Genomic DNA, 135,158 nt, shown 5'->3' on the forward strand with positions numbered 1-135,158 from the left:
TCTTTATATCACCAAAGCCAAGCAGGCTGATGAGTAGGATATCTTCTCTTTGCACCTGCAAGGTTGATCATATGTACGGTGGAATGATTCTGAGCTGTTTGTACGATTTATTCTTCCCACTTTTCTCCAAATAAAAGATAGTTGTGTTCATGTTCTCAAAGGACATTGCAGATGGAAAAAGGTAATTTGTAGTGATAACTAAGAAGGTTTAGTTTCAATTTCCAGAGCTAAAAATTAACTGAATTAACTGGAAGTGGGAGGCTCTAGGCTCTAGTGATATTTTGATTTTGAGACAGAGCAATGGGATTGATTCACTTCAGCTTTTGTTGCTAGCACTGGCATCTAGTAGAAAAGACATATCTTAGGACTTAGTCAGGATTGTGGGTTAGCACCCCTTTCCATCAGAGCCTTGTGCTAGTGTGTTAATTGGGGAAGATGCTCATTTTGTTGTGGTTTTGAAACCATTATATGTGATATATATGATTTATGTGATACAGACTTAATATGTTTATCTTGTGGCAGACTACACATTGGAGCATCACTGCAACTGAATGTGTATTGATCAAAAGAACACTCTCTAAATAATTATTACAGAAGCTTACAACAAAAACACAGCCAAAACAATTTTGTGGAAGTTGTAAAGTGCTTGAGTAAGAGGTGAACTTACCTGTGGATAAGGAGGAAAATACTTACACCAGGCTGCACAGGTTATCAGCATTACTGGAGGCCCTCTGAAATGATAGAGGAAATGCCCGTGAATATTAGTAAGTCTTAGAAGATGGTTCCACCAGTAGAGCAGTTGCTCCAAGTCAGTAAATGTCCACTTAATTAGAAGAAAAAAACTTGACTTTGACACATTTGAAAGGCTTGTTGAGCTGTAACTCAAGAGTACATTTTGTGGGTACTACTATATCACAGAATGAGTTAGCAAAAGCTCCAGGGAAAGTATCAGAAAAAACTGTATAGGCTTTTTTGCAGAGTGTCATTATTTTCTATGAATGCATTGCATTACCTGGTAAAATAGTTTGAATGTGTCACCAACATGTCATGCCCACCTGCACTTGGAGATTATGTCTGAAGAGAAAAGAAAGATCAACAGTAAATCTCTAAAGAGCAAATTTGACATTATTCACACTTTGAAAACCAGAAATGCCAAGGCTATTTGGCATAAGCGTACAGCAACTTGGTAGTATGGACAGTGATGGGAATCTCTGCTACATATTTCTCAAGTCACTCTATACATAGCAAAAGTATAAAAAAGCCAGTGTGAAAGGAGTTTTAGTAACAAATGATCTATACCAGGCTGGATTCGAAATGGATTTTTTAAGAATTAGTTCTTTGGTTAGGTTTGTAAAAAGAACAACGGGTATGTACTCTAACCCACTTGCAGTTATAAATTAAACTAAATTATAATATGCTTTCTGAGCAAAATCGTGTAATGTGGTAGCACTGTGGGCTTCCACGGCATTGTTGGTGAATTCTGAAGTGTACCTGAGTTGCTCTAGAATTTAATGGCCTATGTTTCTGAGATCAGAACAATTATCACCTCCTATTTAAGACCACATTCTAAAGTGAATAGGAAGAAAGCATCTGGAACTTTTATCCCTCAAATCACAGTTGAAAAAAATTAACTTTTGTTCTCTGAATAATAATAATAATAATAATAATAATAATAATAATAATAATAATAATAATAATAATAATAATGGATATTATTTAATTATTTATTAACTATTATAATAAAATAATATCTCTCATATATTTATATTATATCATTTATTAGTAATAATAATTATTAATAATAATCTTTGGATTGAAAAGATAAAGTGAATTTCATGCTGTTTAAAGGAGACTAACAGCCAACTGCAAAAGCCAGGAAACAAAAATAGAGCCTCAAGGAGCCATTGAGGTCCTCAAAACTTAGAAGTGCCTGAAAACTCTGTTCACAATGAAATCTGACTGGGACTGTTCATCTCTGAATGGAAGTCAAAGCTGACCAGTCTTAGTCTTTTTATATCTTTAATTACTACTGTCACTAATGGAAAAACTGTAGGGATCCATTCACTTGATCTGTTGCATGCAGGAGAAAGGAGATGAGAACACATTTAAGCAAAGCCAACATGAATCTAGATTACAGGATTTGTTTCACAAATGGCAGGAACTCAGACTTAGTACCAAAGAAGACAAGGTGATAAAAAAAAAAAAATAAAAATAAACAACTCAAGAAATGTCAAGAATTATCATTAAGCACAGTTGCTGATCTTTCAGATTTTGCATGTTAGTTGAACACTCAGAAATAAATTATGTTGTTGCTTGATTACCAATTGACAATAATCCAAAAATGTAAATTTCTTACCAACATTTACCTCAGTGGACACCTAATACCCAGAACTTGAAATTCCCCAGAGGAATAGAATTGTTTTTCCTCTTTCTAGGCATAGGTTTGTTTTTTGAAGTAATATCCATGTGGGGACTTTTTATTTTTGTTTTTACTTCCCAAAAAAACATTTATAATTCCCTAACAAGATTTAAATAGAAATTGCATTTCTTCAGCAAGCCTGAATCAGCAGGGCATTAGTTTACATGTTGAAGACTATTTATAGTGGAGGGGAAAATCTGTGTATGTGCATAGGTGTCTTGCTTTAAGGTTTATGCTGAAAACAAAAATTATTTTCTTTATATCCTAAAATGAGAACAAATTCTTACTTTGGGCAGCTCTTCAAAAACCAAGGATCCTAACAGCTATGCAAACACTGTTTTAAACATTTTTCAGTGTGTCAGGAATAACATAGAGGATGGTTAGTAATCTTCACTTTCATAAATTCCCTCCATCCCCTGAGATTCCAAATTAGCTGACAGGTTTGAAAATTCTCCTCAACCAGTTGGACAGCAAATAAACCTACTTACCTTGTTCACTGCTACATTTTCATCATCGGGAATGTAATTGTGTTTCATGTTACTGAGAAAGTACCCATGATGAAAGCTAGCAAGACTTTTATAGAACAGAACAAACAAGAAGGTGGAATGTGGACTTTGAAAAAATATATCTTTATCTTCAATAACTATTGCATTGTTTCATCTCTGTTGAGGACATACTTACAGCCGTTCTCCTCTTCAACTTTCTGTAAGTAAACTAGTATTATATTCTTTATGTGACATTTCCATGATAACACCAAACACATACTTTAACTGACCTTAGAATATCAGATAAATGTGGAAGTATTGTAACCAGTTCTCTTTCACTTATGTGCCTCTGTTTATTTTATTTTTTGCCAGATATTGTTTTCTTCTTACACAATGTAATAGGAATGTGACTGTGACAAATGCGGGTGTGTCTTTGAGTAATTTTTCGTGCTGTATTTGGATCTGTCCTTAATATGAAGTTTCTGTACTATACTTAAGGCACTGGACACGTGACTTGCAGGTCTTGAAGTGCATCTTCACTTCCAGCCAGGTGACAGACATGTGCATCTGAACACCTGGGTTAACCTTCTGTGGATGAGAGCGTTCCCACAAGGGAGTAGTACTTTCATTAATATCCCCATCAGTTTTTAAACTCACTCCTGTAAGTCAGGTTATTTGAGTTGAGATACTCTTTTAGAGTTGATTGTGTCAGTTGTTAGAGGTTGCCTGTCCTTGGGAGTGGGGGGAGAATTGTGAGAAGCCATTTGATGACTATCAGCATGACTATGTTATTTCTGCACATCCCTATAAAGTGGATTGGTTCCAGCTGGACCTTAACCAAAATTGAATTAAATATGTGCTTAGGCTCTTTGGTGTTCCTAAAATCCCCTTTTCTCTCATGCCTTATTCCAACTGCTAAATAAAGATGCCTTCTTTTAAGGGAGCTGTTTGTCAATATCAAAAGAAAAACAGGTGCCTGAAACCAGTCAGATCTGCAGGATGATAGGCATTAGTATATACAAGATAGCACTTGCCTCCTGACTGAAAATAAAAGAAAAGCAAGATTGCACACAAACACAAGCCCAGGATCAGACAAGTCAGAGAGGAGCCAGAGGTGAAGTCACTCCTGTAACACTGAAAACGACATGTTAGGATTCTGGTAAAAGCTAATACTGACTCTGCTGTCTATTCTTACGCTTACAACTCTCTACAAAAAAAAATCCCTTTTGAGTTTGTTACTCCTTGAATACATATACGTTCTCTGCCCAAGAATGAATACTTCTCTTTAGCAAAACTATGTTTGCTGACTCTTAGAAGTTGCTTTGTAGAGCTTTAACCCTTTGAAGTCCATGAGAGTTTTATCACCTAATGGAGTATGTCCATAAAGCACAAAAATCTGTTTTGTCTTATATGCAATTTACTGATGATTTTCTTTGGTATGTTTCAAGTGTACTCAGGAACAACTAATGTAAAGAATAGTATTTGAAGTAGGCCCTGAGCCCTTGGCTTCTCCCGTTTCATGCAGAAGCAGGGAAGTTTCTTCTGTGACGCCATCTCCAGTTTCCTTGACATGTTCCACATGACAGATTCTCTGAATAGAGCCAGGAAGATGAACAGTTACTGTTCTCTGCTCTGGACTTAGATACTTTTAATAGAAATATAACTGATTTGTGATATATTTTTGATGGTTGACACGGTTTTTTTCCTTGCCATTCTGCAGAGCTTTGAGTAAAAAGTCTATTCCCTTGGGAAGTGTCAGTGTTCCAGCCTTTGTAGGTGTAGAAAATCCTTTACTGCACCTTAAAACCGCTTCCACATACAGAAACAATTTTAAGTAGTTCTGATGTCTTTTGCATATATTACTCTTAAGTCTTGTCTGAACCTTGAACTATTGCAGTCAAGTTAATCAGAGCGGCCTTTATAGGTTCAAAAGATACAGACAACAATTGCAATACTGTTTTTTCAAATTTTCAAAAATATTCTTCAAATAGTTCCTCTCTGGTATATATATTATATTGAAAAAATGTAACGCTATGATGTGATGTATAAAGATGTTATCTTCTGTGCTCATTTGGGATGACCTGTATGACTAATTCATAACTATGCTATTTATGAGTAATGGAATCATCCCATATTTATTTTCAAAAATCTTTATACTATGTAGTGTTTATGCATGCCTGTGCTGATCTGAGATTGTATCTTTGGGGAGTGCATTACATGCTATGTTACACTGTTTTTATTGTAGCCAATACAGATAGCAATGCCTACAGTTAATGTTGCTCGGCACTTTCTAGTATAAGACACTTTTACATTGTTATCTTTGCTGAGTTTAAACCATTTGCATTACAACTTTTCAATATATGCCTCTTGACGAATTCTTTAAAAGAATATTTCACCTGAAAATATTCAGTTTGTGTTTGGTTTTTTTTCCCCAGAACAATGTTCAGGAAAAATATGTTATTTTTTGAATAGCTTTTGTAGTTTCTCATTATTTGGATGTGCCAACAATACAACTTGACAGCTGCTTGACTCCTTGAGGAAGTACTCACTGGAGTGTCCTCATATCTCCCTTGCTCACTTCTTTTCCTTACTGCTGCATAGTCATCTAAAGGTAAGATTACAAAAGGTAGTTGTAGGGAACTTTTAATGGCAAGAGTTCCTTCCAAACTACAGCAGTGATCATTTTTGGAATTTCAGTGAGCCAAGCTGATGTAAATACACCAGCATGGTTGGCATTTAGTTAGTTTTTCAGTTTGATTAGGCATGAATGACTTTCGACCATTTTGTTTTATTAACTTTTTTGGTTGTTTTTAAGATTAATGAATATTATGCTGCAACATAAATTTATTAATGCCAAATTAAAAGATAGTCATTGTGTCTGTGTTAATGCTTGACCTTCTAGGGGAAAAGTCATTCCCTGTTGCATTGCTGTAGAAAGACTGATAGAAACATATCCATGCCCTGTTAAAACACAATCTCCTTGTGTGAGGACAATGAACACAGTTCAAGACGACATAGAGGCTTGATGGCAAAACCTAGTAAAGCGTTTACTAGTGAATTACCCTTGTCTATTGACAGCAAAACTTGAATAACGATACCAAAAGATCGCCAGCTAGCAGCTGCTAAAATTTAACAGAGCAAATCCAGTAGAATTCAGCCTATCCTAATACAGGCAAACTTCTGGAACAAGGCCTTTTGTTCCAGACAGTGCCGCCAGTCTAAACAACAAGGCTATTGACTGCATGTGCCAGCCTTTGTTAGTGGGGGCTACCTGAAAAGATGAAAATTGCATGAATCTGCAATTTCAGATCCATTAATTCTCAGCTGCAAAACCTCCATCTGTAAACTGACCCAAGAGGAGTGGTCATGTTGACTTAAGCTTCTATGTTAAAGGATCATACTGTCATGGTCTATCCCTAGGAAATAAATTTATTTCCGATGGCAGTGCTGAATAAGTCTCAAGAAGCCATAGCATAGTTTTGATCTTTCATATCGCCACAATTATTGCAAAAGGACGTTAATTCATCTATGGACCACCAGTCAAATCAGTAAGCCCTATGGACAACTTCAGAGAAAGAAAAGGAAACAAAATGAAAGGCATTCAGACCACTTCCTCTTCCACTTTGTTACACTTTTACTAAGCTATATACTGACATGAACACGCTTCCCCAAAAAGGAACTGTTCACAACCCACCTCCAAGAAAAGACATTAATTTTCTCACTAAAGATCCCTTACCTTTTGTACCCCTTCCTTTACAGAAGATAACATTCTTGTTCAGGCTATATTGAATCCACAGTCAAATCTGCAGTCTAATGATAAATCAAGCAGACATTTTACTTTCCCTTCCCTATGCTTCGAGGCAGTTTGCACAGTTTTGGGAAAAGTTTTTCGAGCACCAAACCTAACTGATTAGCATAATATTCTTATATATGAGTAAAGCTTTTGGTAAGAGGTACTGGTAGAAGTAGGTACTGGTACTGGTAGGCTACACTGCAGTCGACTGGATAAACCTACTTTATGATGATTACAGAAAGTCTAAATTTAATCCACTATATAGAAAACCTTCCTCTGGACAGTCAAGGGAAATCAAGCACTGGATCCCACATATCTACATCTATATTCCCAGTATTGAGAGGAAGCTGCAGGGCCTGTTGAATTCCAAGAGGCAGGCACAGAACCAAGTGATCAAACCTAAGCAGATGATCCCATGGATGTTTGTTTCTTCATCATCTTCTTCAGAAGATATGTTGCAGTCCTATGAACTGGAGGAAAGTAAGGATCACAACACTAACATTCTGCCTGCAACCCTGGTTGAGATATCACAACAGTATTTGATATTCTGACATCACCATGTTAAAGTAAAATTACTCTTCCAGTCACAGAAAAATACAAAGTTGAATCTTGAAACTGAAAGAAAAACATAGATCTTTGACCCATTTCTGATGTGCAAAACCACAACCTTTGGATGAAAAAGTTCATATTCTTTATTCATAATAATGCATTTCTATTGTTCTAGAAGATAGCTTTCCTCTGCATTTTTCAGTTTTCCCTTTTTTAGTTATTTAAGAAGAAAAGACAGTTAAGCTGTTTATTTTTCTCATCTGAGTGGAAAAAATTATGGTTGTTAGTCTTTCTACAATTATCAGAAGGAATACCCTGTCCTTTCTCAGTATCTGCAAATGTCCTTATCATGGAAAACAGCTAACAGTTTACCACCCAGACTAACATTCTCTTCACTTGACAAAACTGGTCATAGGATTTTGAAAAGGCTTGATACATCATGTAGAGAAAAAAAAAAAAGCTGGAAATTTTTAAGCTCTGGAAGAGTCAACCTGTAAATAGCATCCTCATAACCAGAAAAAAAAAAGTTCTCTATAAACAAATATCCTGCATGAGCTATATTGGAATATCTACTTCACTAAAAATCTGCAAGGCTCTGTGTATTCTCTGTAAAAACACAGAATTTCAGCTGTTTCTATTCTCCACATACTTACTCACTCTAAAACTGTATTTAGTCATGAGAAGGTAAACTATGGATTCCAGAGAAAAGCAAAGAATGGCTATCTTTCAGACATGGTACCTACATTTACATCAGTTCTCAACCTACTCCTTCTTAGCTTATGATACCTCCTTTCAAAAATTGAAGAGGACATTCCCTAATTTAATTTTCAGGTAATGCACTCTTCATAATGATCATTACATTGACTATGAGAATGAGCCAACTCTTATGGCTGATCAGCCATTCAAAGTGTTCTGTAAGGATAAAATTATCCTTCAGCTTCACTCCGTCCTCCCATCCCGACCCAACTATTAAGCTAGGATTTTGTTTTCTTAGTTGTTTTATAAACCAGTTCTCATCCTCACCACGGCAAGGGAAGCTACATTCCAGTGGTAAGAGAGCGCTACGGAGCCAAGGAGTTCAAGGAATTAGCTAAAACTTTTTATGTCTGATGTGGATGTAAACATCTAAACTCTGCTGGTGACCAATAGAATGAGCAGAAAGGGCAAGCAAGGTGATTGCACAAGATTATTTTTATTTTAGATTTCCAGTTTGGGGCTTTTAAACGTAAACTTTTTTAAAGTTAGGTAATACTTGTACACCTTCACTGTCTGTGTGTGTTCTCCAATCAGCTATTTGCATTGCCTCTTCCATGGAGCTCTTGCCTCATTCATGGCACAGACCGTCTTCTAGGAATAAATCAGGGATATGTAGCAGCCAGATTTACCAGGGTCGTAAAGAGACATTAATCTCATTTCTGTTACCATTGACTGCACTGCTCCCATAGTCAAGGCTATCTGTCTGTTTTTGTGTACTGATGGAAGCTGTCATATTTAAGATTCCAGTTTCATGTGTTGCAGAACTAGAAAGGTGGGTGGTGAAAGAGGCAGGAGCATGCAGGAAGAGAAAAGTAGGTCCTATAGATAAAACATGCATTTTGTCCCATGAGATTATAATTTAGTCCTACTTCTGTCACAAAGGTGCCATTTGATGCTAAGCAAGTAATTTAAAACATGGTAGTCATGGATGGCTTCTATATATATCTTTGGAAACTCAATTTAAGATGTTGGGTACCCAGCTGGAGTTACAGAAGCACCTAGTATTTACACCTGTAACAAATACCAATAAGAATGCTACTTTTAAAAGAAAAAGTACTATATTCTCTTAGGTATTTAAATCTAGGCCTCTTTAAGTGAACAGCAGAAATCAGTGGACATCTCTGACAATATTTACTTTAATTTCATGTCTCAGTTCTACATGGGTAGAGGATTGGTAACAATACAAACTCATTTCACAGGCAGACTGTGAAGAAAAACTATAATTGTTAAAAAAATTATTACATTGAGTCTATCGTTGAAGTCCACAAGGAAACAGTGGAGTATCTACCAAGGTTCTTTGAAAGCAAGAATTTGGGGAAAGAAACTACATCTTTATCAATAAAGAGCTAGATATGATGATGTCAGTCCACAAAAATTACCAATCATCTATTACTATAAGCATAATTACCATTCTTTTCTTCAGATATTTAAATCTGATTATGCTACTGTCTTAATCTAATCTAGAAGTCAATGTTTTGCAGATCAACGAAAGTAATGTCTTAGTCGATTAGAGAATTAGGAGACTCTCTCTTCTAGACTTTCATGTAAAAAATCTTGTTTAACAGTCATTCCTTCAGGTGATCCCATTTTCCTCAATGTGTCACAGAACTAAACCCTTCTTTCTGCCTGAAATGACCTCTGTCTAAACTGCCCCCACCACAAAATGGGAAACATAGTTCTCAGCTCTGTGTTGGAAGTATAGATACAGATTGCAAGAAATGCTTTTTTCTAGCATTTTTGTTTCTTCATTTTAACTTAAGTGTCTCAGACCACTTAGAAAACAAGAGACTGAGATGGAGATGAGGAAGAGGTGAGGAAAGGAAGAGGGACATAAATTACAGAGAATATCAGAGTGCAGGGATGAGCCACATCCTAGGTGTTAAGATGAGGACAAATGAGCATAGGATCAAAATAGGAAAGAAAAAATATTAAGTGCATTATGTATTTCATATCTAATCTGTCAACATAGTTTGGCCAGTATGGAGTTTTAAATTAGTTGTCTTAGATCAAGAAAGCCTGGATCACAGAAACATGACTAGGATTAATCTCACCTTTCTTTGGGTGGTTGCAGAATGGGTGCCATACTTCCAATCAGTAAAAATCCAGTCAACAAAGTAAATCAAATTTAGACTTCAATTCATCTGACCAGACATAAGCATCTACTTCAGGATGAGATGAAGCATGCTGTGAATTCCATTGACTATGCTGACTAGCTTTTCTTTGACTGTGAAAAAGTAGCATAGGATGATTTGATCAGATGTTAATGCCTACAGCATAAACCATCACATTTAGCCATATCAATACCACCTTTTGAAATCCTTTAGCTAATCACTGATTGTATCTCAGCTACTAAGTGCTTCATTTCCAAGCCCTACTCCTAAATACTGACAGGCAGATAATCACCTTAATGTAACCGATCACAAGTTACTGATAGTCACTTTGGTATCAAGAGTTAGGATCTTGTGGATAAATATCTGCATATCAAATATGGCTGTGATCCCTTGGTTAGAGCAAATCCTGGAGATGTAGACCCATTCCCATCTAACACAGATCTCTATGATATTTTCAGTACTGAAAACTTTCAGCCAGCTGTGGCCTACCACCATAACTATTTCAAATTCAGCTATTTCACCATCTATGAAGATCTTTATAGTCATTACAATGGCACATAGTGAGATCAAAATGGAGTTGACCTTTCAAATGAACTTGATTCCATGATATGTACCTTGCCCACAAATTAGAACATTCTTCATTCTGCTAAACAGAAGAACGACTGTCCTCCTGACTTTACCAGGACTGCCACTGGACAACTGCAGTTGTCCACTTCAAATTGGAAGCACTGTATGTGTATGGTAAAATTTCCTGCCTGGCTGATATTGTCTGATTCTTTCCAAAGCTGGATTAACAGAGGCTGTTTCAAGCACCTCTAAAAACATTTGCTGCCACTGTCAGAACTCAAACTGGCCTGGCTTTCCACTCTCTTCCTAGACTGCTCCACTACTGTATTTCATACAACTTCTCTACTAGAAACATTTATATGCAATGTTAGTAAAGCCATTCAGGAAGTTGGCAGGAAGATTGGTTTCAACAACTGAAATATTGTTAAAAATTGACGCATCCTGCCTTAATGAGGAACAGGATCAAGTGAAACACCTTCAGAGATAAGAAGGAAACAGTGATCTAGACAATTCACCATACAACTTTTGGACAACTTGATTTTTTCTGGAGAGAGCAAGATGAGAACAAGCTATCATGGAACTTAGCATAGCAAAATCCAACTGCAAAACCTGGGCACCAGTCACAAAACTTGGTACCTCTCAGATGCTTGAACCATAGCACTATCGCATGGTATTTTTGAACAGTATGGTTGATTCTCTTGAAAAGTCTTATAAAGCATCAAGGACAAAAGGTTAGAATAGAAGGCAAAGAAGAATTAATGGCAATGCAAGCAATGAATATGTGTAAAAGAACTTCTTTCACTGAAGATGAAATGTGGAGTTTGGTTGAAACATTAAAAATTAGTAATAACTCTGAGCTTTTGTTATTTCCTTGAAGTACTAAAAATAGAGCAGTACTGATGAGCTGTGTTTCTTTTTAGTCATCCAGAAGATCAAAACACCTAAGACCTGGTTTACTGCAATGGTAAGACCCTTAGTACAAATTAAGGTGTTCTATTCTTATGCCTTGCAAGCAAAGTAACATCTTCAGCAACCACTGCTGCCGACTCTGCTAAAACATGAGTACCAATGACTTTAAAGGATTGTCCTTCAAAGGATGGCTACAACAATGATGGTATGCTGAGTACAGCTCAGAAAGGATTCAGACCACATCTTAGGAACCATGATTAAATGTTCACCTCTAGAAGGCAGTCACAGAGTTCCTAGATCTTAACTATCTCCATTTCATACATCAGCCTATCCTTCTGTCAATGATCCTGTTACTGTCACTGAACGACCCCCATTTTTCACCACTTGGGTTAAGCCTAGCTCTTGAACATCTCAAGACACAGTCTGAATACAGATCAGTTCTAACCTTTTCATAGACTAGTTAGGAAATTAGGAAAGTATGAAAAGTATGAAAGTTGTTAGATGTTTTATCTGCACAAATGATGTCCATCTAGCAGTCCAGTACCAGAATTTCAGTTATCCAGAAGAAGGATGTTGACCTGGGAGACATGATGTATGTGTCACAAAGAATGGCCAGGTTAACCAAGTCTGAGAAAGGAATCTCCAGCTCTCTCTACAAAAATCATCCAAAGCCCACAAACGGATCAATGTTTTCCAAATAGGTAGCTGCTCGACAATGGTCCAAAACTTGTTTTATCAAAGTAGAACGTTGAGGCTTTTCTTCACTTTCCGGGAACGTTTTTGAAAGACTTTGGCAATAAAATAAAAATAAGAGGTAACTTGATCAAAAATCAGTTGAGTCAGTGGGTTGATAAATTACACAAACGTGATGAACTCTGCTTTAACTTGGGCTCTTCCGCAGCAGAGCATGGCTTCCTGGTGTGGTATGGAATAAGAATTCCGGAACAAAAGCCTTGGTATGACAGAATGCATGGTAAGGCACTCCTGTCCTGACACTGGGTTTGTCCCACCCTTCAGCCCTTTTGAGATCAGAAACGCCATCTTGCAGAATTTGTTCTTGAAGGAGTAACTCATCACATCTACCTTTGCACAACGATGCCTTCGATTCCTCCAGTTAATGGTCTACTACAGGGCACCTCATCTGCACAATTTCCTGTGAAGCACCCCCAGATGATGCATGAGGTGTCAAGAACAAGTTGCGTGGTGTAAACTAGTACTGGTCTCATAAGAAAGTCAACAGCTCAGCTCCTTTCTGTTGACCCATCGTAACAGGGAAGCTTTGGTGGGGCATTCCCAATTTTGCAAACACGGTCAGTTGGGAGATGTAAGCCACATACGTGCTGTTGGCGACGGTCATTGAGGGCTGCTGAGTTCCGGTGTGGATTTTGCCCACGCCCTTCCCTCCCGTACGGCAGAGGCATTCAACCAAGTTAAGTTTGGAAAAACGTATGCAGGCGCGTTACAATGTTGCTTATACAAATGGTGGTGGTGGAGCAGGGCAATGGACCGGAACTGGCCGGGGCCCACGGAGGAGCGGGGCTAGGAGGGCCGTGGGGTCCGGACGAGGCGCGGTGGGGCGAGGAAAGGGACGAGCGCGGGAGGCTGAGGGAAGCGACGCGGGCCCCGCACGTGCGTGGGCCCCGTGCCCCACCGCCCCCCCTCCCCGCCCGCCTCCCCAAACTCCGGCCGTCCCGCGGCCGTCCCGCGGCCCCCCGCTCCCCCGGGCGCGGCCCCTCCCGCCCCCCCCCCCCGCCCGGGCGCGCGCCCCGCCGCCCCCCGCGCGCCGCCGGGCTCAGCTGAGCAGACAATGGGAGATCAAAGCGGGGGGGCGGGAGGAGGAGGAGGAGGAGGAGGAGGATGGTGCCGGGGGCGGCTGGAGCCGAGGCGGAGCGGTTGCGTGTGGCGCTCTCTCTGCGCTCGATTAGTGTTCCTGGGGAGGGAGCGAGCGAGCCAGCCGGGGACGGAGGGGTGGGGGTGCGGGGCGCCGCCGCCGCCGCCGCGCGCGAGTGCGTGTGTGCGAGTGAGTGCGTGTGCGAGTGTGTGCGTGTGTGTGTGCGCGAGCGAGTGTGTGCGTGCGTGCGTGCGTGCGTGCGTGCCGGCCTGCCGGGGTGTGCGAGAGGCAGCGCGAGGGCGAGGGAGCGAGCGCGAGCGGGGAGCGAGCGAGCGAGTTGCGCAGCTGCCGTGCGCGCAGCCCCGCCGCCGCCGCCGCCGCCGCCGCCGCCACCAGCAGCAGCAGCAGCAGCAGCAGCAGCAGCAGCAGCAGCAGCACCTCACTGGCATTTAGCGAGCGGAGCTGCTAGTTGCGCTGGAGAGAGACGCGCAGGGAGGAGGAAGAAGAAGAGGAGGAGGAGGAGGAGGAGGAGGAGAAGGAGGAGGGGAAGAGGAGGAGGAGGGAGAGGGAGGAGGAGGAGGAGAAGAAGAAGAAGAAGAAGAAGAAGAAGAAGACGAGGAGGAGGGAGAAGAGGAGGAGGAGGCCACACGGACACCAACTGAAACAAAGTCTTTCCAAACCAGCACCCAACTCCACCTTGTGAGGCTCCCCAGCATGGCTTCCGAGGAACTCTACGAGGTAAGAGCCCCCGAGCGCCGGCCCTGCCCCCGGCCCCGCCGGCCACCCCACCCCACCCCACCCGCCTTTTTGTTGCTCTCGGGAGAGCCGGCGGTCTTGTCACCCACACTTGCTGCGGCTGCCCCTTCCCGCTGGGCCCAGCGCCTGCGTGTGTGTCCCCCCCCGCCCAGCCTGGCCCCCCGCCCCCCCTTCCCTCCCCAGTTTTGCTGGAGGAGGACGGAAATGTGACTGAAAGGAGGAGACGGCAAAGTGCTACCCGTGGCCTGCGCTTCCCCCCCCCACGTTCACACAACACTTTGACTCCAGAAGGAGAAGGGGCGGGGGTGCTGGATGGTGGGGAGCAGCGCTGACAGCCGCGACTTGCTCCGGGAGTGAGCACGCCGAAGTGCGAGCCCGGCGGTGTGCAAAAATGTGTGCAAAGCCGAGTTATTGCATGTGTCCGGCGGGGGGGGGGAGGGCAGAGGGGCTTTCCTCCTGGATTTGTGTCTGTACCAAAGTCCTGGGCTACCATCCTGTGCCTTGGCCATGCAGCAAGCTGCGGTGATGCAAAATATTAAAATTTAAACTCCTCGGCTCTTCGTGCTCTAACGATACGGTTAAGGTTGCGAGGGAAGCCAAAAAGATTCAAAGTTAAGGCTCTGACACGCCATCCTTCACTCGTCGCTCGGGAGGTGGTCAAAGGGTGTGCTGACGGGAGAGGAAGGTTTTGGGGTGAAGAAGGGAGTGAGGTGACAGCCTAGCTTTGAATTTCCTGTCTTATGTGTGGCAATTTCACATCCTTGCCCTTAATTGAAAAGCATTATGGTTCTCTTGGATTTAACTTCCTTGTTTTTATTTTTACAAGAAGTCATCCCTGGGAGTGAAAAGCCGTTGTTGTTTTGGAGCCGTTCTTGTCTTTTGGATAAAGAAGTGGCCACCCAAAACCGAAAATGCTTTTATCTCATAGTTAATATGAATCCAGGCAGTGTTCTATAAAAAAATATTTATATCCAGAGGCTGGAAGGCTAAGGTCAAAGGGAGACAGACAGCCTTCAGGACACTTGACAGAAGAAGATGTCTTGCTGTTGGTGCACGTGTATCTCCTGTTAATGGAGTTACATCTGTGCTGCCATGGGTGAACAGACCCGTAGAAGCCAGTGAAAGGTGCCCCGGGTGGGCTTGTATTTTAAGCAAGTTGACTGCCGAGCAGAGGTGCTGAACTGATAGACTAGAAGACCGAAGGCCTGTATTCCCAAGACAGATAAATCATGGTTAATTGCTTTGGCAAGTTTCCCCAACCTTATAATGTGACTTAAGCCAATCTTGAAGGGATCATCCCTGGAAGTAGGAGAGAAGTTTAGGGACTGCTCTGTGTGTGAAAGGATTGCCAAAAACTTGCTTTGACTTCAGAAAAAGTTCTGTTGGGTTTGTGGAGTTGGGCCCATAGACTGTGCTGTGGCCAATAGTTGCTCTTTGTGTGTCGCTGTGTTTGCTCAAAGACGGACAATGGGATATAGGTTTCGATAGGCATAAAAAATGACCAGAAAAATTCTGTTTGCTGGACATTGGGCTGAGGTTAAGAGTGACCACTGCTCACTATTCTTCTTGGTTGTCTTAAGTTGTGTTCGAAATGTTGACTTGTGCAAAAGGCTTAGTAGTCTGTTGAGCATGTCTGTCCTCACTGGGCAGGTGGTGTGTGATGTCCGTCGGGCGAAAGCCTCTTTTGCAAAATGCCTGAAGTAATAAACTACTTTTTTATTTTAAAAAATCAGACATATTCTTTAATTGTGTAAGTGCACAGTTTATTTGAGATGCTGAAATTGTTAATGCTTTCGGACTCGGATGTGGTCAAGCTGCCTCTTTTGTAATTTTTTTTTTCTAATTTGCTGTTCATTTTTGACAAGTTTTGTCTTGTAATGAAATTTATAGCCATGCCTGAAAAAATCATAAAATAATAAATAATTTAAATATAGTGAACACTAATTTGGGAAGTACGTAACTGCAAGTTGACCTGAAATGTTGAATATTAGGTAATTTAAACCCTTCTGTGAACTGCCCGTGTTATTGACTGGGGGTTTATGTCTGTTTCATGCATATTTTCTTTGTAATTCATGCCATACAATATTCTTTGAATCTGGTGATTGAAATCCAGTGCCATTTGTTATACCTCCTTTTTTCATTCTGAATCTTGATCTTGTGTCTTGATCGAAAAAAGTATATAATCTATTTGTGATTGCTAGACTAAGTATGAATGTCAACTAGTCCTGCTGATATGTGTCATGGTTCTTCCAAAATACAAATGAGAAATCCTCTTATAAACAATAAAAATGAAGGTAAGTTCTTTTTTTTTGTTTGTTTTTTTAAGAAAAAAAAAATCATTATGGATTCACTTGTTGTTTGTGGGATGATTTTTATTTTTACTCTGGATATCATCTCTGGAGAGAGGGAGCCAAACTGTAGGCCAGTGATTTGGAATTCAAAGATCAAAACCTTGAGATACACTAATGGGCTGGAAGGATGACTTTGTTGGTCTGGCTGTATATCCTGTATGTCATTTGTTCCTGAGCGTTTTAGAGGTTGTAGTAATGATTACCTGATTTTTTGACGGGGGAGAAGATCTGAAGAAAATATGAAACTTTTATTGAAAAATGTTGAAGAGACTCTTTTTTCTAGATGGAAATTGAAACAAGTAGTAATGTTGCCAACCTCTATGGGTGAGGCAAATAACATAGTTTTTCTGTTTGTAAGTTTGATTCTTCAAGTGACAACATGTTAGTGAGGTGGACAGACATGGAGAAACTGGTGAACAAGACAGGTAAAGGAAAACATAAGAAAAGGTGCCGTCGGGTTTTTTTTCCCAAGAATTTGTTTCAATAGGCGTTGACCTCTTACATCATCTTTCTTCGTGGGTGCCTGCTGCCATCTGTGTTACTGTGGCTTTTGGGAAAGTCCTTTGTATAGCTGCTTGGGCAAATAGTAGGGCTACTTTCTTTTACACTGTGACAAGTTTGCTTTGCTTTACGGACTGATCCCCACCCATTGAAAGATTGTTGCTTGTTCTCATCATCTTCACTGCAGTAATCAGAAGTAGGGTACCCCCCACCATTTAGAAGGTTCATTTGGAAGCAAATTATGTTTGCTCTCTCTGCAGTCAAATCACTCAACCTCCTCTGGCAGATCCTTGCAGTGATGTCTGGGATTGAGGTCATCCTGAATTGTGGTTGGCATGACAAAATTTGTTTGATGAAATGTAGAAGTGATCTCATAAAAGTACCCCCCAGGACAACTCTGTGTTAGCCAGCAGGTCAGAAGTACCAAGTGGTGGTTGGTAGACAAATACTAAAGCTGACTTGAGTTTGGAAGAGTCTCTTTCTTATAAAATTTAATAACCTTTTTTATAGTAAGTGCGGTGGAAATATATTGAAGTTCTCTGCCTGTTGGACATTGTATCTAATTGAATGACCAAATGTTTCCATCTTTCCTCTGAGAATTACTGGTGCAGCTGATGGTATACGTGGCCCTCTGGATCCATTTGCGTAACTGTAGTTAGGCTTGGGCCGTGATTGCTACTCATATCAAAACATTTTTACTGAGTTTTACCAAGAAGTAAGCAAAACAGTTTGTGTGAACTTTGCAAGTGCACCTGTGCATTGGTGTCTTTTCTTCACTCTGTATTTCACCTTGACAGTGCTCGTAAACATAGCGTTTTAAGGTGACTTAATTGATTTCCATTAAAATATTACAGGTTAACATATTTAAAGTCCTGTAGTCCAAAATGATACATTTTTGTATGTTTTGTAGAATGGAAAATGTCTTTTTTTTTTAATTCTTCAAGTGTCTTGCAAAATACGTACGCATTTTTTTCATCCTGATGTCTAGTATTCTCAAGGTGATACTTCATGTCCAATGATGATTCAGTATTTTTGGTTTTATTTTTAGAACTAAAGCCTTTGACATTAAATTATACAGATATAGTGAATTTACAAACCGAAACTCATTTCACGAGCAACTGGCTGGAGTTCTATGGCCTTGCATTAGGCTATATGTCAAGTTTGATCACCTAATAAGTAAGACCCAAAGGCACGTGTATTCCATGAAAATTTAAACTTTGTGTATATAGTAGTGGCCACAAGTCAAAAAAAGTGATCCTGTGGGCTGTTCTTCAGCTACTGTGCTAGTTCTTTAAATGACAGAGTATAGAAAACTGAAGGAGAAATGCTGTCATTTAGTTGAAAATTTGATACTGCATGGGAATTACTCACTTAAAACCAAAGTTTGTCTCACAGCCCTAGTAAAACTGCAGCGATCAAATCTTCATCATGTTTTGTGTGTGTTTACTGGAAAGTTTAAATATTTGTTTTGCTTAAGTTAACTGAAAGGGTAAATCCATTATCTACAGTACGCAGCTTGTAGTTTGTTGTAATTTCTTATGGCTATTTGATGAAAAATTGCTATTAACAACGAATTAGAATTGCCTGTTCGGGCAATAGCCATTTTTCCCCCCCTTGAAATAGGTTGGTTTCTATTGAACTGGTGTCCAAAAATGGACTTGCAGGAAGTCCAAAATATCTTGGGACCTGTCTTCTGCTGCTTGTTTCTGATGTGCTGATTCCTAAGATCTTGGTTAAACATCAGTGACTCTTGTTCAGTCATTGAGCTGTAGTGCCTGAATCTTTCTGATTTTATGTTGAAAACAAGTGGTGCAAATGTTATTGCTTGTTTCAGAAGAGGTAAAAGACTAAGACTTGCTTGACTAACCCTAGCCAACTAAACAAGACCAGGAATTTACATCAGACCTGTTTGCATTGCTTCCACCCCTTAAAAACTGTACATCTGACTTAAAATAGAGTTGAGGATTTGCTGTTCATCCCCCTTTGGTGACTTTCACTTCTTTAAACCAGAGCACGAAAGCAAGAGCACTGCAGGAATGGAGCCACCATGTTTAGTGCAAGAAACTCGACTTTTTGCCATGTTCCTTGCCACGCCGCTTTTCATCAGCTTGAGTTATCTCTCATCTCCTGTCCCAGAGCTCTCGACAGATTTGAGGAGGTCTGGTGCCCTGTCTTCTGCTGCCGCCACTGGGGAAATGCCTGAGCCCCCAGGCACTCCTCCGGCGTGCCCTGCCCTCTGCGATGCCGCAGGGCTCTAGTGGCTGCTTCCAGAGTTCAAATACCCGCAGCCAAAGGAATGAAATTCTGCCTGGGTCCTGTGTAGAATCACAAATGGTTCACAGATAAGGGGATGTTTTAGCAGTTTTTATGCACAAAACTCTTTTGTACATACATGTATATGTCATAGGTATATCAAGAAAATAGATTATTTTTTTTTTCCTGCATAACTTGCTTTGAATTGCCCATGTCCATCAGGGAAAAAAAGGATGGGAGGGAGAGGAAATGGAAGAGGGGGAGAGATGCCCATCCCCAAAGCATGTGAGGCTCTGATAATTCTTACCTTTACAGTCTTTGTCATTCACAGCAGACTGAGGTTTCATTTCTTGAGTTTTTTGGTCAATCAAAGATTGGCTAATGCGGTGCCAGTCATGTTTAGAGCTACGGAATAATTACTTTCAACTTACAAGACTGTACCGCAGAAGGTTGCTTCCACTATGCTGACGTTCAGTACCTCTTGAATGAGGATAAATTATTGGACACAAAGGACTTAATGAGACATGCCACAGCCCCTTGTTCCTCAGGAAGGTTGGCTTAGCTGGAACAGCGTCAGTGATGCTGTGTCCCTCTTTGACTTCTCAGTAGGTGCAGCTTCATTTCTTCCTGACTGCTGCAGCATGTCTGAACTGTGCCAAAGTGGTAGAAAAAACAAGTTACTAATAGCTACGGTTTCATCTCTCTCTGATAAATACTCTACGCTTGCAAAGGCTGTGTTTGATACAAAACTTTGACATCCAGAATGACTTCTTAAATATGTGATAACTGGATGTGCAGATCTGTTGGATATAACTGATATGCAGGCCTATAATGCCACTCTTACTCTTTGTAATAAACTCCAAATCTGGTGTTACTGGACAATATATTATTTTTAGGTATCTGTTGGAAGCATGAGCTCCACAGACTGTATTTGCAAGGTGAAAAGGGATGCACAAGTCTCTCCCTGTTAACTTCTTCTGTGCCTTTGAGGTTTTGGATGGCATGTGATAACCTTATTTGTCAATAAATACAGGGTTGTTGGGTTTTTTTGTTTATCTTTGAGTAAAACATTAATATTTTTCATATTAAATGTACCGTGTGTTTTCTCTGACAGTATGTTATTAGTCCAGAAAATATCTTAAAAATGAAAGTTCTGTAATTTTCATTATCAAATTTATTCTCCAAAGCCATAGTGTCTCTCTAAGAAGAGCTTTTATTTTTCTAATTTTTGATGGGCTTTTACTATTTACACACAAGAATTTTGTGTTCTTTGAAATAATTTCTTTGAACTTCTTTCCCTGTTACTTAGAGGAAAAGAAAATTGGCATGTTACTCGTTCAGTACACTATAAAGGCAAGAATATTTACTGTTTTCATAAACATCCTCAGAAGATTTACATGTGTTCCTTAATGGTGACCTGCTGTAGATCTTTTTCAAGGAATCTATGAATATGTATGAATACATAGAATGGATATGGCTAAAAAACATTTTTAACCATAGATTTGCTTTTTTAAATTGTTTTGAAGCCACTTTGCTAGCATAAAATGCAAAATAAAGCCACTATTTAGTATCTTTTAACTATAGATTTGTTTTATTGAATAATGAAACAAAGTAACTACTGCAATAGTTTTGTTGTGATTCTTCAGTGAGGCTTCACGTTTTATAATCTCACTGCATAAAATAAATTAGTACAGCTCTGATCAAATCTTCCTTCTTGGTCATGTTATGTCTGATGGTTTGTTTGTTTCTTTTTTTTTGTGGGGAAAGATAAAGTATGTGTTTTAAGTGGCCTAACCACATTTGTAGTTGTGCCTCTCCAACTCTTCAGCCCCCACAGTTTCTGAAAGTTTCACAGCTTGTAAGTAAATTAAGTCTTAACGTTCGATCTTTGCTGATTGTCATAGTAGCATCTGAAAAATCAAAACACAGGGTTTTTTTGAGTATCCTGGATGAACAGGGAAGGAAGGAGATGTACTTTTTTCTTTTTCTATTTTTTTAAAAGTGACTTTGTGATTTTCATTTTCCAAAGATATTTAAATACCTCTCTAAGCATCTCCACTTCCTGTAAAATACTGGTTTATAGAAATTTGCTTGGGTTAGGGAATAATAAAAAATTGGGCTTTAGTTTTAAGATGCCACAGTTTAAAGCAAGTCATGGGAAGTATGTTGTGATGTATTTATCACAGAAAAAATAGATGTACATTTTGTAAATATGTATGTAGGGGAACCATAGAGGTACATTCTTAAGAGTGTTGAAATGAGTATATCTTAACTCCAAAGTACTTCCCTGACACTGTGATGTGTTGAATGTTGTATTCAGTGGATATTCAGGAGTCTGTAGCTTTTGAAGGTCTTCCCATAAAATGCAGTTCTTCAATGAAACATCATCTGTGTGTTGATAACGTTGTTACCAGTAACAGTGTAGATATATGAAGGGTACAAAACGATTCAAAGTAACTTTGGGAAAGTTAGCTGGATTATAGTTTGGCTAGTTGCTAAATCAGGCTCGTTTGTTGTGTTTTGATTTCAGCACCTGATTTTCCCCAGTTATATATATAAAATATATCTCTTGCTAGCACAGTGTGACTCTTCCATCATATTTTAGTGGCTAGATCACTTACAAGGTTAAAACTAACAGACCTGGGATTGTGTCTCTAAGAAATAATGAGAATTTAAGACTATACGTACTGACACAAAAGATCCATCTAGTTCAGCATCCTGATTCCTATCACGGGTCCATAATGTCTTACTGTAGAGGGAAAAAATGGGAAACGTGGCACAGCGATAATCACTGGGAGCTTTCGTGGGTGGTTTTGTTGGGACCAAGGCAGATTTCAGCCTTGGTTTTAAAATGCCAGCAGCATGACCTGAGCTCCCCAGATGTTCAGAGCCCACCTTCATTCCCTGCGCACATCTGCCGGATGGTCGCAGCTGCAGGCTTGGGCAAAGGTGGGCACATCTGTGGGAAGAGCGATGTTGTGCGTGTTTCTGTTGATCCTGGCAGGGCATGGTGCAAGTGTGAGTACGATGTGATTGCCAGGTCACTCACTTGTGTAAACACAATTGTTTGTCGGGCTAAACTTTCATCATTTCTCTTCAGACAACATTTCTAAACACTCACTGGGGTCTTGTCCAAATGGTAGAGTTTAAGGTGTTTGTACAAGTCTTTTCTGAGTCATAACCACTGAATGTGTTGCTGTTACTGAACACTGTAGTGACTTGAACTTGAATTTTCAAGAAGAGGTTGTTAGCGTATGTGATCAAACAAAACAGAAACACCAACTCTGAGTGAAATCTAAAGTCATCCGCAGCGTGTGCTCTAGATATGTGCAAAGTCTTCCGTGGAGACTTCACGTGCTTAAGGTCTGTATCCCAAAATAAGGTCTAGCTAACAGCTTTGTGTGAGTAGACTCCTAGTCTAGAAAATTTAGAGAGAGGAATATGGCCACAGAATAAAACAAATTTTAATAGCACTTGTAATAATAATTCTAGGAATTAATCTCATGATTTTGAAATTAATACTATTTTGAGAGTGTAAGTGTAAACCACAGTGGATTGTACTGGAGTATAATCTTTCTAAAACCAGGAAGACTGATGGAAAACTTTTCCTTAAGGAGAAAAAAGTCAGAGATTTTTTATCTCTGTAGGCTTTTTGCCATATAGTAACTCTATACTGTAACTCTTAGATGGCCCCTCATGTTTTCAAGGCTGGCACATTTTTTCTCACTTGTTTGGGTCACAGATAAGGACCAAACTTGACCTTTGATGAACAGTGCTTTCTAAGAACAATGAAAGAGAAAGAAAGTAGAGGCAATTATGTTTATATCAGACTGAGAATCTTGAGCTTTTGTGCTTAGTGTACTTTTCTGTGGAATTAGGTCATAAATATAGTTATTCTAAATAGATATTTTCAAAGCAACTCATAGTCAGTTGAGTGAGCATTTCCAGCTAAACTGTTTCTAATGCTTCCTGAAAGTGACGCTGTTGAACTTCTTCCCCTGGAAGACCGAGGTGTCTGTAGGAACAGCTCACCACTGTCCTTCGCAGCTCAAGGAATAACTAGATGTCCAAACATTCCCAAGGGCAATGGAAGTTTTAAATTAGTGCAGTTTCAGGGGAGTCAATCAATTTTCACTTATGATATAGTAAGGTCAGAAGTTTCAAAGTTAAAATTTAAAGTGTCAGTGCACACCAGGTTGTTTATAGTGTATGTACATGGCTAGAGGAGGTTAAAGCCCAGCTTACAAATTGTTTTCAGCTTTGTTCTTTCCTTTGTCTGGTTCATATGCTTAGTGTTATGTACTTTGTGTTTTGATTTGATTGTACAAAAGGGTATGTGTTGAGTGGGAGAGTAAAGGGCACTTGATCTCTATTTCATTTTAATTTGGATAAAACATCCATAAGACAATGTCATACAGAAGTCTAGGATGAGCTCATTTTCATATGACTTTTGAGAGGCATGACTTCCAGAGAATTAACATTGGAAAATGCTGTATTTTTGCCCAGGTCACCAAGGAATGATGATCAATAACAACAAAGAATTTTTTCCCAAACGCTGATGGCAAATAAGGTAGCATCTTGTTTCAAAAGATCCATCAGTGTTTCAGATTCTGTTTCACTCATGTTAGAGGCATCTCTCTTGTATCAGGGCAGCTCCTTAATTGATTTGTTTTTCCTCTCTCCGACATTGTACTCATAAGATCTCCTGAGATTTGTGCTTATTTGTTTAAACTGCCCAAGAATAAAATACTAAGTTCTGAATGAGAAGATGGAAATTATTGTATTTAAGGATGCTTCTTTGAGATGTAACATTGTAGGAGTGTCAAAACATGGAAGCCAGTCCATCAAGCAGTTGTTGATTTGACAGTGTATGTCCATGACTACAGAAACCCAATGGATATGAAGGATTACTACTTTACAAATCTTTAAAACCGCACAAAGATGGGATCTTGCTCATTTTTCAGCAGCAGGACACGTGTCATAATTGTATGCAAACCATGCCATGCTTCTCTACTTTCTTATCAGTAAAGATTTAATAGCAGGATTGTTTGTCTTTTATTGGATTTAAAAAAAAAATGCTTATTGAGATAAATCATTAAAATAACTTATCTTTAAAACCAATTCTCTACAAGGATCAGTTTCAATTTTAAGTTCATTTTTGCCCTGAAACTGGTACAATGCAGAACAAGCATATTGAATAAGATGGTGTTTTGGAGGTTACCTCTGCTGCCATTAGTGGCAAAACATGGATTTAGTGAGGACATAGAATGAGCACTAGGATGTCATATGGTTTCTGTCCCCATAAACGTTAGGTCTTGATCCACCCATAGTGAGAGATGAAACTTCACTGTTATTCATTTATATCTATTCCTATGTTATTTTCCTCTGTTTATCCAGATAAAATTGTTTGTTATGCTCTAGTTCTTCATACCTTTGGATACTCATGAAAAGCAATGAATGACAGACAGCTGTCAGTTAAGTTACAGTTAAAATAGTGTGAGATAATTTTTTTTTTTCAGTGCAAGTAAAGATCTTGGTTAATCATTCTTTCCTGGTATTGGTCTGTAAAATGGGAAGTTCCTGTCTTTATTGCTATGTATTATTTGAATATATTTAATATTAATTGAATTATTCAATGTTAAAGTCCTTACTCAAGTAATTACACCCTACTTTATTCTAAAAAATTTAATCCTCTGCACTTGAACATATATATCTCTAATCAAAGCTATTAAATGTAACAAAACCGATTCCTTGCATGCACACAAAATAATTTGCTTTATTGTGACACTCGTATTGTCAAGTAAAAATAACGTCCTTTGGCTTTTTTGCTTGTTCATGATGGACATTTTCATAAATAATGGGAATTAATATGTCATTATTCTAACATATATATATATATATGGTTTTATTCTTTCCATTAGTAAAATAATGCTTTATTTGGCTTTTTAAAATTTTTCTTCTGTACACTTGTTTATATTTAAGAAGGTTGAACTAAGATGTGAATAGAAGTGAAGAAATGAAGGGATTTTAGATCTTTATATGCTAAATAAAGTTTAAAGTATACTGAGACATAGTAAATTATGAGAAGGGGAAGAAGAAAGTACTGATTGGACTGTAGAACCATCTGATAATTTTATGTTCTGCTTTTTGCTAAATGAATGCTCCATTTTCATTCATTTGTCCCTTTTGTCAAATGTTTGAGCTCTACCTTCCCAGTGTCTTCCCAATATCTGTCTCTCTTGTTTTCTGTCAAACCACCAGAAAAATCTTTTTTCATCCAACTTGTTCAAAAAAGGGAACTTTCTGTGTGGAATTAGTTGTCTATTGATTGTAAAGTAAGGATGATTATTTTTCTGAGCAAGAAACTGGAGCTTTGTTTTGTAGTGGAAGAAAGGCATATCCTGCTAGAACTGCCTTATCTTTTGTAGAAAGATGGGTAGGCAGGGGTTGTTGGGGGAAAAATGGAGGATCTCATCATTAGGACACCTGAATGCTGCCTTGAAAAATGTAATTCTCTCTTTCGTCTGTCCTAGTTAGTCTAGCACTGAGCATATCACTCAGACTGAATATTTCAGAGATGATTGCTAATCATTTGCTCATCTCCCTGATAAAGTTTGAATCCCTGAGCCAAAGCACAAGCAGAATAAAGCCTTTTTTCTTCCCCCTCCCCCCACCCCCAGTAAATATTGTCAGAACATCTTAGAATAAAGTAGAACAGGCTGATTGGGTCTTATAGAGAGAAGCTATGCTACAAGTACAAGCCAAAGACAAACCTGTCTCCCTTTTATGTTGGGGTTTGGTTTGGTTTTGGTGGAGCTAACTGCAGAGAGGTATTTAACTAGCATGCAGTGTTATCTTTGATATCCTCTGTAATCAGTGATGAGAGTCATCCAGAAGGCCATTCAGACGATCTAAGTGAAATTCCTCTAGAAGGTCATCAGACTTCATCCTCGTTCTCTACAAAGCAGTACAGAAGGGCTAGTCAGTTTTATTTAGTCAGTTAAGTTAAATATACTTAAATGTGACCTCCTAAGCACTGAGGGGTTTTTTTTCCTTTTTCTACTGTCTTCTGAACCTAATGCAGGATAATACCCAACTTTTCATTCATTACAGGCCTTCCCTTGGGACTGTAAACTGTGTTAGTAGGTGAATGTTGTTAAGGGATGGTGCTGTTGAAGTATAAAGTGTTTAGGCACAGCACTGAGCTACTATGGCATAAGTTAAGGTTTGTTACTGGAGTGACAGTAACTGATCAAGTTATGTTTTTAAACCATAATTGTTGTATTTTACTTCATTTTAAATTAAATGTCAGAAGGTGTTTGGTTGGCAGTGCTTTATAATTGACTTCAGCAGGTCCTTCCTCCGACCACTCAGCTGTTCCTTCCATTGAGCCACAATGGCAACTTGGCCATGTGTTAAGAGGATGGGAACATCGATCTGGCATAATTAAAAACAATCAAACAAAAAACCCTGGCTCCAAAAATGTTTATTTGGTTGAATCAGTTCCTCAGTCTAGTTCAGTGCATGGCCATACACATATTAGCCAGGATGACGAAGCAGGTGTGGAAGGTCATTGGAGCTGTTGAGCCACCAAGTGATGTCAACAGAAGAACAGCCTCGGTGAGCGAGCCCTGGGACTGGGGGAAGAAATTTGTGTATCCTGACAGTGTTTGTGTCAGTTTTCCTCTCTTTCCCTTAATGTTTCTTTGAGTGGCGTGATGTTTAAAAGTTAGTTTTGAAACATACTAAATATTAAGGAAGGAGACTATCTATTCCTTCTCCACTTTCAACCAGGAGTCTGAGGGGTCTGTTCTCTACAGCTTGAGCAAATTTAAGTGCTGCAGACCTTGCTTGCTACCACTGCCTCCTCCAAGCAAGCCACTCATTCTTCCCCCTTCCTTTGCACCGACACTGATTTGTGTTGCTGGGTCAGGTGAATGCCATTTAAGGAAGCCTGTCTAGCTGAAGGCTGTCCACTGCTTTTGTAGAAATAGTTTTCTGGCAGTTTTCTGACTGACTCAGGTTGAAATCCAAGAGGTGCCACTTCAAGTAAAGGAGCAGGAATATATGGCATGATTGAAGGGAGACAGGAGAAAAATCTGCATAGATGTGGAGGGACAGTTGCAGCAATGACTTGGCTCTTTAAAAAAAAAAAAAAAAAGAATCCATCAAACTGCATGTTTAATTTCAGCTGGATCAACTCACTAGGCTGACTTGCAGCGTGGCTGCACAGCTTCTTGCCCTTGGCTTGTGCTGACTCACAGAGCCCGTGTCCCTGGACTGCACCTTGAGGTCAGGCAGCACCGTGCAGGGACAGGGTGAGGAGCAGCACCCCTGAGAAGGGGGCTGCGCCAAGGGACAGGGTGATCACGTTCAGAGTAGAAGACAGTGTGCTGTATAGTTTCAGTGGCTGGTTACGCTTCCATTTTAATGTGAAGATGGGAAACTCGTTCTTGCATCAGTTTGGGATTCCAGTTACTTCTCGGTGCTGCATAACTGCTACTTATTAACAATGCCCTGAATTTTACTGTAAGCATAGCAGTTACAAAGCTTGCTGAAACTTTTGGTACTTTTAGCATGCCACAGGAGTAATGAAATGCTGCAGCTGTGTAAGGTGACCTTTTCCCTGTCCACCTTGATTATACTATAATTATGCTCTGATGCTGTTGTGCAAACCCAGTCTGAAGATGCGGGTGACATACAAGCATAGTTAAAAGTATCCTTTATTTCTAAGGATTCTGGTTATTCACTGAGTGGGCAGTGGGCAGAGAGTGCGATGGGACAGGATGTCTCCTCGTAGTTGAGCTCACTTTAAGCTGCATTTCATTTAAAATGCTGATATTCATAAAGATTATTTTTAGACCCTCCAATGGAATTAAAGTTCAAAGTATAAGTGCTGTCAATACCTTTTGGGTAGAAAAACTTATGCTTTAATTACTTTTGGTTTCAGTTTCACGGGCAGGACAAATTATTTTCACTTTGAATGTGTTTATGTGAGGGTGGGAAAACTGATAAGGAAAGTAAACTGTGTTGCTCTTTAATTCCTTCCAATATATAAGTAAAAATTGGTTAGGAAAGAATAATATCTACTAATACTGAAGACTACAAGGCTAGTGCTGTATTATGGAAGGATTTGGGAACACAGAGATAGTAATTGAGTGAGAATTTAGAAAGCAGCCAAGTAGTTTAAGTGCCCCAAATCCAATGTTCTCAGTTCTCTGTGTGTGTAGGCCCCTTATTTTGTTTATATTAAGCAAAAATATTCTGTCAATTATTTAGGTGTAGCTAATACTTAATTAAGGAATGTATTATTTCTAAATGTTAAATATCATGATAAAAAGATTAGATTATATATTCAGCATTTTAAAGACCACTTTCTTTTATTAAAAATATTTAATATACTTTTTACAAACGTAGTCTGCATTTGTATGCAGTCTGAAAACAAAATAGATTAAAATATTGGTTATTTCAGGGGTGTAGCACACAAATAAAGATTAGGTGAATGTGTATTCAGATGACTCACTGTTTTAACAGGTGCATGTAGCAATAAGTTTAAAAGCTATACTTTGCTTCGAAACCAGTACAATTTAATGGCATTGCCAGCCATTGGCATTGATCCTTCATTTAGTTACAAAAAAAAGAAAATTAAAAGTACAAACCAAGATTACAGTCAGTTTAAAAAAAATTGTGTTGATCATCATTTGGAAACCCAATCCAATATATTCAAATTTATTTACTTGCCAATAAAGTATTTAAAACAAAACCAACACCAAACAATGAACACTTTAGACTACTTATGTGAAAATTACTAAGTCAAACAGACTTCCACTGTGTCAGTTTTTACTGAGTGCCACACTTTATTAAGAGTAGAATCAAATTATAAAATCAGGCCATAATTATTGCCCCTTCCATTTTTCCTCTGTGGTTCAATTCTGACATTGTTTTAACAGCCAGCCTGGCCTAGACACTGTTTTTTTTACACCCAGAAAGCAAGGATTAAAACATTGCATTCTATTTTTGATTATTCACAAGATAAAAGTAACTAAACAAAGTGTGCATTAAAGGAAAGTTGCCTCAGAAAGTTCTGTAAGGTCTGAACTTTCTTTTTATAGCGATAAAGGCACATTTTCCTGGGATTTATGTGACAGAGGAATCTTTCTTTAAATGTCTAGATCCAAAGAAACTATGCATTGTTATTTCAGAGTGATTACGTTAGGTGATCATTAATAAAATTTTACTGGAATTTCTAATATGTGCAGGTCATTCATCATGCTTTTCTGAGAATAAGAAATTCTGTTCTGTTCAATTCTACTCTTCTGACAAAAATGAAATTAAATATAAGATCACTTCCATGAAAACAATCAGCACTGATAGTTATTGTTGCCTATTTGAATCTGCTCTATCCATTACAGGCCTTGCCAATAACATATAATCACTTTTTCTAAAAGGATTATTTCCTAAAAATAATGCAATACAGATTTTACTGAAAATATAAAGAAAACAATTTTGTCTCAAAGTTGTATTACTTAAAAATAAAAGTTACCCAGGGGATATGTAATTCTTACAATGAAAAGTCATTAGGGATAGGTATGAAACTGTCATAGTGTAGTAAGGCAGAGGTGAAGATTCAAATGAATGGAGATTCAGAGAAAATGCCATGAGCAATAGTGGCTATTAGCTGTCACAACGAAAAGACCATTCATAGTAGATTATATATAGACACTAATCATAAACCTTGTATCAATGGGGTTAAGAAAAATATGAAAATTCTCTTATTTATTGAGAGCAAAAAAATGCTAGTAATGACATGTGTCTGCTACATAGGGACAATAATAGTTGAGAAGAGACAGAAATACTGCAAAAAACATTATTTTACGATTCTTTAAAAAAACATGCTGTGAGTCAAAATACTGTTGCTCTCCGGCCAAAATCTGGATGTTGTGTTCACAATTTATAGTGACTTACAAAACAAATTTATTTATTCTGGTAGGAACCAACACATTTAACTTTTTTCTTTAGTCTACAGGAATCAGGATTTAAAACAAACAAACAAACAAACCCAACCAACTGAAGATATCTAAGGTATTGGGTTTTGCATTTTGTTTTGTTTTAATTTTAATTGTTGTAGAAGTTTAAATGAGATAGGATAGGCCAGGATATAACATAAATACTATACTGGACAGGTTGATAATGATCACAGAAAGAACTGTGGAAAGGCTGAAATGAGAATTGCTTAGCAGAAAATTGAAGAAAGCAGAGTCACTGCTTGCCCAACTGTTCGTGACGATTAGAACTCGTCTGTATTTATTTCTTTATTCTGAGGCTGAAAGTTTTTGGTTGACAAAGATACTCATGTAGGTATAGTAAGCTTTTGTAAGGCACCTGATGCAGTGCTGCATGGTATTCTGATTTTTAAAGCCTAGCTCTTTGCTAAGTCAACATGGCCCATATTAAGTACATTTCAAACTGGTTAATTGACAGATCATAAAGCAGTAATAGATGAAGGACATTCATGTTGGATTTTATAGAAGTTTTTCACAGCCCATTGCTTTGAGGATTTGGATAATGATCTGGAGGAAAATAGAATATAATCTCTGGTAAAATGCATACATGCGAAAAATTGATGAACAAGTGTGAAGGATGGTCTGTACTTAGTTAATGGGGATTATTTCAACATGTGTTAATATAGCTAAATATACCTGTCTAGACAGTAAGATCATACATGTAGGATGGAGAGTAGTACTTTGGAAAGGAGTAATTCGGTGATACAATACAGTAGCTAAAATGTACAGTGCAGTCCCTTGGTATGGATATAGGGGATCTCAAGTGGAATTAGGTGTGCTTTCATTTTGCTGTATAGCTCTAGTGAGATGATGTTAGAAAATTACATCCTGTTTGAGCTTAAGATGCAAAAAAACCCAGAACCTAGATACACCTAAAAAGATTCAGAAAAACATGTCAAGGGCAATTAAAAACCTTAAAAACAAGTAAGTGAACAAACCCTGGTGTATAGTAAAAGCCTGGAGAAGCTCAGCCTATCTAGTTTAGCAAAGGGAAGTTTGGGAAGTGACTGATGGCTTCTAAGTACTCATATGGGGCAAAGATTTCAGAAGGAGCAGTCCTTTAGGTATAGTAGGCAATGGTATGACAAAATACAGGAGCTGAAAGCTGAACTCAGGTGTATTTCTTCTAGAAATATAATAAATTTAAAACTGAAGGCAGTTGTCTATGAGAACTGTTTATTTAAGGATGTTCTGGATATGTGAGTGATAAAAAGCTGTGAATTTTTCCAAAAAGATGCCTTTAGTTCAAGCACAATATGAGGCCCGATGCAGGAATTTTGGAGTGAAATTATCTATTACACAGGGAGCCAAGCTAAATTATCATCGCTCACCCAGGTCATCTACAAAATCTGACAAAAATATTTTCAGCATCAAAGGCACCCTGTACTCAGTTGTAATGTGCATCTGTATTTTTTAAGGGAAGGCTGAAAAGAGAAGGGAAAGGGAGGGTTGGGGATGTGGGGAGAGGATATAATAAAGATGAGTTTAAATTTTACTTTACACATACAGAGGAATTCAGTATGAGATTTATTAAATCAAAATATGTGATTATCCAAGCAATACATACATCTTCTATATAGCATTTTGAAAGATTTTTACATGATAATTGTGTGAATTAGCAACCAGCTGGGAACAATACCCTGCTATTTGTTGAAGGAGAGACAATAAAGTTCTTCTAGACGGGAAAGAATCTACATTGTTAACAGATGACCTGAAAGTTCAGCTCATTGAAAAGGCAAATATTTTGACCAGGAGAATAATTCTTCCTGTGGAGCAGTATGAGTTGCTGTGCTTAAGCAGTACAGCTATTTTTAACCATGTCACAGCTATTGAGCTTAGTCTTCAATTTGCTTCATAAACAGTGTGAAAAAGACTAAGTAGGTCTTCCTCTTTGATGAATGTAGAGGTGAATATGTCAGAATCCCTTTTTGTTGCAGTTTTTGTTTATTTTGTCCAATTTCTATATTGGTTTTAACAGTTCAAATGTAGATTTTTGTCTCTTGTTGTCACTATATGCCACGTTCTGTTTTGTTAAACTCCAGAAGCACTACTGCATCAGAGTAACTGCAGGCAAAAGCTGGAGTTACATGTGGAATGAACGTTGTTATGATTAAGGGGAAAAAAATGTTAAGGCTCTATATAAAATCCTACTTTCTGCAAATGGTACAGATACGGTTTTCCAAAAGTTTGTTCTTGAACACTTCTGTGGTTTAAAAAATTTTATTCCAGTTTAGTGGCAGTTTTGCAGTAGAATTTGAGTTCAATATGTAGCTTTTCAGCTTGTCTGAATTCTTTCAGACGTTTGAGCATCTAAAATCTTTATCAGAAAATCTTTAATTTGATTTCCTGAATTCTAGGTTTTTCTGGTTTGAATGGTGATTTTGTTTACTATGATAAAAGTCTCTGAATTACTTTAGTGCTTTCTAAGAGTAAAGTTGTGCCTGAATTATGTCTTGCAAGTTAAGATTCTTCAGTTCACAAGATGTGTTAGTAATGTAATTAAGAACTTATTGAAAAATATTTGAAGGAATGAAATGCTGTTTTCAAGACCTATGCTTATCTTAGATTTAAAATATCTCATTTTTCAAAGAGGGTATGATGGAAAATGATATATAAAGGAAAATCTATTTTAACTTTTAAAATGGGCATCACTTAGTAAACAGGCTTATGTACGTAGGTAGTTCTTTGTGACGGTCTCTGTTATTTTGTGATACGCCTCTTGAGATTGTGTATTGTGTATCTAAATTCTATATGATTTCTTTGGGACATGCTGTAGTGTTTATGCTTACTCTGTGTATGTACATAAGCGTGTACTGCATCCTTTGGGAAGAAAATAAGCATCTTACCTCTTTAATTACCATGCCCTTCCTTGTAATGTGGCTTTAGCTTCTCACGCTTTTTAGGAAAACATGACCCAAATAGGAGAAACAACTATGAATTGCACAGAGTGCAAAGCTCTGTGAATTTGGTTTCTTTTCCATTTTTGCAATTAGTGAGTATAGTCACTGTATCTATATAAATGGTGAAATTTGGTCAGGCCTAATCTTTTCCTTCTTCTTTCCACCACTTCCCTGCGCCCATGCTAATGGGTTTGTGGGAAAATGGAAGGCAGGCACGATGTACTAAATTTCATGGTAACTTGCTTGATGATTTGGTGTCAGGCTGAGAACAGACCAGACTACCTTTGAATATTATTCATGGAAATGAACTAGGAAGTGTAACCACGCACACAGACGCTCCTTATGTCAGGGCACATTTTGGTAGTTCACCATAACTTTTTGAATAACTAATTTGACACTTTTTAGAAAGACTATTTGACTGATACAAAAAAAAGTGATACGATATAATTGAAACTATACCCAGTCTGCTCTGTGATACCGTTAACTGTCAATGCCTATGTGTTACCACACAAAAAAAGATATTTCAAGCTCAGCTCCCACCAATTTATGAGATATTTACTTTTCCTTGCCTGATAAAGACATGTACGTATAAACAAACCACATTTAGGTTAGCCCCTTGTTCATGTATACTTGAGAAATCCAATAAAACTCTTGCACCCCTGCAAGGAGGGGAATTGTGAGCTCTCTAGGGCTCTCTAGGCTACGTCTGAGCATCTTTTCTTTTTTTTTTTCTTTATAGATTTTATACCACATCATAAAAAGACTTATTTTGTCACAAATTCAAACACTCTAGATTGAGGAAATGCCAGATTTACAGTTGCCTGTGAGTTCTTAATTCTCTTTCTTTGTATCTAATTTGTGCACAGACTGGATCATGGGTCCTGTGGTCAGGGAAGAAACCCGTTTGCAGTCATAATTAAAAGAGAACTAGAAGGTGCACAGCTAATCTACCCTTTCTGATGAATTCAGTGGGAAGGGGTACTTCCCCTTTGGTGCTCCCAGGAGAGAAGTGTAAGCCATGAGGGAAACCATGGTACTGACATGTTTAGGTTCTCCTGTTTGTCCTTATTCTCAAGGACTAGGCATTCCCACATATTTCCAAGGAAATGTATGTTGATATCCTGCCTTCCCCTTGCCTCCTCAGCTGGGTGTTCTCTCTAACACTGGCACTCAGGATTTCACACAGAGTCAGTTTAGGGAGTTTATTCATCTGAAAATTCTTCTCCCTCACAATCCCCCACTTTTTTTTTTCCTCCTGTTTTGGTTAATAGGGTTAGTTTGAGGCCAGATTTTCTCCAGGAGCAGGTTCAGTTTAAATTTTGGCAACCCCATGGGTATTACTTTAAGCAGCTGTGGAAAAGCATCCTTGGACAGTTCAATCTGCTGCTGAGTTTCAGAAGCTGCTGGCAACTTTGGAGGTGGTATAACTTCTGAAAGAGACTGTCATTGTAAGGAAACTTTAATTTTGGCATTATTTCACTACCAGCTCCCCTGTAATTAAATATCTTTAAAGTAGCATGCAAAATTATATTAAAGGTATAATAACTTTGTAGTTGAAATACCAACATTTTTGTATTTGTAGTTGGAAGCATCTAGAATGAATTTGTTCATTAAAAACTTGAATTGTATCTACTTAAAACAAAAATGCAAAGCCCAAATTCTCAATCTGGAAGTCAAAAATCAAACTTTCTAGAAATTTATTGACTAAGACTGCCTGTTGTTTTATCACAAGAGAGCAGAGTCAAATTTTGGTTTTCTTCTGGAATTTGCTCCTTATTCTTTGTTGTTCAATAATTTTCTTAACTTGGAATGCATATGAGGAGCTGATGATCTTGTTGACTTTTTTTGCCTTTTGGATAATAAGAAAAGTTATGGGGTAGGGGGATTACTTCTAATGAGCATTTCTATGTTCCCATCAATAACTCTTTTGATTATCATAAGTATAAACCTTGTATCCAGCTGTATAAGTAAGGAGTCGATAGTTTTTTCCATACCAACAGACCTACCATTCATAATAATGATTTTATTTTTCTTTGTCTACATGGATTCCAGTTAGTGTGCTTGAGTCCATATGCACGGGATCAATTTTCTGGGCTCCTGCCTGCTTCCTAGAAGCCATTGCCCCTTACCTTTCCCCACTTGAACTTAAGAGTGCCTGTTTTTAAGAGAATAATATATTTCCTGTCCATATGGGACAGGAAATATATTGCTGTCTCTTATCAAACTTAGAAAACAATAGCAACGTGCCTACAACATATATATTTACAGTCCTGCTATATTTACAGTCCTCCTTCAGCAGTAGCTTTGTCAATGGAAGAGCAAGTCCACCCCAAAGCATTCATCACTGCCCTCTACCTGGGGTTACTGCTCTCTCTGGTCTGCTAGCTGAGCTGCTCATGGGAGCTCTCCCTAATCCAATTCGGTCAAATTGAGCCATGTTAGGAAAGATTTGTTATTTAAATTACTTAAGCTGATCAAGCTTATTTTGACTGACATGTTTAGGGAGTTCTTATATACGCAGCTCAGCCAGAAGATTTGAGAAGTGGTAACCGTCAGCAGGATGTGATGATAAGCTGAGGGCATGGGTGGCAAAGAGCAGGTCTTTCCCAGCTATGCCCAGACTGGTTGAGATATGCTCATCTACAGCCTGAAATTTGGGAACCTGCCTTTCTTCATGGAGCACTCTTAAGTTTTTTTGGCCATTAAAAAAAGACAAGACTGCTAACACCAGTCCCTCTCTGAGTGCTCCCATTAGCCACAATTTCACCCGGAACCACCTAGGGTATATTGGCCAAGAGGCTTTGATTGTCTACTTTTGAATGACTCCTGCCAGCATTATTTCACAGTTGAACTAAAGTGCAGGTCTCCCTCTGGTGCCTACTTTGTAAAAGCACAAGATTTTATAATTGGGCTGAGCAATTGAAAACCAACTGTATGAAAAGAGAAAGGTCTCTTTGTTGTCCTGGTAATAACAGTTCTGAGAGTGCTGACAGTAATGTTAGACAGTAGACTACTTTTTTTCTCGTGGTACATAGTGCTAATCTACACATAAATTCAGAACTGTGTATTCACTGTCAGCTGCAGCCATGCTTGTCCTCCACACTTCTTCTAACAGTAAAATCTTCTATTTGGGAGGCATATTTGTTAGTAGGTATATGAAAATAAAACCAGAGGATTTTTGTCAGTTTCTAATCTTTTTCACTTCCTTACCAATTCCTTTTAGCTGTTCATTTTGGAAATCACTTGACCACACAAAAATTAGTCTTTCTTATACAACTAGAAGTTTTCTGCCTTGAGGGATTTCAAATTGTGATGATCAAGATCTAATTTAAAACCCTTATCCCACTGATGGAAAGGCTTAGACATCAGAACATTGATAGGAGCACACCACCATATGTTCCCAACAAAATGCTAAAAACTAGTGTCATCACTGAGGGAGGAATTTTTCATTTAAATCACCTTCCACCTCAGGGCCTCTGCCCCCATCAGAGAATGACATTTTACATAATCAGTCCTTCCGTTCACAGCTATCTATGTGTAAATTTTTCCATCCATATTCCCAAGAACACACAGTGCAAATGTTTCTCAGAAATATCCCGGTTATGCCATACATCAAAAGAACTCCATGCATTTTGGACTTGGTACCTTTTGGTTGTACCTTGCTGACTTTGAGAATACCTTGACAACTCCTGCTATCAGCAGGCAGTTCTCAAACAACCACAAGTGATGTGTATGACTCAGTCCTGCATGTTGGTATTTCCAGAAATAAGCCTGCTTTAAAAATGCCGAAAACAATTGTTTAGAAATACAGTTCTAGAGGAATACTGGTTAATGTTTCAGACATGTGATTTTCTCATCCTTTGTTGTGAACCAACATATGTCTAAAAACTTCCCTGGTATGAGAAACAAAGCAACGTAAAGGACTGATTTGGACTGCCCCAGCATGAGCAAGGTCAGGTTGATGCTTGGAAATTATAAGCCAAAGGCAGCCCCCCATCAGTTTACCTATTTGATACAGTCTTACAGAACAGCAGTCTAATCCTGCACTCGAAGCTTGCCTGGGGGTACCTCTGTGGACAATGTCCAGCACAACAACCTGCTTGGCTGAGGTTTAGGATACTTTGTTCTAAAGCAGAGGAACAAGGAACCGTGTGGAACAGGAGTTCATTGTGGGGTGTCCCATCTTCTCATGATTTCCATTGCTGTCTGTGTGGTGGACAAACTGCTAGCCCTGAAAAGAAGCCAGGTGGTCTTTTGTCTCACTTTGTACTTTACTGCTCTTTGGAAAACTACAGAGGACGATGATGATCAGGTTCTTTTGGGGTTTATATAGGGGCTGGGGTAGTGTTGGCCTTTATTCTCCCTATATTTCTCTACTCCCTTGATATAAAACTAGTGTTTCTCCATCTGAGTGTTAGGCTGTAGTTTTCATATCTATTAAGACAGTACTGCGGAAGGAATGGTGTGGGGGGAGGTGACATTTGGTTTTGGGGGATTTTTTTTCCAATGCACTTTCTTCCATTGTGCTGGCTCATCTATTTTTATGTCTGAATGTGAACCAGGTCCAGAAATTCAGCTAAAACATAAATATTTTTCTGGTCTGCTTCTCAGCAGAATTAGTTCTCCGAATGGGTACAATATGCATCTACACAACAGCTATGCCAGCACAGAGGTGGAAGGGAACTTCAAGAAAAAGATGTACTTTTTTTTTTTTTTTTTAATTTTTAAAAAGATTATTAAAAGGAAGGAAGCAAGGATGAGCTGATAGCAGGTCACCCAATGGGTAACACCTTCCTGCAAGTTGCCGTTAAAGGGCTTCTGTTCATTCTCAGTAAGATGAATTCTCAGCTTGAACATCTGGCTGTAACTGGTCTTTGTGTTGTCCTCTTCTCCCGTATTTTTCTAACTTTTTCGTAGAAAACAAAACGAAGTCTTGAAGAAGCTCTTTCACACTCTCCTATTCGGCTTTCAAAAGGAATAAATTGGCCTCTAAATGCTTTGTAATTGTGGTGCTGTCCAAGGCAGGTCAGTGACCTCCTCTAAGAGCAAATCAGAGTACTAGATTACTTTTTCACTGCTAGCACTTAGTGTACCTCCTTAAATTCTGCCCTTGAGCTTAGACATCCTCTCAAAGAAAGACAATCTAGGTCCCAGTGGTAACAGATGTACATGGAGAGGTCGCAAAAGATTGCCTGCAAGTCTCTCTCACTTTTTCAGTGGTATAAAAAAATGTTTTGTCCTGGAGGCTCAGTCAGATGCTTTATAAGGCTTCTGAATTTTACTCCTCCATTTCCTTCCCAAGGAAACTTCCTTTCTTTGTGTAATTTTTTTGTCTTTAAGAATTTGTTTGCATATAACCTTGCAAAGTGTCTTGGAATCAGAGAAACCCTCTCAAGAATACTGTGTTCTCAAAATGCACTCAGTGCTGTGGAGGAATATTGCTCAAAAAGGCTTCATAATCTTCACCATAAAATAAAGAAGGCACTAAAGATTACTGGAAGGTACCCAAATCTCTGCCAGTGCCAAATTATGGGAAAGTTTGATGAAACATAGCTGTCCATCTGCCTGTTTACACCTGCACTACATCCTTAAGCCAGAAATCACAGTAAGGATTGCACTGCAAGGCAAATAATGAAAAACATTCTTTTATGTTGAGAACTCAAGTTAAGACCTTAGACCAGTTGCTGGGGGGAACAGGTGTTCAGAAGAATATATTGCCCCACCATAAAGGTACTTCAAAATATCTAACAGCTTTTCTTGAGAAAAACAACACCTTTCTGGAAGGCAATACTTAAAGAAGATGATAATTTCAATGCTGTCCAGTTCCACTGTAGGAATAATTTTTGTTTAGCCTGAGAGAAAAACTAAGTGATGGTGTAGTGCTCTTTCTCAAAATGGCCCTTTTCCTCATTTAATTTTTTCAGAATTGCTTAAATTATTTTTACACACATCTTGAGCAGTTGAGTTTTGCATAGACTTCAGTGAAATCTATGTGTTACTTGTAGTCTGAGCATATCTACTAGACCACAGTCTTCACTGGGGCTTAAGCACATACTTGATCCTTTGTGAGTCCTGACTGAGTTTTGCCAGGAGCTAGCGTCTAGATTCTCAAACCATGGGACTGCTGAGCATCAGCCAGACAACTATCTTAACAGCTATGCTTGCAGTGCTGTAGCCCACTTCTTCATCCACAGTGTTTTTCCTGCTTTTCCATTTGGCTATTTTACTCCCACCTTCTACTCCAAGTCACTTTCAAATTTGTTATTGCATACAGTGCTAAAAAGCCACCTGCTTGTCTTTTTGATGACACTACCGTTGTACAGTACTTTCTACATGCAACCTTTGTATCCTTTGTTCTAACCTAATCCTCACTGTCTTTTTACTTGGCTTCTTTCACAGACAGTATTCCTTCTTCCCTTCTGCTTGAATCCTTATTCTCAAATACTATTCCTTAAGGCCTTATTAAGAAAAATACCACCTATTCTTCCACCTTGAGAACTGAACACAGCAAGGGATGCAGAGTTGTCTTTTAAATAATGCTCTTTTTCAGAGTGTACTCTTTATTGTTCCTTTCTGTTGACCCTCTCGTCCTTTCTACCCTTTTCCTTCTTTTACGGTATTTTAAATCTTTTTGGATCAACTATGTAACTAAGTGCTTACCAGCAGGATTTCAAGCTGTTTGGCAGGTGCCAAGCTGAGCATTTTTTTTACATTTCCTCTGGTGTCACAGCAAGATCTGTTTCTGCTGATTCTGATGCATTAGCATTGTTGGTAGTCAGCAAAATATCTTGCAAACTGCATCAGCGTGATTGAGCCACACCACTAAATGTAAAACTTGGTGGTTAAAATGGAATATATTTACCTTTGACCCTTTGCTCTCACACTAATCTTTAAATACAAAAGCACATGCTGTTGTCATTAGATCCATTGTACCTGGATCCACCATTAAGGAGAGTTTTTTGGAAACAATTCTGAATAAAGTAAATGCTGGTGCCTTGCTAAGTAGTAGGATAGCCACTTCTGTTTTCTAAAGGAATTCAAAGCCAATCCTGCAACTTTTACTTATGTGGAAAATGTATACTCAGGCAAACTGTCCTTTAGACTGAATTTTTTTTTTTCCAAAAAATTGTTTGGTTTTTTTCATGTCTGAAACATGTATGTATGTAGATTTTTAGGCCAGAAGCAGTTACAGAGCTGTACATGTATCAGATACACTTCATAATAATATGTGAAAGGAGCATACGTTGATTCCTGGATCCGAAAATCGTTATCTGAATGAATCCTCATATACTGTACTTGGGGCTCCTCATGTTCCTTAACATACTTCCCTAATTAAGCTGTTCATTTCCTAGATTTACATAGCTGTCCCCAGCTGTTGTGCATTAGCGGATCCCCACTGCTAGTCTAAAAAATTGGCTGAAACTGTTTTTTAAATTTAGAATTTGGTCTGAGTTTAATTTAGCCAATGTTTACTACTATAACTTCTCTTTCTCTGGAGAGAGAGGCTTAGGCAGTGAAGTAATAATATTTAACAGATATAGTAACTCTCAGGTAGCTGTAAGAAAACTGAATCTGAGGAATTTTAAAAAATCTCTTCTTGACAGAACATGAAAGTAACAATATTATGCTAGACAAGCAAATAAGATACAGATTAATATAAAATTCTGAATATGTGATGATATGGCTAGGTGTATTTTTAAATAAGTATTTAACTTTATTGAAAAACATACTTAAAATATGATACATCTGGTAAAGGCTGAACTTTCTATAACCTACCAAGGTACAGAAAACTACAAAATACTGTGTATTTTGCTGCCAAAGAATTGCATCACTGAATCAGTCATGGGCTGAGCTTAAGTAAACTTGAGTTTTAAGTACCTAATCCATTCTTAGCAATAATACCAAACTTTTTACAGATGCACAGAGATACTTTCTTCATTTCAGCTTATTCAACCATCTCGATTAACTGAGTAACTTATTAAAAGCTAAGAAAACATTTTGGATTTCAGAAATCAATGTCTTATATATTCCTGTCTAAATAAAAGAATAGGTATGAGTTAAGATATTTTACTTCCAAAATCTTGAAGCATAAACACAAAACTAAGTTTATCTCCCTGCTACTGATTATTTTCTCAAAACAATTTATAATAAAGTTGTTAAGTAAAAACAAACAAACAAACAAAAAACCCCCAAGTATTTAAGTGCATAACCTATTTTTAGTTAAATAATACCAAAATAAACAATCACAAAGGTAAGCTTCATGCATTGTAGTTAAATTTTAATTTACATCCAAGTAAAAATTCATGTAAGTTATAATTAAAACCCTGGATATTCAGAGTTTCCTTAATTCTTTTAGGATTAAGAATGCGTTTCTTGGCTGAATAAAAAAATCACACCTTTTTCACACCTTTATCATCACACTAATAAATGTGAGTGATGTGTCATCCTGTTCAGCAAAACCTACCAACTTTGATTAAAAGATTGTATTTATAATTTTGACTTAACAATACTAACCAATGAAAACGGGCCTTTCCTTAAATGCAGGATGCAGCTGCTGTTAAAATGTAAGATTCAAGCAAGCAGAAAACCTTGATTTAAACCAGGATTAAAATCTGTGGTGGTCTTAGTTTTGTTTGGGTTTTTGTTCATTTTTTTTCTTCCAATGAATCAATTCTGCTGCTCCCATGACTCCAAGTTTATTCATTCTTGTTAAAGCACCTATCTGATGCAACAGGGAAGGTTATACCCAGAAAGAACAACTGAACAAACTGAATCATAAAGGATTTGTTCACAAAATGTAATGAAAGAGAGAAACAAAACTGGACCTCGAATCTTTGGAAGCTGCAGATACGGTTGAAGAGCAGGAGTGAAAAGACCATCAAACTGAGCTGGAGAAAGCAACTCTCATTAAATTGATCTGATTCATTTCCATTTTGTGTGTGTGTCCAGGAGAGTTAAAAAGAGCAGGAAAGAAGGTGGGAACAAATTTGAGTTAAAGTACATTTGATTAGTGGCTACATGAAGAGAAGGATAGAGCGGGAAAAGCAAATTTAAAAAGCAAGTCGAGCAAAAGCTAGCTGAACTTTGTTCTAGGCCATTTGTAGTACCTGAAACATTATTTTATTTTCTCCTTTAAATTTGGCTTTCTATTTGGTGTCGTTTGGTTGATTTCTTATTCTCTGTATGCAGTTGTTAGGTTTTTTTTCCTGATAACCAACACTAAAAAACCCCCACTAAACTCATTCAGCTGATTTGAGAAAGCAAGTGTGGAGTTAACTACCCAGCAAAGAGTAGGATGACTCATGAGTCAGGAGACTCCTGGTTTGAAAAGGTCCTCAATTACCAGGGGCTGGACCCGTGTATCCAAACAATAGGAAATGGAGATGAACAGCTTCAAGGTGCATTTGCATTGCAGCTTTTAAGCTGAGCTGAGTGGGGACTCTGTGGTTTCCCTTTTGACCCATCCCAAACGACAGTTTCCTGCCTTGTATGAGCGCTGCTGACGAGCTGATCGATTGGCGAGGCAATTCGGAGAGCTGGTGAGTTTTATACCAGGTGAGGGTACAGGGGGCTAAAAGGTTCCTGAATCCTCTCCCTCTGAGATCAGATGAACTCCAGTGCTATTCCCAAGGGAAGGGTCTAGAATATCCTGGGGGTGGGAAGAGTGGGACTGTGGCGTAAATACTTTAGTTGTTGTCATGAAACTTCCTTTACAGGAAAGCCAGAGAAATAGCTAGGTGATGTGATGAAATGACCTTTCTAAGGCTTTGGCTTTATTTGCTGAATGGGTAGGAACATGGTAGTATGTAATCATTTAGTTAATCTTCAGTGGGCTCAGTTGCTAGGAGGCAGTTGTTTGTGGGGAGGAAGACAGGAAAGAAGAGGGAAGGTAAAAACAGGCTGTAAGACAGAATATATTGTGACAGTGGGACAAAATGATCCGTGACGCACTATAAGAAGTCTTTGGACATTTTGGTATCTGCACAAGAAAGGTTGTGATTGATTGTCACTGAGTGGTGCCATTTCTTACAGTCATTGGGTTTGTCAAATCACATCAAGCAGAAGGGAGAGCTTGCAATTCCAGGGAAGAGCTGTCTTCAGTAGAAACTATATCTGATGCCTGCAAAGGCTATCAAACCCAACAAAAAGGTCTCTGGGCTGGATCCAGCTATCCTTTTTGAAGAAGAACTTCTTCTGTTTTGGTTTCATCATCTAGTTACTGTCAAAGTTCTTGGTTTCAAAGTAATTAAAAAAGTCTTTTGATGCCTGTTAGCTGATAGAAAACAAAAAACAATAAAAGGAAAAATAACCCAGTTATTCCCTGGAATGACTAGGTTCCCATTGATTAAAGTAATTAAACTGATTCTTCAGGAGCTGCAATATCCCTATAATTGATATAAGGGATGGGGAAGAGTAATAGTGAAATTATGACTGCTTGTTTCAGTGATAGTTTATAATTTACCTGCAACATAACACCTTACCTGTAAGCTTCTGTAGACCTTCATTCTGTTCCATCAGACCACAGTTAGAACTGATGCTATGTTGGCATAAGTTAACACTGGTGCCATAAAAAGCAGAAAAGTTCTTTTCCTGTGCCTGGCTGCTCCTTCCTGCCCCTGTGCATGGCAAAGCTTTTGAGCAATAATGGCGAAACATGATACTGGAAAACAATTTAAGTTTAAAATATTTTTTTCTTTATTGGGCCATTTTAAAGCTGGATCTGTTTCCCAGGCTGGTTCATTGTGTAGCTAAAAACCCCTGTGCTAATATTGGGGGGAGGATCCAAAGAGCAGGGACTGCTTAAATTGACACCAGTGCCAATACCAAAAGAAAAGTACCTTGTATCATTGTGTTAGTGCCATGGTTTAACCCTAGCCAGCAACCAAACCCCCCACACAGCTGCTTGCTCTTTCCCCCTTGGTGGGATGTGGGAGAGAATCTGAGGAGCAAAAGTGAGAAAACTTGTGCGTTGAGATAAAGACAGTTTAATAGGTAAAGCAAAAGCCGTGCGCACAAGCAAAGTCAAACAAGGAATTCATCCACTACTCCCCATTGGCAGGTGAGTGTTCAGCCATCTCCAGGAAAGCAGGGCTCCATCTCACGTAACGGTTCCTTGAGAAGACAAACGTCATCACTCTGAACATCCCCCCCACTTCCTCCTTCTTCCCCAGATTTATATGCTGAGCATGACATCCTATGGTATGGGATATCCCTGTGGTCAGTTGGGGTCAGCTGTCCCGGCTGTTTCCCCTCCCAGCTTCTTGTGCACCCCCAGCCTCCTCGCTGGTGGGGTGGGGTGAGAAGCAGAAAAGGCCTTGACTCTGTGTAAGCACTGCTCAGCAATAACACATCCCTGTATTGTCAACGCTGTTTCCAGCACAAATCCAAAACATAGCCTTATACTAGCTACCATGAAGAAAATTAACTCTCCCAGTGAAAACCAGCACAGTTAGACACCACTGTCTCAGTTATACTGTTTTTTTAAATATATTCTTATGGAAATGTGGAGGGTTTGTGTGGTTTGTTTTGTTTTAATTTAGAAGGCAAGGCTTTTGCATTACCACACGTCTCTGACATTGGTATCCTAGCTATGTGATTGCCTGAATATCACCTTGCTGTAGGGTATGGTTGAATTCCATTGAGGGTGTTAAATCCAGAGACTGTAGCAGGCTGTGTATGTATAGTATATCTCACTTTTGGTGTCTGGGGCAATCTGGATCTTACCTGTGTGGTGGCTTTCTGCTCTAAAAGTGTTACATGTTTTCAAGTGTCCTCTGCTTTGCCCTCTTGAAAGCTAATTAACCTTCAAACATCAGGGTCCTCACTGAAAGCGTTTATGTGAAGAGCTAGCTAAAATTTAGAATTTCCAACACAAAGAAATCCTGACAAACAGGCTTTGTTTAGATTTGGAGGGTTTGGGGGGAACAACAGAGGTTGGTGGGGCTTTTTCTTGGTGGAAGTCCATTGAAATTAACTTTTTGGCAGTAGAAATTATCATCTTGTCTTTTCTTGGGAATGTTGAAGTTGAGCTGGCTTTCGATACTTCAGCCTGCATTTCACCGCTGTGGCATACCATCTTCAGGGTGTTGTCATTTAGGAACTTCAATATATTATTTACCCAAATGAACCATGATCTTTAGCCAAGTTATTTCTCCCAGAATGCACCAACAGTTATGTGTCTCTTGTGCTTCCTGCACAGGCAGGTAGGAGGTATACCTGCATAGTGTGAGGAATTGCATCATCTTCTGAGGAAGGGCCTGTGATCCTCTGGGGGCTTTAGGAGCTTGGAGGAGAGGCCATCATGTCAACTTTTGTAGGAAAAGGAAGTTAAATTGGTTTTGAACTACATTTAAGCAGAGTGTGTTGAATTGCTTTAAATATCACGTTGAGATGTTTCAACTCAGATCAGACAAAGAATGAAGAAGTGTCTTAAGATTTTGTTGATTGGTGAAAATAAAACTTTCGGGAGAATTTAAATTCCCCACAGAACATTGGTTTAATGAAAACTGCCTTACTGATAAGAAAATATTTAATTTGAAAAATTCTTAACAACATTTAAATTTAATGAGTAGTTATCTTTATGTTGCCTATACTTTCCAAACTGCCTCTGTAACCCTGACTCTAAAGTATCACTGGTCTGAATGAAACAGAATATACGGGCTCCTACTCCAGTTCAAGCACTTGATCTGCTGGTGGCCTTGGCTTTTCCATAAAACTTCTTTACCCTGTTGTCAATGAAGTATTAATCCTCATCTTTGTACTTCTTAAAAATACTGAGTGGCTTTTGATGTAAGAGATGCTCTACTGGACTAGCCCGAAGATCCACCTAGGTAGTGTCCTGTCTTGAAATGGCAGTAGTGAACAGATAAAGAATAATAAGACAGCACAGAATGACTCTTCCTTTGGTATACCCTCCTCGTTACTGGGAAACCATAATTTAAGAGCTACCTGAGCTACAGTTTGCACTCAGTATTTAGTAATCTATAATGGATCTATAGTACCTAAATTCATCTAGTCCCTCCACTGTGTGAAGTGTCAATATGTTATGCAGCTTGGTTTTATTTTTAAATTAAAAAAATTAATATTTGTGGGGTGTTTTTCACTAGGTATCCCCTGCTTTTTGTTGTTGTTATGGGAAGTATAGGAAATATTTCCTATTCATTTTCTTATTCATCATTTTATATACCTCTTAACCTCATTCACCTCTTCCCTAGACCGAAGAGTCAGTCTGTTTAGTTTTTCCTTCTTTGGAAACAGTTACAAACTTCTGATAGTTCTTGTCACTTGAGATCATCTGATCTCAAAAAAAGATGGAGAGACAACTGCACATGCGACGTGGATAGTTTTTACCATGCAATACTTGGTTTATACCATGCAATACTTGAGGAATTCAAGCAAACTTCAAAAAGTTCATTAGTTGTGTTTTGGGGTTTTCCAGGTTGGAAAAAGGTCTGGTCCCCAGAGTTCAATATTTTCATGTTTGTGATGAGTTGTTTAAGCAAGAAGAACCCAGGGGCACTGGGAAGTAAAAAAATAGATGGCACTTTAGATTTATTTTGGGGGGAGGTGGGGTGAGCTAAAATAGTTGGAAAAAGGATAAGACAAAAGCAAACTCAGAAGGCTGCTGGTCCTCGTAAAGATCTGTCTAGAAGCTTTGAGATCTAAAGCCTGTTTCAGCAGAGGATTCAGTTTTACACACAGGGTAGTGTAGCTCAACTTATCAATCCTTGCAAATATCAGGAGTTCAAAAAAGAAGCCCCTCAGAGTACCATCTGTTCTAGGAAGTTGGATTGTAAAGTGGTCTTGTCTGTCCACCCACATAAAACATGAGCATTTCCATCCCATAGACACTTAAATTTTAGATACAATCAGCAGAACCTTAATTTCAGCTTAGTTTAGGAAAGTCTTGAAAGATTTCTCTTTAATTCTGGATATTACCACTTTTGTTCTTCAGAACTGGCTCCAAACTCTTTCATAGAGAATCACAGCAATTTAATTTTATATTTGTATTACTCTTGTGTGGTACGAAGTAAATCGTCTCGCTCAATAATCAGTAACAGAAGTATTTTCAATTAACATTATTAAAATGACAAATAATACTGCAAAACGTACTTCCATGGTCAGTCGTTTCCATCTTATTTCTCCTAATTTTATCTGTCAAACTGATTTTATCTAAATTTGGTTGCAACTTTTAACAGGATTTTTATTTTTTTAAGTCTTAATATTTTTTTTCTTGGGTAAGAACTTACTCCACTTTGTCAGAAAAACTTCCCTAATTTGTGACAGTATTTTGAATTCTTAGTTTCCCTCCCTTTTTACATAAATACACATATCACCCTTCTTCAAAATAGTCTATTTACAGTTGCTAGATCCAAGTATTAGTAAGTCAATCTGATAATGCGAATGGACTATACATCATGGTATCCAAATACCCCCTGATCCAAACTGATGGTCACATCTAAAACGGTAGTAGTAAGCGTTCCACTGTAAACATATGCTGCCTTGGAAAAGCCCTCTGAGGGAAAAGGAAACATTGGTGAATCTGATTTTTTTTTTTTCTGGGGGCGGGGGGGTGGTGGTGGTGAAGAATGATGATGTAGACTGCAAACTGGATGCCTTGGTCTAGACAGGATACTGGCACTTGGAAAGCTGTGAAGGTGTAAGAGAGAACCAGCATGATTTATGCAGCAGTGTTTTAGGGTGTAAGAAGGCAGATTGAAACAGTTACATTATGGCTAACAGCAGAAGAAAGCTTACACTGCTTCTAATACACACATTACACTCAACAATAGGGCTGTTGCTCTCATAATGTTAACCTAAAAAAAAAGGCAAAATAAATGTGTACTGTAGCAGTAGTTGGTCTGTGAAAGTGTGTCTCTCTCATATCCTGTCATAGACTGGTAGGTAGGAAAAAAAGCATCCCATTATAAGTTATGGTACTGTTAGCCAAGGTGTCTCTAAGGTACACACACACAAACGCATACAAAATCCTTTAGAGAAAGAAACCATTTTCCACCAGATTTCTTTTTGAAAGTGACACTCACTGTTTGTGTAAAGTGGAAACTGAAATGAAATTTCACATTCATCAGTAACTTTATCCTTTAGGATTAAAGAGGAGTTTGTTTCACTTCCCTTTCTCCTCGCTCCAGTGAGATGTCACAGAGTTCTGGAAGCATCAAGAAGAATAATTTCATTCAGAAATTGGCATCTGAATATCTGGATTAAAAACAAAAAAAAAAAACCCACTCACAAAACACACCCCAAAAGCTTGACTTAAATGCTTTTCTGGCTTGGAAGCAGTCATGCATTGTTGTTTGTTTTTTTTTTTAAACAGAGCTCTCTGAATGAAGATTCCAATCTGGCCCTTGAATAATTATTTCTAAATGTGAGATGACAAGTTAAAATGACATTGTGCCTACAGAACAAAAATAAAAACTTTTACATAACCCTTCTTGCGTTTATGGGGAGTACTGATATAGGTTCCTTGCAAACTTTTGTTTATTTTGTTTTCTGGATTGGGATGGTTTCATTTTTACTTATCCTCTGTTTTAATTGTTAGAAAGCAAGACTTCTTTAAACATGCAGTCAGGGTAAGGAATACATAGAAGAAGAGACAAAGCCCTAATCCTTTGTTTTGACACCACATTGTACTTGATTACTGTAAAAAGATTCATGTCATAAAAGAAATTATTAAAGACTTTGGGTAGAAAAGCTTTTCAAGGAGACGGACATTTCAAAACTGTGATATCATCCTCGTGTAATTGAAGACATTTCAAAAACAAGGAGGGGAAGACAAACATATGCAAGCAAGTAATTGGAAGGTTTTAATTCATACACTTTCCAGTATTCTGTAAAATGTAATTAATTAATCTTTAAGAATTCTTGATGATGCAATTAATTATCTTTAATACTTGTATACAATTTGTGATTATTTCCATGTGTATAAACTCAGTAGTCAGTCTTTAAAGTAAACTCCAAAAATAATGCATTCCTTCAGGTAACTTCCTCATCTCTGAATTTTTTTCAGGTTGAGGGACTCTGGGTTAATTTCCTTTGTGTTCATGACAAACCCATATAAACCATGCTGCTATGGAACTGCAGCAATTTTCACCATAATTCCACATTCTCGTTATTCCAGAAAAACTCACCACTGCTGTATCTCTACTTACTTTTGTTTTTTTTTCCTGCTCTGTTCCGCTTCCTTCATGTAAGTGTATGATTACACAATAAACCAGCTGAAAACCAAAACATTTTTGGATGTATTTATTTTTAGGCAGATCCATTCACCAGTTTAATTCATAACATTGCTACTTTCTGGAAAAGGAAGGAATCAGCTATGTTCTTTACAGTAACAGAGCCAAGTTGTTCCAGATTCAACAGAATATGAAACAAAGGTGTTTGTTGTGATGGATTATAATTATGAGAACAAGGAAGGGTTTTTTTTAAGACTTTGTCTGTTCAGGGAAAAAAACCTAAATAAATCTTACATTCCACCAGAAATGTAGTACAGGCATTACTAAGATGCCTTTAAAAAAAAAACAAAAATAAAAACCAAAAAAACCCCAACAACAAAAAACCCCAAACAAACAAAATTTTAAGAGGAAAGCACTTTTTAAAGGGAAAAAAAAGTTGAAGGAATTATTAAAGGATATTTAACTTTACCTAACGCTTAACTGTTTCTATGATTTCAGATTAAAAAATCTTTCTCACATTGATGGCATGACAAATCTCACTCAATATAATGAAAAGCATAGCCTTAAAATCGAAGTCTAAATCAATCAGTGACATATATCTTGGTGACTGATTAGTAATAATAAAAATAGCAAGGAAAAAGCTGAACTTTTGTGTTACTTAAGTAGCAAGGTGTGGAAGATGCAGGCTCATGAACTACATGACAAAGTACAGCAGTTTGGACACAGTTTCCAGGAAATCCCTTTACAAAATCATTAGTGCTTTGGATTGCATCTAAATTTGTGCATTTGTTTTAGAGATTCAATTCTGTTCTCTGTAGCACCACTGTAATGGTAACAATATTAATTTATTTAGTTTAATTTTTGAGTTACTGTAGAGATATGACTAAATCCTGTGCTGAGTAGTGCTAATTGTACTTTATGGTGCTAATGTATTAAAAATGCTATCAAAAACTATCACAAAAGACCTTTAATATGCAAACAACTTTTTTAAAGATATGTTTTAAAGCATATTCAAGTTAACCACTAGCTATTTTGAATTTACAGGTGATACTGGACATTGCCAAGAGATGACTAGATTTAATTACCAGCACCTGAAAAGGGGGAAATTATCTATTTTTAATGGAGATCTTAAATTTGAAAGATTGTCAAAAAATGTGACTCTGTAGAAACAGATGACTCTTGGCAAGGAATTTGCAGCATAAATTCTTTGGATGCAGCATAGGTATGCAGTAATAATGCTAGGTATAAAGACAAATGTGTAGGGAGAAAGGAACTCTCTCACCCATCCTTCCAGTCAAATTTGAAACAAAGTGAAATATGCTTCTATATTTCAATGTTACTGTAACTGTACTATGACAAAATAAGTATACTGTCATATTCCTGGAATTTGGCAGCTTGCTTCTAAATAAATGATTTCTATTTTATGTAGGCAGGGATTACCAAGGCTAGACATTTGGAAGACCAACATGCTAGACCTTGCCTGAGCGTTCCCTGAATCTGAGGACTTCTTTGTGGAAAGAAACCAACTGGCGTTACTTCTGTGGGAAAGGTGTTTTGTGAGGCAGTAGCTATTTCGGAAGGGTAACTCCCCACTGTTGACACTCGCCTGTGATGAGCATTTCTCAGTGCAGGCAATCCATAAATAATGCTTGTATTGCAATGTGAAGATAATTTTATGTGAATTTTTACATTCTTTTTGCGGCATTAGTTTGGATATCGGGGTTTTTTTTTAATGGAGAAAGGGCAATAATGCTAAGATGTTATATATGAAAACTAGCTCTTAAGTAAAAAAGTGTTCACGCTTACAGTGCATATTTAAACTGACTTTAAATATGAAAAGACATAGTGAAGAGGAAAATAGATGCCAGTGTATTACATGCTTAAGTCTTCATTCTCCACGTGCACATTAGTGAGGGATCATAAACAAAGAGATGAGGCAGTCATTTATTCTCTACAGCCTATACAGTATAGAAATAATAATTTGAGATCTGTCAGTGAAACTGTACACATAAGTAAGGCAAAAAGAAAGGTTTGGGCCTAACTTAAAATACTTTCTATATAATAAAAAACCTGTTTGTGAGCAATGACTGTACCACAAACAGCTGCATAGATTAGTGTGAACACAATCATTTTTAATTTTTTAAAAAATAAAACCAGTGTTATTTTGCAGGGTATTTTACAAATTACTTCAGTGTTGAAACTAGAGAAATGAGTAAGGGTTTAATATGCCATTACAGTATAAAATGATGAGGAAAATAATCCTCAAGGCATTATTTGGAGAGCAAACTATGATGTGGGATTAGGAAAAGCACTGCAAATAGCAGTATCAGATTCAGACAAGGACAAACACAGGGAAAGGAATAAAAAGCAACTGAGACTGAAGAAGCTGGCATGAGAGATTTTTTTTTTTTTTTTTTTTTTTCTTTTCCAAGAACTAATCTTTTAAACAGATGAAGTGTTACCTTAGAAGTGAGTACAGCGGGTGGGTGAGGATGCACCAAAAGCCAATACAGTATCCATATCTGGTGGAAAATACAGAAGAATATGTTCTTCATCTGCAAAACAGCACATGGTGGTTTCCTTACAATATTTTTGTAGTAATAATAGAAAGTTGACAGATTATTTTTGTATAATATCTCTGCAGAGGGAAAGACCTGAATGCAAGTAGAAAAGGAAATTTGTACTTGTAGAAGGTAACTCTTCATTCCTTTGTTCTTGAGGATGGACTTTAATAAGTTGTAGTGCCATGCCATTTCTGCCTAAATGAAGCTTTCAGCTGTGGTTCTTTTTAGGAAATAGCTCTGGCCTTCCACAGATTTTAAAGAGCATTGGCAAAATCTGTAGAACAAATAGTTTAGATTTCTTTAATTTCTGCGCTGTGACCTTAAAGGGCACAGTTTTTAAGTGTTTTATCAAGAGTGCAATGGCTAATTCACGCTACAGCCAATTTTGAGACAATGTTTTCTGGACAAAAATAATAGACGAGAAGTGTTTTGAGTAACAAATAACTTTTTTTGTTTTATTACCTGATTCTGGAAACTGCATGTATTTTTCCTTATCTTACTTCATACTTCATTGCAGAGGATAGCGAAGAGAAGATTCTTCTGAAGAAGGTTTTTCTATCTATATTACCTCAGAAATTCTTGTTAACAATGTAATAGAGAAGTTGCTGCTACCCAGCTTTTTAAAAAAAAATCTGAATTAATGAAAACTGAGTTTATCTACCTCAACACAAGCTGCTGTTAATGAAGCTGCCATTTTCCGAGCCTAAAATACTTTGCTTTTCATGCTGTTTGTCATCATTGCCAAAGCATGAGGGATTTTGAGATGGGACAACATGTTTTATCAGCCAACATCAGGATAATCGGATTAATATCTAGTGTCTGTTACTTTTAGTATGCATGTATGAACTAATGCTAGATAGGATCAGTAAATAATGGAGCTTAAGACAGTGTATATTTTCAAAAGACAATAGAAGAAAATCTTATAAGCATCAGTCCCTTTGAATCAGGGCTTGTAATATCAATGTAATGTGTTAGGTTGAATGTCTAGTGATTTGATATTAAAAGGTATGTATCATGCCTAAAGCGTTAGATACATTTCAGGGAAATTGTAACTATTGGAAATATATTTTCATATAAATTATGCCAGCAGGAGGTATACGTATGTTAAAAACAGTGATACAATATAGGCCAGTTTTATTTCTGATTGGCATGTTTGAAGGATGAAAGGATGAGACTTAGGAACCCCTTAAAGTTACCAATACCAGTGAAATAAGTAAGTAATTTGAACACATACCTCACTGCAAAACTTGTACTATTAATGTGCCATGTGCAGGCCTAGTAAAAGTTAATTATGTGCCAAAGATCATGAATTTATTTGTATGTACTCTGAATTTTTTTTGTTAGCGTCATGGTTTAACCCCAGCTGGCAACTAAGCACCTCACAGCCGCTTGCTCTCTCCCCCTTGGTGGGATGGGGGAGAGAATCAGAAGAGTAAAAATAAGAAAACTCATGGGTTGAGATAAAGACAGTTTAATAGGGAAAGCAAAAGCCGTGCGCGCAAGCAAAGCAAAGCAAGGAATTAATTCACTCCATCCCATGGGCAGGCAGGTGTTCAGCCATCTCCAGGAAAGCAGGGCTCCATCACGCGTAATGGTTACTTGGGAAGACAAACGCCATCGCTCCAAATGTCCCCCCTTCCTTCTTCTTCCTCAGCTTTATATGCTGAGCATGATGTCCTATGGTATGGGATATCCCTGTGGTCAGTTGGGGTCAGCTGTCCCGGCTGTGTCCCCTCCCAGCTTCTTGTGCACCCCCAGCCTCCTTGCTGGTGGGGTGGGGTGAGAAGCAGAAAAGGCCTTGACTCTGTGTAAGCACTGCTCAGCAATAACTAACACATCCCTGTATTGTCAACGCTGTTTCCAGCACAAATCCGAAACATAGCCTCATCCTAGCTACTATGAAGAAAATTAACTCTCCCAGCAAAAACCAGCACAGTTAGGAAGGTACACACTGGAAGAACATTACAAAACTTCCCTGTTTTTACAAATAAACTTTAAAACCTTGCAAGCTGGAAGAATCTTTGCCAAGGAGAGTTACCAGTGATCCCACAGCTTTATTTGTACCCAACAGCGCAGTTCCAAAAGAAAAGGGGAGAGTGGAGTCATGGAAGCTGCAATGGTATTAAATAAGAAACAGGAATTTAGGTTCAGACTAAAAGCTGGGGAGATGGAGGGACTTGAGAACTAAAACAGAGAAATACCTTTTTCTAACTGGAAGAATAGTTCATCTACTAATAAATCCCATAGAGAAACAGAATGTCAGAACCAAGGTTGATTAATTAGGGGAAATTTCCATATCACCAGCTTTTCTAGATGGGATTAGATCAAGTATTGAGAGAAATCACATTGCAGGCAGAGTGACTGGGGACCTGTGCTCATACAGCACGTTCTTCTAGGACGTGTTGGAATTGAGGTAAGGAATACAGAAAAAGCCAGTAAAGAATGTTGTTCTTAACTATGATCTGGAATTGTTCAGTGTGTTTTTCTGTATTTGAAAACAATGCAGTCATGGTCTTGTATCCAGAAGCTTGAATTATGTCTTGCTGAAATAAGCTTTTGGTGCAAGGGTGAGAGGAGCCTGTAAGTGCATATTGTGCCTTCTCAGATGCAGTGATTCCAAAGAAAGCTGTTGCTACTATCTTTATGTAGGACAAGCGCCTCAGGACCTCTAAGAGAAAAAAGAAAGAAGAGAGTGCTACTGAATAAGCTCCTAAGAGTTTATATGAGGTCTGATGTCCCTTCTTACTGAGGTTTGGTCAAGTGATCTACAGTAGCAGACTCATGTCACCATCCCTTCTGCAAGCAGTAGGCTGCTGAAAAGCCTCGTTTGGTTTTGGTAGATAAAAGTGTTATTGTAGCATTAAGTGGCATTTGATAAATTAAGTACAGCATACCAAGTTCCCTCTTCAACTGTCCTGTGATTTTCTTGCTCTTCTTTCTTGTTACAGTTCCCATTTCTGAAGCTTGCTTAGCCATGACAAAGTGTTCTCTAACATATTTGGAGTGCAGTTTTGTTGTGACTTACTCTCTCCTTAAGACACTCTTTTCAGATAAAATATTTTGAATCTTTATCAGTCATTTGCTTTTATAGAGTCTTTGTAATTGAGCACTGTTGAAGGTTCAGTTTCTCCTGCTTTGAAAGCAAAAGTCTGTAGTCTTGATGCTTAATGTTGACGAATTCTTCATCTGCTACTCTATATTATTCTAGCTGAAGGATAAAGTGACAATATTTCTGTTGGCCTTATACTTTAAGTAAATAGTAGTCAAGCTGTTGAGGTTCTTACTGTGAGGTAGCTTTAATTTATTACTACATTTTCCCAAATTAACACATCCCAAAACATGTTCATCTTTGGGTGAGAGTTTTGTCTTTCATGTTGCCGGAGTTGCCAATAATACATACACATTTCAGTTTTCTAGATTTTTTCTTTGCGATAATGTTGGTTGTGCCAAGTTTGGGACCTACACCTTTCATGACTGCAGTGGAGAGATACCAGCAGCAGAATTTGACAAGTGCAGATGGAATATTTACCTCTGGGAAAAAAAAGATCCAGGATTTTCTTCCTGGGAAATAGCTTTTACAAATGAACTGAAGATGTGAAGAATTTCCTTTGGAATTCTATGTGTGGGTGATGCTGAGATCTTCTAGTAACTAGTGATGAGAAACATTTTGATAACTTTATGAGAATAACACAGTAATACTTATGTAATAGCTTTGACCATCCAGAATGTCTGTCTTAAATCAAATGCTAGTAGTTTTTAATAGTTTCTTCTGATTAGGGCCATTTCCATTTAAGAAGATAAACCTATTTGATGCTACTTGTTCTTATTTCAAAAGGAGGAAAACGGTGCGCCTTTGGTAAGAATACATTATTGCAGACTTTTTTTTTTATATTCAGTATTTGTACATATATTAAAAACTTTTCATGTATTTTCATTCTGCTTTTGTGCAAAATAGAAAATTTATAAGACTGTCTTAGCTCTTTGTAAATAAAAGGTTAGAACTGTTATGAAAAGAGAGTTGATGAGAGTAAGATTTTCTAATCATTTTTGCAGTAGCTAGATAACTATAGTTAGGGTAAGGCAGTTGGTAAATTCTGCAGTAGGCTGTGAGTTGCACCACAACTTGCTGTGATTATTTCTATGTAAATTGTATCTGGAAAGATCTGTGATGCTGACATTTTAGCATCAATCATCAGTGGTGACTTGTGAGGAAGTAAATCTCGGGCAAACTGTTTCTCCAGTAAGTTAATTCTCTAAAGCAAAGTGTCTGTGTCACAGGCTCTCCTTCCCCACCAGTTTCCCTGGTGTCCTCTATGGAAAAGGCTTCCTAAGATCTTTTTTTCTGATTGCAAACCGTATTTTTCAATAGATCATAAAGGAGCTGCAGGTACAGTGATACTCGCTTTGTTGAGTGTAAGTACAGGGCATAAAACTTCCTAAAGTGCCTTTTCAGGAGGTGGCTGTGCAGTCAGGCATGGCACGTGCCACAGCTGTGATTTCCTGGAACCGTTGGTGTTGATGAGAATGTGGTAATTAAATTATTTTATCTGTTGTCTTTATTAAGACTATGGAAGGATATAAGTCATAAAGTTGATGATAAATTACAAGCTTGACTGAGACAATTGTATTTTTATAGGCAACTTGATTAGAAATTTATACAGAGGGTGAATTAAAACTTTAATTATGACCTGCAGGCCAGTATGTTAATTGAATGTTGCGGATAGCCACAAAGTTAGCTCTTGCATGACTTGTGTCCAGGAATCCTGAAAGAATGGACAGTCTTTGATTGAAATAAAGCTTGGGAAAAAGAGAAATCTTAATATTTGTTTTAGCATGATTACTTAGTTTTTGGAAGGAGGGTTGAGATATACAGTTCTCTTTATTGCACTGCTAGCATGAAGGACCACTGGAAGTGTATTAGCCTGTTATGTGACTCCTGTTCATAGACATGAATGTGTTCCAACTTCACTATACACACTGCTTCCTCAAAAGGAGGCTGGGAGTGGCTGTGGGTTGTAAAGTGATGATCCTGTATGAACTCATCCTGCTGGTCCTGATCGCCAGAAGACAGCCGAGTGGATGAACTCTGTATTGGCAGGCCTTGGGCCAGGTCAGGTATCATCCCTCATCCCAGAGCTGTCACAAAAGTAACACAAAAGCTGTGTCATCTGCTGTAGCTAATTTGACAGAAAGGCAATAATCTGCCCACATCTGAGCCGTACTTATTTTGTACAGCTCTGGCTTCCAGAACAATATACGTGTAATACAGTCATCACCATAGCCAGAGTGTCCTGTACCGTATAGACACTCTGGCCAGTCATGCCATAAGGATGCAGCGGCTCAGTTTACAACAGTTCATCGACTGTTAATCCAATCACTCTGTCTTGCTAATCAAATCAGTCAGCTCCAGGAGCATGTGGCGGCAGGCCTACGTTCACTGCAGGCTAATGAGAATGGAGCAACATGGAGCTGCAGTAAAGATGGACTCTAGGATTTCTATGGTATCCTAGTGTAATTTTTTAATTATGTTATTTGAACTTAAACTGTACAGTACTATGGTTTTGGTATTCTGAACATATATGTGTTAAGCTGTTTTTAAAATTTACCCGCTAGTGCTAACTGCAGTGAGCAATGCTCTGAACTGGCATTAAGTCATACTATTGGAAATGATGTATTTTCTAATAAAATGTGCACATTGAAGATTCTAGTGCACATTTGTCAGACATTCAGGTGTATTTTGATATCCTCATCAAATTTGTTTTTGAATAACTGTCTTCCCAAAACTACTTTCTCCTTTTACTTTAAGCAAAACTTGCCACTTAACTGTTTTCATGTCGTATGCTGCTATACACTAGTTGCATTTTTTAATGTAGAATTAATTTATTTTATTTACAATAAGAAGTATTTGAATACTGTTTATCATTGACTTCTGCAAGATTTTAATAAATAGATGATATAGTAATTCATAAACTTTGCTGATTGCTTATGGATGATCATTTTGGTACCATTTGTACACAGAACAGTGTCCAATTTAACCAAGGGTGACTGTTCACATGTAGCACATACATGTGTGCAAGACTTACATTTATTCTAGCTTCAGTCTCTGAATTGGGGAATGTCTACAGTAGCAATTTGGCTCAATTGGAGAAAATCAGTAGAGTGAAGCAGTTGGTGCTGTGACCCCAACCTCTACATGTTCTGCTGTGCAGCACTTTTATTTTGGACTAGATGTAGTGGAGCCTCTCAGGATCAAATATCCATGCCACAACGTGTGTTGAAACTGTTCAGAGCTGTTATTTGCTTGGACCTGTGTTGCCCCCTTAGGGGTTGAAGCATGACCGATAACACCATTGCATTGGTACATTTCCATTTCCAGTTTGTATTTCTCCATGAAGAATCCACATCATGTATACAAAAACTGGTCTGTGAACAAAACCATTGCACAGTAAGCGGGAATAGTGCGGAGGGAAGAAGAACTTGCTTCTGAATTGCACTATTGCTCTGATCCAAATACTAATGTAAACATAGCCTTCAGCTAAAACAAGGCCTTCTCCTATATTTTACAGACAACAGATAGAGTATGAAGTCAAATAGATTCTATTCTGTTACCTTTAAATTAATTTAGCCTGACATGAATGTGAGGACAGAGAGGAACATGATGGGAATGGAAAATGGGTTTATGATAAACAAGGTAGTGTTCATTGAATATTTACATGCCTACTTACATGTTTATTTTGCTCATTCCGTTTTTTGTTGCCGCCCCTGACAGCTGTACTTTTAGTTTAATCTCTTCAAATCTTCTGTTAAATTAAAGTATGATCTTTATATATATATAGCGCGCATATATATATATATATACACATACACACACAGAGTATGCCTTATATAGAGTTTATGAATGTGCCCAAATTACAATGCTTTGGACTGAGAACATCCTTCTGAATTTCATGCTTACTTTTATTGACCTGAACTAAAGATCTTTCATTGCAGATTAAGATTGCGTGTCCTTTTTCAGACCGCAGCAGAACGAAGAGGTTACTGTACCCGTACTGCCCATAGGTGTTTGTCCTCTGCTGGAAATTGCAGTTCTCTTAGATGTGTCAGAAAATACTGCATATGTGGCTGCTCTCCAAACCAGTTATTTCAGGATGCCTACGTTAGCTCAGGTATTCTTAATATCTAAACCAGGTCACTTTGACAGAACTACATTAGGGAATAATTACACACAAAGTTGTGCTGACAGATGGGGAGGAGCTGTTGTCTCTGAGCAGAGGACAGGGAGGAGCAGTTGCAGTGTTGCTGTTTTCACCTGGCGCAGCTGTAGCCAAACAGTACTTCGGCCTGCAACCTTATCTTGTTCTTGTCCGTTTTTTGAAAAAGTGTAAATGTGGTATATTTTGCTAATAAAAGCAATTAAAATCAAAGTATCTGTTTCCTCAGGGACAGAAGGCAAACATGAACCAATTCTCACCACACTCATGGAAGGAAGGGAGATTTACCATTTTACAGATGGGAAATCTCAGATACAATTATGGTGTGGGGGATTATAATTTGGGCACTCCACTGTTGGATTATACCTCTGAGCAGTCCGTTGTTTTTCTGCTGTCTGAGATTTGACTGTCATTGATCAGTACCTGATTTGGGGAAGGTGATAACTTAGCATGCTAAAATAAACTGGCAAATGTTATCTTTTGCCACCCAGATAGTTTGCCTGATAACTTTCCCTCACGCTTGTTTTATCTTTCCTTTTTATATAATTTTCCATTTTGTTTTGATTCTTCTATAACACTTGAAAACTAACCATTAGCAGCAAATCCTGGCAGTACAGAATCTTTTAATTACTAAAAATAAATACTACCCCCTGGCAGAAGGCATTGGACACTGTAGAAACGATAGTTGGCACGAACTAGTTGACGCCAGGATTTCTGGCATGATTATGGCAAAGGATGTGGTCTTGCTCTTCCCCTGGTGCTTAGGGGCAGTCTGCCAGTTTTTAACTCTGAACTAACTCGGCATAAGATCAGAAAAGCACCCAATCAGCTCCAGGGCGACAGTAGCAGGGGGAGAAGCAATACTGCCTGTGTGGATGTCACCTAGCTGTTCCAACAGGTTAGCTATATCATCAAACCATGCCATAACTGATGTGTCAGGAAGTAGGAATGTAGACTTTTTTCCCCACCCAGTCATATTCTGGTTTTCATTTTAATATTTGGATGTAAGTCATTAGTATCTTCTAACATAAGACTTTGAGGTGTCTCACATTGTATTTCATGTCATGTCACCACCATATACCAAAGTAGAAATTGATGACTTGGACAAGCTTTCTTTTTCAGTAGGAAAAGAAGTACAAGTTTGTAGTCTCTGTTTTTGCCATGAAAGAGTTTAAATAAGCCACTAGTTCAGGATGGATATTCCTATTCCTGTTCTATACTCAAACCCTGCGTGCATTGTGGAAGCATTCCAGTTTCCTCTTCCCAAATCTGGATGAGAAACACTTATGTAGCTGTTATCATCAGCAAAAGTATTGAGGTAGAATATTCCTGAGCAGTTTTTCAAGTGGTCCTAGGGGAGTTAGACTAATCAAGCTGAGGCAATGCAAAAAGTCCCTCACTAAAGCTCTGAAGCCACATGATAAATTGTGTATCACAGGTTAATTGCTATAATTTTTGTGTTGTAAATAAAAAAGAAATAAGAAGATAGGAAAAAAAAATCTCCTTTTAATCAAAAAGAGCAATGTCAAAGTAGGTTTTGTTGCAGGCTTGGACAATAGAGCTAAATGTAATGGGTTTCTTTATGCATTTCTGTTTGCTCTATAAATCATCGGGTTAGGAATGGATTTTTGCATCTCCTGTTCTAGAGTTCATCTGTTATCTCTGCAAGGTGTCTGTTTTTTTGGATGAGAGGGATGGCTTCCTACTTGAGAAGGGCATGTCCTTAATGGGTGGCCTTTCAGTATTTAAAGACGTTAGTAGAAATTTGTGCTCAGTGATCGATGCTGTTTGTTATGAAGATTTCCTGCTAGAAAATAAAAGTACCTTCCTAGTAGTAGAGATCTTTCTCAGAGAATCATATTTTTAAAATCCATTTTAGAAGGTTGAGAGAGGGAGAGAGGATAAGCAAGACTATTGCAGTAACTGCTTTTTGGACAATATATCAAGTTTGATTCATGAGTTTGGTTTTATTTTTTAATTTAACATTTCTGGCTTAATACTTGAAGGCCTTTTTACTCAGTCTCTACTAAAAAAATTTTGAAGGCATATTTCTCCATAATGACTTTCTTATTCGGGGTAGCTTTTTTGTTAAGATGTTCTTAAATATAGTCTCATAGAAAAATAATAGTTTCATTTTTCTAGCTGTATGTTTTTTTTAAGTCCAGTAACTTTACTAAAAAGGTAAATAACCAGAATAAAAATAGTTTTAATGTATTTTAACATTTTAAATAATGTTTGGACAATTTATATAGCATTACTCTCTGTAAAATGTATTGAATTGTACAACTGAGTAACAAGGTAAAGGTGGAGCTAGTCTGACAGTTTGTGTTTAGTTTTTATTTGTGTGTTGTTGTTTTGGGGGAGGGGTTGTTTTTTTTTTTTAAGATCTATGCAAACAAGGCTATGCAACATCCTAATGACAGGACAGCATAGTACAACACCTGCAGGGTATCACATGAAGTTCTAGGATGTGTAGTTTTATTGCTGCTGAGATTATAATAATAGTAATCATTTAACCTCATTGTTGAAAACCAGGCAGTACATTACGATAACATGCCACGTATTAAACTGACATGCACTCTTAAAAGAATCTGTTGTCAACAGTCATATGATTTGGTAATGACATACATACCTGTATTTTCCTCCCGTCCTTCCAAAGTGTTCTGTAGATGTTCCATTCGGTTAAATGCCACTCCAGTAAATGTTACTGGTCTTCAGAGATTCTCCTAGGTATGTGTTATCTTAGCTTACATGTGTGGTGTTTGTTCATGAGGGACTAAGCACTAGGGCTAGTAGTTAATAAGCAGTAGTCCCATCCCATTCCCCCTCCCCCCCCCTCTTTTTTTTTTTTTTTTAAATAACCGAAAGAAAGATAAAGATGGGGAAGAAAGCTGTATTGGTCCCATAACTGAAATGAAGTGGGCTGGAGGATTTACCAGAAGGAGCAGCCTGAGTAGGAAAAATGAAATAAAAAGGGGAAATCCCGAGACTAGCCTTGCACTTACATCTTTTTCTGTAAAAGAATTCCCTTTCTGCGGGACTAGCATGACTGGCATGAGTTTTGGTACGAGGCATGAGCCTCTGTCCCTGCAGCTGCTGCTGTCTGCCCTGTCTGCTTTACCCCAGTGCCTGAATTCCTCTAGCCTGTGGGTCCCACGTGCAGTTGTAGCATGTGCATGCTTAATACTTGTGACATAAATATAGTCTCTATTTGCAGATAAGCGAGGCATGGTAATTTGTTCAAGTATGTGTATCAAAGACTCAGGCCAAAACAAGTTCTCTGTTTTCACAGGAAGAACAGCCTCTATAAAAAATATTCTGTATTTGCCCCAGTTTCTGAGCTGTACCATGTTGTCCCTGGTAACTAAAGGGTAGCTCACTGTAAGTAAGAGATTCTCACATATGCCTTATGCTAAGCAAGCAAATTATTTAAACAATACCAAATTGATAAGTTTCATAAGGTAAACACACTGTGTTTATACAGCATATTTAAACATGATCTCTATATTCAAAGAGGGAAACCCTATCCATGTTGAAGTTGGTGTCAAAACTTTGCTGGGGCCAGTGCTGATTGTCAACTGTAATATGTCATATTCAGATTCTTGTACATGTAAAATACTTACTGAAGAGCAATTTTGGTATTTTAGAACGTCTTTTATGAGATGGAAGTAACAATCTGAAATTTAAAGAGAGGAATTTCCAGTCAGCTGTGAAAGACTGTAAGCTATAGAGCTACAATACGGAATTACAGAACTACAAGAGTAGTTTTAAATCTTATCTACACTTAACAAATTATCTGCATGCAAGCTGCTCACTTGAGTTGTATATCAGCCCATGTCTAATGTTTAATTTTCCTTTTTAACAGGTAGAGAGAATTGTTGACAAGAGGAAAAACAAGAAGGGAAAAACAGAGTATTTGGTGCGATGGAAAGGATACGACAGTGAAGATGATACTTGGGAGCCAGAACAGCACCTTGTTAATTGTGAGGAATATATACATGAATTTAACAGACGCCACAATGAAAAGCAGAAAGAAAGCACATTAACCAGGACAAACAGGACCTCTCCAAATAATGCCAGAAAACAAATTTCTAGATCTACCAATAGTTCTTTTTCAAAGACATCCACTAAATCTTTAGTTATGGGTAAAGACCATGAGTCAAAAAATAATCAACTCTTTTCTGCAACCCAGAAGTTCCGGAAAAACAATTCACCATCTCTTTCTGGAAGGAAAAATATGGACCTTGCAAAATCAGGTATTAAAATCCTAGTGCCCAAAAGTCCAATTAAGAGCCGGACAACAGTTGATGGCTTCCAGAATGAAAGCCCAGATAAAATGGACCATATAGAGCAGGATCAAGAAGACTCTGTAGCACCAGAAGTAGCAGCAGAAAAACCGGTGGGAGCTTTATTAGGACCTGGTGCAGAGCGTGCTAGGATGGGGAGCCGACCAAGGATACATCCATTAGTGCCACAATTGCCAGTGCCAGTAACAGCCACAATTGCATCAGCATTAACAATAAATGGAAAAGGTACGTGTACGAGTCGGTCATTTTTGTGTACATTTTTCATTTGACTGATCTTTTTTGCCGTTCAGATGCAAACAAATTACCCGCTCTGTTTCAGCCATGTTAAATCAGGTCTGGAGAACTTCACAACTTTATTTTACATAACTATATGACTACAAAGCCATTTTTAATTTTGCCAGCTTTTGCTTTCCTCGCAGAGATTCATTGGTATTTGTGCTTTCAGAATCACCATAAGATACATCTGTGTTTGCCTTGACATTGTGTGGTACACATATTCTGTGTACCACTTCCAGAGATTACATCATTGCTTTAAGTTTCTTTAAATAGGTCAAATTTGTTATGAATATTTGAAACATTAATTATGGGAATAGATGAATGATGTGAACAGGGATTCTTCATAACAGTATACATATCTGTTTTGTTATAAATATTGCCTGGAAAAAAACCTGTGAGAATGAAAAACAAAGTTGATAAGTTTTGTTTCAGTGAAAATTTGAGCCAGTTGTGGAGACACATATGCTTTCTGCCTGGATTGAATTCTGTCTTCATTATATTTTATCAATATTTTGTTGTTTATACCTCATTTGATATTGAGAGCTTATTTATGTTTGATGCCTGGTTTGCTAATATCTCAGTAGATGACAGTTTCTTCAACTTGTACATTGTACAAAATTTGTGACACCAATGAAACCCAAACTGCTTTCAGGGGAAGAAGCTGTTTGTTCCCCCCACCCAGCTGAGACCCTTGTTTAAGACTTCACGGTCCTCGTTCTTGTGCCCCAAACTTTTGTTCTTCCCTGACAGACCCAGGTTGTTGTGTAGTCACAGGGGTTCTCATAAGCATGCTTTTGAGGCTAAATTTTCAAGTGTAATACTGCGTCCTCAAATAAAATGCAGCGGGTAAAATCGGCAGGTATGCTATTGATGATGGCTTACTGGAAAAATTGCGTGAAAACCAAGGAATGGGCCTGCCAAAAAACACACTTAGAGACAAACTATACAGGCAAATAAAATGCGTTGAAGACTTTGGGAGAGTTAGTTGGATGCCCCACTGTTGCTTGCACTCAGATTTTCTGAAAAAACAGCTGTGGCGGGACAGGTTGCAAAGCAGTGGACAAGGAAGAAACACGTTCCTGGAGCTGCGGTGTCAGGTCATGGACCAACCCATTTTGCTGCAGATGAACTAGGTAACCATGGTAATGCCCACACAGATGCCAGGAATATCTCTTCCTTTGCATGGGCTAAACAAGGAATGTAAATCTCAGAGGATGTAAACAAAGCTGGAGGGGAAAACGGAAGATATGCCAGTATGTGAGTTTTTTGAGTAGGTGAAGTAGAGGAGTGTGTTTGTGTGTGTGATGGTTTTGTGATAATTACTATATGTTTTGGAGTACGGTCATGTTCCTAGTGAAGTGATTGATAAGCACTGCCTTTGGCATCATGGCATTCAGAAAAGAAAATTAGGACACAAAAGCCCTCCTTGGGTAGATCAGCAGCCACAAATGATTAAATCATTCCCACCAACCTTTCACTCTGGTAATAGGTACAGCAAGGGCCCAGTTACAGGGCATCAAGTGGAAGTGGAAAGACCTGCACAGGAATGGCAGTAAGACATAAAATATTAGCTGAGGTGCATTTATCTGTTTCACTGAGGTGTTACAATTCCCTCAACTGCCACCACATCCTTCAGCTCTTCTTAGGCATTTGTCTGGGCAACTAACATTGAAAGCTGTCCACTGACCCTAGGAATGATGGCAATATGAGACTTTTTCCTCATACTTACGTTTTCACAAGATCTTAAGGTGTAGATCAAAGAAAGGAGAGCCAAGGAGATAGTCACAATATGTGGTTGCCCAAAACTACACAATATGTTTCCACCTTCTCTCTGCTGCTGGAGGGATATTAGTTCAAGTACATTAACTGAGGCTTTCCTTCTCTGTCCTGTTACACCACTGCCAATCCCCAAGCTGAGCTGTGCAGTCTGCTGGGAAATGGATGCTAAATATCCAAATTTATTATGGCTTTGCAGGCAGTTGCGCTCATCTACAACATTTTTGGGGATAACTTCCAAATCATGCAGTAATTCTCTGATTATAAAACTTGGAAACAAAGCTGCAAAAGAAAAATACTTTGTGTTTATATCTGATATCAGTCTCTTTTCGTAGCTTCTTAGGATTTCTTGGACAGGTATCTTTCTCACGGAAGCCCAGGCTCCAACTCATCTGTTCTGCATGGCCACAGTGGACCTCTATTTAGAGAGAAGCCAAGAGAGGCAGCCCTGTCTCCTAGAGCTAGCCTGGCCTTGGAGCTTCCTAAGCTGACATATTCTCTGTCTCTTCATTAAAGTTGTGCTCTTATCCTTGCTGTTTTTATTTTTAACTTCACACTGCTATTCAGTAAAATGTAGTAAAACGATGCTTGCTTCCCTCCCTCCCCTGCATGGGGTTTTCACAGTTCTGGATCCCATTTTGCTCCTTACTTGGGACATTTCTTCTGTCTTAAATGGACACCTCATCACATTTTCAACACCACCTCGGGAATCATACATCATAAGAGCTATTCATTGTACAGAAATACCATTAAATTCATACCCTCATCACCGGCTCTTCATACGCACCAGATCTGACAATAATACAGATGATAGGTCTGGCATTTGGAGCACTCTTTCCAAACTTCCCACCTCCCCTGCATACACCTTCTGTTAATTGTAAGAGTTTCTACTTCCACATGGAGGATACTGTCAGGAAGACAAAAGCATGCTTTGAAAAATAACTTTTTATTTGAGCTGGTTTAGGAATTTTTTATCAAAACATTTTTGTTGGAAAAACCCAGTTAGTCAAAACAGAAATTACTAATTGGAAAGTATAATTTTGAAAGATTCTAGAAAAATACATATTATACTTCAAAAAAATTTTGGACAACTTTTTAAATTAAAGCTGATTTAGAATTTGATTTTTTTAAAGTAATATTGGAAAAATAATTTAAAATTTCAACATGAAAATAGTGTTCCTAATTTTTAGATTATTGCTATGACTGCTTTTGAATTGTGTGACTCATGTTAGTTTTTTAGTCCTAGTTCAGGATGGTGAAACTCTTCAGTGTTTAGTCTGTTCTTTGTTTGTTTTCCCCAGCCTTGATTTTTTTTTTTTCTAAATTTCATTTTTCTAATAAGAGTACACACCAGGAAAAAAAACTTGTATGCATAGGAAAATCCCATGACCGTAATTACTAGGAAATATTAGTATTATTGTAGCACTTAGTCGTGCTTTTCATGACACAAACTGCCATGATGCAGTTCTTGCTCCAAAGTTCCTACAGTTTCAGAAAAGGCAACCAGCAAATATTTATACAAATATGCAGGGGCACCAGGGGAATAAAATAACAGTAATGTTTGCTCTGGGAGTCGGTGGTTTCAGCACACTAAAATCTAGCTGCTGTCCAAAGTATATTTTTTAACAAAGAAAACCATTGTATTCAATGTTCATATTTTAAAGGCTTGGTCTTGAAAACACAGTCGATGGAGTAATATACTACATATGAGTCTAAGAAGGGTGATATATGGAAGAAGTGGGAATGGGTCACTGAATGAAAGTTGCTGTGGTTCTGGTTTTTCAAAATATGTGGTCATCATCAGCTTTTACTAAAAGTTAATAGAATTGATCCTTAAATGGATGAATGAAACGGAAAAAAACGATCAAATAACTGAAATGTTGTGGGAAAGATGTTAATGGCACCTACAAGCAATGCATATTACTCAAGACCAGGCAAGACAAAAAGTGGCCTCATGTCTAACAATAGGTTCTGATACCTTTGAAGTTTTTGAAAGCTTCCTTCATCAAAATTGAATTAAAAATAGCTTTGAAATTTTATTGCAAATGTTTTAGACACAGTACACATAACTTCCAGGGAAGTTCTATTTAATAGAGTACATAAGAAGCGAAACTGTAAGGGGAATCTAATCTGTCAGTCAGACAAGGCTAGAGAGTTGTCTTGAAATTTTAGAAAGTACTCAAAGACTGGATTGATTGTTCACCTTCTGCAAAGCTTAACCATAAACCAGGTGAATACCATTGCTTGGCAAATTCTAGTTGCCTTGCTGTACTTTTTTTTTTCTTTCTGGGTCACCCTATAGTTGCTACAGTTTTTATTCAGCTAACAATGTCCAACATGTGGATGTAATTGAGAATAAATGCCACAAGAAGGGAGATTTGGGGCAGAAAGGCATGCAAAGCTCAAAGTATAAAATGAGCAAGAAAAGCACATGTAGCTGCTGCGTATGTTGTTATAATTAGAATAAGGCAGGCTGGTGGCTGGTGTGCAGGAAGAGAAGAAATACAAGAAATGCAATTAATTACATCACTCGTTAGACAGACAAGCACCACCAGTGTGCACAGTGGCATTAGCATCTCCCTCCTTGCACATATTAGTTTAGATGAATAACTTGCAGGAGCAGTAGGCTGTCTGACAATACAAAGATGATTGCAGTATATCACCCTACGAGGAACAAGGGTGTCTGCTGATTTTTCAGTTGGATAATGGTGCTGGTTTTATCTCAAAACAATGGTATTAACACCAAAAAAAAAGCTGAGCATCAGGAAAAAAATGATTAAACTTAAGGTCTGTTTGTTACCTGTTCTCTCCCTTACCCAAAGCAGCTTATGGGATTAAAAATCACAGATTCAGAAAACCAAAAATCCACTCTAACACCCAAGCAAAATAGTGTTTGTTGTTTGGTTAAGTGTCTGACAGCTTTAGCCTCAACAGGAACCCAGCAAGCGTAGAAGTGCTTATGGAGGCAACAGGAACCGGGAAGAAACGTACGTTCTCAATAAAAAAACAAGCCAAGCTGAAAAGAGTTCAGCTGCTCCATGTTTGCTAGGGTGAGGGAAGCTCACCCAGTTCCCTCCCAAATTCTCCCAGTTACTTTCTTCCCTCTCCCTGTATGTGCCTGGGTGTTGGGCATTATGTGAGGAACAATCCACTGTCACCAGCACAACTCATTAGGCCACCCTCAAGAGCCCCTTGGGAAGAGCGTAGCAGTTGACAAAGGTGTATTGGATGTGAACCACATTAATTGTCCAGGTGGACCACAAGCTATGCATATAACCCTCTCAAAAAGCAAAAGTGAGAGGGGAGTTGCAGAAGCTCATTGCTGTGTGAATTAGAGCAGACAGTACAACTAAAGGAAAGTTGGGGTGATGTGTTACAGTTTATCAGGTTTCTTTTTAGCATCCTGGAAGGACAGAAGCAGCTTTGAGCCCTCCTTTTGTTTGTTTTTGTTTTGGTTAAGTAGTAAAATGTGATTCCAAAAAAAGCCCTAAGACAGGAACTTCCTTTTTCAGTGTGTTTGTACATTGCACTTGGATGGTGGCTTGATGTCTGCTGAGCGATCTGGAAAGCAACCAAGTATTTTATTAGTGCAAACAAAAGCCTATGAAATGGGTTAAAGTCCTTTGTAAAGCCTGCCTAACTTCTGAAATTACTAGTTAAACTTCTTTGTCAAATGCAGCACTGTGTAATTTTGTGTCTTTTCTATTGTGTATGCATTTAACAAATCACTGAGAGTAAAGGGTAAAACAGTTTTCATTTAATCAACCTTAAAGACACCTTTGGCTTTGTGTTTTTTTTTTTTCCTTCGGAAGTTGCATTTCATTTAGATTCTATGCTTTAAGAGTTCACGTTATTACTTCCCTTATGTACTGTATTGGCAACATTTTAACCTACCATCAAATTTTCCATCTATATTACTGTTAAGTCATTTTCAAGTTCTTCAGCTTCTTTACCCGTAACTAAAATAATATTCTGAATTGTTGCCAATTTCTTGTTTATACTTTCTGGCTTAATATAAATGCAAAAATGTTAAGTAATATGGTAGACTGGATGGTCTGTATTATGTGGAAAATTGATTTGTTATTCCATACTGTTCTGGTTTTTGTCTCCTGTCACTTGTTCAGTTTCTGGTACAGATTATTGTTACCTTACGTGGTGCTCCAGGATTGAGAACTTCTTGTGAAAACCTCTCATCTTCAGGGCCATATTGGTATATGTCAATAGATTATTATAATAATAAGTCAGGATTTAAGTGCAGGGTTTGCTTGTGTTTTAAGGCTGTTTTCCTGAGAACGTAAGGCATAAGTGACTGGTTTCTTGCTTTTTCTGCCTTCTGCCATCCTCCACTACTTAGAACAGAGATGTCTCGGATGCTGCGTTGGTGTAGACTTTTGATATGGCTAAGCTGGTGTAAAAGGTAGCTACTTTGAAGAGTGGTCCCATTCCTTTCCGCTGCTTCCCCAGCCCCAAGTTATAATATGGCCTAACCAACTGCTCCTTTAAGGACAATGAGGGAGAGGATGTGTCCCTGGGGAGGGAGACAGAGACATGCTTTTTCCGTGTTTTAATTCTGTCCCTGAAAAACCTTTAATGGAACTCTAGATATACTGTATTAAAATAAAAAAAAAAAGGGAAAGAAAGTTCTCAAGAAATACTCAGTTTGGACTTAAAATCCTCAACCTAAGTTGATAGAAAAACTCCTGTTATTTTCACTGAAATTTGTATTACACCTGCAGGCCCACTGGTAAACATAAAGCTCTTAGCTGTGCAGCTCTTCTGAGGTTGCATCAGTTTACACAGACTGAGGATTTGGAGTCTAAATCTCTCTTGACTACTCAGCTGTTATGTTCTCCTATGGTACTTGTACCAATATGAGACAAAAGTAATTTCTAAGGACACGTTTGTCATACCTGCTGTGTCAAAACTTAAGAAAGATGAAACACAATGAAGCAAAGGCTCTGTTTACAAGGCTCACTTTCAACCTACTTTGTATACGTCTGTGCAGAGAAAATGTGGTGAAGAACAGACTGAATGATAGAACAAAAGTGTTGAGCTAGATTTTTTTTTTTTCTTCTACCGCTGTCAAAATTGTAAAACTTCAGAACAGCTTTTGATAATACAGCAGCAATGTGAAGCGCAATCAGAAATCCTCATACGGTGCCTTTTGCAGTTGTGCCTGGCAGAGTAACCAGCAACTTTTTTTGTCTCTTGCTGTTTCAGTTTTTTAAAAAGTTACATCTCCCATCTTTGTTAAGGCTGTAAAGTGGATGGAATGCAAGTTTGCTAAGGAAACTGTCATTATGAATTTGTGTTCTCTTGCAAAGAAGATTAATCTTAATAGGTTGATACAAAAATCCATACAAACTGGACCAAAACAATCATAATATGGTTCAGGGAAGATTTGCCTAGATCACATTATCTACTTAAAATACAAAAGGGAGATGATACTATAGTTAAATCTTCAGTCAAGAAAACATCCTCATAGGGAGACTGTTACAGGTGGGATAAAATATCATATAAAGAATTAGCAAATAAACTATTACAGGTTTTTTCCATCAATGCTTGTGAAAGAGAGAAAATTGTTACATTCAAGGAGATGCAAAACTGAGATTTTTAAAAAAAATTTTTAAAAGCTAGCTGCTTGGATAACAGCTGGGAACAGCTTTGCATTTTACAGGTGATCACAGAAGTATCTTTTTTTATAATGAGATCTAATGAAATAGTCAGATGCTATATTGCCCTGGGATAGGTGTACTTCTTACCCAGCCACAGAAGTTGCAGTACTCAAACTGGCATAATCATGATCCAAAACTGCGGCTGTGAGTTATTGAAAAAAATACAGCAAAGTACTATTCTTTTACTTAAAAGAAAATAAATACAGAAGTTGTACATTTGTGATACTGTATGCAATTTTTCAAATCAAACATATTTAAATTATCTGCCGTACATACCATTTATATTGTAAACGTATTTAAGAGCACACACTAAAATGCATTAGGGCACAAATTATCAGTTACTTCTGCTTTAGTAATTGTTTTCTTAATTTTGCAATCTTAGAATGCATAAAAAAGCTTTTGGTTTTTATTTAGTATTTTTAATTTAAAATGCTTTAAAGTTTACTATATTTTAGATGCCTTTAAGAGACAAAGCCAAATCATAAACACTAGTGCTTTAAACCAGAATATTCTATGTTTGAACACATCTGAAAACTGGGAATTTCTGAGATTTAATGTGGAAGAAGAGGAGGAGAGAGAGCATCTTACTATTGTATTAAGAGTTCTTTGAACATCTCAGTGAAACTGTGGATAAAGAAGTACAGATTGTCATTTATTTTCTTTGAAAATATTCCTTGAAAGAAGCAACTATAGTAAGTAGTTGTGCTTCAAAAGGCTGCTAAGAAACTGGCTGGGAAGATGGAAAACAGAGTAGGCTTAATGGTTCATTTTAGTTGTGTCAGAAGGTTCACAGTGGGATGTCGTAAGATTCTGTAACAGGATCTGTGCTTATTTGTATTTATTAGTGATCTTTAAAAAAAAATTGCAGTGAGCAGCAAAGGTACAAAACTTGCAGAGAAACAGTTATTTATTCCTTAAGATACAAGAAAATAGAAACTTCAGAGAGACATATCAAAAGCAGGAGGCTAAGCGAAGTGATAAACAGCAGGAAGATAACTTGAACTGATCATTTTCCTTGCTGGCTCCAAACAGAGTTTTTAGCCTGGGATGCAGATAGGAATACCTAAACACTGCTGAGGGCAACTCCAAGACAACTTGGCCTAATATCAGACTAAAGAAGCTCTCAAGGTTTCTCTGTTTGTCATGCACATTTGTTATTACTCTTCAATGAAGCTTGGTGTACAATGAGTCTGTAGATAATATGTGTTGGCTGGCATAATGTCTTCCATGTGTTAGCACCGCTGTCCCTCAGATTTCAACTTCGATTGCTATATCATTTTTAAGATGGGCTAGAATGAGAGGGAGTGGAGAAACTGGCTGGCTGCCTTCTCAGACTAGCTCCTTGTGAGAGGTGTCCAAGTAGACTTCCAATGTATATACAGTTGGAGAATCTAGGCCAAGCTATTAATGAAAGCTGGTACAAGAGGAACAAAGAGGATATAAAATAATAATAAAAAATAATGTATCTGAAGGGAATACTGAAGAGATTGCACGTGATTATTTTAGAGAAGAAACAAATATAGACACGATGAAATAATGACTGATGTTGTTGGAAATTTCTATTCTGGAATTGAATGAATGAGAAAAGGGGACATCTAAAGAAATCAAAGGGTGTCAAATTCAAAACAGAAAGATAATAGCTTTTGATACAGGTTCCATTTAGTCCTGAGAACTGTTTGCTAAAACATATTTGATTCCAAGAGACAGAGAGAAAATGACCTTTTAAAAGAATTGTAGGCATTTATAAGGATAATGGGAATAAACTGTGTTTATAGGAATGCTATAGCTTTGCAAAAAATGTAAGTTCTCTTGCTTTAGAAGTAAGGAAACTTTTTGTGACATACCTGAAAATTGTAATTCATTCTGCATTGTTAGCCATTATTATTTATGGAATAATTCACTCAACTCTTATTTATGAAATTACTTTTATGCTATGCAGACATTCAGAGATTCTAGTTGTTGTCCTGTTAGGATATTAGGATAGGCATTGGAAAAGCAGTAAGAAGGTGGAGCTCTGGTCTCGTTCCTACTGAGGTCCTTACTGTGAAGCACCTTTCTCTACTCTAGATCCATATATGACATCCTTTAAAAAATGCTTAGAGAACTGTATAAAACAATCATTTTGGAAAAAAAAAACCCACATAATTTAGATGCTTTAAGTAAAGAATACTGATTTTTCATTCATCCTTTTTTGTTTTGGGATAGTCAGCTCAAAAACCCCTCCAGTGTAAACAGATTTGCTATGTTGTATTCTCCCCTCATCCCTTGGTTTTCTGGACAGATTTCAAATTCAGTGGGCACTTTTGAGAAATACAGGAATGAGTTGAAGCCAACTGTAAATGCAAAGCTAATTCTTATTTTACCGGGCATAACATTTTATTGACACAGATAATTTAAAAATATTTTTCAGCATATGGAAAGAATAACCTGCTAGGGCTTCGCTTAAAGTTGGTGACTGTGTGAAGACGTATTTGTGGCAGTGCAGGGCAACACCCTTTCAGCAAAGAATTCAAAGATAGGGTTTTTTTCTTATATTAGTACAAGTAGGAAAACTTAATATGGTAATAATGGGTATTTCAAACAATTTACTGTGTGTTTTGTGATTTTCTGTTTTAATTTCTGAATACAAAGGATGACAGATTATTCTGCATTCTTTAGTTTAGAGAATCATCTATTTTTACTTTCTGTGCATGTGTAGGCAATTAGCTTGAAAACCTGACTTAAATATTTAAAAGTTTATACAAAACACAAGTTACATCTTTGATTACCATTATTGAAAGCTAGTGAGACATTTTGTTTTCTTGTTTCTTTGCTTTGCATGTTGACAGTGCTTTTTGTTCCATCAGCTTTATTAGATCCTGTATCGTCAGTTAGGTTGGGGGGATGTTTTGAGAAATGACCTTTCTGAGCACAAACAATAGAGCAGCAAAAAAACCTTTTTAAATATGTGAGAGGGAGAAAAAAGAGATGTAGACATATTGCTTATCTCATGTCCTTGTAGGAAGTGAAAAGTTTTCCATTTAAAAAAAAGGTAAAAATAAATAAATTTTAAAAAATCTTACAATTAATAAAACAATGTGTATTTTGTAATACCTATACAGTGAGAGAATGGGTTTTCTCAAATGATCATGTAGTATAAGATAGTGATGATAGTAAATGGAGTGGCTGCCCAAACTATGGGTCAGGATCTAGGACCTATTCTGGAATAAGTACTCTGAAATGAGGGTTTTCTGAACTTGATTTAGTTCTGCTTGATGCTTCTGCTCTTAAGAATCAGAGGAAATGTTTATTTCAAAGGTTTTCTTTCTCTTTATGGAATGCTAGATTCAACATCCCTTTAGATGCCATAAAGTTAAAGGAAAAAGTAACAAGCATATGATGTTGAATGAGCTTTGAAAGCAACAGGTAAAATTATTCAAGCGTGAGGGCCTTTAAGACACATGACAAATCAATGGTATGATTTTTTTTAATGTTGTTTTTTTTCAATTGACAGTTTAGATAACTATTGTGTTTATTAACTTAATGGGGAAGTTCTGATGCTCTGCATTTTTGGAAATCAGATTTCTTTTGATTTTCATTTCCAAATACAGGTGTAGCTAGCTAACATTAAAGGTTGAGCTCTAAGTCTTCTGGTAAAGCAATACAAGCCAAAACAATCAGTATCGCTAACTGATCTTTATTTTTCGGCTTGCTGTGACACTTTGAAGAAGAAAATGGGCTTGTTACAATGGTATGTTAAGGTATTTTGCTCTTAAGTACCTTCTATTCTAGTATTAAATTTTACTTTGGCACAGTGGTCATCTTCAAAAAATCATTATTCCTTTTGTGATGTCATAGTTAAGGGTTACTCTTTGTTGGCGTAGTCCAGTTTGAAATGTCATCTTATAATTGCATAAGATATATTAGTAAATTAGTGATTGATGCATGAAATGTTGAGGAACCCTCCATGATCTATTAAATGTTTTATGCGTATCAATAACACACAAATTTGTTTAACAAAATAATAAAAGACATAATTGCAATTGTATGAGCTTTCATTTTTAAAAGACAGCAAATTTTATAATAGAGTTGGATTTATTCCTAGCTTTTAAAAAAATATTTTGTTTTCTATTTTCAATTTCCTGGTATGAAGTCTGATACCAAATTAATTTATATCATATTTGTTTTAGATTGTGGCAGGTGAAATTTAGGCCCCAGTGAAAGTAATAAATGTCTCTAGATTGTTTTCAGTTAAAGTGTAATATGAATAAATTATTACTGCACTATTGTGTATTATAAATTAGAAACCTAGTAGCATAATGTAATACAAATAGGCCATATACTTACATATGTTCAGATTAAAAAGGGTGGGGGTAATACTAAATAAAATTTATTTCAGGATAAACCTGTGTAAAAGTCACTCAGTTGGTCTGTAGTTGACCTGGCATTAACATCTCTACACTTTTGCTGTAATTTTGTCTAATATTTTAATATTTAGCCAGCATAAGAATAAGCTATGCTATGATCTTCCAACAGCTTAGTTAAACTTGATGATCACATTTTCAAATGTTTCAGTCTTTTTTGTGTTGATTTCTTAAATATATTTTTAAATATACTTAAATATTAGCCTATCTTCCTACTACAAGTACTTCATATATTCTTTGGATAGGCCTCATATTCTTTGAAGACTCCAAAAAGAAAAATCCATTATACTGAGGCGATTTGTGATGGGTTTTACTTACAATTAGACTATTTATTTCTATCTCTAAAACAACTAAAAGTTGTACGTGCTCTTTGGTTTCTCTGTCCCCTGACTGAGCCCTGCTGTGATCCTAGTACCCTCGGTAAGGCACTGTACCTGCTCTCCCCCTGCCCAGGGAGGAGGGATCACCAGCACAGGACTGAGTTTGGCAGCACTGTGTCAGGGTCAGAGAAGGCCCTTGGGGAGGCTGTTGGAGCCTTTGGATGAAAACTGAGATACTGCAGCATCCCTGGCAATCCTCAGCAGTTAAAGAGGATTTCTGTTGGTTGCAGAGTGATACTTACGTGAACGTTGTGTGCTTTTACGGACCTTGTTTATAGGTCAGTAAGTTCCTTCGTATGTGTCCAGTTTTCACAGATACTCTTGTAATTCTGCTCTAATTGTACTGTGGCTTCACTTAGAAGGAGTAAAAACTTGTAGGGGGTGAGGGTAGGTACGTAAATTGGTTTGGTGTTCATTTTCTTTACATTCAGATTTTGCAGAAATTGCTGTGAGATCCTAGAAGTGCTCTGCCCAATGTTTGTTGTACCTCAAATCAGTCTCATTTACATCAGTTAGATACTGTGGAATAACTGTTTTGATCAAAACAACAAACTAAATACAGTATCGTTTCAGTGATAAAGTTTTTTATGCTTAGGCATTTGAGTGGTTTAAAACAAGATCATATATTTCAAAAATGTGGGGTAATAAGCTGAAGAATTGTGAAGGAAAATGTACAATTGAAATTTTGTTCACAGTATATCTACGTTCATGGAAAGAAACTTTTATCTAGCGTTAGTTAAGGTGAAGCCCATCAGAGGAAGGGATGAGAATGGGAATGTACTCTGTTTTTCTCTTAATGGGGGAAGTAACGCCCTCCTCCACCTCTGAATTTTCATAACCATGGTGAATTGTAAGCTCCCTAGTTTGCACAGGGAGCTTTTATTCTCATCAGGGAGCAATTAAAGACTAAAGTAAAAAAGTGACTACCTTGATTTCAGTATTTGTCAGTTATAATGGGTGAGGGGGTCAGTTATTTTAAAAAATCTTGGTATCTCATGAGATACACATTCAGAGTTTGGGGTTTTTTTAGGAAAAAGAGAGGTGAGGTGCAGATAGGTCTGAATAGGTCTTTCTCACCAGCTAGTTTGCTAGGTTGTCACTAGTGTCGAGCTGCTAGTTGGCTGGATTTCCATAGGGTTAGTTGTGGAAGAGCCAGACAAAGAAGGAAGATTGGAGCTTGGCAGGTCCTTCATACAGAGCTATTAGAGTTTAGGGTTCTCAGTCATTGTCTCAGCTATGCATTCCCAAAAGCAGAGAGAGAACACAAAATCAGAGTGGCTGGCAATGCTTGGAAATTGTCTGGGCATCCACTTCAATAAGAAAAAGTAAAGAAGATAAACTTCACAAATATGAAAGATTGAAGTTTTAACTTTCCTTGGCAACCTCCAATGATATTTGCATACCTGTTAAGTCTTTTCAGCATTCTGGATGTAGCAGAGGGAAAAAGTAGTGATGCAGGCTAATCTTCTCAAGGGCACTTGAGCTGGGCAAAATCATCCAAATAATAATGGCCCAGACTGTTCTAAAAATAAGAATGACACATTTAAACAAAACCTAAGTTTTGCTTTTTCACTCTTACCTGTGTTCAGGCACAACAAATTAAAGTGAGAGTAAGTAATTGGTAAGAAATTGAGTGTTAACACTAAAATGGTTTTATATTTACCTACTCAATTTACCTTTATAAATATAAGATGAGAAAGAGGATGTTAAAATTTCTTACTAATACAGCTGTGATTCTGTAAACTTTTATCATTTTTGATCATGAGAACTTTGGGTACAAGTCTCCCTGAGATACAGTTAATTTGGCAAAAGATACAATTTCTTTTTTCTTCTAACATCTAGCACATAGTAGTTGATCCCCACAGGCAGGTCACGGGTGGAGTTGGGCCCAGTAGATCCATCCATCTTTGGAGTCTGCTGCCCTTTCCCAAAGGAGATGGAGAACCCTTTGAGCAGCAAGTGCGATCCAGGTCCTGAAGTCCTTCCCTTCCCCTGCTTCCCAGGGATCCAGGCTTGCAGGTCCTGCTTGTGGGAGGGAAGCAGCTAGCAGCAGCAGCAGCAGCAGCTGCCCCATGCTTCCTGCAGCAGCTGTGTCCTGCCTGGCAGCAGCAGCTCTCCCAGGCCCATCCCCTCTCAAGCAATGGTTTAGCAGTCTCAGGATGGTGTGTGCAGGAGCAGCTGTTGCAATGGAAGAAATGGAAAGCAGGGCTATTTGTATGGGAGAGGGAGAGGAGGGGGAAGGACCTCCTTACACAGAGAGTGGAAGGTGATGATCTTGGGTGGGGGTGCAAGGGAGGCATTGAAAAGAAGATGGAAACACTGGCAGGAGGGGAAAGGGACCTTAAAAGTTGGATGTGAATGCAATGACTGCTGAGTTTGGACCACCCTGGTATAGTGCATAACATACAAATTCCTTGAGTTCATATTAGTATTCTTTCAGCATGCTCTTATTTAAAAACAAAACCAGTCAATTGTTAAATTACTGGAAAATATTAGGACCATGGACGTTCTTCATGCAGAAAATTCTAAAATCACTTTAGTTTGTGGGAGTCCTTTATATTTCTATTATGTGTTGTATGAGGCTGTAATGAGAGGATGACTCACTTTTGGTGTGCTGCATTGTATTATTGTGTGGTAAATGAACCCCTGTACATCAACGTGCCTGGATATATGTGACTTCCCTATTAAAAGGAAATGTAGTAGCTATTAAAGTGGCACACAGTGGTCTCAGAGTTGAGGTGTGGAGTAAGAAGGGTCAGGAGAGGGGAGAATTTGGTAGTATTTGGCTTCCTTCTAAATTATGTTTTGTCTGTATGTAGTGATAATGTTTTCTTTAACATGATATCCTTCCACAAGTCTTTGTAGTGGTTGCTTAGGCTTTGCAATGAATGGAGATTAAAGGTCATTATTCAGGAGGAATTACATAAAAACATAATATGATAGCTATCAGTAATGTCATACAGAATCCTACAATACAGTGATTGCATGGTAGTATTACTAACATACTTTATGACAGTATTTCTTGCCTCTTGTTTTCCTTTATACAAATACGGAAAGTTGTGTTAGGCACTCCTGACTAACCTTAGATCATGGGGTTTGTCCATCAAATGTGCTCATCAGCATAGAGGCTGCAATTTGTAATTTTTTTCCCCCACTGTTGGAATGCTTTTTTTAATATAACATTAAAGTCAAAAGACATTGAGGTCATCTAGTCTGTGCTTCAGTGTATTACAAGTCATTACATTTCATTTCATCACTTACTGCTGTATCCTGAGTTAGCTTGAGTTAGCCTAGAGTATTACCAGGCTCGGGAGACTAAATTTTTGGTTGTCATTTAATGCTGAATAGCAGCGACTTGATTAGAAAAAATATGCTCAGATGAAAATACTTGTTTTGTGTGTCATGTTCTGCATAATGTCTTGAGAGGATGCCATCTGCTTCTGAATAAATAAATAAACTGTATTCCTATTAAAAGAGCTTGCTTGCAGAAAAGCAGCTTATGTTTCAGCCATGTACACATAGCCTAGCCCTGGTAATGTGCCCTCCAAACACTTCCTTCTGGCAACCTCTGCTCTTCCTACCAAGACCCATGCAGATTGTTATGCCTCCCTGAATGCCTGAGTATGCTGACAATGAAAAACTGTGTAGGCTGGTTATTAAAACTTCTGTTGAGGTCATCCTGCTAAAGGGCTTGCTTTCACTATTAGCAATTTCTTCCTTTAGTGTCTTTCTCAACTGAGGAAGAGAATAGAGGTGGGCTCAGATGATTCCTTGCTAAACCTCTGCAGCATAAGCTCTGGACTTTCTCTTGCATGTGAAAGCTGAGTTGGCATAAGGAGATTTACGAATATGAGAGAAGTATAGAGGGGTTTTTTGTTGTTTTCCTTTTTAACAAAAAAGGGTTGGGGTTGCTTTGTTTTGTTGTGGGTTTTTTGTGGATTTGTTTGTTTGTTTTCATTGCAATTGCCTATAGAGTAGTAGATGACCAGAGAGATTTTTGAATTTTATATGTGTCAAACTGAGCTGTAGCCTGGAAAGATCCCTTCGGGAGCTCCAAGCCAGGGATATCCAATGTGAATAGATTTTAAGATAGAAGGTCTCATAAACACACTGCAATTTTTTTCTTGCATCATCTAGGCTGTGAAGTTCTGCAAAAGTAAGGAAAATATTGTAGACTTCAAATTATTGGAAGTTGGTTTCAGGAATGACCTCAGGTTCCCTGTACTGAGCCCTCTTAAAGGTGGGAAAGGTCCTGGCAAAAAGAATGGATTTTTCTCTCTAAAAAGTGTTTAGGTTGTTTTTCCTGTGCCTTGCTAAAGTGTCTTCTCCAGTTTCATTCTGTCTGTTGAATGCAGCTTCTTCGAAATCTTCAGTCTATACAGCTTCCTTGAGGGGAAGGAGAAATACAGCCACAGATTTCTATCAGGCAACCTAGCCCGAGCCAGCTATGCTTTTCCCGCCATTTAGTACTGTGGTTAAACATTAAGTAGAAGTGCTTCCTACATCTACTTGCATAATGTCTTTTTTCCTTCTATCTGTCCCTCTTATCACTCCATGGTTTTGGCTGCTTGTTCCTGTCCATGTCCTTTAATTTATGCCAGCCCACTCAAAGGGGCTGAGCAGGGACTGAAACCAGCAGGCATTGGGCAGAGGAAGATCCTGAAACTGGCACTGCTGCTTACAGAAACATGCCCTAGATGTACTTTGAAAATACTTTTTTTTTCTTTTTCTTTCCTGCTAGAAACATCTGGCTAAGTGGTGGAGAGTAGTAAAGAGCTGGTTTCTTCACTGAGCAAAAGCCCTTATTACAATAAGTAGAGATACAGAGATAATTTTGAGGTCCCCTAATTAATGATCTCTTAGATGCTTATAACCCTGACGCAATATACCAACCTGCTACCCCCCTCATAGAAGCAAGCAGTGTCACTAAGCAGCTTCTTCAAATACAGGTAGCACGTAATCCATGACCATAAAAACCTCTGAACTGAGTTTTACAGCAGTGGAAAGATTGCTTTATATCTCAACTAAGCTAATACAGAGTCTTTTTAATGGCAATTTCCCTTATCCATCTCCACTCTTTGCATTGGCAGCCGTGTCCCTGTGGATGATAAGAATGGAAGTAACTGACTCGAAACTTCGCTTCAGCCAAGGAGTTTGTAATTCAGACGCAGCAAAATGTGGCCTGGGCCATTAGTCAATATGACTTTTTGGAACCGCCTGATGAAGGAAGATGCCTTTTGACTTCATTAGACTAATGTGATAGGAGGTCAGAGGAAGACAGAAGCTAAACAAATTTTAAAAGGCAGTAGTTAACAGAAAAATACATCCCTATTCTTTACTCAGCTCTGGAATAGGAATAATTACCAAGATCTAGCAGGTAGTCCAATGAACAGAAAACATTGGCTTGTATTTGGTTATTCAAAAAAATTATGTGATTCAATCTCACACTTAAGGTCCTATTTTTTGTTTTGCTTCTCATCAGACATTTGGATATCTTCATGAAGGTTGCTCAGGGCTTGTTTAAAGTATCTGCAAGGATGGAGATTCCACACCTCTTGGGGACATTTGTTCCAGTGCTTGACTACCACATTGTGAACTTTTATTTTTTTTTTAACCTAATATCTAATCTGAATTGCCCTCATTACAACTTGTTTCCCTTGCCCTTCATCCTTTAATGTACACCTCCAAGAATAATCTGGTTCTGCTTCTGTACAGCCACATATTAGGTAGTTAAATATGACACATGTAAGATCATCAGCTCCCGTTAGGTGCTTCTTTCTAATGTGTCAGGCCATCCTATGTAGACTGCCGGAACTAAAATCTGAATAGTTTTTGCTTTTCCTTGTTAACTTTCAGCATTGGAAGTCTGATTTTGGGGGGAGAAGAGGGAATTTCTTAGTTCTGAGAATCTCCCATCTACCTCATCAAATACTCAAATTAAGCTTGTAAACTCTATTCAACATTGTTGTTGTTCAGTATTAGTTACTGTCTGAATAATTTGATTATTTGGACCTGTAGCCTCACAGTCTTTGTTACAAATTTGGAGAGTTTGAGGAATCAATAGGGCTCCTCAAGTAGATGCTGTTACCAGATGGGAATTCTGTGGTGTGTGTTCTGGAGTTGGTTTGAATCTCTTGGAGAATGAAGGCCCCCATTGGCTCTGTCTTTAGGGGTATGGGTTTCTCCCAACAGCTTCAAACTAACAAGATAGTATGTGTTCATAGTAAGCCTGTTACTCAAACACTTTTTCTCCATTTAGAAGTACCTAACATCTTAAGCTTAAGAGCTGTGTAGAACAACATGTCACTGAAGCAATAAATATTGGCCTTTGTTCAAATTATGATAGCATTGAAAGCGGGACTATGCATGTGGAAAGCAGATTTTTTTTTTTTTTTTTTTTTTTTTTTAAAACCTCAGGGATGTTGTTAGGGCTGCAGCTTGGACTAAGGGAGATGTTGATCAGCTTAGTCCATCCTTGTACTGAGGCAGAATTGAGCAAGTCTTTGTTTTCCCTGACAGGGGTTGTATAACCTGTTCTTAAAATACATCCATAATGGGGATTAAACCATCCCTAACTCATCTTTCATGCTGCTTTTATTAGAAAAGTCCTCTTCCTTTTCTTTCCCCAATATATTGTAATTGATACAGGTGAAATACTTTATGATTGATTATAATCCAATGAACTTTCCTGTGTTATGCTTCATAGTCTGTTTTTCTACTTTTTTAGTGCATGTTCTATTTTTCTTCCATTCAAGTAAAAATTCATTTTTCAAGCTGTCTTCCAAATTCAGCAATATAATTTAGAAATGTGATTCTCTCCTTCTGAAAGCTTGCAGTCCTTTCAGTTTGATGTGATCTGTTTATTTCATAAGTATAGTTTCTCTCCCATTATCCAAGTGTTGAATAAAAAATACTGACTAGAATTGGGCCCAAGGCAGACCTTCGTACTTGAAAAGTATTTTTAGTTTGACAGTGTATGAATAATAATGTTTCTGCATATATTTTTTCAACTATTCATATACCTTGCTTCTCTCACCTCTCAATGGTTATTACGCTTAGAAAATAATTTCTTATGTTGTTATACCACCAGTGCCAAAAGCATTTACTCCATCTTTTTCTCTTCCCCCCCCCGCCCCCATCACTAGGTCATTTACTTGATTTCAAGCAACCTGTAGAGATTGGTTGCAGGTGGGGTGGTGGTTGTGGTGGTGGGCTTGTGTTTTTTGGGGGTTGGGTGGGTGTTCAAAATTGGGTGGCCAAGAGCAGGTGCCAAAATTTTATTGAAAAAAATAACAGCAGTGGTCCAAGTATATTTACAGGTGGGAGTCTAATGCTTAAGGGTTTTTGTTTTTTTTTGCATCAGGCCCCCCTTCTGTTCCTATAACCACTGCCCCAGTAACGCTCCTGATCTGTTGCAGAATACCTTTTTCCGCATGTCTAGTCCAGAAGTTATGATTACCTTCTGAGATTTCCTAACCTTCTTTTGCTGTTTCTAAAACTTAGGGGTGATGTTAGCAGCTGTGAGACTTTCTAGATTCTGCAGACTTCCTCATTGTGAAGCTAAAAGGTGCTAAAGTCACACGGTTCACAGCAAAGCTTAATACCCTATTTGCATCTACTGCACCAATTTATATTCCACTATGGGAAGAAAATTTTTTTTTTTTTTTTTTTTTTTTTCCCCTTTTTCTCTTTCCCCTCTTTGAGATTGCTACATTGTGGTTTTGATTTTTCTGACTGGCACCAGAAAGGCCCAGCATTTCACTGCCTTGGTGCAGGAGTGGGCTGCAATCACTGTCCCACCTTGCTCTTCTGTAGCATGGAGTAGTTAAGTTGTGGCCCCCTCTCCCAGAGATCTTTGCATGCCCTCTAGGTGGGCTGTGTGTGATGGCAGCCTCTGAACTGCCCCAGGTAAGGTTTGTCCATCCCTCTATCAAGCATGACCTTGGGCTGCTTTAATTTATGACTGCCTCGCATTTTCATCAGGTATTGTAAATCAAAGTGTGTGCTGTTCCTGAATCAGCTACAAATTCAAAATGTTTTGCCTATCAGATTTTAAAGATCGCTCTGGAGATTAGCAGCCCAAGATCTGTAGATGTTGTCTTTACAATGTGCTGCTTGCTCAGTCTGGTCAAGTGATGCTGTTTGCATATATTTGCAACACACAGCAAATTCACTTCTTTCTTCCTTTTCAAAATCTTTTTTCTCCACACATACTTTTATTTTAATTTTTTGGAGTGTTGAACTTTATTGGTCTGATTTCCTTCTGGTAGCATTAACTACATGTTTTGACCAAGGAACTCTGTAATTGTACTTAAGTATTGATTTTGGAGGAGGAGTGATTTGCAGTGCATCTCTTTTCCATGGGAATCCTTCCCAGTGTTTATAGTCCACCAGCTCTTTTATTGCACAGTGACTTGCAGTTTCAGTAGTTGACACTGCTGAATCAGTTGCACTTTCTGTTTCATTTTTAGCTCCAGACTTTCCAAAAAGTTATGCATTACTTGTTTGAGTAATTTGCGTTTACGCTTGTTCCTGCTCATACCACAGTCACAATGCTTTATTTTCCCACATATTTCCCACTCTTTGGGCTGTGACTTTGTACGAGAAAACACGCAGTTTCTTATGTTTTGTGTTTGTTTCAGGTAGTGATCCTCATCCTTTTTTTAAAACAGTGCCATAGTTATTTTAATCTCTTTTTCTCTGTGAAGGTAAATGATTTATAAATCACTTAGACTCTAAGTACATGAATTAGTAGCCTTGTTACTGGGCTTCAGCTCATTTAAATCAAGGTTTGTGAATCAGAGGGTAAGGGGAAATACTCATTCTCAAAATATCTCATAAATTTATATAATACTAGAATATGTACTGAATGGATTACTTTCATAATTTATCTAATTTTATCACTCCTACCTTGAAATAATACAAGAAAGCCAGCATCTAGTTCCATATTGTTTGCTAACTGTACAGAATTATGGAAATTTTTGTGTGCGCAAACAAAATACCTGGTTAGGATTAAAAAAAAAAAAAAAGGCGTAATGGATGAAGTCACTAATTATAAATCGGCAGAGCTTCAGTTAAGTGAATTTCTGCTAAGAACTCTTCCCGTCCAGGCTCTGGCTTCCTGTCACACGCTTAAAGAAACAACACGCATATCCTAAAAACCTGCTTGTCTTTTTGTCCTACATGCTTTTCACATAAAGACTGGTTTTGTACACCTATATAATGCCATGAGCCATGAAGCATTACCTTTAGACTTTCTTGAAAACCTTTGACTTTTACTAGTTTTAAACATATTCTAGAAGGTTGACAAATCTAATCGGTGTTGGGTTTTTCTTGTTGGCAAGGTAAATATGACCTCAAGCTTTTTAAGAACCAACTTCACAATGTCCCCACTCAGAAGGATTAGAATATTTTACAGTTAAATTTAATTACAAATTGTCTGTGTTTAAGAAAAATAACTAGTAGGTTTTGTTCTGTACTTTTTATTTTCTTTTCATCAAGATACCAATAAAGACCACCTGATTTCAAATTTCTGTGCAACAGTTTGACAAATAAAAATGCATGTCTCCAAATTTAAATACAGTCTGCAGTTCATGAGTTATCACAGTATGTCTACTAGGATCTTTATAGTTCTGTAAGAGGTAACATTTTGCCAGAAGAAAGAGGCAATATACCTTCAAGAGCAATATACCTTTTTAAGAGATAGTAGTTTCTGTAGTCTGGAAAGTTTGGAGCATAGAGTGATACTTTTGACACCAGATGGTGACAGGAAAGGTATCCTGGCTCACTGTGCAAATGACAAACTCGTCTTCGTTTATAGGCTGACCAGAAGTACTTAATTTAGGGCCTTTTGTGGTTGCACGCAATTGCAGCTTTGCTTTTGCTTTTGTCAGTGGCAAATCATAACTACTGCTTTGTGAAGGCTGTAGTGGCATAGCTTCCTTCTAGTGCACCTGTGAGGGAAGTGCCATAATATAATTCTTAAATGTGGATTTTTCTAAGGAGAAGTCTTTGTATATTTATTTGATAGTGTAATTTGTGGCGATGTGTACACATAGCAGGAGAAGTGTATTTTGGATGACATGGAGAACCAACATAAGTGTGTCTAATATTAAGTATGTCTAATATTACCTGCCCCTTAAAACTCCCAACAGTGATGCTCAATTCTGTAATCACTCCTGTGCTTCAGAGACTCCTGCCTTGTAAATTCACAGGTCAGCATTGCTACAGATGTAACACGTACCCAAACTAGTTTGGAATTTTTGTGGTCTATAGGTAATAAATAATAACTGGGGGTGTGTTTGTTACTATATCTGAGTTAGATTAAGTCCTCTTTAAGCCACATTCTTTGTTTTTTGTTGTCAGTGTAACAGGCTTTTGCCCACAAAATGTATGGTCAGAGCTTAGGATCAAGTTTTTTCTTTTTTTTGCCTAAATTAGGGAGAATTCAGGTTTTGTTGTCTGAGTCTGCTGCTCTGAATTAATAACATGATTAAATCTAAGAGGTAATAATCTCCATATCTCTACCTAAAATTTAAGACTCTACAGAATTTGATAAATTTGGGGGTTTTTTGGGTTTTTTTGGTTTGGGGCGGGGGGGGGGGGGTGCATGTTGTTAAAGGTCAGGATAATAAGATCCCTTGAGACTGTGTCTGTAAGTACATGGAAGAAAGCTGCTTCTCAACTATTCTGCTGTCTGGTCATGCCAGAGACGAAGCTCAGTGTGAAGTCATTAAGACAGCTCTTTAGGCTGGCTGGTAGGAAATGCTGCAAAAGTATCAGGTTGATTTAAATCCTTAAGTTTTATGAAGACAGTTCTATTCGGGGAAGAGTAATTTCATTCTTGGACATTAAGGGTTCTTGCTGTCTCTTCCATTTCTTTTAGTCTTCTCATGGTTTTCTCATGTGATTCTTGCAAAATTCAGTCTGGTGGGAGAAAGGCTCAGTAGCAAATCATTGAATGATTTGTGGCCTACAAAATGTAGAGTGTTTTTAAAAAGGGATTCTGACCACTGTTTTTTGAGAGCATCTCATCAATGTGTTATCATGACACATCTGAAATGACTTTTCTGGGACTAGTTTCAGTACGTAATATAAATAAAATAGATGGTTCCAGCTGGGATGTAGAGCTGTCTTGTTTGCATTACAGAATATAAAGCTGTAATTTTATAAGCTTCTTCCAGTAACCTGCAATAATGGGTAATTAATTGTAGCATTCCCGAGATTGAGATTTTGGGCTTAAAATAAGCAAATGCCAAGGACACAGTGCTTTTTAAGTATCACATAGCTCATCTTATGGATATGTTCTTTCCCTCAACATGGATATGTTCTTTCTTACAGAGTTTTTTGCTCATTTCCAGTATGAGCATTCATTAAATTCACTGACAGGTGTTTGATTTTCTCATAATTAAAGTAAAGTTGGTGTAATTCTGGTTGTTAATTGCTTTACAATTGTTCAGATAGTTTACCATTCTCTGATCTTTCCATAAAGGAGCTAATATAACTTCAAAGTTCTATTTTGTGCTTTTAATAAAAAGTTGCATTTCACTTGTCAAGACATGCAGATGCGTTTTAGAATTTGGAAATATTTTTTTTCTTTAAAGTCAGTTTATTCTTTTACAGTAGAGGCAGATACTATGATCCTATCCTATGTATTGCTACTCAAATAAAAAAGCTCTTACCTGATACCTCAACACTAAGTTCAGATTTATACTTTTTATTTCTCTGTATGTTATCTTCACTCATTCCGTCCTCTTGTTTTAGCTTTTAGTACAATCCCTGTAGTAAGGTTTTGGTTTTTGATACTAACAGGTTTCTTAGCTTGTTGGTTGGTTGGTTGGTTGGTTGGTTGTCTGGTTTTTGCCTTCACTGTGTAACACAGTTTTTCACTTGCTATGAGGTGAAAAGGCATAAGGAACAGTAGCGGGATAGAAATGAAACCTGCAGAAAACATGTTACTCTTTAATTTCTAGCTTACTTGAAAGTATTTAAACAACAAAAATCTGTAAGACGACAAGGAACATTTAATAAGAGTGCCACAGGCTTCACTGAGTAAAAATTTCAGTAAAACCTCTCCTACTTTGAAAGCTTAGTCCCCCAAATCTACACAAGTTTCCTGAGCAGACGATACTTGGGCTTCATCTGATGATTGTTTGTTCCACATCCCCCTTTTTTTGCCAGTTAATTTTAGCATGAAGTCCTACAGAAGGATGTTCTTTATACTTTGCTTGTTTGGTCTTGGTTCCATCTTTAAAATATTTGGATTTCTCTAGGATGTCAGTATTTATGGTTGGTTTAGGGACTATATTTGGTTTTTTCTTCTTACAACTATTGTTCGAAATTTTAAATTGTGAAACAGGTTAAGAGCTACAAGAAAACTATTTTAAAGTTTAGAGGGTATTTATTTTCTTTGTGTATCTTTCTCTCAAAACATTGTACATTGTTATAAACCAAAGGAATTCTATAGACAAACATTCTGTTTGACCAAATGTGTTTGCCTGAAATACCCATGATTCTGTTACATTAATTTTATTGCAGTTGTTACAAGCACAACAGAAGTAATATTCCATCTATGCTCCACTGCTGTAGTGGTTAGGACTGCCATAACGTTGATGCTGCCATAATGTTGATATGATACTCTCTGATCTCATAAGGTTACATTCTGGCTAGTGTGTTCCAAGTTGCATTGGGCTTTTTTGCTCTAAATCTCGTGTTGGTGTTTATGGACTACTCTTAAGTGTTGGGGGTTTTTATTATTTTATTTATTTATGAAACTTCAGCACTTGGAACTTGCACTAGGGATGTGAATACTTGCTTTGAATGACTGGTTTTCGCAATGTATCAAGTTTTGGATAAATGCATATATGCAGAGAAATGTCTACGTGCTTCTGATTATTTACGTCTGATTGTATTTCACTTTTGCTGTTTTATAGTAATACTTAAGTATATGTACTTTGTCAGATTTTGTAAAAGAAAATAGGTCTTAATGTGATCACATTGTTAAATTAACCAAGAAACTAGTCTTTGCCAAGAGATAACAAAAGCAATTTTTGAAATATAGGTTGTAGATGTAAATTAGATAAGCCAATGTTAAATTATTTTAATGATGTTTAATACTAAAATCCACATAGTAAAAGAATCAATTACACAGGCAAAAAAATTATAAAAACTGAATTAAACAATAATTGATTCTCTTGAATCATAAATGCAGCTTTGCTAAGCAAATGAGAAGGAACAGTTTTCAGTGCAAATTAACCTCTTTTACTATGATAGATAAAGGAACATCCTTTCCAGGAAGAAATATTAAAGCAAAAAGAAAAGTTTACACGGAATTTTTAGTGTGTGTATGTTCACACAGGCTAACTTTCAGTGGACAGCAATATCTAATGGGTAGATTTCCATTGACAATGTAACAGGGAGTCGGTGTTATATGTCACATTTGTGGGGGTTGGATTTGTTTTTAGCCATCTTACTTGAAGTATTTAAATTTTGGGACAGTGATGAAGCTTTATTGCCTTGAGATTTTAGCCTTTTGGGAAGAGGAGGGGCAACAACCTCAGACTCTTCACCTATCATCCAAACTTAAACATGTTACCAGAAGAATAAAGGAAAGGAAAAGGAAAAGTAAAGGGAAAAAGTCAATATCAGAAAGTTCTGTGGTGAATATTGGGCTTGCATCAGAGGGAATTATATGGAAGAAATGTATGGGATGTCAGGAATTCCCATATCCTGAGAATGTCATACATTGCTCAGCAGTTTGCTTTCTGAATATCTTAACTGTGAAAGAAGGCGAGCGATCATCTTCTCACACAAGCCTCTGTGCAAAGATTTGCAGTTTAACACAGCTTCGGCCTTTGTGTCAGAGATGTGCTTTTGCAATCGTGTTAAAATCTGTTCAGACTTGGCCACCTTTTAAAGTCTTTCTAAAAATGTTTGACTGTGTGCACACTCAGCAAAACCCTCTTCGTTTTTTATCCATTACATCGTCTGAAGATCGCCTACACTGAACATCGTCTGGCTTGGAAGTGAATGTAACAGTGCCTGCAAATGTTTCCGACTAACATAATGCTAACAGCGGAGGAGGCAGCCCCCTTTTAAGTGAATGGATCTCCTCAGCATAGAAATACTCCACCCGCTAGCTAGGCTTCTTTAAAAAGACTTTTTTTTTCTTTTTTTGAGGGGAGGGAGTTTTGTAACCGGCTCCTTTGGTGGTGGGAGGGCTGTGCCGGCTGGAGCAGGGACAGCTGAGGCTCTCTCTGAGCAGGCCAGGTGGGGAAGGGGCTGCTCACCAAATTGCAGCCAGCTGTGGCTGCCTCTGCTGGCACGCAGCTAAGGACTCTTTCTGCTTCAACTCCTTTTCCCCCCGCCCCCTTCCTTCTTGACAAATTTCATCAGCCTTTTCTATCTTTCTGTAACGTAACCCAGTGCTTCGCGGTAGGAGAGTGACTCCGTGTCCTTGCTGCATCCTTTCTGTGTCTGCCCGGCAGGGAGCCCACCACCTCCTGCCTGCCAGCCCGGGACAGCAGCTGCAAACTGGCGGAGGGCCAAAAGCACGGCCAGGGTGGAAGACCCTCCTGCAACTCTTGTTCAGCTATTGGACGCTCTTTTGGCTCACGGTGGTGTTTCCCTGAGAAAGTATTGCTTGGTTTAGGGGAAAAAAAGGAGGAACCTGAAGCCCCTCAAGAGGGAACTGGCTCTGCTTTGGCTGAGACTTACGGAAAACCTGATTTCTCCTTCCAACGCCCCCCCCCCCCCCTTCCCCTCCAATATGCTTTGGATGATCAGGTAACCTGAGCATTCAGAAAGTAATATAGTAAGAGTGGGGAATGCTGGACAAAACAGGCAGTTGCAAAAACCCTGTAAGTGCAAGAAAGGGAAAAGATATCCTCAAAAAGTAACTGTTGCCATCCCCCCTCAATAAATGCAGTAAGCCAGGAAAACGTGGCACTCTTGAACTTTTTATGTCCACTCTTGCTATTGTTTTATCTGATATTCCATCGGGGGAAGGCGATTTTACTATGGTCCACACTTAAATGCCAACAATGTCAGACAAATCAGACTGGCTTTACTTCTCTTGCTGCAACCCTGCCAAATTCTAGCTTAACACCAAGCATTGCAGAAGGTCATCTCAGAGAATGACTCCTAGAGTTGGCCGTAAGCTCCCTTAGGCAGTCCAAAAGGTATTACACAAAGTTTATCCAATAATAGCACCCATATTTAATTTAGATAGTAGTTTGGTTGTGCTGAAACCAAGGAGATTAGCAGTTTCCCCTGATGAATGACTGTTTGTGTTCCTTCCCCTTGGAGAAAAGGGAATTGTCAGTTTTAATCTGATCATTTAGAAGTTTCCTCTTACCACAGGCTATTTTTCTTATCATTATTTTGAAACTGTTAGAAGGTTATCATTTCTTGTACCCAGTCATAGAGTTCAGTCTCCTGATTTGGAAGTGTTTTACGAATAATGCATAAAACAGAAGTAATTTTCACATCAGTGAGGTCACGGCAGAAATCATCGGTTCAGAATGGAGACTGCGTTCTACAGGAACATTCTTACAAAGACCTTACACAGCATGAGACCCTAAACTTTATGGCAGAGCTACAGATACATATTGGAGCTGTGGTTGTGGCTTTCCAGACAAATACTCAGGCATGTCCACAGAAGAGGATGTTTTCCCCCCAGGGTTCATTCAAGGACACAGCCAGAGAGCTCCCCATCAGGACTGAAAGCAGCAGTTAGCTAAGAATCCGATTGTCATTGTCTACAGTTTGCTAATCTGCACCTGATACCATCGGTCCAGATACATTTTCTTTGTATTCCAGCTTGTTGAAAAGCAACTGCCTTTAGGTCAGGACAAAAAGGCATAAATGCTACATAGTGTGATCACATATGCATCACAGAATACTAGGAAATAGGGCTGGAAGAGACCTTTGTCATCTAATCCATCCTCCTCCCCCCAGACTGCTCTGCAGATGCTGCTGTTGATTCAGTCAAATAGTTTGCACATGCAGGGGAATCCATCAGGATCACTGGGAAATACCTGTAGCTCTGTGGTTAAAGAATGTGCCAGCTAGTAAAAAGACTAGTAGCTGTTGTGTCACCGTGTAGAGATAAAAGTAAGGAACTGCAAAATGGAGGTAGGTTCTCTCTGCAGGTCATCTGGTGGAGCAGAAGGTGTTTTAGGTAGTGTGATAAAGTCAGAATGCCATCTGCTTTTGTAGATGCCCTTGGGATATCAGAAATACTGATAATTTTACCTAGTCAAGGATGCAGGGGAAAAGAGTTTTAATGAGGGAAATTTTCAGTGCAAATAATTCACATGTCTCAGGAGATGCTTGGTTTTCTGTTGAGCCATTTTTGCCTGTGAGGACTACAAAATGGGGCAATCTGGTTTTGCTTTCAGAGTCTGGGTTGAATTTACTTGTTGTTGAAGTATTTAGTTGCATCAGAACATTAAAAGACACCTCTCAGGCATATGGTAAGGTGGAATTGCAACACAGGGCAGTGTATGTATGTTAAATGGACCATACTTCCCTTTTTTTGCTTATGGGTCCTGGTTATTTGCCTGGCTGTGTAGTAGGACTGTACAGAGCCACGAGCACTAGCTCAGTAGTGAGCCTGTGTGGGACAAATGGTTTGGGTTTTGTAGAGGAATCCTGACTGAGAGAGGGGTTGTTCTCCAATGCTTTTGGAAGGAAAATAATTGTGAGAAGTTGTTTCCAATTGCCTTGTGACCACTGACACATGTAGTTTTTTAAGCTACCAAAGCAGAGTGAAATCACTGGTAGACCCTTTCAAAGAGTGATCTTAAAACAGCACAGGCCTGAATTCAAGCCATTGGTTTCCATTTACCACATAGGGGAAACATCTTTCCAATCTTAGAATTTAAGATTAAATCATTTCTGGCTTTCAGCTAAACGCATGTGGGACTAAAGTTATGATTAATTTTAAATAGACTTGTAGGATATAGCGTTGGGTTTGTTCTGCTTCAATTTTAACCTTCCTCAAGGAGAATCTAGTGAGTTAAATACTGTATTAGTGTTTGCAAACTTTATTATGTTTCTTATTTATCTTTGCTACAAGTAACATGAATAATATGTATTCAGGTTCATACAGCAAAATAATTGAAACTACTGCATTAAATCTAGTAATAAATGATATAATTATATTACTCCTGAAAGGATATAGAAATTGTAATAAAACCAGAGCTTAGAACAGGGAAGAGCAGAATCCTATTTACAAATAAGTCCAATTTATTAAATACACATCTGACTTTGTTTTGAAGCAGCATTTCTATTTTGGTTCAGAACAGTTTGAAAGATGTTACGTAGAAGGAGTAAATCTGAAAACAAAAGAACCACCTGTTTAAGTTTTTTGTTGTGTCTCCAGTCCACCCTCTGAGCCAAAATCCATTATTTGCCCCCTTCTGCTCTTGATTGCTTCCTACTTCATGGTCACCTCATATTCCTTTTTAATATGTTACAGGGAACATATATAAGCTAGATGAAAAGGAACAGGAGATTCTAAACTTTAAACCTTAATGTTTTAAACCTTAACCAGCCTAAAAGAAAGGGAAAAGCTTTGCTTGCTGGCCAGTATACGCAGAGTGACACACGGTGAAGGACTTGTCTTTGGAAGGAGCAGTTGTGAGAGAACCACCCAGAGTGGCACGGTGTGAGAGTCTCTCTGAAAACAAAGCTGTTTCGTGGGCTGGTAATGATGGGCAACACGTCATGGCACGTAGAAGGAATGTGTTTTGACATGAAGTCTACTATTTACTGTAGCTATTAGCTTAGAAAAAACAACTTTCCCAACAGCTTTAGAGGCTGTATCAGTTGCGCTGTTTTCTGTGTCCCTTCAAAAGGCTGACAAAGTCAGCAACTAAACAATCCCAAATCGGCTTTTTCAGTACATATTGTGCTAATATAATTCTCAGAGATGTCAGGGCACTCTCTAACAACCTTTTCCAGGGGCTCACTGGAGCATTTGTTAGACTAATTTGTGGAGGCTCAGCTTGAATGTAGTCTCCTTTCCTATTCCATGCAGTTTACTCTACAATTTATTATCATCAAAAGTCATGCTGTAGGGACAGTCCCGGACCTAGCAGGCAGGGAAGTCCCTGTTTGTGAAGAGGAGGTGATTAATAGTCATGCTTCTCTGACTGTCCCTGGTCGTGCATCATCCCGCTGCAGACTGTGGCAGCCTCAGCGGATGCGTGGATTTACCTCCCACCTCCCGCTCTAGCTCATGTCTCAGTGGGACACCCTGTCCGCTTCTGATGCCATTTTCTTTTCTGTGACAACTTTTCTTGTTTCTTTGCTTTCTAGGTAAGCATTGATAAACTATAAATTGATGGCAGCAATGAAGCGTGCTGTATTTCCCTCACAGACACCTGCAACAATTTTTCTCATGATTTTTCTGTTTGAGTTTGAAGAGTTTACATCACAGGCTGTTTTCTACAGTATAAATAAACATTAGAAGAGAGATTCACAGCACGTTGTTGTTTGTGGGGTTGTTATTTTAAATGCTTTAGACTGTGGAACATGAAGGAGTATGTAGCAGTACAATGATACCTGCTCTCTGATGATTTCAATTCTGCCAGTTTCCTATGTGGGTAAATCAGTAGCGTTGGAGTTTATTTTGCAATACTGGGACTTGATCTCATAATTAAATGGTTTGCATGAGGAAATACCTACTCTTTTTTATAATTGTTATCTGCTAGTCAGTATATCATTTCAACTTAAGAGAAATGTGTTGTCGTTCTCTTTAGACATGCTTTTCAGGTGACTCTCAGTTATCCTGTGCTCTCCTTCCACCACTCCCTTCCCACACATTCTTGCTCCCTGCTTGGTCAGCAGCAGCACACAGGAACCGATCAAGCTGAAAGCTAACCCAGTGCACCCTGCAAAAATGTTTGGCTTGTTCCTGCTGTTAAATTAATTTTGTCAATTTTTGTGGGTTTTTTGGCATGTCTTAATTTGTTTATGTCAGTTTATTACTCATTTCTTGCTACTTAGTCATAAGTTGATATTTCTGTCCAAATAATGAGCCCACAGTAGGAAAACTCTAATACTTTTTCCCAGATATTCTGCTGTAGTTGAAGTATATTTAATGTTTTTTGTAAATTTGGTTTAGGATTCCAGTTGTTTTAGACTGGTAAAGGAAAGTCAAACAGGGTAAAAACACTGATAATGGTAAATAGTTTTAAACTGGAATTTGGTTTAACTTTGGAAGCTTTCGTGGAATTGTTCAGCAGATGTATCAGTGGAGGGAGGGAAGGTATTAAGGAACCCAGCTGCCCTGTTTCTGGGTTAGACAGAAATACCTGTGATTAATGACTTGTTTCTGGTCTGGCAGACTATACAGGGAAGAAACAGAGCAGTGAAGGGAAACAAATCTTAATTTTCATGTTATGTAAACTAGATTGGTACTTAAGTACCGATAAGTAATTCAGTATGTGCTGCTTGCCCAGATCACAGGGGTATGGTGAGGTTCATGGAAGGTCCTTGGCTGATTTTCCTGAACTTGGCAGCTAAATGGAGTGCCAGTCTGCTGGCAAGAACAGTCGAACTCAAGGACAGATGTGCAGCAGACTTCTTCCTCCTTGTAGCAGAGGTGAACTTGGTTAATACATTTTAATACATTTGCAGTGTTGGTCTGATCTGAGCCAGCATATGATCGTGCTGCTTCTTGCTCATAGTCTCTTACCTGGTTTGAAAGAAAGCCCAAAAAAAAAAAAAGAAAAGTGTGTTTTTTTTAAACAAAACACCACATTAATTCTTTTAGAAATTTCAGTAAGCATATAATTTTGTTTAAGAATTAATGAAAAAGTAAAGTGATCCCACTGCAGCATTTTTGTTAATTATAATGATTCAAAAGAACACCTTGAAGATAAATTCCTTTGAGATCTCCATAGTATTTTAACTGAGCTGTTGGGGGAAATATCTGATGGTGTGGTATCTTCTGTGATGTAGCTATATTGGAAAAGTCATCTACCCTAAAAATGGATAAGGTGTTTGGGTTTGTAAATCACCAATATGTTGATGTATAGATAATAACAGAATTGAAAACTATAAGCAGTATCTTTGTTTCAGTTAACTATTGACCTTATGGCAATGTACTAGTGATGTGGCAACATATTCTGAGATCAAAGAAATGCAGAGTTTATTATAACTCTGTATATCAATCTTCCAATGACAGAGAATGTTACGGTTCTTATCATACAATAACCCTGAAATCTTTGTTGTTACTAACTTCCACTTGTTGGCGTTAATAGAAACTTTCATGTTTTAGGATCTTATAAAGTAACATTAATTTTAGATAGAAAATTTTTACTTTTCAATGTATTTCCAACTTTATATCACTAAGAATAATTCTATTTATACAGCTTTGATGCTGAGCAAAATAGGGTTGCTCTTGTGTCGAGATATTATTTTAAAATCCTGAAATTTACATTAGGTGTAAGTATACATGATAAGGAGGCTTCTGATGCATGTTTTGTACGATATGGAACTGCAAAATATTGGTAAAATATATGGCAAGTAATGAGTGAAGTCTTGTAAGAAGATGAAATTTCTCTGCAGTATCCAGTATGGCTCTCCTGAGTATTGCTTTGGATCCCCAGTAGGTTTTAATTGGATGGGCACTTTTGAAACAAGACTTCGAGAGCAGTCTTGTTTATAAACATAAATAAACTGCAGAGGTTTAAGGCTACTTTTTTTTTTTTACATTTTTTTCCAATTCTTTCTAAAACTATATCAATACAATTTTTGTTACTCAAGGTACCTTCCAAATTTGCTTTAAGCAAGCAAGCCTCAGAGGTATTTCACTTACTATGATACATTTCCTATACAGACTACCACATTTGTCTGTTTCTCTTTTTTTTACTGTAAGTCAGCAATCTTGCCATGTTCAAGCCTTTTAGTCTGTCATTTGTTATATGTACAATCTATTCATACTCATTATAAATATTTTCTGGTTTCTTATGGCATGCTGGTTTCCCCACTAACATTTTAATTGACGTAACTTACACTACATTACACTCTTTTATTTTTGGTCTAATTCTCCTCTCTCTCTTTTTTTTTTTTTAATCACTGGAAAAATAATTTGTGTTTAGCATCTGTAACTATGAGAACTTTAGAGTTTTACTTTGCATTTCTAATACCCGTTCTTTATCTGTTTTAGCATCTCCCTGTATTCTTCCCAGTGTTCTTTACTTCCTATTTTCTTGTAAGTATAGCATATTCTATTTTTCCCCTCAGTTCCTATTGACCTGTTTAACCATGTGGAGTTAATTGAGGCTACATATCACTCCTGAAGAAAATAATTCAATTACTGTATAAGTTTAGTTCCATTTATACACCCTCTCCTTATGACTGGGGTGTCTTGCTATTTGTCTAAAAAGTATTTAATGCGATATCTTTTTACATAACACATTTATCTAAAATTGCACAGCATTCATCTTGGTAGAAATTAAATTTCAATTCCATTTGCTGATACTGTCCTGTTTCTATTTTCTTTATTCTGTTTGTTTAGTGGTTGGAATCTGACTTGAACAGGTGGGTCCCTGGCAGGCTTCAGGAAACAATCAGTTGTGTAATTCATCTATCATTTTGTCTCATCTATGACATGTTTTAAATGGTTTCCAAATTAAAATTGAGCTCACAATTGTGACTAGTTATGTACTAGTCCCATTATTTGTGTGTACACAATCTTTGCTTTACTTAAGAGTAATTCTTCTTTCTTTTATGTAGTGACTTCCTCTGATATTTTTTGCTTCTCTGTGTATTCTTAATGGATTGTTTCCTAAGGCAAGAATCAGTATTAGGAGTCTACTACATCTAAAGATGTTCAGAGCCTCTCACCCATGAACCACCTCTTAGTAAATGTAAGTCCGAGCACAGCTTTATGAACTTCCTGCTGAACATCTGAGGCTCCAGCACTGGACTTGGCATTGCACCAACTGGAATTGCAACAATTCCCAAGCCCAAAATTCAAATGGAGATTTTTCTTTTTTTTTCCTGCCCCCCTGCTTTCTCAAATTACCAGGTTGTGGACCGAAGTCCTTCCATGCACTTGCAGTGATAGTACTTTTGAAAATCTACAAATTGACTCTTGAACTATGATCATACCAGCATGACTCCTGTGAAAAGATGTGCTCCCACCTCCATCTTCAAGTAGTCAAATAAACCTTACTTTCCTATTGCCAGCTACACAAGCTATGAAATTCTCTCTGAGGCCACTGCACACTTTGATTTAAAGCATCAGATATGATATACTTTGTTCTCATTTTTGTGTAGCAACAGGCATTATGGTACCTAACTAAGCCTCCCTTGTTTTTGGCGCAGTTGATGGTAGTTGCTAAGTCCTACTCTCTGAGAAACATCTTCGCTGGTTTGTCATTTTTAAACTTGTTCTGAAATTTGCCTTAAACCACATTGGTTTTTCTGTTGTTTTTTTTTTCTCTGCCACAACTGTAACTTCCTAATTTCTTGAATTTTTTTTTTCTTCAAAATTTCAGCCTCCTAATATTAGTCTTCGTAACCTCTTAGAGGCTGTGGTTGCATATTAATATATTGGTACTGCTGAAACTATGTCCCACTTAAATATCATAGTGCTTATTCTGTTGCTTCCTTAGCTGTCTCTTCTGATTAGCAATAGTATCAATATTGCTACTTGTACTTTAATCTAGATACATATAATTTCTGGAAAGAAAAAAAAAAATCCAGTACTTTATAAAGGCAGGTTTTTACAGGGGAAAGTAGCTTTTGGGGATTGGGACTACCTGTAACTGTAATAATCCTGGCTTCTATACTGACTTGCTCTGTAGCCTGAGGGAAGCCACTTTAGCAGCTCTGCACCATTTTCTGTGTATAGCAGCATGTGTTAACTACTTAATTAGTGCTTTATGGAGTTATCAGTTTAGGGTTTTTGTCTGTGAGATTTTCCCTTTGATAGACTGTTCTACTTCATTGACTGTTGTCATATTTATGGAAGCCTAAGGTCTTAAAGAGAAGCTGATTTCTTTCCTCAGCAATATGAAGAGTACGCATGCAAACGCTACCCATGCATGTGTGATCCATCCTGCTGTGTAAGGGCAGCTCACTGTCTCCAGTTCCTCTCAGCTGCTGGCTGAGATTGGAGCATTGCCTTCTCTGTTCACTGCTTTCAGCTGTGGTTATTTTCTTGTGATTTACCCTGGGCATGTTTTTTTGATTTGCTTGTTTACCACTATATTCTTGATTTCAAAATTTGATGAAAACGTGTTCTTATGATGGGCATTTTCCCAAGATTCATGGTCATGTTTGAGACCTTTGCTGTCTCTGCAAATCCCACAACATGGAGAACCATACCATTTGTACTGGGGTCAAGCTGTGGGGCAAGATGATGTGAAGACAAATGCCTCCTGTGTTTTGTAGTAGTTGCCTACAGTGATACAGGACAAAGCCTAATTGAGGGAGGATATCATATAAGTTTTCATCACACAAAGCATCTGATCCAAGTCTTTTACTCTCAGTAGTCTCCTACTGTTGACTTTAGGACTTTCTTTGGTCTTTTTTGGTTTTTCTGTTGTGTTGGGTTTTTTTTAATTATTATTGTTTAATATAGGAAGAATAAAGAATTCTGGATATTCTCCATGAGTTCTCCAGTTCAGGCATGTCCTCATAGACCTCCTGATCCTAGCTAGTGTTGCCAAAAACAAACGAGAGACCAGATTCAGCCTGAGAGCACAGTTTGTATTTACTTACTCCACCATGCTGCATTTCAGCTGTTGCCAATAGATCATATTTGGGATTTCTTCCTGTCCAACAATATAAAGGGACAAATTTGGCAAGGTGATACACTGTTCTGAATCACTTTTTCAGTCCAGAGCATCTAACTATCCAGCACCTGTTGCATGGGATACCCAAAGACACCTTTCATCATCCTGCTTTTAATGTGGGCTTATTTTCTGAGACTATTGGGAAAACTGGGGGAGAGATTGCCTCTAGAACAATTTGTGAATGCCTCTTTAGATGTGGTGTAAATAAAAGTTCTGTGCTTTGCCTAAAAGCAGGGTCTTTAAGAAATCTTCTTGGCTCACATCCTTGACTCTCCAGTGGAGACTACTTTCTGTTGAGTACCACTGAATCAAAAGTAAGAACCTGCTTGGCACATGCATTTCTGAATGTGCCGTTCATCTCTAAGAGGTACGTAAAAGCCTCAAGTGAAGACTCAAGAGACTCCTCATTTGTGCTTCCCCTTCCCACCCCAGCCAGTTATTTCTGTGAAGGTCAGTAATTTCTGATAAGGGGGTGCTGCTGCAGAACAGACTGCCCATGTTAGTAGTAGCCAGCAATGTATTGCAGGCTGCCCAAGTATAGGGTATAGCTGGCTGTGTTAAGGCACACAGCTGCATGCACTTGTGTACTGGAAGATGGCCTCTCTGCTGCAAGCTTGTACGGCTTCAGGTAACCTATTCATTGGCCGCCTCTTAATGAACCTGTTGCTGAATGTCCCACAGGAGCTCGAGACATCTTCTATTAATGACAGATGTCAGGGAGTGGCTGGAAAGGCACAGGTAGCTCCTTGAGGTAGATATGTAAAACCAGTGCTGCTGCTTCAAAGCAGGGACGCTCACTCCAGATGCTCTCCTGTAAAGCTCAATATGTACACATCAGTGTCCTGAACCTCTGAAAGTCCTCTAGCCCTGTTTGCCTACTACTTTTCTGCATTGAAATGCCAAATGTTTCTGTGGGCAGTTGTGAACGGAGCACTTGCAAACTCTGGTATTTAAAGCCTCATCTATGTGCTAAGAATGAAATGTGAATACTTACTGACATGTTTTCAAAAAGAAGGTAGATGAAAGTATTCTGCCAACATAGTGGTGCTATACCCATCTGTCTAAATCTCATTAATAATTTAACTAAAATGTTTTAGAAAGTTTTTATGTCCTTACAAGAATTATGTCATGTGTACAGGGCATGTATATGTTCGTGCTTATACAGGAAACTGCCTGGGATGTCTTTTGGCAGTATCTCTTCTAGGCTAGCCTTACATTAGGGCACTCTTATTCCACAGGAAGAGAGCCATTTTTTAGATCACTTCGGGGATTGGATTAAATTGCAATGAAGTGCTCTTAATATAGAATGTGTTCACCTTAGGAGTTAGTGTGAAATAGCTGGGTATACTTCAAGTTTAAACCTTAGCCTATTTTGCGATAGCTTTCCTCTATAGATGAGCCCCGAGAGATGTCCTTACTTAGCTCTCAAATTTGAGAGCATTTCAAATGAACACTGCGGTATCATAACCTGCAGCTCCAAGAATATCAAAGGACAAGATAGGCGAGTTCTTCCTTATGAAATGTTCCCAGTGTTAAAAGGCCTCAAAAAGCAGTCTGTAACCTGGGGAAGGATTTTCTTATTTGTATTTATTTGTGAGAAAAAGAAATACAACTCTTTGCTTCTCCCATCAAATACTTTGGTGCATGCTACTGTGAAATATGGCTGCGATTTTTTGACTGGAGTAATATCAGAGGGGCTTGGGAATTTTTTTTTTTTCTTAAAGCCACCTTGAATAACAGCTAAAATGGTGAGTGATCATGTGCACTGTTTTCTGTTTGTCAGTTGTATCCTGATTATAGATTCAATGGAAGAAAAATCACTCCAAAATGAGTCTAAAACTGAAGTGGAAGGGGAGAAGAGAGCAATCCTAATCTATCTTGATGCCATGCTAAAGGAGGAAAAAAAAAACCTTATCTGAGGAGTGTTTATTTATAAATTTCTAGTGAAATAATAAGAATGGAGATATATTTGGAAAGCCTTTTGCAGTTGTTAGGAGGGGGCATTTTTTTCCACTGTAAGACAGTATGGGGAAATTTTATTTAATACCTTTTGCATAAAAATGCAGATATCGTTTTCGAAGGTAGTGAAACTTAATCAGATTTTTTAAGAGCTTTGTTGCCAAATTACGTATTATTAATGTTATCCTTGTTTTCATGGGCATGGTCTTAACAAGTGTTAGGTCTAGTATTTTGTTATTCCTATCTTTTTAAATTATGTAAACTTTCTTTTATTTCCATTTATATGATGGAAAATAGTCAGACTAAGGTAAACCTATTTAACTTGAGGGTAGAGAAATGCCATTTTCTGTTGTGACAATTACCCACTTTCAGTAGTAGAATTTTATGTTCTGATTAGTTGCATTTTTCATTGGCATTACAAGTTTGTCTTTACGTGGATGGTTATGCTCTGAGACAGGAAGACATTCAAAAGCAAAAATAATTAAATAGCCTACAACATACATCCAATGCAACCAGTAATGCTGCCATCTTCCTAACAGTACCATTGTAAACATGTAAATATATTTGATTGATGCTGTAAGTAATCAAAGAAAGAGAGAAAACTATCTACAGAAGGAAAAAATGGCTACTATAGACCATATTACTCTAGATGTGACATGGCAGCCAGGATAAAAATTGATGTAGGATTGAAAAACTTTTAATTGAGTAGAGAAATATTACCAAGGGTACATGTGTGTATGCGTGTGTTTCTCTTCTCATGTTAATTTTGTCCACAACAACAGTGTCCTGTAAGAAACATAGATTTTATACAAGCAATGTTTCAAAGTGTCATTTAAAATGAACACCTGTACAAAATATAAGGAAAAGAGGAATTAAGGGCATGAGAAAGTGGCTTTTTTTTAGGAATTGAAGACAGACATTGACAACCAAGTGTGCCAGCCACTGCAGGACTGTTTACTGTTGAGCTGTAGTTACCTATTCCTGTGTCAGCAAGTACTACCACAAAAATTTGCCTGTTAGTCTGTGCTTAAAACCTACGTTCTTTGTGTACGGAAAGGTGACATATTTGCAAAAACAACAGAAGGTGGCTGAAGAACATCTAGTGGTTCCCTATGTAACTATTTCCTGGAAACAGAATCAAGAAGTGGTTAACTTTATTTGAAAAGATAAAGCTACTGCACACACCCTCCTCTCAACAGTAAGAGTTTTGAGGAGGTTTCAACACCAGCAGCAGTGTACCACAATGATCAGCAGCCCATAATGTGAAGAAGTATGACCATTTCCCCACCCATTTCTTCTCCCAGGCGTCTTTGGGGATGCCTGTTCTAATGCTGGGGTATGTGCAGATTATTATCGGTAGCACTGTTGTTTTGTGTGCTGCATCAATATAACATCATATTCTGGAAGGATGTAAGTAAAGTGTATCTGTCTTTCATAAATGACCTATGCCTTCTGAACACTCTTTCAGAAACACAGAGCAATCAGTATTTTAGGTGAAATGCACAATAAATTCAGAATTTTTTTCTTCTTCCAAATATTTATAGTGACGTTTAGTCACTATATTTATAGTATAAATATAAATATAGTATAAATATAGTATAAATATAAAAATATTTATAGTTTCAAAGGAAGCTGGAACTTTTGTTTGATTGCAAAATGTAAGTGCCATAAATACATATACTCGGCCAAAAAATGGGCACATATATAGGTTTTTTAGAACCCTCATTTTAAATTTCTATAATCCTTGCCAATAAATTACAATTCTAAGAAATATTTGCTGTGTAATTGCTGAAGCAGGGATGGAAAAATTACTGGAAACTGTTACATATTATGTTTGCATTGTGGTATCAGTCTCTGGGGTTGGTGTCTCATTGTGTGAAATATTTGATGTAGTGCAGAGTTAAGATGGGAAAAGCTTAACAGTGTTTACAGTTAGAGCTTGCTAGTACATATGAACATGTAGCAAAACACTACTGTTTGTAGGCAAAAAGGGAACATGAGGTAACCTCCACTGGACAACTGACGTGAAGTCTTGTGGATTATATATACAGGGGACTATAAAGCAGTGAAAGTATAGAAACGACTTCAGAAAAAAACCAGCTTCTAGCACTGGGGATTTTTTTGTTTGTTTTTGGTGGTGCTGGTTTTTTAATTTATTTATTTTAAATTTAATTTTTTTTTCCCAATCAGTTTTGCAGTTCATATTTTTCCCTCTCCGGTACTTGAGTTGTAATCAGTTACAATTACAGTGTTATTTTTGCAGTTAACAGTTTAAGAAATTATTGTTGCTGGTGTTTGTTCATTTGCTTATTCAAGTGGGACGTTTCCTATTAACCATTTCATCACTTACTTTAGGAGAGGATGTGGTTGGTGTGTGAGGGTACAGGAAAGGCATGAGGGTCCCTCAAGCTGTTTCTGAGCACTGCAGACATATCTGAAAATACTGAGTGATTTTGTGATTAAAATGAGAGATTACTTTCTGTGCAGATGAATGCCAAGCAATGAGGAGGGGACAAAACAGACTTCTATGCAAAACTATGCCTATAGCAAAACATAAAACCATGCCTGGACAATGACTGGTTCCTGACTATGTGTTACTGCTCAGGAAAAGGGCATTGGGTTTGTTTTGGGTAGTTTTCTGCAAACACCTGCTCAGTGCTAGTTTAAAAAACAAACAAACAAAAAACCAAAAAAACACCCAACAACCACCAAACAAAAAAACCCCAAATAAATTATTAGAAATACTTATGGAAAAGGAGTAGAGGACAAAAGAGAAGGCTAGAATATTCCACGTTATAAATCCCCATCTTGAATACTGTGTGCCATTTTGTACCCTGTTCCAAGATTTAGTAGAAGAGGAAGAGGCATGGAGAAGAATGACAGGCTTGGGCTGTCCTCTGGAAGAAGAAAGGGTAAATAAGATTGGGACTAATCAATCTGGAGAAGGGATGTGATGAAAGGGATGAAGAAAGTAAAGACGTGCGTTGCAGAACTTACTGCAAAAAGATACTTTGGAAGACAAAACCATAGTGGTTTCAAAAGTAAATTGGACAATTCCATGGGGGATAAGGATTTAATTACATGGGTTTGCGTGCAACCTATGGTGCTGGGCTTGCAAATTTTAGGAATCCCTAAATTTCTGGTGGCTGGGGAAAATACTCAGACAGCATCGTTCACACCTCCCATCTTCTTAGGGCCATTCCTTAGACTATGCCTTTCCTTAGTGCATTGACATTCCTTAGTGCTATGCCTTTTAGAAACAGCATAGTCTGTCAGACAAACCTTTGAATTAAGAGTACCGGCACTTGTACACGCGTACTCGAAAAGAATCGTGCAAAAGAGGCTTGGCTGTCATTAGAGCACCTGTTTGGATGTGTCCCCAGTATTGTTGCAGGGAGGGGAGGGTTTGTACTCAAGGCTTGCTATGTAAGCTAAACTGAACTTCTCAAGAATTTGGGAGACAAGAACAGTGAGGCACGAATAGCTTAGAGAGGAGCTTGGGATTGTAACTTTTGGATTGTTCTGAAGTTATGTGTTACTTGTTCTGTTTTTAACTCGGTTTATCTAGATGTCTGCCATCATGCATTTTAATTGTTATCCCCATCATATTTTGGAGAGGTGGCTTTTTTCTGTCTTCTGCCAGTGGAATGGGGGTGATGATACATTTGCTCTTCTGCCCCTTTTCCAAATTCTGTATTTCGTGTCTGTCTTCCTTTTGAATAAGACCAGTTCCTTCCTTATCTGTTGCCCATAGGTGTTTTTTTTCCCTCTAAGAGCAGCTGCATGAAAATGGTGACTGTTATCAGGTTTTGATAAGCAGCTGCAAAACCAAGTAGTCCCCTTAATTTCATTTTGCATCTGTATGGTGAAGCTTTGCACAGTAGTAGTATGTCTTCACCTTTGATTACATTACATTACATTAATTAACATTTTGCAGTTGAAAGGGTTTTTTGTAACTATAAGAGCTGTTTGTTTACCTCTTAAACATAGTTCTGCATTAGTTGACAATATCCAGGGTAAACTGTCTTTTTTCTAAGCCCTTATTGTTTTTGGAAGGCTCAGTTTGAAAGGAGAGGGCTGTAGTGTTTTGTTTGTCTTTGATATGCTATCTCCATTAACGTATTAAAATGCAGAACTGCTTTTGGTTTGTTATGAAATCTGTATTTTAAAATTCTAAAATACAGTTGTAATTAACCTGAGAATAAGTAATCTCAATGCAAAATTTTCATGTAAGGAAATCTATGGTGATATAGTTAATTCTCCCTGGCACTTTTTTTTTATTTTCATCCTCTTTTACTGCAACACATGTCCAAGACTGTCCAGTGACGTAACCTTTGCCTATCTATATATAGCATGAAGTGCCCCTTTACGTCTCTGAGTCATCTCTTCACTTTTGAGGACCGAATGTCAGAAGAAAGAGCCCCCTATGCTTAAGGTGTAGGAGGTCACAAACTTACAGCGATAACAGCAAACACTAATGAACGTATTTTAACTCTGTCAGTGCTGTTTTCTAATCCATACCAGCTGGCCAAGTCTCCCTGCGCAGAGGTACGGTTTCTAAAGCCGCCAGGTTTTTGATTCCTGTCTAAGTATCCTAAAAGTGTGTTTATAAGATCAGATGTAGGAGACTTCTTCCACTGAACTGCAGCTGTCCCTTGTCTGTGGTTTGAAACTGCAACTATTGACAAGTGCAGACAGAGTTTATATAAAAACTCAGAAGGTCTCTTGCCAATTCAATAAGCATGAAAAGTGGCCTGTGGTGTTTACATCTTGGTCTTTCTTGCCAAAAGTTTTGTCTCTCAAAGTGTGTAATCATTGCCTCTTACATCTCAAAAGTAATTTTCTGGTATTTGAGTACGCCTGTGGAAGTATGAGTCGTGGGAAAAGATCTACTCAAAGCTCTTACACAAGTTTACTGACTTTTTTTGGCTTAGTCTAGACTATTGTGCTCTCCTGGTTCTCTACTGTTTTCAATATGGCTAGGACAGAAGCCATAAAATCTTAGAAATCATAGAAATCAGAGGTGATTCCAGTTGTTTTAATTTACCTTTCCCATGGAAAACCAAACCATTGCGGCCAGTGATACCATTTCATCTTGTGTTCCTAATGAAATATGAGGCAACAGTGGTGTTCCTGCAAATACCTTTTAAAGGGAATTCTTTTAAAGGAATGTAATCAACATAGTGTGGTTTACAAGGGAAAAGTATCAAAAGCATCCCTCATCAATTCATATGTGGTATGCATCAAATTTTTATTATTCTGCTGAAATGAAAAAAAAAAAGAATTTGATAAGCCTTGAAAACTTTAGGAATAAATATGAAGCTTCTGTGACAATATAACATACTAATTTACCATTTAATTTTGTCCACCTCTGTTGTCTCTGAGACTGATCACAAACTGAATTCAGTTTCTTATTCTTCACTTTAAACAATTGAAAAATCTTGAGTTGTCTTTAACTTCTTCACAAAAAGTGATATGGTAAGAGGATTAAATCACTAATACAACAAGAAAGACTTCAAAAAGTAAAATAAAACCTTATTATTGTATAGGTCCTTTGACAGACAACTTGCCTAATTAATCATAACAGATTTATAATCAAATATTAGTTTATTTTAAAATATTTGATATAAAGACATAATTTATATCTGAAGGCAGTTTCTGAAATACAACTAGAATATGCATAATGTTCTAAATTTTAATTTCATTAGTCTTTCTCTTAATAGCTCTCTCACACTTCATACAGGTCAAAGTAAGCAACATTTGAATACAGTTAAAATGTGGAGATATAGGATATTCCAGGTATTTACGTGAGCCTGTTTAATGTCTCCACTGGACCCACAAGTGTTTGAAGTATCTTGTTAAAAAAAAAAAAAAAAATCAGCATTGCATATTATTAGAACTTTAAAAATATAGCTTCTTCAGAAAAATAATTATGAATTAAGCAAGATCCATCAACGGCATTTAATTAACAACTTATTTATAAGTGGTTTAACTGTACTTTTTAAGACATCATATGCACGATGTTCTGAACTACCTGTTTGGGAGATAAGGGCTGTGGGTTTCCAGTAGATTTTAACAAAGTCTCAGACCTCAGTTTTCAGGAAAAGGCTTTCAAAACTTTCCTATCTTGGCCTGTAAAACATTTTTCCAACATTTTTAACCCTCCTGTCCCCTCACCCCACACATACTCCATTACTTTAATCTGAAAAATTTTATGGAGATTTTACATGGAGACTTTAACATACAGATGGATTACAGATCCAAGATGTTCTCTTAGTTTCTCTTATGAATGCTAATTATTTGGTATTATGTTTCTAATGTGGAGTACAGAAAACCCTGTCCCTTCTGTGTCATGAGGAATGGCCTGTTTACTTGCATGCCTTCAAATTGTGTCTATTTAAGTGACTGGGAACAAGACTAGAAAGGCATAATGCTCTATTTGCCAATTCTAATAGTAAAAAATGTTTAGACATGAGAAATATGTCATTGTCTATGAATCCATTAAAATATCCATCACTGCATGGGTCTTGTTTCCCTCTCACAGAAGGATAGTCTGTATTTCTTCATTTCCATTTTCCTTTAAAGACTGTTAGGCTTTATATGATCTTGTCAATCAAGTTCTTTTTGTGTCATTTTCTTCCGTATATTAACTTCTCGTGGTGTTTGAAACAAAAGGCTTCTGCTTTCTGTTTGCAAACTTGATGCTGTTAGACGACTTAAAGATGTTGGAAAGGGAGAAAGCAGAGTGTTAACCTACTGAAGTGCATTGGTATTAGGAATACCAATCTTCCTTCTAAAAATAAGTAAATGATGATTGGTCTGTTTGGCTTGTTTAAAATGTATTTTCTCACAACTGTAAAATGAATTTGTTGGATCCCTTTGTCACTTTAATTTTTCTCTGCACAGTGTCTATTTCTGTAACATTTCAGTAACTTCCAGGGGACTGAGTTTCATATTTACTGTGTGTTCTTAATATGACTAGTGTGTTTTCATGCTAATAGGGATTTTGAAACCGCTGAGCTGATAAAATGTAATTAATAGAATGTTGTTGTTTAAACTATTTCCAGGTACATCCACCTTTATGGAAGCATTAGCAGCCAATGGTACAACCAACATACAGACATCTGTAACAGGAGTGACAGCCAGCAAACGGAGGTTTATTGATGACAGGAGAGATCAACCTTTTGATAAAAGGCTACGTTTCAGCGTGAGACAAACGGAGAGTGCGTACCGGTACAGAGACATTGTTGTCAGGAAACAAGATGGATTCACACACATTTTGCTATCAACAAAATCATCTGAAAATAATTCACTAAATCCAGAGGTCAGAACAATTCTGATTTTTTGGGGGGAAGGGTGCTAAGGGAATTCTAAGTCTCTGCCTCATTTATGCCTGTTATTCAGGCACAAACATACATGAAGCTAGATTCAGGTGGTTGCTTGCAAGATGTTACACATACAACTGACTTCAACTCTAATTCAGTTGAGTTTTAACTACGTTATCTGAACGTGTAGATGTACTGTCTCTTATAAGACGTGGCGATTTATGAAGTGCAACTTGAAACAAGCTTTAGCCTGAATTAAGGTTCTTTTTTTCTGAACTGGTTACATATGCCATCTGCTGTCCAAATTACAGAAATGCTGAATGAGTGCTTTAGTTACAGATAACATCTAATAGATCTTTTCTTAATGATTTCATTATCTCCGGCTAATTACATTTTTGAAATACAAAGCTTCTAATACTTTTTTTTTTTTAACTTTCTTATTTTGGGATAATGAAAAAAGTTAACTTTTCTAATATGATGGTTGAGTGGATCCTAAGGAAAAATTAAAGATGTTGAAGATCTCATGGGGGGAGGAGGGGAGAAGAGTATGCTACTTTTTAATGATGTAATAAAAAGATTCTAATTTTTTTTTTTTTCAGGTAATGAAGGAAGTCCAAAGTGCACTGAACACAGCAGCTGCAGATGACAGTAAACTTGTGCTGTTCAGTGCAGTTGGTAGCATTTTCTGCTGTGGTCTTGATTTTATTTATTTTATACGACGTTTAACAGATGATAGAAAAAAAGAAAGCACTAAGATGGCAGAAGCTATTAGGTATGTAAGATTATCTTCAGTCATCTGAGTGGGTATTCTTCATTCTTCATCGTGTAGTCTGACTTTTTTTCTTTTTTTTATTCAAAAATCCTCTAATTCAACAAGCTCTCAGACATTCACCTGTTATGTGATATAGTGTGCAGCACTTCTTTATACTCCCTGTCCCTTTCTGTTTGGGTTGTCATTTCATGCATCACTATTTTTACTACTAAAATTTAACTATGAAAACGGGTAGTATGGTAATACTCCTCCAGTTGAAACCAATTTTAAAAGACTTAAACAGCCACAGGGTTTCAGGAAAACAAATTTAACACACACAAATACAAGATGTGCATTGAATGAGTAACTTAATACAGTACATTCAGAGCAGTGGGATGATGGATATTTTAGAGGAGTAGATTAATGCTAGTGAACATCATCCCAACGCTAGGTACCTAATGTTTAAACAAAATGAGCTGAACTACTACAAACTATGTATTGAAAAAAGTACAGATCTTAGAGAGACGTGTTTTAACAGTACATACAAGTAGCTTATCATTTGAATGCTGGTTTTGAGGGCCTGGGCTCTTGGATTACCTCTTGTATGTTTCCAGAGTACCTGTATTCCTTCAGAGACCTATGTTCTGTTGTCGTTATCAATATCCTATGTCTCTAAAAAAGACATATCCATATCCATGTCTCTAAAAAAGGCCTTGTAACATATAAAGCCTGTTTCATTGGAGGCACAGTTGGCTCATAGAGATGATAATAGTTAGTTTTTTCAAAGGAAAATTTTCAATCATGCCACGTAAAAGTTGCTCATGCAGTGACTTCAGGATGCGGCCAGGGGACAGAGGCTCTTAACACTGAGCTTCTGTCACTTCTGTCACAGTTTAATTCAGGCCCTTCCAGAAGCCTGATTTGTCACCCATTATTCATTGTTAATAAAATGGATAAAGGCAACTTAAAACACCTATGAACCCCCTCTTCCAATGTAATAATGGTATTTTTCATATATATGCTAGAGGTGGTCCTCTCTGGAATATTCAGACATGATTAAAATTATCTTAAGTCTCTGGATGGGATGTTTGTATGACACCTTGCATAAGGTGGTTCCAGGAGAAATTTTTTTGCATTCATCTGTTTCAGTTCACTAGAAGCAGCAGCATGATAACCTTTAGTGATGGATGCAATATAGTAAAAATGTCCTGTTTCACAGAAATACAAAAAAAGAGATAACACAGATAGAGCAAACTTTAAAATTACCACTAAATCCCCCTTTTTAAAAATTTTTATAAAAATCCCATATTTCAGCATCCAATACTGAAATGAAAAATCACCTGTCATTCAGAGCAAAGGAGTGCTTTACAGGTGCGGACAACCGTATGTTGTCCACTGTATTCTAACCGGAATTTATCATGTATTTGAAGTAAATATGGACAACTTCTTCATTATATGTGGTAGCTATTAACTGAGAAATATCTGCACCTCAGCTTCGAGGTTTTAGAAGTCTCTGCTTGGTCTAATGTGTGTGTGTATGCACACGTACTTTTACACTTACTTTTTCCTAAGAAGCTCTTGAAGGCATTTACTGTTTGAGAACAGAGAAGCATGTAAGCATCCATGCTTTGTGGGTACTGGAATGAATTGTCATTTTGTGCTGATAATGAGGATGAGAATATGCATTTGTAACTTAATAGCATAGCACCTATAGCATTATGACCAACCGAGAGAGGGAGGTAAGGAGGAGAAGTTTACAGGTGTGTGATATGTGATAATGGACCTCTACTATTTATGGCTTGTTCATAAATTAAAAAGGCAGATTTATTTATTAAGAAAAGCTGTCTCCCAAAAGTCCAGAAATACTCCTTAAGGAAACTCATTAATGCTTTGCCTGTCTTTGCTTATACCTATACACCTTATACCTTCACTTAAAAATATATAGATAGATACCTTATACCGATGTCATACATAAACACAGTGAAAACCAAGCAGGGCTGTAACCACAGTTTTGGTGCCCAGAGGTGAGGTATGACTACAGCCTCATCTAAGAGAGGGCTGTGAGGCATGTTAATAAACCACAAGTGCCATATCAGCTAGTGCTTGTAGGAGGGGCATTAAATCTGCACCTGCCCAATTACTGTGCTTTGTTAGGCTGGGAGAAATGCTAGGCTTTCACAGAATCAGAGAATGGTTGCGGTTGGAAGGGACCTTTGGAGGTCATCTTGTTCAAACTGCCCCTGCTCAAGCAAGGTCACCTAGAGCAGCTTGTCCGGGACCATGTCCAGGCAGGGTTTTTGAATATCTCCAAGGATGGAGAGTCCATAACCTTGCTGACCTGCCTCTTCAGTCACCCTGACAGTAAGAAAGTGTTAACTGATGTTCAGAGGGAACTTCCTGTGTTTCAGTTTGTGCCCACTGCCTCTGGTCCTATCACTGGGCACCACTGACAAGAGCCTGGCTCTGTCCTCATTGCATCCTCCCTTCAGGTATTTATACACATTGATGAGATCCCCCCTGAGCCTTCTCTTCTCCAGGCTGAACAATCCCAGCTCTCTCAGCCTTTCCTCACATGAGAGATGCTCCAATCCCTTAGACATCTTGGTGGCCCTTTGCTAGACCATCTTCAGTAGCTTGACATCTCTCTTTCACTGGGGTGCCCATAACTGGACACCAGTGCTGAGCAGAGGGGAAGGATCACCTCCTGCAACCTGCTGGCAACGCTCCTAATCCAGGCCAGGATACCATTAGCCTTCTTTGCCACAAGGGTACATTGCTGGCTCAAGTTCAACTTGGTGTCCACCAGGACCCCTAGGTCCTTTTCTGCCAAGCTGCTTTCCAGCTGTTTGGCTTCTAGCATATATTGGCACCTGGGGTTGTTCTTTCCCGGGTGCAGGACTTCACACTTCCCTTTGTTGAACTTCATGAGGTTCCTGTCAGCCCATTTCTCCAGCCTGTTGAGGTCCCTCTGCATGGCAGCACGACCTTCTAGTGTATCATCAGCCCAGTTTTGTAACATCGGCAAATTTGCTGAGGGTACACTGCCCCACCATCCAGATCATGAAGGAAGCTGTTGAACAGTACTAGCTCCAGCAGTGACCCCCCCTGGGGTGCAACACTAATTACTGGCCTCCAACTAGACTTTGTGCCACTGATCACCACCCTCTGGGCCAGCCATTCAGACATTTTTCAGTCCACCTCACTGCTCATACATCAACAGCTTAACTATGAGAGTCTTATGGTAGACAGCGCTGAAAGCCTCACTCTGAAGTCTAGGTAGACAATATCCACTGCTCTCCCCTCATCCACCAAGCTATCCACCTCATCGTGGAAGGTTATCAGGTTGGTTTTGAAAGTGTTGTTACTGTGGAGATGAATTATTACTGAGTTTTCAAGGGCTGGTATATTTTACTCTCTATATATGTAGTGAGTGCATGTTTCTGTTTCTCTTCAGGAATTTTGTGAATACTTTTATTCAGTTTAAGAAGCCTATCATTGTAGCAGTAAATGGCCCAGCCATTGGACTTGGAGCATCTATATTGCCTCTGTGTGACGTGGTTTGGGCTAACGAGAAGGCTTGGTTTCAGACACCATACACTACTTTTGGGCAAAGTCCAGATGGATGTTCATCCCTTACATTCCCTCGGATAATGGGCCTGGCTTCTGTAAGTAGCTTGCAGGGTAGGGGCTGACAGCTTCACAGTGCAGTTGTGATAATTTATCTAGACTGTTTTCAAGACTTTTTACCTTTGCTGTGTTGTCTTTTCTTTATTTTTTCTTTCTCTCATGAAAACCTTTCATGAGAAACCAGTATTTACAGCTTCTCTGTTACAATCTAGTCTTCACCTGCGTGCACAGAACAGAAGGCAGGCACGGGACCTAATCCCACATCACGGGCACCCTTAGCCCTAACGGTGGCAGCAGGGTTGTGTCCTGCATACCAGGACACACCTTCCCTGCCGATGCCTTGTGAGGACCAGCCACCAGTGTCTCGCATTCAGCACAGCATCAGAGCGTAGCAGAGAATGGGCTGGTCTGCAGTCAGTGTCGTTACATAGCAGAGCACTGTGTCACCAGCTATTAGCAGTCTCATACTAGTATCCAAAATAAGTAATTCAGCTTTCGCTCACTCGTTCTCCAAGAAGTTGTGTCAAACTTCCTCGCTTTGTAGATCTCTGCTGATGTTTAACACTAGTGTGTTATGCAAGAAATACTCAGTCCAAATCAGCTTTGTGAAGGAGTTTTTTCAGTCTTGCACTTGATTTACAGTATTGCTGGACTGAAAAAAAAAATGGTAACGCTTTGCATTGTTGCTGAAAACATAAGCCATGTGTTACTTAGTGTATCCCTTTTCTTGTTTTCCAATTAGATGAAAGAATCAAATGTAACAAATAGCTATTTAAAAATCTACTGAGATTATTTGCATGTTGCTTACTATTTTTATGCTGTGTTCTTTGAAAACTTAGACGTATGTCCCATTCCAATTTAAAGTTGAACAGTAGCAGTATGAAATAAGCACTTTGTAGCTACACCTGTTTTGCCTAAATTACTGTTTATTATAAAAGGCAATTTTTCCCTGTAGTTATTTCTTGATTTAAAAATACAATTTTTATATATTAAAAGCATCAGTTTTAACAGATCTAATGACTAATTGTGTGATGTCTAGATTTAGTTATTAGAAGAGAACAAAAAGGTAACTGAAATAGATTAACAGTTATAAGAGTATCTTTAACACCTTAGCATGTTTCAAACTACTGATTGTTCCTTTCCCTTTTCATTTGGCCATCCATCCATCCATCCATCCATTCCATCCATCCCTGTCCTTTAGAGACTTGTGGTTGTTATTTTTTGTTTCTTTAGAAGTAAGTTGTACAAAAACCACAAGAAGCTCTTCCCTAGTATATTCTTTCATGTGTGTTTGTGAATGCTCTCATTTTTAAATATAAAGATTTAAATTGAAAGCTTCCAGTGATAACAATTCCATAATATTCAGTGCAAAAGGTGGGGGGGGGAAGAGTCCACTGTTTTCATGCTATCCTCAACCCTCTGCAGTATAGCAATGTCAATGCTGTATGGGACAAAGTTGGACTTTAATCAGCAAATTTCATGAAATATATGCAGAATCCATATTGAAAATTGTGATAAAGTAAAGTAGCATGCTTTCTATCTATAAAAGGGAGAGGGAAGTCAGCAGAAAGAAGAGATGGTATGAGTGAGATGAGAAACATTCAGGGTAAAAAACATTAAAATATCATACAAAAGAAAGAATTAAGGCCTCTGTATGCATCATAAAATTTGCTACAAACGTATTAATTCAGCAGTATTATTCCCACCCTTAACTCTTGTAAGTCAGATTCAGTGCATTCTTTTTATCATCAGCAGTTATGTAAAAATCTTCAATTGCAAGATTGTTGGCAATATCTTCCCTGCCCGGTCAGTCTTGGCTGGTGAGCAGGTCTGGCTCATGGAGGCTGTTTTGGTTTTTTGTTGTTTTTTTTCCACAGAACTTGTTCAATAGAGGTCATTATTACAGGAAATCTGAAGCCCAGACCTTAGGATTCAAAACTGATACTGTATTGGGAATACCAAGAATTTTAGAAGGATTCTTAAACTTGGCTTTTGAGTTTTGAAAATAATCTGTAATAGAGATTAAGGTGACGTCTGTTTGGGGAGATATGTTACTGTGCATCTGCTGTCGAGTTCTTGGTCTGGTTTTCTGGTCCTGGATATAAAGCACAGGAGCCGTGTGATCAAGCTTCACATGCTGGTTTCCCTGTCGGTCTCCAGCACGCTTGGCAGTATTTCTTATGCTTTTCTGTCAGCCGTGAGGGATACACGTTTCCGTAGTGCCTGTAGTCCACATCACAGCCAGGGTCTTGGGCGTTACAGAGACCAGCTGCCTCCTGACCATAATGCAAGAGAGCCGAGATGCTCCATGGCAGCTAGTGCCTGTGGGCTTACATGAAAGGCCCCCCGTGAGCCTCAAAGCACTCACTGTAAAAGAGAGACCAGAGGATGTCCTAGTGAGGTTCCTCTATGGAAGGAGAAAGATGGACTGAGTAGAAAACAAAGGTTGTTAACAAGAATCTTATATTAATGAAATATTTTTATCATCATCTTCATTTCTATTGCTGTATTTATTATATTTCTTGGAAAGTAACCACCAAGTGTGTTAATGTTCACAGCAGATGCCAGGCATGATTATATGATTAAAACTTGTTTAGCAGTGGATCTCTGGCATACATTGTATATAGATCAAAAGTGAAGATGCCAGAGCAAAACATTTCCCTTCAAAACCTGTCAACTGAGAACACTAATGGAAGAGCTCATTTCATGAGAGGTTTTCTGCTAATGCTATGTTACAGCTGGCAGAAATAAGATAACTGCACCATTATCACTTGTGGTTTTTCACATTCAGGAGAGCTCAGCAGTTGATACTGAGTTTTAGAAAAAAATTATTAAGGTTTTTCCAGCATTCGTTTTTAGCCTTGTTACCAAAGATACATGTGAAGAATATGTAGAACTGACCAGCTAACTGACTTACTTAAATTTCTGACTTTCCTAACGCCCAGTTAGATTGACTTCATATTTTGATCTTTGATATAAATGTTAAATAGCTTTTAAAATTATTTTGGAAGAATTTTTTTTTCCACATCTCCTTAGGAAAATTATTCCTGTTTTTAGACAAACTTGTGTATATTGCTGATTTTTGGCCAGTGTTTCAGGTTAGTATTATTCACATATAATCTGGAAAATTAGAAGGTATAGTTGTGACAATTAATGAACCTTGTATATTTGATTTTGCTTTCACATGAGGTAGAACTATAGGAGTATATAAGTTGTACCTTTAGTTTAAGGCTTGGGTTTTTTTAAATTATTATATGTATGTGAATCACAACTTTCCTTACTAACTTACGAGAGATGTGCTGATGATTGATAAATTTTATGTAAAAGATCCTAGGAACATAATTTTTTCTTTTTTTTTTAAATGCCTAATGGACTGGGAGTCAGCAACCAAACTGCCCATAGAAGCCAGACTTTGTATTTCATTACAAAGGGCCAAGTAATAGACCTCTCAGTTTTCAAATTTTTTAATGCGTAAAATAGCAGTACTAGGAACATTATGTACAGTAATTAGATAACTTGAGATCCTTAACTGAAAGTTGCTATAATAATTACCAAAATTTCCAGTATTAGAAAACATTTAAAAACTCAGAATTTTGTCCTCAGAAATGCTACACCTGTCAGGTTTGGGTGTTTTATAACAGCCTTATTTCCCACATTTCAAGAGTCCAGCGAAGGCTTTGTCATATTTTTAATGTAAAGCAGTCATTAAGGAACAGTAAAACTTTTTTTTTTTGGTTTTGAGGTTGACAATTACTCTGACTGGCTGTTTCCGTGCAGATGTCACTGCAAACAAAAAGTTTAACTATATAAGAAACTTCACTAAAGGTAGAATTAAAGTGTAAGCGTAAATGGTTGTAGGACGAAGGTTTAATGGGGAAGCTGATAAATAGTGATGCGTACGATAACTACAAATCAAAAAGATTTACAGAACTAGAGATCACCTAATTGCATAGAATGTAGTACTCTGTACCTTTAAACTATGTACAAGATTTTTTAAATACTGGGGTCTTTTTTTAATAAGACTGCTAAATCAGCTCTTGAAAGGATGTGTCAGTTCAATATTGAACTCCTGAATAAAACGGGAATGTTTATGTTCTATGAATTTGGTCAGAAGTTGGAATATATCCTGCTCACTTCAGTGGGTTTTGGAGGTCAAATTCCAGGATGATCCAGCTATTTGAAATGTTGCATCATAAATGAAATACGGCTTAAGACTTTTGAGAAGTGCTGAAAATAAACCATATATTTAGTTTTCAAACATTTTCAGAACTAAAAAAACCATTTTAGTTGCAAAATATTTAACTGTTCTTTTGTACCAAGACTGGCAGTTCCCAGGAGGTCTACTACCAAAACTGGGTTATCTTTATAATTTACAGACAAGGCAGATTTTTAGCAAAGATTTCATTGCTGCAACTATAACGTTATTATAAAGGGCAAGCTGATGTATTCATTGCTGTTTTACAGATCTGCCAGGCATTATAACCTATTACCACATATACAGTTAATCAAGTCAGCAATACTGCAAGAAAGCTAGAGCTAATGAACAGTCATGAATGGGAAATGACAAAAGACATTTTCACATTTAACCCTTAATCATAGACCTCTGTATTTTTGTAACTACTGACATAGTATAGCCAACACCACCAATCAGCTACCTGCAGGCAAGTCTTTTTCTGTATTAATTAAAAGTTGGAAGAGCTATAATAAAATATTTCAAATAGTGCAGGCATTTTCCTTATTTGTTTTGAACATTTTTCCTTTAATGAGTTTTGTCTCATTACATTTCATACCAGAAGTAACTTTTTATCCCTTCAGGCCAATGAAATGTTGTTCAGTGGAAGGAAGTTGACTGCGCAGGAAGCTTGTGCCAAAGGACTCGTCTCTCAAGTGTTTTGGCCAGGAACATTCACACAAGAAGTAATGGTTCGAATTAAGGAACTTGTCACATGTAATTCAGTTGTAAGTTCCCTTTATTTTCTTACAGTACATTTTTATGATTAGATTAATAAGAGTTAATCTAAGTATTATTAGACTACAGCATTATGTCCTAAAAAGAAAAAGTTTCCATGAAACAAGGACCACACTTTAGTATAGCAATGTCTTTTAACACATTCTTATGTATCTTTTTGTTTCTGGGTTTTTGAGGATTTTTTTTAAGTTTGTATCTGACTCTTCTTTATCATATGCCATAGTACATTGTGGTTAAGAACATTAAAACAGCATTGGACTCTTTACAATATGTATTTTGGTTTTAACATGGTTGCATAACTCCAACTTATTCTAATCAACAGTGTGAACAGTTGCCCTGAGAACTGCACAGAAACACAGAAATCTTGAGTTGTAATTTAAATTATCAAGGAAATAAATGCAGTCCTTGACATTGTGTTGAACTTGTTTTTTTTACAAGTAATGCCTAGTGCATTTGCGGTTGTGTGCACTACTGGCAGTTGCACAAGATAGCTAAAACTACCAGTATTTGATGCTTTCTTGTGAGAAAAGATGTAGTACAAATTAACTGTTCTGTGCATTAGAAATTTTTTATTTTGAAACAGATTAATAGTTTTCTAAATAGAAAAGCAAATGAGATTTTTCAGTCTATTTTAAATGCTCAAGAGATTCAAGGTCTGCCTGGTTATCAGAGCAGTTCTGGATAATAGTGTTATGATTAGCCTTCACCAAAATGGAGTTGGAGTTTTCTCTAGTTATCAGTACAAAACCATATGTATACATTCATAGTTATGATTTTATGATTTTCATTATTTCCACATTTTTGTGCACTTGTAAATTGTGCTGGTATAGGGTAAAAGAAATCCTATGTGACGCTACGAGAAAGACTATGAGAAATGTTTCTTGGGGTCATAGCACGTCCATGAATTGATAAGCTTAAGTTCATAATCAACTTCAGGATTCGTTCATATAAACCTGTAAGTGCACACGTCACTCAGTTCTCATGTAATACTAACCCAACACCCGTTTTTTTTTGGCCTAGGTACTTGAAGAATCCAAAGCTTTAGTACGTAATATCATGAAGGTGGACTTGGAACAAGCAAATGAAAAGGAATGCGAAGTTTTGAAGAAAATCTGGGGCTCAGCACAAGGGATGGACTCAATGTTAAAATATCTGCAGAAGAAAATTGATGAGTTCTGATGAGATGCCCATTGACACTGGAATTGTATTTCTTGGACATCAGGGCAAACAAAATATGCCCATTTAAAAAACCTATATAAACTCACCCCTTGGGAACAGGAGTGAACCCCCCCCCTCCCCTTTTATTGTCAAGGGGTTTAAAAGTACTGTATCACTTAAATTTGAACAAAACTCCTTTCTCCCAATTGTTATATAGATATATATACACATACACAAGTGTATGTGTGTGCATATATATCTTTTTTATATATATATATATATATATAAAAAAATGTAATATGTGTGTGAGTGTGTATGTAGACACACACACACAAGCTAAAAAAAAAAAAAAGAGTGCACTACCAAACATCTCTTTAAAAGCTCTAGTTTGTTATCTTTGGCTAGTACTGTATCAAATAGAGAATGGATTAAAAAGTGAATGGTGTTGCATTATTTTCTGTGTGGCAGGGAAGTCTGGAATAATGCTTTTCTTTTTCATTAGAATACAGAATTGAAACGGGTATTAGCCAGCCCTTACTTTCACTGCCCAACGAGTCAGCTAAGATATAAGGCATTGTCTCAGAAGAAGGTTGAAATACCTCAAGTAATAGAACATTCTAAAATTTTGGGGAATTAAACCCTATTAAGATTAAATCATGCATATCCCCAAAAAGAGAGTGTGCTCAGGATTAATGCTAAGAAAACACTCTGTCCTTTTTTGGGGGGAGGTATAGAGGGGTGGGAGGAAAGGGGCAGGAATATGTTTAATTCTTACCCAGATAGCATGAAGAAACCACTGTCTCTTGGGGAAGGGGAATGAGGGGAAGTGGGAGGGAAATGGAAGGGGGAAGAAAAAAAAAAAAAAACAAACCACAAAAAAAAAAGCTTGTTTTGCAGTATTAGTGAATCACTGAATATCTTATGTATGAATATCCTAAGTTATAAGTTAGTTTTAGTGGGTTTTTAAATACTCTCTCTGGGTTTGTTTTTTTGTTGGGTTTTTTTTAAATAACTACATAAGTGCTTCTGTTGCTGGGTGAGAATACTACTTTATATACAGTTTGGGTTTTGTTTTTGGTTCTTTTTTTCCTATTTGCTGGTTTAATTGATGTATTACACCAAAAATGCATTTTATGTTCATAAATTTTAGGTTCACTTAGAATATATTATTTAATAAGTTAAAATTCTCTTGGCACACTATTAAGTAAAAAAAAACTCCTTTAAAAAAAACTACCTTATATTAGATGTTTAATGTTCTTTGTCTATGCTTTTTTATTATTTTAAATATACACTATATACAGTATGGTGTAAAAGAGTGCCCTGTGTAAATAGACCTATTTTGCATTCCTTTCAGGAGTGGTTATTGATTCCTGACTGCAGATACCTATTATTACTTGGGTATCTGTGCTTGCAATCTTATTGAATGTATTATGAAGAATGAAAAAGAAATCAAACCTTATTTTTGTACAGTTTTGAAGTTTTTACTTGGAACTGACCCACCTCCCCTTCCCAGTGGAGAGCTGTACAGTGTGTAAATCTGCCTTTACCTTGGATTGGTACAGTATTTTTGCATCTGTGGGACCTACTTTTTTGTTCTAGTAGTTTGAACTATATATAAACTGTACAATCTGTAAAGTTTTTATAGAATAAATATTCAGCTGTGAAAACTGGTTAAATAAAACTAATATTTCTTAACACATTTTAAATGTGGTTCTCATACAGTTGTCTTTTTCAAAGACATTTCAGTTCTGATTTTAAAGTAAGAGTTGCTGAAACATATCTTGCAAATTAAAGACTTCAATATTTATGTTTTATTTTGTAAAACTTATATAAGCTCTTAATTTCTTTCAAATGAAAAGTTGAAAATTAATTTATTGTTGTAAACTATATAGAAGTTTTCTCTTAGAGGAGCTGGATGAGGGAAGAAGACATATAAGAAGTCATTCTACTCTTAATTATTTTGTTACAGTTCTAAAAGAACATTCACTAAATGTTTCTTTGCAATCTCTTAAAAATTTTCCCTACAATGCTGTGGTAAAGTGAGCATTCCTTAGTTGAATTTGATTTTATTGAAAGGGAGAAGGAAAGATACCTTACCTACAGTTCTGTAATATTAAACCTTTTGAAGTTCGACTCCAATTTGTATAAAGATCCCTTTTCTGGCACCTGTAAGAAGCATTTGCACATAGATTACATCTCTTTCAGCTGGAGGATCATATATGCTTTCCTTAAACATGAAAGAACTTCACCATAACAGAGGACTGGATCTAAAGATATTTAGAAGAATTGCCTGCACCTTCAACTGATTTAATTCAACTGGAAAAATAATTCTACTTGCTTCACTTTTTGTGTTACTATCAGTCAAGGCTGTTATGCTGCCTACAATTTGCATATTACGATGTCAATAAGTTGGTGACCATGTAAACTCCTGTCTTTGATGGGAAAAAGTCCTTAGTTCAGACCAATTCATATACACTGTCAGTGTCACTGTGCAATTGCCCTACCTTTATATTAAAAGTAGCAACTAACTTTACACTATTAACAAATTATGCTCTCATTCATGAATAATGTACATTTTTTTTTCTATATACTGGACTATAGGGATACTGTTTCTTTAGGAAAATACTGTCCAGTTCTTTGCAGTATAGGTCAGTAAATATCCTTTGATGTGTGTGAAAGTTAGCTAAGTCTAGTTTAGTCTTTGCAAAACCATCATAAAACAAAGATAGAAAAATTATAGGCTTCTAATAGCAAGCAAGAAGGCCTGAGAGATCATAGAAACTGACTTAAGACATTTTAAAACCAGTGTTTTCAAGGCTTTTCTTCACAGAAGACACAGGTCTTTGTCTAGCCTGGTTCACTGCTGATGCTTGTATTGTTTTACATAAATTTGCAGTACTGCATAGTTAAACGAACCTCAAGCATCAGATTTAGCCTCTGCTGATTGAAATGCAACTGTAGCCAAAAAGGTTTGACTGGGCCCAAGGAGAAGCATGGGGAGGCTGCTGAAGCCAGCATTACTTGTAAGGCAGCCTCACAGAAGCAGTGGTACTTCAAAATGGCTTTTCTATGTTGATTCTAGTACTGACGTGTGAACAACTTGTACCTGGAGAATTTTGGAGCATCATGAATCGTTGGACAGAGGTGCAATGTAAGAACATAGAAACAGTATCTTTCTGAATGATGCCTCAGTGTTTTCCTCCTTCAGGCACGAAGGCAAATCACAACATTTGTTTGGGTGTCAGAAGTCTCATCAGTGGCTAGTAGAATTAGGAATAATGGTATTGGAATATAAAATTCAGCTAGCTTTAGCCTTGCTCAGTCCTGACCCCCAACTCTCCTGTCAAGATTGTCTGCTATCTTGATTGCATCACTGTACTACACAATCTGCTGAATTCCTTACAGGGCATAGAGACACGCTGTAAGGCAACTGTCAATGTTGGTGCCAAAACTTAAAAGTAGCACAGGAGCCTTAATAATGCAGTGTAGGAATCTCTCTGTGAGAATCTCTCTCAGCCATTCTAGTTCTCTTCCTGAAATAGGTAACGACTCAGGCCCTAGCAAACAGCAAATTGACAAGCATTGGCAACTGGACTGCATTGAGGCCATAGAGTACCCTTTCCCCACGAAAGTTCCATCACACTCAAGTTTATTTTTGGAAGTAAATAAGAGAACTTTTCTCCTGGTCAGGAAGCAGTACCAGAGAGCCATGGTTTGAATGTACTTGGAACTGTTTGAAAGCTACCTGTGTACACTTAACCACACCTTCTGCTGATATGTTAGTTTGAGCAAAAAAAGAAAGCAGAACAAGGTTTTAGCTCTGGGTCAGCTAACCTACAACAAAAGGTATTTTGGGGTAATCTGAAGATCTGAACTCACCTATAGGTCTTTTCCTTGTTCAAACTTCCTAATTTCAATGAATCCAGGAAGCAGTCAATGAATTCAATGAATCCAGGAAGCAATGAATCCAGGAATTCAATGAAGTAGTTTCCTTCAGCAAGTCCTTTGCTGGATTACCAACATTGCTAAAAGACACTTCTCTCTGCTTCAGAAGCTGCACTATTATCGTACTGAAAAAAGGTTCAGGGGAATTTAATCATATTTTTAGGTGAGATTAATTTCTTAAAGTCAGGAATACTTGAAAAGAACAGAAAAACACATAATGTTGAGCTCTAAACTGCTTAACTTTACACTGATCTATTTCATACTTTACCCAAACAGTGGATAAAATAGGACTGCAAACATCTAGGGAATGAAGCAGCAAACAAAACATTTCTGGCCAAGTGGACAGGAGAGACTTTCTTCAATAAATGGAGCCTATACTCTACCTACGTTTGTTGGTGGAAGTTGAGACACTTCACATTCATCTGGGACATGACAAGTATGCTTCTGAAGAGAGTTGGAGGGAGGAGATACCTCAACTCAATTACAGTTTGCTATATGATTTTCCATCCTACAGAACTGCCAGCAGCCATCAACACACAGGCTGTCTTACAGAGCTGTAGCAGAGGCTGAGTTGGCAGCCTTACATCACACACCATGGGAGCTCAGTTATACTGAAGATGGCACACTGGTGAATTTTCCTTTCCAAGGGAAGAAGTGTCAGGAGGAGAGCCCCTGTATAGCACAAGATCACCGTGGTCCTGTTCTGTACAGCCCTTCAGATTTCTCTAGAAAAATACTTCACTCACAGGTCTCTTTTTTTTTTTCTTACTCGTGAGAGACATGACTAGCAGATTAAGTCATGCACCAGACTTACTAACAAACAAAAACCAAATATAACTACCTCATGAGGTACTCACAGGATGAAGAGTGGTTTGGTGTGCAAAGATTTTGCAGTGAATACAAAATGAGAAGATGGTGATGGAGTTCTTTTGGTCTTCCTCATCCCTCCTGCACAGGGAAAAATACAACAAATAAGGGAAATTAGAAACCACCAAGAAACAGCAGGTAAGAAGTCAAGGGAGCTGCAGGAAGAAATAAAGGAATGGCAGTTATTCTCCCTTAAGTCCTCATTCTTATCACTCTCAATCCTGGAAGAGACACAATTGACAAAAACACCAGGTGGACGTATACCTGTTCCATACAGCAGTGCAGAGCACATTACCAGTACCTATGCCTAAACTCATGCAGATTACAAGCCTCACATTTGCAGGCCCTGGTCCTCATGGGGGACTTCAACCACCCTGACATCTCTTGGAGGGACAACACAGAGAAGAGGGGGCTCAGGGGATCTCATCAATGTACATAAATACCTGGAGGAAAGGCGCAAAGGGGACAGAGCCAGGCTCTTTTCAGTGGTGCCCAGTGACAGGACCAGAGGCAATGGGCACAAACGGAAACACAGGAGGTTCCCTCTGAACATCAGGAAACACTTTCTTACTGTGAGGGTGACTGAGCACTGGCATAGGTTGCCCAAGGAGGCTGTAGAGTCTCCCTCCTTGGAGATACTAAAAAAACTTCTGAACATGGCCCTGGGCAACCAGCTCTAGGTGGCCCTCCTTGAGCAGGGGTGGGTGGGACCAGATGACCTCCAGAGGTCCCTTCCAACCTCTACCATTCTGTGAAAAAAAAAACCATTTGCATTCATTTTCCAACTATCCAGTCATCATCCACCAACCACCCACTATGGCTAGAACTGCAGGCTCCTCAGGCTCTGCAACACTACATGCTTTAGTCTTTGAGAACCCAACATCTTGTGCTGCATGATACCAAATCACCCAGAATAGAGGTAAGTGCAGATCAACTCGCGTGTTTCAGGTAAGACGGGGACCATCCTCTATGCTGTCTGTTAAAAAGCATAAAGTTATATGTTCAAAGAAAAATAATTTATTTGTTTCTTCAAGGATAAACAGGATTGCAATACTTAACCAAAACAAATACGTGCCTTTTACAGTACCTGAAACATTGCTTTGGCCTCAGCAGCTCCTGGAAATTTGGCATTTTTTCCAAGATCCGCCTCAGTCAATGAATCTGAACAGTAATACAGCCACTGGCGGTCATACTGAAATGTAACCACACGGGCTACTCAAGAAGACAGCATATAGTGTGAGCCTTTAGGTCCAACATAACACATCTTTACTATGTCCTCTGGATATAACTTACTAAATACAGACTATAGAGCAACTACGTAACTCTGTAGGGTGAGAAGTCAACTCATAATGCTGTCCTAAACCAGTATTTCCTAGGTGCTGCTTTCCAAGACTCATTCATTATAATGCTTTACTTCCATCTCCAGCAAAATTTTCTGATTGCTAAACAAACCCTGGAATATAAACAATCTTCAAAGTCTTGCTTGTCTTCCCTGCCTCCCCCTTATTAATTAATTTTCACTATATTCACTGTACCATCTGTCTCAGTAGGAAAAGGCACTCACTGAACCACCCTCAACGTCACCCCAATCATGTACTGGGTAAACTGGCTGCTGCCAGTAGCAACTTTTGTGAAATTCAGATGCTAGTCCTCAAAAATATAATGTTTTTGGAATTCACTGAGCTTGTCAGGTTGGACTGGGATCTTTAATCAAACAGTATTAAAAAAAAAAACAAACACCACACCAAACCTAAAACCACCTGCTAAGCCAGGATTAACTGAGACACACACTTCCACAGTAATCATGCTTGAACTACATGATGTAAAGCAAAAATGACAAAATCACATAGTTTTCTTTCCATGTTCAAATGTCAAAAGACAAACACATCACCATATTTCTTCCCTTTCTTCTCTCCACCAGCCCCACTCCCCACCCCCAGGCTTTATGCTCAGAAAGAGTGGTGGGGATTTAAGTTGGAAAAACCCTGAACTTATGTGCTGGAAGAATTATTTTGGATGCTAAATAACAGTTAATAAAATTAAAATAATGCAAAGCCCGGAGCTTTTAAACTGGTGACTCCTTGAATCAAGGGGATCAAAATAAGAAAGCAAAGGGAAGCCACATTGTCCACTAGAATTTTTTCTGCTTGCTTCTTGGTAGGCTTCTCAAGACCAATCATGTCAAAATAGGAGTCTGCAAACTTAACTTTGTGATCTCAAGAGCTGGGCTGTAACATCTACAGAAGTATTTGTGAAGCCAGCATTATATTGTGTCTAGGAATAATTGAAGTCACACTTCCATTTCTGAATGTTTCTGAAGGAATTACATGTTCATTCATGCTGACAGAAAAGTGTATTCTGGATAGAAATGAAACAAGGCCGTGCATCCAAGGGAAGGGAAAGAAAAAAGTCAAGTCTTGATATCAATTTTCTTGAAGCAAAATAAACCACAACAGCCAGTCTGACGGAGGAACCAGGGGCAACAACTCCACAGTCTTTTGGACAATCTATTTCAGCTCATGAGAACAGATTTATTTTCCCCCAGAATCATAAGCATCTGAAGTTATTGATATTAGTCTGTGGGGCAGCAGAATTATTCCTAATTCCTTCAACAGAAGATCTTTGCAAATTCTTAGTCCTAATAATGTAAAGCAGGAAATTTGGAGATCTTACATAACCCAGCTCTGAAGTAGAATAAACACTTAAAAAATAATTCAGATCCCTGATGCTTCTGAAAGGTCTTGGCACAAGAAGACAGGCTATTGCACTTAATCCTTAAAAAGCTGCAGCCCCAAGGTCTACAGTTCAGGTTCCCCTACAGCGGATACCCCCGGCATCACTACCAACCATTCAGGTGAGGGCGACAGTAGTTTTCCCACATTCACTCAATTCTTTTATATTCTGCTACAGATTTAGACATTGTGGCTCAGCAAATAGATTTTTTCACAGACATTAAACAGTTTAAACATAATTGGTTGAAAACATAGTTTTCAATGAAAAAAAAAAAAGTGGTAAGTGCACAAGCATGCTATTAATGAAATACCTCAAAACCTGAAAATATGTGAGGAGTTTCTGGAAACCTCTGGTTAGCCTGTATTAAGATGCCATTCAGTTCCCTCACTACACTTCCTAACAGCAGGATAGGTCTAGCCAGTGCTCATGGGGTAAGTTAATGCTTTGGGAGCAAAACTTGCTGAACAAGAGATGCGGCACATCCACCTCTAGACAGTTCTTGACACAGAGGCATTAAAACTGCAATTTTGCCACTGAACCGGTTATCACCGATTCTCTGCATGTCACTTAAGATCTCTTTTTCAACTCCCCTTCTGGTGAATTGGTTTTGATTACTGAACTTTCAAAACCAAATAAGCGAGTAATGCAGCAGTCTGTAACACCAATATATATAAAATAATTAAACAAATAAGCCATATAAAAATTGTCCAGAAGTTCCTGAGAGAGGTTGGTTGGCTGAAAATAAATGTAATTTTGCCAGTGTCTAGAAAAAGACATGCACAGAGTCCTTGACTTTACATTCAGAGATTTCAGAAATCCCCAGCAGAGTTTTGTACCCCAAGAAGTTGGTTTGAACCCAGGAAATTCCCTGATGGAAAATCTCTGGCCAGCAACCCACAATAACCTGACACGCCATCATTATTTCCCTATCTCTGACGTTGCTAGTGCTCCTCTAAGTTCATACTGATGAAGAGCAACTGTAGCCTGAGAAGAGCTCCAGCACTAACAGCAAGGACCCACGGCATGCTCCCCAGAAACGTGCTATCACTGAAGATGCAGCAGCCCAGCAGTACAAGGCACAAGTGAGATAAGCGCTGGATTTTCTCTCTCAGACCACCGCCTCATCACAAACTGAAACCACTTGCACGCACAAAGGAGAATCAGAGCATCCCACCCAGAATCTACGTGAAAAGCGCAAAAGAGGGGCACAGCTCCTCTGCAAGGATGACAGCCGAGATTAAGGATCTTTTACGTCGGTTTTTCCTATCGTGCACAACAGGAGCTCTGTTCCAAGAGCTGTGCAAAGGCATCCATGTGCCATGCCTGGACTGCTGCCATACTTGACCCTGCAAATCACTGATGATAAAACAGCAGAGTACAACACTGCTACGATTACAACCTTGCCCAGTTTCCCCACTAGATCACCGCATTATCACCACCTCACAGGCTTTCTCTTGAAGGAAGCTGCGATCCCAGCTCACACCAGCAACGTGAAACTGCACCTTCCAGCATGCTCTCCCTGATAACTAAAGCCATCCACATCTATGTCTAGCCAAAGCAGCAGACTGGGAAGAGTTGGGAAGGAGTTATCTAGGAGCCCGACAGAAACAGTGGCTTATTCCTCCTGGAGACTGTGATGCCAGAGGCAACAGCACAGTAAACACTGCGTTAACAGAGGGCCTTCAAACCATGGGTACCTCACAGTAACTTGCAGTCCAAAAGCTGCTGGGTGGCCAGTGCCTGGTGCCAGTTCTTCCTTTTCGGTTCGTGTTTTGTGGAGGGGCATCAAAATACTCCAAAAGCGTTCACCGACCGGCAACTGCCACAGAAACGGTGTGGCCGTAAGTGAGGAACAATGCAAATGCCAAAGCCTCTCAGCCTTCAAATTAGATATATATTTAGAAATTCTGTGTTAAACCATAAAACTCAAAAACCCTGAACACTGTGGGTTTCCTAGCAGCAAGACCTGGCTTTGTTGGTTGGGGCCAGCAGGGACTTGATCCCAAGGAGCGACACTCTTGCTTGTTGCTGCCTCTGGAAGGGTTACATCTGTCAGAGAGCCGGAGAGCCTCTGCGACTCTGCGTCTCTGTGGGAACCCCTAAGGGGAAAATTAGGGTGTCCTCAGAACTGACAGGAAAATTTAAGACTTCCTCAAAGAAGAAAAGAAGCAAGGCAGAAGAAATCCAAGGGAAGAAGTGGAACTATTCCCAACAATCATGATAATTGCAGTTTTGTAAGTTAGGCTGGCTAGGCGCCCAGAATGGGTAAACAACCCCAAACCAGTTTAAGTGACAAGCATATTACAGTTTGCACAGCCCTGAAGCAAAGCAAAATGACCTCCAACTTTTCAAAAATCTTAGCTACAGATTTTCCCCCATCCCTACTTTTTTATTTGTGTAAATTAATAAACCTATGCTCCAAGATAGCAGTGAAGCTTGATATTTCTGACAGTAACCATGAGGTTTAGACACATAGCTGTCAGTAAAAGTAAATGGGAAATAAATTTTGCTTAGATCTAAATTTTAAAAATCCCTTATTTAAAATACATTTATGATACATAAACAGCTGATTGTACGCACACAATGCATAACGTGCAGTCTTCACATGTATATTCTGCATGGACAACTTACCCGATAAGTTTACAAGTTTTTGCCCATTGTAGGAGTTTTAGTCACATTTTTTCAGTAACTTTTCTTCTTTTTTTTTTAAAATAAGTTTTACTAGCAAGTCTCTCAATTACCTTTGTATCCAGACAACTTGAAACTCAATTTTGTTCCCCTGTCACACTGACCTAACATTGTTCCAGCAGAATTTCTGAATTCAACACTTGTGAAGATCAGAATTGTTCACAAAACTACAAAACAGGGCCCGCTGGCACAGCTTCAGGAGCTTCACTTTAAAGATTCAGGGTACAAGATTTTATATGATGGGGCAACTTTCACAAGCAATTCTAGGGACTCTGGAGGTAGATATCAGGCATCCTCCTTGATGTCCTCTGTTGTAAGTGAAAAAAATAATTTTATTTTTTTTAAACAGAAGATGGAACACTGCAATGATTTTTGCACTGTTATTTGATCTGCACAGGCTTTTCCTGTCTAGAAAGAGTTAATCTGAATAGTAGTTTTCTTTCTTTAGCAGGAACAAATTTGATCATCCCCTGATCAAATCGTATGGAAATACAAAATTAGAAAAAATGGTGTCCCTCAGGTTTACTGAGGAAAGGGGCAGAAGGCACAGGAAACAGGAGCCCCTGAAAGGCTGTGCACTATATCCTTCCCCGTCTTTTGGATCAGTACTGTATCCAGCCACATATTTAACACTCTTCATCCCTCTCTGCTGTGTTGCTTTTATCCAACAGCAACCTTGAGCCAGAACTTTACTGATGCTCAGAACAGCTTTTGGCAGGGACATATAAAACCATACACCACCTGAAGACATCAGCAATACCTGTGAAAGGAACACAGGGGCGCCGGAGGAAGCCTGGCACCCTTCTACCTTGACCTACCCAGCACTGCTACTATACAGCGTTAAAGATCCTAAGGCATTTAGGCTCCTAATCTCCCATTCATGCATACATGAACTAGGCCATGAGCACTGTTGGCTACAATCTGCCCAAAATTATATTTAGTACCTAATTTTAATAAGTTTATCTTTCTTAGTGATCATTTTGTATCAGGAGAGAATAAACAGTCCCTTGGGATCCAGTTTGTTTCTCTTTGGGCCTTTTAAATTTGCTAGTTTCTCAGCCCTTGATGCCAGCTTCCCACATACTCGGAATCATATAAATTACAATTGTATCTAATCTGCATCTTTTCTAATAAAAAGAAAGCCCCTTTCTCTCCTAGCATTATGGCAGTATTCCTCTTTGAAGTCCCATGGAACTGCAGCAGATTCATACCAGAGTACAAAAATGACTGGAGCATCTTTTGGTAGCCTTCATTCAACCCCTTTAGTCTCTTTTGCCGTTATCCATCTTTCCCACAAATCCAACTTGATGCCTACTAACACAATGAACAGCACGCTGGCTCGAGACTCACTGGTTTTTTCCTTGCCATAGTTGCACAAGGGCCAGAAACCAAGAGGGTTTATTACAATGCTGATCAGCTGCTTGATTTTTGCACAGATTCTGGCATTTGTAGATCTTCTCTTAGAATAGGGCAGTATCTTATCTTGTTTGAGTGCAAATGGAATAAATCTAAACTCTTGACACTTCTCTTTTCCCTGCCCCCTACCATCTCAGTGCTCTATTTATTCTTCTGACTTGTGCCAAACACTGAAGTCACAGTCTGAGTTTTCAGTTTACTCACATCCCTAGCTCTTTTTCTTATTCTATAGCTGCCTCCTCCCTTTCCTCAAACATTATCAGGTTTGAATAACTCAGTCTTTTTCGTACCTGCCATGTATTTACATAATGGACAACTGTAGTTTATTTTCCTTTTCCCCCCCTCTCACTAAAACCTGGCAGCTCTCAACGCTCGGTCCTTGTGCATTTGCCCATCATCTGGGATAATCTGGCCCTCACAGTGACACAGGGGTTAAGAAATATGAAGCTTATTTTGGCTCCGTTGTGATTCCGACTCCTAGCAGCCAACTTGCTTCTTTCAAAATGTCATTTTTCAACAAAACCCACAGGCTTTAATACTTTAATTCATCCCCAAACTACATGCAGATGAACAGGCTCCAGCCAGCTCTCACTTACCATGAAGCCAACATGCTAATAGAGCTCCATCTTTGCTTTCAAAAACCTCATGACAGGCTAATTAATCCAATAGTCCAGACCTCTCTTTGGTTGGCTTAAATTCCCTTCCCAAAAAGCTTCTCCTAGCTCTTTACAATATCTTGAAACTGGTTTTTACTATCTCAAACCATTACTGTTCTTGACAGTCTGTCTCAGGATTTTCCATGTACCAACCTCTTCCATCACCAAGGCAGGCCAGATGCTACTGGGAGAGAAGAAGAAAAAAAATAAGGAGTGACAGATCCCTTTGGTAATTCCCTAATACCTCCAAAACCTGGTAAGCAGGACATTATTCTGCTGGCAATAACACCCTCAGAACAGCAACAGGGACACAATTCAACAGGCTACATGTCTAACCACAGTACCATGGGGCAAGGACAAACTTTCTGAACCTTGTTTAAGAACAACCAATCAAGTCTGAAAGCACTGCTTGGGTAAAACGCTCTGCAGTGCATTTCACTCTTCTCTAGTCTCCCTTTTCTAGTAACAGCAAAAAAATCTTTTGTGCAACTTTACCACTTTTCTCCTTTTTTTTTTTTTTTTTAAAAGATTAGAAGCACTGGAAGGCAGAGACTTTTTTTTTTTTTTACACATTAGTACAGCACTTGACATACTGCTGCTAGCAGACTACAGCATTTTGTGTTCAGCATGAGGACTGGTTAGAATTTCTAATGTGCTACTACTGATAGCAAATCCTTCACTGAGAACATCCAGGAAGTTCATGCAGGAAGGTTTTAGACAGCAGGAATCAAGTTTATCCCCTCTGTAATAAAACTGTCTGTAGTAATTTTCAAGCTACAGACACAGTGAAACATCTGTGGGTGTTAAATTAAAAAAAAAAAAAAAAAGGCACACTAAAGATCCATGAAGTCAAGAGAAACTTAAGTCCACAAGAAGGCTACTACTTATTTCTACTCCTAAATGGAAACAGGAGTCTTTGAAAAATCTGACTCAATATGCCCCCACTCAGGGTCACACAGAACAGCTTGGAGCTGATGAGAGGACACAGTTCTAGTGGCCACCATCACCAGATGATTTAGTCAATGACATACCATCCACAACAGTACTTACTTACAGGCCAGTGTACTTGCAGGTATTTTAACAAAAAAATTTAAATGCCTTTCATAGGCATTTATCAAGAGGGTTTTTTTCCCTGCCATAGTTGCACAAGGGCCAGAAACCAAGAGGGTTTATTACAATGCTGATCCACTGCTTGATTTTTGCACAGATTCTGGCATTTGTAGATCTTCTCTTAGAATAGGGCAGTATCTTATCTTGTTTGAGTGCAAATGGAATAAATCTAAACATGCTTAGAGGTATTTGGCACAGCAAGCTATTTATTCATGAGGAAGAAAAAACCACGTCTTTACCAAATTCAGGACACAATGGAAGAACCTGGGAGTTCTCTATTTGCACTGAAATCAACCATCTTAACACATTCTGTCCCCTTCTGCCCACAAGACTCTTACCGAGTTTGGAGAAAAACAATTTAGTCTTAAAATACTGTATCTTTTTCTGTATTACTATCTAAAAGATCCAAGGCAAAATTTCTCCTGTTTAGTCTCAGTCCAAGAACAATTTCTAATTTCTAAATAAGTTGTCTTCTTTATCCACTTTGGCTTTTTTTGTTGAAATTTAATTCAGAGGGAAAAAGGGGGGCACCACAGCCATTTTAGAGTAGTAACCATATGAGCTGGCACACTTTTTTAAGAACCTGAGGTGCTTCTACCATGTCCTCACAATTTACAGGGACAAGCAGCTATGACATTTTGTACAACGTCTGGTTCATGAAGCAATTTCTATGCTATTGAAAAAGCCTCAGCCAAACATCTGTCCTATGTTACCACTGCAGTTTTCAACCCCTTAACTTTGTTTCCAAATCACATTTTTGGGGTCTTTCAGAAAATGGCAGGTATTCCCAAAATGAGAGATCTCTAAGGAGGGGAAAAAAAAAAAAAAAGCCAAAACCAACACCATCTTGGAGGTATGCCATTTGTGAGTTAAAGACGAGAGTGAGCTCTGAGTGCTAAGGGCTTTCCGTCCAGATGACAGTTGTCAGACTACTCTTCCAGAAGAGAGGTCGAGAACTCCACAGTGTGTATTCCCTGGAAGCCAATTCTGCTTGCTCATCTACGCAGGCTGTGGCAACTGCTGGTGAAGGGCAGGGTCAGGCTGAGCAAGCAGGACGCTGAGCAGGCCCCCTGCCTATAGCAAAGCCCATCTCCCTGGCCGACTTCTCAGTTTCAGCACAGTGAACAATTTTAGAAACAGATGCCAGTAAATCCAGGAGCATTTGAACTTTGAGCCAACCCACCAACGCATACTGGAGTAAGAAAAGAAGGAGTGAACTGCTCCAGACTACAAAGTACTAAAGCAGTGCTGGATGGGGCAGACTTACCTTCTGACAGGCATGAAGAAAGATATTTTCTTCACAGCTCCCCTCCCTAGAGGTCCTCAGCATATAATTCACTTGATCAAGCCATGCATTAAAGAAGAAGCAGGGAGAACAGTGCCTGGATCTAAAGAACACTCATATTTAGTTGAAACTTAGCAGCAACTCCACTTTCAGCCCCCAGGGAGGAAAAGTCAGCATAGATTGTCAGTCACAAAAGAGACAAATCTATAGAATAAAAATTGGCTTTCCTACCCAGTCTACCAACACCAGTGAAGAGTTTTGCATAAAGCATGTGTGCTTTCTTACGTGAAAGTGTCATGGCTACACTCCAAGCTGCTGGTTCCATAGGAGCTATATAGAGAGGTTCCCACGGCCAACAATACCTTGGGGACTTGAAAGGAAGCTACAGGAATTCTTCACTATTTAAAAGTGCACTCACTTCTCTTCAAGGGAAGGCATAAAGGAGAGAGGTTCCCATGCAAAGTAGCATGGGTGAGGTTGGGCTGGAAGCCTGTTTGAAGCCACATCTTACATAGATTCCTGAAACTGTCTTCAAGCCCTGCTGAATCTTGCCCCTCTAAATCTTCACGCAAGGCATGGAGCTTTCAGTTCACTCTCATTTAATTGGGCTTAATGTCTAAATATTTTGAGCATTGCTTGGGGAATAGCAAAGGAAACCTGTCAGCAACAAGTTGAGAAAAAGACAAGAATCAGGCCTCTGACCCTTTGAGAAATCAGGGAACCAAACAAGCATACTACTGAACCTGCAAAGTTTAAGGGACTTCTATCAACAGGGATCAAAACCTGGCTCCTAAAACTCATGTATAATCCTGTCGTGGTTT

At 38.1% G+C, this 135,158-nt stretch overlaps 1 protein-coding gene across 3 annotated transcripts; it reads left to right on the forward strand.

The window, feature by feature from the left end:
• Positions 1–13,978: 13,978 nt before the first annotated feature.
• Positions 13,979–121,350, forward strand: CDYL (chromodomain Y like). 3 transcript variants are annotated; one of them, XM_072853228.1, is made up of 8 exons: positions 13,979–14,158; positions 59,017–59,167; positions 63,078–63,744; positions 108,875–109,131; positions 109,732–109,904; positions 113,338–113,548; positions 118,326–118,469; positions 119,500–121,348. In XM_072853228.1, exons 2-8 carry the CDS (start codon positions 59,150–59,152, stop codon positions 119,656–119,658), a joined length of 1,629 nt encoding a protein of 542 aa, XP_072709329.1. In that variant the 5' UTR covers positions 13,979–14,158; positions 59,017–59,149; the 3' UTR covers positions 119,659–121,348. The 3 variants fall into 3 exon arrangements, with proteins under 3 accessions (XP_072709329.1, XP_072709330.1, XP_072709331.1); XM_072853229.1 differs by lacking the exon at positions 59,017–59,167; XM_072853230.1 differs by lacking the exons at positions 59,017–59,167; positions 63,078–63,744 and having other exon boundaries at positions 13,982–14,158; positions 119,500–121,350.
• The last annotated feature ends 13,808 nt before the right edge of the window (positions 121,351–135,158 follow it).

Source organism: Ciconia boyciana, chromosome 2 (genome assembly GCF_034638445.1).
Source record: "Ciconia boyciana chromosome 2, ASM3463844v1, whole genome shotgun sequence".
Lineage (NCBI taxonomy): Eukaryota > Metazoa > Chordata > Aves > Ciconiiformes > Ciconiidae > Ciconia > Ciconia boyciana.

What these genes read in the sequence shown, in the direction of transcription:
- CDYL (XM_072853229.1), top strand. Translation starts at nt 14,135, where the DNA reads ATGGCTTCCGAGGAACTCTACGAG. An exon ending in CTTCCGAGGAACTCTACGAG is followed by an intron (nt 14,159 to 63,077) that starts GTAAGAGCCCCC and finishes CCTTTTTAACAG; the next exon opens with GTAGAGAGAATTGTTGACAA. An exon ending in GGATAATGGGCCTGGCTTCT is followed by an intron (nt 113,549 to 118,325) that starts GTAAGTAGCTTG and finishes TTATCCCTTCAG; the next exon opens with GCCAATGAAATGTTGTTCAG.